We start from the raw sequence: 144,179 nt of genomic DNA on the forward strand, positions 1-144,179 counted from the left end.
TGACTCGTTAAAGAGTAGTTTCATAGGCCGCGATTATCTTGACGTCAATTTCCCTTGATTTATTTACACCCGACGACAACAATTTCCCTCAGAGCTGACGGTGAGTGAGTCGATGTTGACGTACGATGCGATGTCTGTGAGCGCGTCGACTTCTCACTGTACTTTTCAGCCACGTATTCTCGTCTCTGACGGCACAAAAGTTTGGCTTCGAGGCCTACACACACACACACACACACACACACACATAATTAAATTCTCTCCATATTCACTTTCTCTTCCTTCCTTTTACACACAGAAACACACAGAGACATTTTCGCACAAACACACACACGCACACACCCACACGAGCTACAGTTGCATCACTGGTGAATTACGACGCCGTTCCGCATTATTAAACATGACACTCGGCCCAGATAATGGAGCCTTTCTTCATCTCAATTTGGAAGGCTAATCTTATTGCTTTGATTAGCAGCAGCTTCATTTGCATATCAAGGCCTCCCTCCCTTTAATTCCTCATCACAAATCCCCTCTTTATAGCTGCAGATAAAAGGAATCTATCTATATGTATCTTTCTTTAGAATCTTTTGTCCCTCCCCCTCTTTCCCCTCTTTCGCTCAATTCTTCTTCGTGTTTGTTACTTCACATTCTGGTTTATTTTATTTTTTTATCCCCTGTAATGATAATGAATTCTGCTTAGTTTGTCTTCCCTTTCTTCTCGTTCTTGCACAAACAGCGTGAGGCTGCTGATGAGTTTGGACATGAGGTAATGGTCAGTAAAGTTAGTCACTTATTATCCAGTGTGATTCACACTTTTACGGGGTCAAAACCAGAGAGAGGGAGAGGGAGAGAAAAGGGGGCAAATGTTTCAGCAAATGTTGGAAATACAGCCGACGATTAAAGTGTAACCGCAAGTTTACAACAGCCACAGTAAAACCTCAACAAATGCACTTTGCCCACCGCTGTGAGGGAAGAACAGTGTTTGGTTTTAAAAGTGAGATAAAACAATAACGAGTTTTTCAGCACATGGAAGATTTCATTCTGCATAACGAGACATTTTTTGTGGCCGGAGACTGAGACTTTGTTTTAAACTCTGCACGCTGGAGAGTGCTGAAATAATTGCCCACTCCAGATTAGAATTTGCCACAACGAATATTGTTAATTTGGCATTGATATTATGGTTGGATTATTTATCTTTGCTTTGAAACAGGACTTCAAAAACCTCTCTTAACTGGAAACAAAAGGGGATTCAATCCCAACGGTTTTACTTTAAAGCCTTTAATCACTGTTTGCCGAAAACTCTTCAAGTGTTGTCTGTTGAAAATCAGTGGGTGAGAGGAGAAACTAGAAGAGGCAGAAGCAGCTAAATGTGGCCTTTATACTGTTGCACCCATGCACCACATGGTGTGTAGTAGTTTGTAGTCATCGAAAGGCGGGATTTCCAAGTTCTTAGGGTGGAAGTGGGACTTTTCCCAGTTTGTAGTCTGAACTCTCGAGTGGAACACTTAGAATAAAGTGTTTGTTAATCAGAGCAACCTCATAGTAGGATTCTAAGATGGCTGCCACTCGCATCGACAGTAAAATCACTCTCTTTATTCATGATGTTTACTGTTAGATAATTAGTTAGATCATTTATATCTCATAATCATTTATATCTGTGAACTCATCAAAATGAACCCAAATTGACACCACCTGACCCAGTGAAAGTTGTCTGTGCTGCTGATAAGAATCTCGAGTCTATGTTTGAACAATAATAAAGTGAAAATACTCTTGCACTTGTACAGTTACAGAGCACCAGTGGCTGGATACGATAAGTCATTTTAAGGTAAAGGTTTCTTGACGGGGAGATTATTAGAGCTTGGGATCAAACCCGTGACCTTTCAGTTGAAAGTACAGATTACTAAGAATGATATATATGTATGACGTATGTATATATATATATATATATAAATATACATATATATATATATATATATACATATATATATGTATATATACATACATATACATATATACAGTATATACAGTACTGTGCAAAAGTTTCAGGCACCACCTATTATTTACTATTGTTTTTTCTGTCTGTCAAATTCTGTGATCATTGGAATTTGGAATGAAGTGATGCGACTTAAAGCTGATCTTATATATTAGCGAGCTGTCAATGAGTTTAATTCATGCAACATGTGTATGTAACGCTCAAGCATGTCTTGAATAAACCTGGCGTAATAGACGTTTTTTACAGCAGGTATTTCTTTAAAAGAAATAGTAGGACAAACACAGGATTTACCAGTAACATTAATTAAGGTTCCACTCCAGTATTAACAGAGCTGTGTTATTGTTCAAGTGTAAGGGTAGATCACGCTAAATTCTTGACACCTGTAGAGGATTTTCTTTCTTTTTTTAAACAACAAAAACCTGCATACATTTTTTCTGGATGTGGTCCAGTAAAATGAAATAGAAATAATTATCCTCTATTGTTGTTATAGCATTGATAAAAACAACAAATCTAATGGAGGCCTAGGACTTCTGCACAGTACTGTATATGTATACATATATACAGTATATACATATATGTACAGCTATATATATATATATTCAGTGTAGATTTTTAAAATCTGTTGACTGTTCATGGAGGTATCTAAAGACAACCAGTTACACCGTTCACATCAGATTTGATGTCCACGTTCAAAGCTACAATTGTCACTCGTACATCGGACTTTCATGTGAACGTGACCGTCCTCCCAAACGACACAACATCTGTGATTCAACTTTGCATTAAAGCCGGAGACATTTGTGTGTGTTTGTGTGTGATGTGAGATTTAGCTTCAGAGGACAACAAATGTTTGCCGTGCTGGAACAGTCAAAGGCAAAACACACACACACACACAAAGCCACATCTGATAGGACTGTCCTCATTCATGTCACATGACCACAAATCCGATACATATGTATACAGTATCTGATCTGGGACCAGAAATCTGAATTTTGTGTTCACACAGTCCTGAATAAATTAAAAAAAGTCACTTCATCTTGTTAATCTGAACATACTGTAACCTGTGTGTCAGTACCTCAAACATCCATGCTTCAAAAAAGAAAACCTGAAATATCTCTGTAAAAGCTTTGCCTGAGCCTAATGTCATCTCACATGAAGCACAACATGCACAGGAAATAATGTATTGAAAATGTCTTGAGATAAGCACATGTGAAATCTGGAGAACTGTACTTTATTTAAAACTGTGTGTGTGTGTGTGTGTGTGTTGGACAGATAGTGGCAGTAAAGTGTGATAGATAATGGTCTCTTTTATAGAATGTTGGCCAATATGATGTTTCATGTATCTATAAAGGCCTTCAAGGCCATGTTGACTTTTCACAGCATAAAAAACACTATCAGTGCTCAGTGAGTGTGTGTGTGTCTGTGTGCGTAAATGGCTTTATTGTGTGAGATTGAAGTTAAGTGCAGCATCGAAAGCTTTTACCTATTTACAGTTTCGGCAGTACTGAAAGCCTGAGGTGTTTTGTCATGAAGTCACCTTAATGGACAATTCAGTCAGTATTATACTGTCATTCTGTGAACAACCATGTGTCCATGGACTGGGTTTGATGTGAGAGAAGATTTAAGGGTTAGGGTTAGGATAATGACGCTATTATAAAGTTCTAGCACGACTCACCTCGACTCTGGGGGGGGTTTTCCTGCTTTTTCATTAGGGCTAGTATCTGATACCTGGTGGGTTCTTTGGTATCTGCTCTGGTGAGTTTCCAAGCGAGCTGAGCCGATACTAAAAGTGGGGTTTTGGCTGCCATAGACTGATATAGACAACAATTCCATCACTGCTCTGAAAATGGCTGGCAGCCAATGAGTTAATAATGTTTTCATTTTATTTAATCTCCCACTATCATGAAAAATAATATTTTTTTTTACTACCGCATTTGAAATAAAAGCAATGGCTGAATAAATGTAGTAAAGGAACTTTAAAAGTAAGTATTATGGTGCCACTATTGTGTTTTACTCCTGATGCTACAAGTCCGTCTTCTACAAAGCTAACTGAGTGACAGTTTTTAGCTATCCAGTTAGCCAAAGGAGTAGTTAGCTTCTCGCTAAAGAGTGTAAAACCACTTGAATTCAACATACTGTAGGTGATACATTTGCTGTGTCACCTTCAATAAGTTGGGGAATCAAAAAAGAAAAGTGTGTCAAAGGAAAAACTAAAGGAGGGAAAGTGCTAACAGTTGGTAAGCGACTTAGCTTAACCGGTGAATAGCTAGTAATCCTCAAATCAGCTAAAGTTTGGAAATTTGACATGGTGTAGGTTTGTGTGTATTTGTTGTTTCTGGCATAAACACTGACCTCGTCACTGACCAGTAGTCCTCATGGAGACAAAAGCCTGATTCTAATGAGGCACAACCTCATTTCTGGGGAACTGGTTAACGTTCAGGATTAAGGAGTTTGTTTAGGTTTGTCCAAATAATGGAACTCAATGCAGTGTCCTAAGAAGAGTAGCTATCAAATTTGTGTGTGTGTCAAGTAGAAAGAATTAATCTGTGTTAATCTTGTTTTAATGACATGCTTAATAATTGAAATTAATCCCAAAGATGACGACGTGCATTTTGACAGCACAGACTATAAGAGGATTATTATAAATAAATTTACTTATGGAGGATAAACCCCTTGAATCACCTTGATTCCAACAAAGTGAAAGAAGATACAAAAAAATAAACACTCGATGAACAAAACAAACAGAAACAGAACGCGGACAACAAAAATTATAATAACGCCACCAGAACCCAGTGAACCTGGTACTTTTGGGTCCTACTTTATAATCCATCTTTTTTTACAACCACATAAAAAAGAAATGATGTGACCCTATAAACATTTTTTTAAAGTATAATGTACTATTGAAACGACCCATATCAATACAATAATGACCTTGAATATGCACACGATGAGATTTGTACTGATTAGACCATTCACAACAGGGAGATAACAAACTACTACAGACAGAGGAAATTCATTTTCAAACAAAGCTTTTTTTATTTGATTTTCAACTCGGCTGCAGTAAAAGTAGAGGATGTGACCATAAAGCCATTTCAGGAGAGTTCGTTGACCCAGAGGTGAGCCACCATCTCATCACAATGAGCAGTCAGCGGTTTTATTCACTGTCTGGGAGCTCCATAAAATAAACGCCTGTTCACGCGGGTTATTGCCCTCCCTGTTGTAGCACTTGTAAGATGATGTTGTCATCAACTTCTGCTGTGATTGCTCTCTGGTGTCACCGCATGCAGATGAGGGAGGTGGCAAGTGCTAGAGTATATAAACGGGGACACTCTTGGTGAAAGAACCTTGCTTTTCCCTCAGCTTTGCCTCAGGTGTCTCTACTCGCACGCCTCCACCCAACAAAACCACCACAATGGCCTTCGCTGGACGATGGGAAACTGAGACCCAGGAGGGATACGACGAGTTCTGCAAGCTGCTCGGTGAGAATGTGCACGGAATCCGGAACTTCTCTCCGACGCACAAAATACCATTGCTTCCCAGACCTCTGTCTTCTCTCCTCATGACCTTCTGGTTCTCCACCTTCTAGGTATCCCCGATGACATCATCGAGAAGGGCCGCGACTACAAGCTGATCACAGAGGTCACCCAGGACGGGGACAACTTCTCCTGGACCCAGATCTACCCCACGAATGCCAGAGTCACCAACAAGTTCACCATCGGCAAGGAGTGTGATATGGAGACCATCGGGGGCAAGAAATTCAAGGTATGAAGGAATAACTGTGGTTTTTTTTCAAATTCGTGAACCAGAAGAGAAGGACTGAAGGGCAAATGGAGCATGACTGTGACCTTTGTGTTTATAGGCCACAGTGAACATGGAGGGAGGCAAGCTGACCACAACCTTCCCCAACTACCACCACATCTGTGAGGTCAGCGGAGGCAAGCTCATTGAGGTAAACACTCTCACACCTTAAAAACACCTGTTTAACCACATGTTGACGCAAATCAGCCAATCACATGGCAGCAAATGAAGTGATTTTTATTTACTCATAACCATCTCTAGGGTTTATAGTAGAGAAAATACAAGACAAAATGACAGAAAGGCAACAAGGTATGAAGAAGATCATCCATCAACATGCAACACCTTTGTTGTACCTAATATAGTGGCAGTTGTATTATACTGTTGCATGAATCTCAATAAGCTCTGATACTTTCTGTTTTTGTGCAAATATTCTGCATTCACGCAGAATTTTCTGCCAGAAATAATTATCTTCCACACGTTAGATTATCAGAGATATTCATCTTTAGTTTTTGGCACCTGTGAAGTAGAATAAAATGAAAAGAAAAAGTTGAAAACAATGGTTCTCAGATGGGAGGTTCTGCCGAGGCCGTTATTCAATAAAACTATCATGAATTAATTCAAAAAAATTACAAGGTATTTGAAAATGTATTAAAGGTTAAGGTAAGCTCTTTTTTTAAGGATCGTTATCTTACTCCAAGGCAAATGTATAAAGGAATTCCTTGAACATTTTTCATTAATTCTATTTTATAGGTGCTAAAATCATAATCATCATTAAATCTGAGGTACTGTATGACTGTCCTATGAATTCTCATGTGAAAAACCTACGATTTCAATATCCGGCAAACATAGTGCAAACACAGCCCAAAAAAAAAATTTTGCGATAAAACACACAAAAGAAATCACTGTAATAAAATATCTCTTAACGTAACAACTCACATATTTTTCTCTGTCTCTTTGTGTCTCTAGACCTCCAAAGCTGGCTCTGTAGTACTGAAGAGAACCAGCAAGAAGCTCTAACTGCAGCTTGACCTTTCACCTCTTCAGTTGTGACAGTGACCTCCAATAACTTCAATAAATAAACTATGACAATAACACTAACGTGAATGTAAACTCTGTTTCTGTCTGGACCTTCTAATGACTCTCTTGTGCTTTCGTGGCTATTTCCTCCCATTTATGTGCTTTTTAGTCACTATGACACTGTGTACACACACACACACACACACACACACACACACACTGAATACATACTTGTAGGATCAAGAAAGAGAAGAAATGGGAACATAATAACACAAGTAAAAAATACATACAGATTTAGTAAATATGCACAGTATGACAACTATAGTACAAAGGTTAAAGGTGCAATTGGTGGGATATTTTTATCGTTACTAATTAACAATTCCAGCATGATTCAAATCAAGCGATTGGAGAGAGAATGACTCTGCTGCACCTTCTATAGACACGGAAACCTTTGAGCAATCACAGCGCAGATTACAGTAGGGAGAGATGCACTAAATTCACTGTTTTACTACATAATTCTCCATCTGTTTGGTGGAATGATTGCTAGTTTAACACTGTCAACAACTTAGTACACTCACTCACTCATCTTCTGCCGCTTTATCCTCCACATGAGGGGTCACGGGGGGTCGCTGGTGGGCCTGGAAACATCCTGGCCAGACCATCACCAGACACACACACACACTCACACCTACTGTATGTTGAATTTAGAGTGTCCAATTTGCCTAATCCCCAAATCTGCATGTTTTATGACTGTGGGAGGAAACCTGAGAACCCAGAGAAAACCCACACACACACGGGAGGAGAACATGCAAAGTCCATGCAGAAAGGCTAAAAGTCTAAAAGAGAGTGGGATTAGATCCAAGAACTTACACCACAATGTTTCTCCATGAAACCAGTCAGACAAGAAAGATAGAGTCCCTAATGGCGTGTGTTCCGTCACGGTACAGTTTGGTTTGGTACAGTACAGTCACTATGGGATGGTAATGCCCTCGGTCAGGCTTGCGTTTCGATAGGCGGGGTGTTCGCTGCACCCGTCGGCCGTGCCATTGCGCGCCGGCAACAACATTGGACACAACACAACACACAACAACACAGTGGACAACAATGGAGCAGAAGAAACACTGGTTGCAAGGGAGTGATGTTTTTCTGTTGTGGGTCTAGCTCCACCCGTACCGTTCCATACCAATGCTCTGTACCGGAAAATGGAACGACTGGGCCCAGTTATGCTTCGTTCTATTCCTAATGGAAATGCAAAACAAACACGGACCAAACCATTCCACTCAGTGGTATACAACACTACTACTTCAAAGTTGTTTTGTACAGCTTTGCGCGTATGAAGACAATTCTTGAAACAATGGCGTGTTTACTGAAATCCTTTAAAAGAAAAAGCTTGTATAGGGTACGCTCTGTTTCCGTGTGGATAAGGCCTAAACAAAGAAAGCTTTACATCTGTGTTGTTTTTATGGAAAGGCAGGACAGAAAGACGAGCGTGGGCGTTTGTTGTTGGTTTTTTTTTTTTAACAAAAAGTAATGACAAAGTGAATATGTAGGGCTGAGAGAGAGAAAAAGCTAAACTAAATTTGCACAGGTGTAGTGTTTTCAAGGGCAAACTGAAGTGGACTGGCTGACAGCTTGAGGCAGTGCTGTCATGGTGTAGAAGTGCTGGTGAGGAGAGGAAAGCAGAAGCAGCTGGTGTCCATGAACACAAGACTCACAGAGAGACTCACAGAGAGAGTGGGGTTAAAATCAGGCAGGGATGCAGGTAACAAACAGATTGAAAAAGCACATAAAGAGTGTTTTTGTTATTCGGGCTGAAGCTGTGTACTACCACAAGACTTAGCGACAATCTGGCAGGAAAGTGGTGGTTGTGCCGGTTTTTAAACACAGCTTATTCGGAGGTGTAGAACACACGTGCACTAGCGCACATACAGGTATTAGCAGCTTTATGTCAGCAGATGCTACATCCTTTTGCCTGGAGTTCAACAATGCTGTTGTCTGCGTTTAAAGACCCATCATTTACAACCTAATAATATCAAAAGGAGCCATTTTTCTAACATTCCAAATGGATGTTAGAGGCTGCAAAGTCCTTGAATGTGCATCTTATACAATTCAGTTTCAACTCTATAGAGCTTGAAAAATAATGTGACAATTTTTTGAGTGGAAATGAACAGCAATGTGTCAGAGTTCACCGTGTACTTTAAAGCAGAACTATGCAGCATTTTTACCTTAATTTAACAGCTTTGTGATGGTTAAATGTCTTGTTGCGGTTCTCTGTGTATTTGGGTGTATTTGCTTGCTCGATACTGGTTTGTTTTTGGTGGATGTTTGTATTCAACAGCTTGCTCCATTAAAAAAACAAATGCACATGGCCGAGAGAGGGGTGGAGCATCGGCAGCAAGTTTTTACAACAATGAGGTTACTGCGGCAGACACAAGGGGGAGCTCTGTAGGGGAAAAAGTGACCAGACTTGCAAAGTTCTGCTTTAAATCCATCGCGATCATGCAGAATATTATGAGGTGTCGTTTGTAATATGTCGTGTATGTGCCACATTTAGCTCCAAACTATGTTTTGGGTTTTTTTTTTAAAGTTAACTTTTTCCACATTCACACCAATGTTTGTTAACTTACAAATATATTAAATAGTTAAATCTAAACATTACATTTAAATCTAAACATTACATTTAAATCAAAATGTTAAATTCTATTCTTATTTAAAATGTATATTTATATTTAACATTTATGTTTGAAGTTATATACATATACATACATATATATACACACACACATATATATATACATACGTATAAACATATACATATATATCTACATCTATATACATATAGATGTAAATATATCAAGAGTTATATGAGCATGTTGATGCCACGCTCATATTTGTTTATAAAGATTAAAGTTGAAGCCAAAGCAGGTTCATGGGCTTATCTTCCGCTATAATCAAATAAACTGCGTCTCAAATCACATTGTCCAATGTCAATTTTACATTTCTGTCGGGGTTAATAAAGATGATATTACATTGAATTATATCTGATCAGTGTCAGCCTCGGGCATCAGCACCTGGGAAAGGCACCAAAGAGGAAGGAAGAGATATTAAAAGTCTTTGACTGACGTCCATTTCACTCCCTGTATGTTGGTTTTAAAAAAATGAAATAAAGAAAAACACACTAGATATATAAATCTTTATATATCTGATACTGAGTTCAACGTCTTCATGAAGAGTTGAAATAGTTTATAACACAAAGGGTCAAACTGTTTTTTTCACTAGTGGGAATGTGTTTAATCAGCGTAAGTGAACAGACTAAACCAGGCCTATTACGCTCCACTCGTGTGCACGACAGGTCTATCGGAAGTAGAATTTGAGCAATCTTTGAGCAAAAACACCACTTTTTGTTCTTTTACCCTCTTGTACTTCGACTTTGCACTTTCCCCCATATTTCATTTTTCTCCATGTTCCCTTGTCCTCTCCTCCTCATGTCCGTCTCTTTCTTCTCGGCTCTGCTGTGTCTCTGTGGCTCACAGCCAAGTAAACAATCAGTTAATTACCAGCTCATTCCCAGGATCATTGTCGCCGCTCTCAGAGGAGCCCTGTAAATGCTCTCATGTCTCCAAATTTACAGCTTCATTAAGTGGACCAAAGTAAGGGACAAATCTTTTGAATAAAATTGCCAGACTACAGCCTCAGTGTGTGTGTGTGTGTGTGTTGTGGCCTTGACTTGAGAGCAGCTGTCTCAATAGCTCCCTAATGAAAACAGACTCTTGGTTTTTTTTTTTGCCTCTGAGGTGGTGATTGTTTTGGTGCAATAATGAGACGTCCTCTCTTGCCTTCACCGCTGCAATCACGATCTCACACTCCTGGAAAATTAAGGACGGAAAGCAACATGCAAGGTGTCATTTGGGCATGTTTGCGTTGCTCGACGCTGGCGCAATCACTCTGCAACATCACTACCTTTATCCCCGCAGACAAAAAGGCCTAATTGGCTATTTCCAAGGCCACTGTTTCTGATTGGCTGTTCTGCCTCCACTCTGATTGGCCGCCATCCCGGCGGAAGGCAGAAGTGGGGAGAGAAAACAGACTCGGTCGTGTTTCTCTTTCTGTTTTATCTATACCTTCAAGCACAGTTGAAGCCGAGCCATAAAAGAAACTTTTTCCATTTCCTCAATGTGCTTTATAACGTTCTTTTCATATTCACCCAATGCACTAATGGATTTGTCTCAGATATTAGTAATAATCAAAAGCAGGTCCTCAGACCTCAGCCACACAGAGTTAGATCTTTCCCTATATGATATTTTTCCGTTCGTAAAACACAGACCTACTCTAAACGTTGTAGTACACATGCCGGGCCTGTATGTGGTGCTGTAATGCTGCCAGAAATACACCAAAAATGGGCCATTAATGGCCCTCAATATCCATACTTGTGCGTACTCACGTACTTGTGAAAACGTCATCAGCCTCAGTTCAAGTTCTCTTCCAGTTCTCAAGTCTGTGAGCAGCGAGTACGTTCTCAAACCCGGAAGTGTTCTCAATTGAAGAATCATACTTGTGTACTCCCGTACTTAGCAAGTACGTACTCCAGGCGTACTTCTCAAGTACGTTCTTCCCAAGTATGCAAGTACATCCTTGCATACTTGAGTACTGAGAAAGGGTCACAGCTTGCTGTGTACAAACAAACTCTAAAAACAAGAAGAAGAAGAAGACACCAATGACAACATTCGTGTACAAAAACACGACAAGTTTTTCGAAAAGTAGCGTTTTATAGTTTCCAAACACCTGTTCCATTTGGATAAAAAGCTCATACGATAAAAAAATAACTTTTGTAGATATTCCTGAACTCATTCTTGTGTGTACAGGCTCTAAGAATAAATCTCACAACCAAAATCCAGGTCTTTACTGGTCCACCAGAACCATGTGACTCACAGACCCAAACCTGTACAACTTTGAAACCATGTTTTTTAACGCAGTTCCTTTCTACTTCTCCACTCTCTTCATAGTTCTCCAAATGGAAATCTGTATATAGAGGAAAACGAGGCCTGGCAGACAAATGTATGAGCTGTAGCAGCAGTGTAATCCTTCACACGAGTGGTGGTTTCAGTACATGATACAATGGAGGGAAAATAACAAAAAAAAAATTCTTTTAACTGTAGTGTTGATCGTCCATATTAACGTGCTGTAGATATCTGCAGCTTCATTGTGACCACACTTCAGTTTCGGTTACATGAGGTTATGGATATCTTCATTAAAAATAATGAAGTCTGACGGAGGCTTTGTGAGTCACAGGGCTACTGTGACTGTGTGTGTGTGTGTGTGTGTGAGAGAGAGAGCAAAGAAGCTGCATTCCTCTCAGATCGTGTCTTAATTTGAACGACGAAAACCGAAACAGCTTTTTTTTGGTGCTTTACACCATAACCAATGTAAGATAATCATAAAAATATGTTCCAGATTCTCCGCTCAGTTCTCTCTCTCTCTCTTTCTCTGAGGAACAGAGCACAGAGAACTAAACTACACAAATACTTTGTTTTGAGAAGACTTTGCTACCAGCAGAAACACGTCTCATCTTCTATGGTCCATGTGTCATCTTCAACTACCAATGTAAATGTTTATTTTGTTTAAATGATCTCACGCTCTTTACGGTTAATGTGGGATTCGCCTCCATCTGTGACGAGTTTCGTCTGTACTGCTGCACCGACCGTCTAGATTACGTAAAAGTAAAAAGCTCCCCATGTTCCCATCTCTGCTCTCTGACCTGAGTATCTGCTGGTGGATAAAGTCTTCCCGAGTTTCCCGTTCATGTGACATGAGCGCAGCAGGAGAATCTCAGGAGCATCCAGACGAGGGGGTTGAACACTTGTCCGTTTGCTCACGACAAATTATCTAGACCGTCTTTCTCTTGCTGTCTTCTAACAGGGGTTTACTACTGGAATGGAAAGTTGACTTTGAAGCTGGCAGGGGATGGATGTTCTGGAGAACATCTGGAGTTCAGTGCAGTCGCCCTGAAGCGCTATTTATTTTGGAAAACGGGTCCCAGAGTGGGAAAATCTTAAAACGGCACCTTTGCCTTTTTGTGCGTTTGCATTCATTCATCTTCATTGTCTTCTTTCTTCTTGTGTTTGGCGATTGTTTGGTTTGGGTACAGGTCTGACAAATGTACTACAGAGTTTTGGGATTTGCTTTGGGAGATTTTGTGTTGATGGAGACATTTCCTGAAACAACACTGTATTCACAGAAAACCTTTTTTTAAGGGGACAAAGTAAAAGATAAATTATGTTTTATTCCATTTCAGTGTGGCTAGGATCTTAAACAGCTTAGCTGATCGAACGTCAATCTTGCCCGTGCAGCTGAACATCACTTACTTTCATTTCATGTAACCGGTGTTCAGACCTCTCTGCTCTTTGCACCAAAAATGCATCATCACCTTGTCTCTGTCAGCAGCTCCCTTTGTTCTCTGAGTGCAGTCGAGTTAAATCGGCTTTTTGAAACAAAAATGCTCATTTTATTTTCCGATTTTCTTCCAGGGGAGGGGGAAAACTTATTTTCTTCCCTTTGCCGTCATTGAAGTAAATCTATCATTGCCGCAGCCTCAGTCTCAATCACAGCAGCTCAAATCACAGTGCTTTAGCGGATGCACTGAATAACAAGACACAGTTAGACACAAAGAAAAGTGATTCGGTTGAGAATGAGTGAAGAATTGAGACAATAATAAAAAACGAGAAACAGCACGAGGGAGAAAATACTCTGGGCAGGATAATGAAGGGGTGACATAGCACAATGTGATTGGCATGTTAGGCATTAATAACCTGGAATTACCTGTAATAACCATGGCAACACTGCCAATTTGATGAAGATCTCCTGTCTTGGTGAAAGGTGTTTGGTCCAATTGGATGGAGGAGAAAACCACACAGCTCAATTTAGTATTATTGTGTGCATTTTCAGCCAGTGGCTACATTCTGTGACAATGAAGCCTCTGTTTTCCTAACACTGAGCCTCCATTGTCCTTTGGGATTTGTTCGATCATGTTTGTCAACAAGTCACAAACTGATTTTTCCAATTTGCCTCAATATTCTTTTCTCAAACAACATGTCCACACATTATTGATTCTGAAAACACAGTTTGCACTTATCGTACTGTAGAATTCCATGTCATCATTATCCTGACTGGGGAACCCCTGAGCAAGGTATCCATTGCTTATTGTTAATTGTAATAACCTAACTTAAGTAAACCCTAACCCAAAGAGAGAGAGCAGCCGAAAGACTAAAAATGATCCTGACCAAAACAACTTGCCGACATCTTGGCTGAGGATATTCTAAAGCCCATGGGATACTTCCGTGCACATGCTGCGCCAAAGTGTGTATCGCGGGCCCGGGTATACTCGCACACCGTATCCCGCTTCACCATCAGATGGCAGTACAAATCTGGACGCAGGGAACAGGACGCAGACCTACCAAAGAAGAAGAGAACGATGCTACATACACCCAACGCACTCTTTGTGTGCGGTTCCAAAATCTGGCCTGCGGAAGTTCACCAGGGCCTGGCCTTAAAGAGTGACTAGGAAAACCCCTGAAGTCCAAACACTGGCGATGATGGTGGTTGTTGACCTGATGAGGCTGTGAAGAGTTGGTGGTGATGGGGAGGCATAACAACAGAGCAAGGGGACTATCCACACGGAAATGGAACGAAAAGTAAAAGATCTTTTTCTTTGTCGTTTTGAAAAGGTTTTTCTGAAATGTCTTCACCCACCTGAAACCCTCCAAAATGATAGGATCACAGAAACAGAGAGAAGGAAGATGGCCAGGGCGACTGAGTGAAGAAAACAAACTCCAAACACATGAAGAGGAAGACAAGAATGAAGATAAAATAAACGGCGAATGCAAGCTCAAGCGAGAGAGGCGGGATTATGACGTCATCGTTTTCCCATAGTAGTGTATTTCGATTTCACCCACTCTAGAACCTGTTTTCACAAAATGGAGATCAACCAATAAAAGATGTCGTGGAAACCAATTAAAACATAAGTACCTACTCTCACACTAGACCCCACTGTGTTCAAATTCTGCGTGACTCGGTCTGTCAGTCATCTATTCAGAGAGGCTGATTCCCTGAGTGCCGTAGTCCAGGACAGGATCTCACTGCAGGGGACAGTAGTTGTCTTTGTTCCCCATATCGTGCTTTACATTCCCCAGACCTGCCCTGGTTCCCTTACATGCCTGCACCATGGGCAAGTAGACTGGCCTGCCTGCATAGTCAAGCATCCATCCATCCATCCATCCAGCCTAGAACTGGCTGACTTCTTGTACCCCCGGCCCAGAACAAGGGCTCTCTCTGGGGGACAGTAGTCGGCTTTGTTTCTCTCTCATGCCTCGCATTCCCCAGGCCTGCCCTGTGTCCTCCACCCCAAGGCACAGGGCACTAGGAGGGGCATGGGCCTTCTCCACATAACCATTTCTCTTTCTCCTTCTGATATATTATTAACTCTCTTCTCTCTCCCTTCCTCCCTCCCTCCCCCCAGCTCTCTCTGACAGTAAGCTTTTACTAATGCCCTTTCTTGATCTTTCTATCTTTCTTTACAGGCCATAAAACAACCTTCTCTTAACTCTCACAACATCTTACGTCCATTCCTCTGTTTTCACGCCGACACGCTCTCAACCACACATCACCCCTTTTTCACTTCACTTCTGATGGATAGGATTTGTATTAAATAAACTGTATTTCTTACATCTATAAAACTCTAACACATAATAGGACACTTCTTTTCTCTGGCCTCTTTGCGATCTTTTCTCTTTCTTTTGTTTGGGTTTTGCGAAGACCGTGAATCAGCTTGAGAAAGGGATGCTCTCACAAGGAGATATGGGTTTTAAGCCAGTTAATGAAAGGATCCCCTAATAATATCTATACCTGCTTTAGTCTACAACATCTTACGGATATGTTCCCTGCTTTATCTCACCATAAGACGGCCCTTTTTCTGACTTAACTCTGTTATGATTAAAACTGTTCACTCCCCCACACCAAATTCAATAGAAAAAATCAGCGGTTTTACGTCACAGCACACAGTTGTTGATACACTGCTGCCTCTGTCAGTAAGTAAATTTAATTATGCTATGATATATGTGCTTGGCATCCTTTGTTTAGATTTATGTAAGTGACACAAACCGATCAAACAAGGCAGCAGTAGACCACAACCTCTTATGTCTCCCGCAACCTTAAAATGCTGATTTTTCTCTATGGAATTTGGTGTGGGAGAGTGAGCGGTTACAAACTTCAGTTTCCGGCCAGAAAAGGCACCATAATTGTGAGTAAAAGCAGCAAATATAGGATATAATGTAAGATACCTTGAACATACAGCTGCAGAGTCTAGTTGTTTGGGAGAGTGGGTGCTGCCTCCACTGCTGAAAAGAAGCATTGCAAGATCAGGGCCACCGATCGAACCGGAGTCCTTAGAATCAGGAGATCTCACAAGAAACACAAATTGCAAAGTTAAAGGCAGCGATAGCACTATTTTAGACATTTATCATGGCAGAGCTCACGAAAAAGAAGGAACGAAACCCATGGTCGGAGGAAGCGCGGAAGAGGAAAGGCGCTTGGGTGAGTTTTTAGATAGGTAAGTAGACAATGGATGATGTATGTTTGTGGTGTGTCATAAAAATATGTACTCCACAGCTGTAGAGGGAGCTCCAAAAAAGTGACCAGACAGCTGTCAAGCGGTTAAAACCTGTTTTTGTATATATCTGAGCCACGTTTCTGTGAGAGCCCGGTTCCCCGGGATGACGGTGACGCTCTCGGCGACGTCGGCGCTGGAAATAAAAACCTCATCCGTCCCTTTAAAATAGTCCGACATCCAAGTTTGACAAAGTGAGATCGGCCTGTCGCCTGCTCTGTAATGCCGGTCCTGGATCAGCCCGCCTCCTTCACCGCTCACTCAACACAAAACACAAAAAAACCTGCCGCAGCGCCAGTGGCTGTCTGTACCTACAGCCCACATCTATTCACCGAGAAGACGGCTGGGGGCGTAGGCCATAATTAAAGATGGCGGGCTTGCCGTCGCACAATGGCACTGCACAGAGAAGGCTTTTATTGCATGTATTTTTCTCAACAGGAGAGTGGGCAGTCAACCCTCTGTGAGCATTTAATTGGTTTAACAGCTGGAGAGGAGGAGGAGGAGGAGAAGAGGTTGGGGACGGGGTCAAAGAAAGAGACGAAACAAAGACACGGGAGAAAAGTGTGAGTCATTGTGATTTTAAATTTGCTCTGTCTGGCGTAAATTTATCTTTGGATATTAAGCATAAGAGCGGAGATTAATAATTTGCAGCCCTGTCGCCTCACATCTGTCGTCATCCTGCTGAATGTGTGTGTGTGTGTGTGTGTTTGTTGCACTTGCTTGGACAGAAATGTGGCAGGCGTGGGATCGTTGGCAGGTAACAGTTTCCCCGCAGCATCACTGGCAGGCAAACTGCTAATATTATTATTATCATTACGATTATTATTAAAAACACAGTGAGATTAGGAAGAGATTTTTATTACAACTATTACCTCCCACCCACTTGTGAGGGTGTGTACTGTATGTGTGTGTGTGTGTGTGTGTTTTATTTGTGTATGCTTGGGTGAATGTGGGTGCTGACAAGTGTCTTTGTCTGTCCTCTGCCAATAAATGAAAACTGGAGCAGAGCCTTGGGGCAAGGTGAGGCCACGATGTTCCTCTGGAGGTTTGAACTAATGGAGATCCACTGTTGGGTTGGAGGGCCGGCCCTCGAGGGCTCGGGCGGGGATTAAAAATGTAATCCACTGCACACATTAACACGCCGAGACCTGGAATTGCAACCCGGGGTGCAAGTGCCCACAGTTCTCTACCATTACTGCCATGTCCTGATGTCCTACTCTTCATCTATTGCAAAGGTATAGTAGAGGTATTTTTTGGTCGATTTTTACTTTTGTATTTGATTCTCTTCACTCAACAAACAAAAAAATTGCCTCTTCTAACCCAGAAGGCGGCACAGGTTCTGGTCCAGGCTCTTGTCATCTCACGCTTGGATTACTGCAACTCCCCCCTGGCTGGTCTCCCTGCGTGTGCCATACGACCTCTGCAACTCATCCAGAATGCAGCATCTCGACTGGTCTTCAACCTACCAAAATTCTCCCACACTACACCGCTCCTCCGCTCCCTTCACTGGCTTCCTGTAGCTGCTCGCATCCGCTTCAAGACTCTAGTGCTAGCGTTCCATGCTACAAACGGATCCGGTCCAGCCTACATCCAGGCCTACATCAAAACCCAGCCCGCCCACTTCACATCAGCAAACCTGCTCGCTGCCCCCTCACTGAGAGGATCGCAGAGGCATTCGCAGAACTCAAGACTGTTCACTGTCCTCGCTCCCAAATGGTGGAACGAGCTCCCCATCGACATCCGGACAGCGGAAAGCCTCCACATCTTCCGCCGCAGACTAAAAACACATTTCTTCCGACTCTACCTCGACTAAGACGACAACGACAAAAAAAAAACGTATACATCACACTTATGACTAGCACTTCATAGTTTGGTTTACTTGAAGGTCTTACTTACTTCTAGCTCTTATTTGTACCCAAATGTTTAAATGCACTTATTGTAAGTCGCTTTGGATAAAAGGGTCTGCTAAATGACATGTAATGTAATGTAACAGTATAACACATATTATACATAATATTTGTTTGAGTCTTTGTCTCAATGTCCAAAAAATGGAAACTTCAAACTGACAGAGACGCTGGTTTGCCGGCTTGTTTTGAATTGTATATACTTGATTTATAAGACCAGTGAACATTTACATTTAGAGTAGTTAATGGTTTCAGTCACTAGTTTTTAGCTCGTCTTCGACAGAACATGATGTCAATTTTGTTCCCATTGAAAACTGACATGGCTCCGGTCAAACTGCCAATCTGAAGGCGTCAAAGCATTAGTTTGTCATTGACGTTCACTTTTCTTGGATGTGATCTGTGGGTTTAGTGCAAACAGTTGGATGTCAGGTGTGAAATGAAACATTTCGAGGTGGCTAACAGTCAGCGTGATCATACGAATGTCAGGCTGCAAGGACGAAGATACAGATGTATAGATGCCCAATGTGTAAGATTGAATGTGTGTTTGTGTGTGTGTGCGTAAATGGACGAGTAGATGGTAAACATGTGTGATGTGTTGAGAGGGAATTTCCCACCGCAGCACTCCAGAGACTGAGGAGCTTATTTCACACTTCATTTCATTCTAATACCTAGAACAACAGCACGGGGCGACACACAGATGCACAGACTCACACTCTGCATACACACAAACAAACCCATCTGCAATACGCATGCAAAATATTTACACAAGCCTGTAAACAATGTACATTTCCATATCTGATGATGTACAGTCACACCTGTCTGCCATCCATGCACTTAAAGTGATAGATCTGTGGTAAATACAGCATAAGCTAACTGCTTTGTGTGTGTGTGTGTGTGTGTGTGATGCAATGTCGTGAAAACCAGTCCTTGTGTCAGAAAGTCTTCTGCTGTCCGGCTGCTCTGGAGCTTCAAATAATGTTTATTTTATTTCATGAATCTGTTGTCATCCTTTTCCTACTTAATAAACCTGCTGCACCAAAGTCCATAGAGAAAATCAGCAATTTTAGCCCATAGGAACATGTATGTTGCTGATCTAGTGCTGCTCGTGTGGTCAGTTTTGTCATTTAGGTGAATTCGAATAAAGGACTTCAAGAACACTGAAGTCACAAAATAACACTTGTGTACTCACTGATGGAGGCAGAAAGTGGATCATCAACTCCTATGGGTTCTGGTGCAGGGAGCGAGAGTAAGTGTATAAGAGTTCAGTTTTCAGCTACGTAAGGAGGTGAACAGGTTCTAAAGATACTGTAAACCAGTGGTTCCAGAAGCACCACGTGAGAAAATATTGAGCTCTTGAAGTAACACCATTACCACCGACGTTAAAAGTGTTGTAAATGGTGTAAATAAATTCCCAATTTGCTCTCTCATCAGACTCCTCCTCTTCCTCACATATACTTCACACACTGGTATAGGGACACTAGATTGAGATGGAGCGAGAGATAAGGTCACTCTAAGTGGAGGACCAGAGGAAGCTCGCATACCACAGTTTGAGAACTGTGGCCGTAGACTTAAGTTAGCATCCTTTAATCTTTGTTTTTTTCCGTCATTTGTTACTTTTTCTGTCCTTAACACTGACCTCATCCGGACCAGTCGTCCTCATGGAGACCAAAACCTGGTCCGAATGAGGAAGAATCTAATGTCAGAGGTACTGGTTGTGTTTAGAGCTGATATTTGAATTGCGGTTATGGTTAAGGTTCGGGTTAATGCTTTGTTTAGTTTGTCCAAATGAATGTTAGTCAAAGCAGGGTGAGTGTGTGTTTGTTTTGCTAGCGAGCCACAGAAATTGAACGGTGTCATCAAAGTGTGCGTTGGTCTGAAACCTATAGATCAACCTCCACCACATGCACACTCTCCTGGGACAGCAACTCCAGATGCCTTTTAGATTGCGTGATGGTTAATTATATTAACGGGATGATGAAGCTGTAGGACATATAGAGTGGAGATGATAAAGTGCAGTGGTGAGATAGAGCAGAGAGAAGAGGGCGACTGAGAGTAAAATGATGGCTCAGGGCGATGAGGAGGATGGAAGTAGAGGGTGAGGTGAAGGTGCAGCCAGGCAGTGATAGAGAGTTTAAAGCTGGATTTTTCTCCTGTGTACTCTTATTATATGCTCCATAACCTCCGAAAATGTGAGTTGTGTCCCACTAAAACCGTCTCATTTTGTCCTGGCCGCCTCGTGTGACACCTTAAGAAGGTCCTAAAACTAAAGTAGAAAGCAGGTTTTAAACTATGTCTGTGAAGATACACAATCATCCAGGTCAATAACTTTGTTTTCTCTCTCTCTCTCTTTGTTCTTTTTTTACAGGTCTCCCTGACTCTAAAGCTTCAACACCATAACTCATATATAACAACTCATTACTGGTAACATTAATATTATCCTCATCTGCCCTTCATCTACGTCTTGTCCTTATCTGAGGGTCACAATCCCATACGGCTTCTACCTCTCTCCTTTCCATTCTTCTTTGCACCCACCTCTCTTTCACTAACACCCTTCCCTTCGTCCTCCATTCTCTCCTCTCCCCAAACCCAACCGGTGGAGGCAGATGTTTGTACACTCGGTTGTGAGTCTGGTTGTGTCAGAGTTTTTTCTCTGTACCTGCTCATTGTGTTCCTGTTGGGTTTCTCTGTAATGATTGGAAGCTCTTGACCTTACCATGTACGGTTCACATTGAATGGAACACCAATTTGGTACGGCACGATACGGTACAATACATACGTTTCCTTTAGGAATAGTACCAAAGTAATCGGCCCCAACTGCTCAATGTTTTGAGGAATCCTTCCCTTAATGGTACAGTACAGTATAGGTGGAGCTAGATCCATAACAGCAGAAAAACGTCACTCCCAGTTTATTTAACAGTCTATTCTCATATAAAAATTGAACTCTTGTTGTGACAACAGTCACAAGAGTTGTTGTTGGCGCACCAGCACAACGTCACGCTATGAGGCCATCGAGCACAGCACACACTATGTCACTGTTCTGATTCACAACCAGAGGAGGTCAATTCTCCAGGTGGCCCCTTGAAGATCAAGCGCCTATGAATCCACGAGGGACAGAAATGTCTTGAATATTTTTAGCATGAAAAATGTGCTCTGTAAATGTAAAGGAATGAACTCACTACAGTGAAATGTGTTGGGAAAATACTCCTCATTTGTATGAAAGCAAGAGAACAGACTGGATTTGAATGCGAGGCAGGACAGTGGAATCATTGCTCATGCTGAATTTAACAGCAAAATAAATGGCGCAAGTTCATTTCAGTAACTTTTAACCAGATTTACATCATACATTTACAAACTTAAAAATACATAAAAGCAAAATTATTCTAAACTTACAGCGATTCTGTGTGGAAATGTTGCTGTAAATCTGGTTAAAAGAGACTCAAACAATCATTACGCTGCAAAGTGATGCTGTTAAATTCATAAAATACATCCCATATCAGTTCATAAATACTCTCAGATGGGAATGAGCATTCATTTATGATGAAACACTGTTTCGGGGGAGTGGACCGAAGAAAATATAAACACACCAATTCCTGATATTTGCATACAGGTGCAGGGTCTCTCATGCAAACACAGGCAAACACCAACACACACACACACACAAGTGCACATGCGATTTCACCGCCTGTCAGAATTCATTTTCCAGATGACCAAACAGAGGAGATAAATTTCATACCTCTGATTGGTTAATTACTCTTTGTTTACACGCGTTTGTTTGTGTGTGGACACTGACATTAGTTCGTGGCAGACTGGTTTGGAGACCGATGATAAACAGATGTTACGATGACACCGGAAGACCTGAACCTGCTCATCTGCCTTTATGTGCAAAGTTAGATTAGTTTGTTTTTCCATACCAAATGTGATGTAAATTTTTATAATCAGGCCATATGAGTTGCGGAAAACGTGGACAGAAATTGCCAGATTGAGTACAACTGTTAAACTCGCATAATCTCACGGAATTTGTTTGAGTTTCCAAGAGTTTTTCCAATACCGAACTGTCGATTAGATTTACAAATCCTGAAAACATGCGTTAATCTCCAAACATTTAGCAAGAAAAGTGTCTAAAATCTCAATATTTAACAGAGGAGTCTGGTGCATTTAGTGACAGCACCGCTGAATCACAACCTGTATTTCAGTTCAGTGTCTGTGTCAGGTCATGCAGGAAGTACTGAAAGATTCTGTGAACAAACCTTTTTAATGAACTGGTTCTATTGATTCAGTTACACCGAAAACAACTGCGTTGCTCGTCACAAGTTTGTGTGTTTGTGTCGTTTGTGTTGTGAAAACGATGTGACTGATACCAAAGCGAGTCGAATAGAGCTAGAAGAGCTAGAACTGTAGAATGGAAAAGTGCCAGTGGCTTCTTACACACACACACACACACACACACACACACACACACACACACACACACACACACACACACACACACACACACACAAGCACTGTTCATTTGCTTCACCCTCTTCTTGTTATTACCTGATCCGCGATGCTAATCTGCCAAATTCACCTCTTGTCAAAGAAATGTTTATTGTCGATTCTGCCAATGCACTTAATCCTGTTTGAACATGCAAATTAGAGATTAGGGAACAATACACATTTACACACACACAGAAATAAATCAATCAGAAGCACATACAAACATGGGACTAAGAGGCTAATGTGGGCCACACACGCTCACATAGAATGTGAGTGTCTTAACATAGTGTAGGGGTTTGATGATCAGTATTTAGTAGTACTTTCTTTTGTCATGTTTTGTCCTTTAAATTAAAGTTTTGTTTAGCATATTTGTAAGTTTTTGTATATATTTAATATTGGATTGGTTTGGGCATCACACATGATTGGTGAGGGACCACAATGCACCTGGGTGGGCCTACGTTTATCTTTTTTCTTTTTTACCAGAGAGAGAGAGAGAGAGCTGCAGACAGGATTCCTTTGTTCTTTTGTTTGTTTGCTTGCTTTTGGACAATAAACCCCACACAAAAACGACTATAACCATCTTTTGCCCGCGTACGATGCATGTACACCCACGGAGCAATAGCAGTATTTTTTATTAATTTTAATTTGAGTAAATTAAATATCAAATTATTGTGTTAGTGCCACTAAAACCATACATTTTCTAAATGGAATTTCTCAAAGTTGAATTGACACATGACCAGATAATGCGACATGTAAACCAGTCAGACATGGACGCTCTGCACATGTGCACCCAGAGTTCCATACCTGGGTAATAAACTGGAAATGATAGACGAAGCAGGCAAACAGGAGAAGAAGACGACGACAGAGGCTGATGAGGAGATTTCAAGGCTACCTGTGTACTGTGGGGCAAATTATGCACGTCCCACATGGCTTCAGCAACAAAGCCCCCACATGTGAAGCCATGTGAGCAACCACAGTAAGTGTGGATGAAACCCACTTAGGAGACATATTTTCAGCCGAATATAACGGGGTCCACATGGTATGTTATCACAAAAAAAATCTGCAATCAATCTGAATTTTCACCAACTTTAATCACATGATAATTGAAATATGGACCTGGTTTACCTGAGAAAAAATGTCCACTTGGGCAGTTGGTATTGTCTCCATCTAATCGGTTACTGCGAAAACCAGACTACTTCCGGTTACCTCCAACGTACTAAAACAGACAGCGTTAACAAAAGATATCATAAAATATTTATTTTGAGTTAACTAATAAAAAATGTGTGTCTGTCAGCTATTTTATTGTCAAGTGTTATGGCATAATAAATGTTTATACAGAAAGTAGTAAAAACGTCATGGGCTCTTATTTTGAAAGTCAGTGGCTGTAGAAAATAAAGTCCTCGTCAGCTGGTTCTTTTATATTTAGCTGCACACACGAACGCTCATTAACATAATAAATTTGTATTTTATTAAAAAAAAGAATAACTATTACATTTAAAGATATCCTTTGTTTTTAATAAGTTTAAATTTAACATGAAAAACATGTAAAAAAAATGTATTAAATAACTTAAGTATTATTAAGAACAAAAAGAAACATGCATTCCTTGTGCTTATATATAATATACATTATATATATATATATATATATGTATATATAATAACTACTATTCAAAAAGTATAGTCTTATATACTTTGCACAGTCCATCAAGTAAAAATCAGGACGTTGTATTGCACATGGGAGCAACACTGCACTCCTCCATCCTCCCTTTATATCCACCTTCATTCTTGCTTTTCCTCCTTTCTCCCCCTTTACTCCTCCGTCTCTTATTACTCCTGCTCCTTTCTCTGTGCCACAGTTTGTTTTTCAGCTCTTTCTCCTGCTGGATGTGTCCCACTGGGAGCTGAGCTGATTCTCCACAAAGCCCTAACACCCAGAGTGACGGAGAGAAGGGGGCTGCGAGAAGAGAAAGAGGGTGAGAGGGTGAGAGGGTGAGAGGTCGCGGAGTAGAAGAGAGCAAGCGGAGAGGGAAAAGGCTGTAAAGCGAGCAGAGAATAGAGGACGGAGAAAGAGCGAGGGGAAGACTTAAAAGGAGACAGAGGATATCGAGAGAAAGAGGCAAATAAAAGGAGAGATAGTCAGCAGTGAAAGAGATAGAATGAAAGAGGGAGAAAAGAAGCCGGGGAGAGGATAATGGGAGGAAGACAAAGATGCGATGGAGAGTGGAGAGAGAGAGAGGCGCCGTTAGAGGCCTGGACTCAAACAAGAGCATCCAGCAGAGGAAAAAGGTGGGGATGAGAAAAGGTGAAGACACAGACTTGATGAAAAGAAATCAAGCTCTGAATGAGGAAGAGAGAGAGAAAGAGAGGGAGAGTTGCCGCCTGTGAGTGTGTATTGTAGAAGATGGAGGGTCATAAGAAGCTGCTAAAAGGCAGAGGTGCAACCTCTGCTGAGGAGGAGCCCTTCACAAAACATCTCATCAGTGTGTGTTTATGTGTGTGTGTGTGCGTGCGTGTGTGTGTGTGTGTGTCATGGTGCAATTTGGAGAGGAAGTGTTTTGAGGCGCAAATGGCACACTTGTGAGTTTGCCATGGGTTAGGTGATTACACACCTCCCCCCTCCCCCCCAACACGCACACACACTCACTCTCACTCTCACACTCACACTCACACACACACACACACACACACATTGTCTGGCCAATCCACAGCCCGTTGACACCTCAGTCTTAATCATCACCTCGGTGTCAGGTCGACAAAAAAGCTCCGCTCTGATCCGACTCTGTCAGACACTTGCTTTGTTTCCATGCACTTAAGAATAAATGTGATTATACTCGCACTACATTCACACACTAACTCCCTCTATGCGTTTAAAAAACACCGTCTGTAGCCACATCGCGCAAAGCATTTTAGCAGAAGTTAAAAAGGCTCAGTTTTCGTCTGGAAACTCCCACGCTGCATTTTTAAAGTGACACAATGTAACTTTCAAATAATGTCCACGCATCCATTTTTCTACCACTTTATCCAATAGCAGCTGACTTGGGTTGACCCTGGACAGTTCTCCAGTCCATCGCCAGACAAACAATTCTTCAAAAGCAATTTTGACAGTGTCCAATCAACCTCTGCATGTTTCTCGGATAGTGGAAAGAAACCCAGGCACACACAGGGACAACATGCAGAAAGGCCCAGACCAGGATTAGACCCAGCAACCTTATTGTTGAGGCAACAGTGCTAGCCAATAACCGGGGTTCAAGGACTTTTCCAGGATCAATTGCCTTAAATTCAAGGACAGAATGTGCTGACACAGCTTAAGACGGGAGGGCATGATGGTGTCCACTTTCATTGATTTGCAATAAATAAATTGATTGTCCTTGGGATCTTAGTCGGTCAAAGTCAGCCTTTGTCATTTTCTTTGGTGAGACAGAGATCTTTCTTCGCTCGCTGTTGTGCATGGAATCTCACGTCAACGGTCGGGGAGAGACAGTGTCCACAACATCCACGTACATGAAGCAATGCAGGGCATGAAACAGTAGGTGGCGTCATCACAAACAAGGGAGCAATTTACCTCAATATCAACTTTCTTTCTTGCACAAAATTCAAGCACTTTCACTCACCCACTATCTTGCATCTATTTATGGAGATTTTCCAAAAACTTTCAAGGCTTTCAAGGACCTCTGATAAGAAGTCCCATACTCAGCTGAAAACAGGTGTACCTAATAAAGTGGCCTGGCCAGTGCCTGAGAGTGCATATATCTGACTCACACAGTGGTATCTCTGCTCTTTATAGACCATCCCCTTCCTCTGAGTGATAATAAGAGGAATTACACACAATGGTTCTACTCTCCTCCTCAGGGGAGAGAAATAATGGGAAGTCTGAGAGAGAGAAAAAAGGATATGGCAACAAAAAAAAAGAACTGGTCTAACACGGGGTGAAGAAAGAGAGAAGAGGGAGTGACTGCGAAAGCCAGAGAGAGCGATTGCCTATCGACTTGATGAGAGAGAGAGGATGCATCATTATATAATTGTAATCCCACAAAGATTGGGTGTAATAGGGCTTCCTCTCCCCCTACTGCTGCTTGGGTAATTCATCCCTCCCTCCTTCCATCCCTTTCTATCTCCCGCTTTCACCGTGTCACCCATCAATCTTTTTCCAATTACCTGCTCTGTCTGTCCGCAAATCCATCATAATCATTTCCATGGTAACGGGTTGCATCCTCCATTGGCTTTGGCCTATTGTTCAATAGACTTGTACACCAAAAAAGAAAAAGAAAAAAGGGCAGTCGTTGAAAAAGAGGGCGGGGAAAACAGAGATGGAGAGAGAGAGATGTAAATATTGTCCTTGTGCTCACTGACTGTCTCTAAAGAGTTAAAAATGTGGCCTCTGGTTTATGTGAAGATGGGCAATAAAACGCATGCACAACACGAGCAAATCACCTCGGTTCACCTGCATGAACATTAGGATATAAAGTCAGCGCAAACAAACGCAACAATCCAAGAAACTCAGCAAGTCTCACGCACAGTTTTAGGTCCCATCGCCACGGAGATGGAACAAAGGGTAAACAATCTTTTTTCTGTGTCGTTTCGGAAAGAAATTCTGTTGTTTCAAGAAATGTCTTCAACCACACACAACTTTTAAACTTTATTTCTACAGCACATTTAAAAACAACCGAGGTCGACCAAAGTCACAGTAACGTGAAAGATGTACAACGTAAAATCAATAAAAACACAAAAGTAAAACAGTAAAATAGTAACATAACAGTGAATCGTAAAATACAGAGAGTGCATTTTATTTCCTTCGCATAAACTGTTAAGTTTTATGACAGAAAGTCGCCAGATTTGTCGCTAACGTCACAGCGCCACTTAGAGTCCTGGCATATGAACTACAAATGACGTGTTTACGAGAAACTTTTTGAAAATGGCAAAGAAAAAGATAGTTGTTTACATTCATGCCGTTTCTGTCTGGACGTGGCCTTAATTTCCATGGATAACTTGTTCCAAAGTTTGGGGGCAGCTACAGAAAAGACCCCGATTGCCCAGAGTTTTTAGTCAGAATCTCCAAATATCAATATAGACACTTAGGTGAGTAGTGATCCAGTCTCTGGAAGTGACTTAAAGGTTTCTGCCTTTTAAATTAGCCCTGCAATGTATAACATGAAAAAATAAAATGATTAAATTGCAGCTCGTTGCAGAGTTTTCTCCATGTGAAAACAATGATCTTAAAGTCTATACACATGTAAATGTAACCTCAAATACAGATGTAAATGAAGGTTCCACTTCATTATCCACAACCTCTCATGATACTTGATACCACTTTGTTGATAATAAAACATTTACTGTAACATGTAAACGTGTTTGAATTTCACTCAGTGACTTTGAAACATTTTACATTTAAGAATCAAGATCAAGAAAGCCTGAGTCAAACTATGAAGTTAACAATCGGCCTGCTGTGAGAAACAGACTGAAGACAACGTGTATTTGCCGACCTCACTGATCTGATTGATCTTTACGGGACGCGTAATGGTGTGAATTGAATTTGCAAAACAACTCAAACTCCTGGGGAGGAGTTGGGATCATTAAAGGGGACATATTATACCCTATTTCACCCATTAAAATAGTTCCCTGGTGTCCTAATGAACATGTCAGTGACATGCTTTGGTCAAAATACCATAAGGATGAAGAATCATAGTAGTTCAATAACCCTGCTAAACCCGCCCCTTTCAGAACGCTCGGTTTTCGTGCAAGGTCCCTTTATATGCAAATGAGACAAAGGCAAACACACACCCACTTCTTCCAGGGGGTTTCTGATTTGTCCTCTTTACAGCGCTTTACAGCTCTATTCGTCTCCCCCTCCCTCCACTAGCTCTCTGACAATATCAACATGTCAGCGAGAGTGCCGTCACAGGAAGAGACGTCCTACATAAGGATCGAGCCGAACACTGTCCAACTGTAAATCAGTTAAAAACACTTTTGAACAGAAGATCAGTGGTGACACAGAGAGTGCAGCACCGCTGCACAGAGAGTGCAGCACCGCTGATCGCCACCGCTGATCAGTTTATTCAGCTGCGCGCTGTGTAACGCGCCACCGCTGATCGCCAGCAGCGCGCTGAATAAACTGTATGTTGCTGTATCAGATCGTGTGTTCGCACCACTTCACATCAGACTGCGAACAGCGGTCGCCGTATTTAGTCAGGGGACATATTTCACCGACGTACAAACACACACATTGTTAAGAAAAGATCACATAGAGCTCATAACTGACCATTCTGACACGTCCTAATTAAACATATTTGTTCAGTACATCCTCCATGACCGGAGCACAGACTCAGTCTGATACAATCACATAAAGCAGCTGTTTATGCAGCTCGCCGCTGACGATCAGCGGTGCTGCACTCTCTGTGCAGCGGTGCTACACTCTCTGTTTCACCGATAGCCTAAACTGCCGCTGGCGATCAGCTGATCGCCACCGCTGATCGCCAGCGGCATAAACTGTATGTTGCTGTATCAGACCGGAGACTGATCGCCAGCGGCAGTTTAGGCTATGGGTGACACAGAGAGTGTAGCACCGCTGATCGTCAGCGGCGAGCTGCATAAACAGCTGCTTTATGTGATTGTATCAGACTGAGTCTGTGCTCCGGTCATGGAGGACGTACTGAACAAATATGTTTAATCAGGACGTGTCAGAATGGTCAGTTATGAGCTCTATGTGATCTTTTAACAATTTGTGTGTTTGTACGTCGGTGAAATACGTCCCCTGACTAAATACGGCGACAGCTGGTCGCAGTCTGATGTGAAGTGGTGCGAACACACGAACACACGTTTGCTGACTTTATCCGGCACATTAGCTTCATATATAAAATCCTCTGTAAAACACTGTGCTCCACTGTGAAGCCACCAACAGCACACTTGTCCCGCCGCGTTGACATAATACCGCTCTTCCTCCCTCGCCTGCACTCTCACAGGGACAAGGTGGAGCTAAGGTGGAGCTTGCGAAGTAAACGTACTGGTGGGGCGGTAACATTCGCGGTGAAATGCGCATGCTGATGTCATAAGCGCATGGAATTCAACATCGAGCGTTTTATTGCCTATACTTACACTAAGCGGAACCACGAAAACATGACTGATTATTGTTTTTCCACACTTTGGCGACTGGTAGGGCCCCCAGAGTCCCAAATATCAGTATTAAAATGGTTAAAAAGTTGATTTTGCATAATATGTCCCCTTTAACTGAAGTCTTAGCCACACGGAAACAGAACTGTCCCGATACGACTGTTTTCCTTCTTGTTCTTGAAAAGTCTTCTGTGGACCACAGCATCCTTTCAAGAAATGCAGTGCTGTCGCTAAATACACCAGACTCCTCTGTTCAATATTGAGATTTGAGACATTTCCCTGGTTATTGTTGGCAATTAACCCACGTTTTCAGGATTGTTAAGTCTTTTTAACTGATCTACAGTTCGGCTTTTTTCGGCTTGATTCTTGTGTCGGACGTCGCGTTCATGGACTCTACCTGTGACAGCAGCTCGCTTGGAGCGGTGTACTACCGCTAATGGAAACGTAAAATAACTGTGCTGAGGTGAGTCGAGTCGAGGTGGTGGAGACACACCATAATGGCACCGCTCTATTTGACAGTTCTAGCACGACTGAGCTCTGCACGTTTTGGGTTTTTTTTTGCTTTTCCAATAGTCAGAAAGTGAATAGACTAGATGAAACAATATATCCCATAAACCTGAAGAAGAATCCAACTAAAATTAATGACAGTGAATGCAAGCACAAGAAAGAGGAGATGGAACTATGACAGACAATTGTTTGAAAATGTGAGATTTTCCAAAAATAGTGTTTCATTGGATTCTCGCAAATTCATGACGTGACATCTAATTCTGTCTGTACGCCGTAATGAATTGCAATGCCATGCAAATAAAGTGTTGGCTCTCTGACGAGGTCAGCGGAGACGTCGCGCTCGCCGGAGTTCCAAATTCACTGGCTATCGAATTGTTTTCTTGAGAAACTTCTGCGAGTAGCATGCAGTCGACCGTTACCCGTCATTTCCTTCTACAATAAAGAGAGGCTTTCCTCCAAGTCTGTGTAATTCTTTCTCTGGAAAGACTCCGTTTCTTGTCCTGACACTGATGCTAATGGTGAAGACGAGCCAAGAGTATTTCCTTATTTGTGAAGCACAAACTAAAGTAGAACTTTAAGAGAAGCTCCAATAATATTACCACTTAATTCTTGTGCATTACGACCTTATTCTTGAACTCTTTCAACTCTCTTTTTTTTCTTCTTCAGTGCAGCTCTAACACTCCGTCGTATGTCTCTAATCCATGGGATGGGTCGCGTTCGTGCATGGTAGAGAGTGTGGCCATGTGTCGTTAAACCACATCCGAATGTGGGTTTTGTGATCTGATCTGGGAACATATTCGTGCTGCTCCGGCCGCTTTCTCCTGTCTGAAACCCAACCTAGTTTGAGAGAATATTGACCAAAACTGACCTGAACCTGACACATATCCTGTATTTTCTTTGTCTAAGCCCGACCATGGACACCCATGGTTCACTCCAGCTGCTCCGCTGCTACATCCCATCATCTTTCTAACTATTTTAGCACCTGTGCAGATTCTCTCTCACTCTCTCCCCGTGTGAGTCAACAAAAATAAATCAGAGAGTGAAGTCACAATTGTGTCTGTAAACCAAGGCAACCATAGACTGTTATAATGTACAATGTTAAATAATGTTAATGTATTTGTTTTCTTTTATTACAGCAGGCACTTGCTTGTGCATCAGTAGCAGTGACTTCACATGCTTGAATGTGACAGCACAGATGTGAGAGCTGTGGTTGGCGTGCAGCGCTGATTAGAGACTCAAGTGTTTTGTTATTGTGTTGGTTAGTGATGTGCAACATCCTCCACCTCCCGTCAATTTTCTGACCCTCGTCCCTCTCTCTTTGTTAACTCACACAGATGTCGAGGCAAAAGAAACAGGAAATTGAATTACGTCCATTTGAATGAATGAAATTGCTGCTACTTTTTTTTGTGCTGATAAACAGGAAAATGGTGCTCCATGAATTGAAAGTGTTATTGTGTTAGCTGCTGGTTTGTACATTTTAATCTCCGTCCCCGTGCAGTGTGTTTTTGTGCATGCATTTCCATTTACAAGTCTTATTTACCTTGTAAATGTAATATTGTATGTTTTATTCTAACCTTGGAAAGCACTTTATTTGCTTGAAGCGTGCTAAAAACATTATTTGTTGTTGTTATGTTTTTAAGTATTTTATATCTTCATGAGCCTTTGAGAGGTGCTTTAAATGATTTCAAAAACAACTTCACATAACTTAAAAACAAATATGACAAAAGTGGGACAAAGACGTTATACACATTAATTCACAGAGAAAAAAATTTGACCTTTAGCTCCCTACAGAGCAGAATAAATGACTTTACATACAAATATGCATGAATATTTCCATATCAATAGCAATTTGTAATAATAAGGTAATAAGTGATTATGTATTATTATTATGATATTATCAGTTATAAGATGTTGTAACAGACTTCACATGGAAAGATTTTATTTTGAAACCTGTTATTGGAGTCTGGTTCTTATATTAATTTTTTTCTTGTCATTCAGGGCTATGAAATGAATGGAACGGTACTGTTATAAACTACTAATGACTGAACAAATTAAATAGTTGCAGTTAGAAGCTGAAATCACATCATTTGTTTGGCATTTCAGTTTGTGAAATGCCGAAATCTATAGATTCCAACAGTAATGGAGCATTTCCACCGGCTCTACTCGCCTGGCATCACCACAGCACGGTTTAAGTAGCGTTTCCACTAGCCTAGTACCTGGTACCAGGTACTATTTTTAGTACCTGCTCAGGTAGGCTACCAAGCGTGCTTAAATGTGGGTACTATGCGATGATTGGTCAGACTGCCGGCCGCTACAGGAAGAGACCTCCCACACACAAATCAAGCCGAACAGAGCCGAACTGTAGATCACTTAAAACTACTAAACAATCCTAACAATGTGGGTTAATCTCCAAAAACTACCAGGGAAACCTCTATATTTAACAGGAGTCTTTTAAAGTGGAGTGGTGTATTTACGGACAGCGCCGCTGATCGCGAGCCATAGACCGCTGCTGCTGGAGTCGGTGGAGTAGGAGGCTGTACTCCGGAGACGTGTGGACAGAAATCAAGCCGAACAGTGCCGAATTGTAGATAAATTAAAACAAACTATAAGTTAAGTCTCCAACAACTACAGAAGTGTGGTGTAAAGTCACTAGTCACTCGTGTGTGGGTGGGTGTGTGTCTCGTATAAAACGAAGACACCGCATAAAACAAGTCACCGCAGTTTCACTCAGGCGTGCAGTGATGACTCCGCCCACGTTAAGTAGGTGATTTTTTTTTTGTAGTGGAGATGCAACCTAATCGTGCCGTGCCGTGTCGTGCCGAGGCGAGTAGAGCCGGTGGAAATGCGCCATAAGACAACGCAACCTAATGTCACATTGTGACCTGACGGTCAAAAAACCTTGTTACACCAAAACATAAAGTACAGCTTCTCAAACAGACACATCCATCCAACTGCTAGATATTTTTCAGTACATATCTTCCAATATATCTTCCAATTCCTTATCTATCAAAGCCGTCAAAGATATCAAAGTGTCTATGGTAGCTTTTATCTAAAGAACAAAATAACATCAGAAAGGCCACAAAGCCACATTCCTTTCATTGTAAGAATATTTAATTAAATCAAAGGCTTAAGGCCAACTACTTTAACTAAGTGTGAAATCTAACTAAAACTAACTTAACTCTGGTCATCTTTAAAAAAAAAATACTAGCTTCACAAAATATTTGAATGGGAATCAACGCAGAGTCCTGAGAAGAATAGCTTTGTGTGTGTGTGTGTGCGCGTGCGCGCGCGCGTGTGTTTCCTGCTGCTCGGTGTCCTCTCACCGTCCATCTCGTCAGTGTTGATCGGCTCGCTATGGCGGAAGGACGCAGAGAACAGTCGCCTCATCGCCTCTTCTCCACACCACCGGCCAGCAAGCGACCCTGCCTGCGCCCTGCTCCCCGGGGTCCCGGTCCGGGGTCGGGCCACAGCAGCGGCTTGCCCAGCTCCCGGTACCGTTCCCCGGAGTCTTTACTGGACTGCGCCGCGAAGGCAGTAGCGGAGAAGTGGGCCTTCGAAAGAGTGGAGGAGCGCTTTGAGCGGATCCCGGAGCCCGTGCAGCGCCGCATCGTTTACTGGTCTTTCCCCCGCAACGAAAAGGAGATATGCATGTACTCATCGTTTCAGTGCCGAGTTGCTGGCGAAGAGGGTCCGTCGGCGACTATCGGCGGTTCCGGCTCCGGAGCTACGACCGCTGCCGCAGCCGCCGCCGCCGCTGCTGCTGGTGGAGGATCTACCGCCGCTACGACTCCGGCTACCGCGGCAGCAGCCGGAGTGGTGGGCACCGGAGATGGACTTCCATTTCGCCGCGGAATCAGGCTGCTTGAGACTGGCTGTGTGGAAAACGTTTTACAAGTCGGTAAGTCACTTAAAAACCAGACTGCTTTTCACGGTGCATACGCACTCGCACCACCGGAGTGTTTCCGAGAGCGGCTGCCGCTGCTGCTGGATCTATGCGGGGGATGATTGATGGAAGTTTACACCGCTACCGTGGAAAGTGTGCGAAGCGAGTGTTTGCGGCGAACGTGGAGCCGCTCGCGCTCCAGTGTGTGTTTGTTTTACTTTATCTGATTCACATGGGAACGTTTATTTATCGAGTTTTGAGCTTTTTCGTCGACTTTTCGGGTGAAACGGGAGCGATGAGGGTTCACTTGCTAGCTTTAGCCGAGCAGCTGCTGTTTAAAAATTAAAGGGCTTCCTATTGTGGCTCCTCGTTGGTCCGCCGCTGGCTACTGCGTCCTTTTAACCGGTTAGTTTTGCCTTGAACCTCAACTTGATAACGTGGCTTCTCAAAAACATAACAAAAGCAGTGTTTTCACTGTTTTCTGGTATTTTTCTGCGACCGCTCTCTGTCTCTGCCCGGGGGCTCCTTGGCCGGAGCTCGCTGGAGCTGTAACCCCAACGAGAGGCTGGGGAGGCGGAGAGGAGGAGGAGGAAGGCTGTGACAGACGCGGATACAAAAGACCCAGCGTTGTTTTAGTGTTAGGGCTTTATTTTTGTTTGTGCTGTTGGAGGAAAAAAGTCGTTTTCTTTCTCAGTTTAAAGCCAGTTGGAGGAAGCTTAGGCTATAAACAAAGGCGGTTATTGGGTCTCTTACTATGATTAATCCAGCGTTAATCCCGGAGAGAGGAGACAAAATCCCCCACAGTTTGTGTTTATTTGCTGCTGCTGCTGCTCGGACCGGACAAAGAGCGCGGTAGAAACACAACAATAACAGTGTTATTGTGTAGTTATTAGAGAGAATAACCCGTTTTTTAGCTGTAATGTGTGCGGTTTGGCCGCAGCTTCTTGCGACACAAAAGGCTTTTCCAGTTTTGAAATGATCGATAAAACGTCTCGCGTTTCCAGCGAGGCTGTTTCCAAACAAAGGGCCATTCCGCAAAGAAGCTGCCTCTCCATTCACACACTCATTAGTTTCACAGTCACCGGTTCAACATGGGCACAAAATGACACTCAGGATTGAGAATCAAGTGGGTTTCTGCAAAAAGCTAAAAAAAAACAATAAAAAACCTGAATGAAAACCAAAAGAAAACCTTGAAAAAGAAAAGTTTAATTTTTAGGCTTCAAAAAGTTAGCACATCAATATGCGAATATATGAGTGCAAGAAACATTGACTCAGAGAATAAATGCTTTAAAATTAAAAGGTGTTTTATGGTAGTTAGTTTGCATAACCAGAAACACTTTTCGGGCAAATTTGAATTTCCATTTAAAAATGGTGGACCTCTGTGTCAATGTAAACATGACATTAATCTTCTCTCTTGCAGTAGTTTATGTACGTAAACTTTTCCATTTGTTGGGGAGCCATAAAAAGGCGGATTAGTGTGGACGGCTGTCTTATCCGGAGCAGAATTAACGTGGTTTTAAGCACAAATGTAGTTGTAGTACAGACATTGCGCATAAAGGTATTTAGAGTTAGTAGCAGATGTTTAGAAATGGGTCGACTTTCCAATCGGCAGCCCGAGCACCTGCTAATGAAATTGTGTTATGCAAATATTCCCACGCTGCCATTGTTGGCTAATCGCATTATGCGTATGAACTCAGCTCACGTCACTCCGCCATCAATTTAGCAACATTTCAGCATCTCTTTGCTACGACGTCAAACTGTGACAGAGGCTACTATTGTCAATTTTCCAATATATGTGTCCAGTGTTATGCTCCTTCCGTCTTTTACTTTCTTTGTTATTCACTACACTAGGAATGTGCGCACCAATGTGGAAAGTACAACATTTCTTAACTTGGAATAAAAATATGAATACAATTAGTGTTTCTACAGCTGCAAGCGCTTTTCATTGACATCATCAGGCTGTGCCTTCCTCTATTTCTTCCACGGTGACCCGCTTTATAAGGCTAATAAGCATAAATGCCTATTTCCTTTTACCTTTTGGTTAAAATGTGCGATATATTTGGCTATTAATGGGGATGAAACTGATGGATAGTCAAAAAGAAAGAAAAGAAAAAAACACTTCCTTTTATAGATACTGGGAGTATTTATCTATGGCCATATGGTGTGGAGAGCCACTGGAGCTTGTCTGGGGTTTCATGTTGCTCCAGTGTATCCAGAGGGGGGAGGCAGGCTGCTTGTGTGACTGCTGTATGTAATTGCATCTCATAAATGCTCATCGATTCTAGCCCTTAACTCAATGAAATTTGAGACTTATGAATATGAAAGTGAGATTTGTTGCAGGCTGACTTGATAAGGGGTTGAGTCTGTGGGCGAGGGAGAGTTTTCTTTTTTACTCACTTTGTGAATAGATGTGTTCTTGAGAGTACAAGTAAAAAACAAAAACATAAGATAAATAAATACATTCAAAGTCACTGCATATCACATGTTCTCCCGATATCACGCAGCCCTAACCTTGTGTTACTTCTTATGTGTACAAAAAGTGCCATACAGATAAAGAAAAAAAAAAAGAAATCAATGAATGAGTTGACCAAATTAGAACTTACTGAAACTGTTTATAACAGAACACAACACATCTTTACAAAACCTTCAGTGATTTTAGTGAGACTGTAAAAGCCAGCAGCCTTTCTCCCATGTTTTCCACATTGCTGATCTAGTAAAAAATGAAAAGAAGTGAATTAGTTTTTGGACCTTTTTTTGCTGTGCTGTGTAATTTCTGAGCAACAATTAAATTAGACGATGATGAAAACATGTTTTTCCTTAACCCCCTGAAAGCACAACTGTACCTGGCTGAGAAAATTGGCCTTGAACACTGACCTTTCAGGTGCTGTTGTGAGTCTAACTGTAAACAAAAGTGACACCATCATTCGTGCTGGGATCACACGCACAGAAAGAGTTGAGGGACACACAAACAAGAAACTGTGCAGACAGTGAGGTTTAAAAAATTCTGACTCATGTCCGCACAATTGTTCAAGGTTTCTTGAAAAGCAGACTTTGTGTGAAAGGTGCTAGGAGTGATGTACTTAAAAAAAAAACTTAAAAACTTAAAACTTAAAACTCTGCGCTCCTACACAGTTGCAGTTGCTTGCATCAGCAGATCTTTTGAATGTATCTGTTAAAGAGAAAGTTAAGGTTGTTGTTAAAGTGTGGTGTCATGAAGTTGATGCACAGACTGGGCCGACGTCACCATGAATGCCACGGTTGCCTTGAACTAGCTTGAAACATGGATGTTCTCTGTTATGAAAAACACAAGGAAAACTCATTTATCCTTTGATATCCTAAGAATATATTTCCTTTGCTCACAGTTCTTTAGGGCTGGAAATTGAAATTTGTAAATGGTCAACTCTCCCGTGCCAAATTCCATGGAGAAAATTAGTGTTTTTAGCTCACAGGAGGCACAGGAGGTGCAGGTCTACTGTCACCTCATTGGCAAGCTTGAGTCACTTAGGTCAATTTAAACAAAGGACTTCAAACACTGAAGTCATACAATAACACGTTGTGTAACACACACACACACACACTCAGCAAATTGAGGTAACAGTGGATCAACAGCTCCTGTGTACCATGATGTAAAATAGCCAATTTTCTCTATGGACTTTGGTAAGCAGTCTCTAAAGCGACACAAAAGGCTGTTCAATGCATCAAATATGTATACTCTATAACACCTGAAGTGTCATATACTGTCATATACTGTACAAGTGGCTTAGATCTGTTTTCTTGGTGTCCTCACAGACTGGGGCAAGCGTAAACTACGTACACACTTCAAAAATTTAACTATCCCCTAGGTGAATAGGGCTTTAGCAAATTACAAGTGGCAGAGTTCTTCGAAAACACATGAACTCAGTGCCCCCACATTGGTGGAATCACACAGGTTAGCAGACCCAGGGAATTAATCCACAAACACAGGCATGTGCATCTTTACATCTTTGATCCGTGTAGCATGTGATGTTGGACGGATGCCACAAGGTTTGTGTGTTTCAGTTAAAATTCAAATTGAACGGAGGAAAAACGCATACACCTGTGAGCAACCTCTTCCAGTCATAACTGCCTCACCCCGTGAATCACTTCCCTCAAGGTCAGTCATCGTCGACATGAGGCGCAAACACGGTCCTGTTTATCCGTCAACAAACGGGACAGGCTGAATCGCTGTTAGACACCAGGATAAGACTTGGCTTGTTCTTTTGCTTTGTGGAGCATGGGAATGTGGACATTGTGTAAGCTTCTCTCGACGTGGCTTATCAGGAGGACAATTGTTGTTTTCTTCTTCTTTCACAGAGCTGCTTTAAGATACATTTGTGAAGCACTAGCATACACAATGCACTCATTACGGATCGTGTTCCACACCTGTAAATTACAGTGAGAGGATTACTTTCACCTGACCTAGCATAATGTAATCACCACTTAAAGCAGTGGCAGTACTTGTTTTTTTTGGTGGACATGCCTCGCGTTCTCCTGTGATAGGAAGTTGCTGGGCAGTGATCAGGAATGAGACCAGGCTGCATGCTGGCACATGCACGATGATGCATGGTTTAAAATATGGCATCTCTCAAAATAGCAGTCTGAAGAAGTGGGATTAAATTTTAACAACACATGCTATGCATCCTAATTTATATTAGCCCTCAAGTTACAATTATACATGAAAAGGATGTACTGTTTTCATTTGGCTTTTAGCCAAAAACAGAGTCATGTGTCGGCATCAGTCTCAGGTTGAGGTGGGTTGGCCGTGTTGGTCTGGTCTCTGGTTCGTCTTTTAAAACGCTTAAAGTTTTAGCTTTTAAGGTTATAGATTGACCAAATGTGAGATAGTCTAAGGTGATTGCTGCTGCAACAAAACTAGACATTTGAGAACATCATTATTTGAAGTTTTGGAAAGCATTATATTCTAATTTCATATTTTATGGACCAAACAACCAATGAAATCATTTTTAGTTGCAGTTCTAATTTATTTACTATTATGCCAGCGGGTACTCTTGTTCCTTTATACCTCATAATCATCGTCAAACTTGCACCTGGGGGCAGATCCGGAGTTGCTCTTGTTTTTTCAGGTAATTACTAATGGGATCTGGTGTGTGTGTGGGGGGAGGGGTTGTGTTGGCAGTGGTCGTGGTCTGTGATCTGCTTTTCTGCCCTGCAGTACTTGACAATTTTAGCGTCCAGGTCACGGAAAGTTTAAGACTAGACCTAGGGCTGGCTGTGTGACCGTTAAAAAAATAAAGTTAGGCAACAGAAAATCCGATTTTGTCCTTACTCAAAGAGCCAAGTGGATTTATGAAGGTCAATTCATACTCTGAGGTCACAGAGGTCGAGTATGCTTAGCATATTTTAAGTGATGTTGCATCAAGTGTAAGAAAGAAGATATAATGGTAACGAATGTGGGATAAGGTATTCAGACGGACACAGACCCGTATCTATGGCGTCTTTAATGACAGCGGCCAGTCTTAGTAATAACAACAACAATAATAATAATAATAATAATAATAATAATAATGATATATACTTAATTGAATTCAAGCTGGACTAGTGTGACCAAACCTTCAAAAGATTTGTCCAGACCCGGCCCAACCATCGTGTCTTGAGAGAATCTCAAACTAGAACAGCCACCAACTCCAAAAATACTAGAGCGAGAGACTCCATGCATCAATTTTACAAAATTACATGATTATATACTGCAACGTTTCCCCATGTTCCTGTAAATGAATGTCACAATCACCTCACAGCAACCTCTGCTTTGGAAACCATTGCTCATACACGGTGTTTACCAAATATTTTGTGAGGCTAGCATCTTTTTAAAGATGACCAACCTTCCTGTAGAAGCCAGAGTTAAGTTAGTTTTAGTTCAGGGTTAGGTCGGGTGGTTGATGCAAGATTTGACACTTGTTACAATGTCATTTATTAACAGTTGAACTGTTGGCCTTAAGCCGTTGATTGAATTAAATATTTTCACAAGGAAAGGAATGTGGCTTTGTGGCCTTTCTGATGTTATTTCGTTCTTTAGAGAAAAGCTACCATATGGACACTTTGATATCTTTGACGGCTATGATAGATAAGGAATTGGAAGATATGTACTGAAAAATATCTAGCAGTTGGATTGATGCGTCCAAAAGCTGTACTTTTGGTGTAACAAGGTTTTTTGAATGTCAGGTCACTATGTGACATTAGGTTGCGTTGTCTTACAGTTGGAATCTATAGATCGTCATTCACAAACTGAACATCAAAGGAATATTTCTATGTGTTGTTGATCCTCGAGAAGCTTGGATACATGTGGATAGAAATGTAACTTGAATGTACGGCAAGTGGAAATAAATGTGCAAACCCTTCAGACTCTTTCTCGCCTTCGTGATTGATGAATTACAACAGTACGTACGATTCAAGCCAATTGAAACCTGCTTGCAGCTAACGACTATTCAGCGGCTTTGGAATTAAGTGTACTTTTGTCACTACACTTCCTGACTTAAGTCATAAGATAGATCGCGACAAAAACAACTTTCTTTTGTTCATAATGACTATTTTTACGACCCCCAATGTCCTAAAATATTGTGATTTCTTCATTTTTATATCATGCTAGACACTGGATATGGCTCGTGGGTGTTGGTGAATGTTTGCTGTTATTGAAGTTGGATTCAAATGTATAGATGTGTGTCATACAGCGTTGACTCACTCCACCCCCATACATTACCAGTAAAGGCCTCATGTGTCGGCCCCTCTTAACGGTAATACTCAGAGACTGAGGGGACGTGAGCTCATCAGCAACTCATTGGCCCATGTGTTCATAATAATCTACTCCTCACTCCAAGTCGTAATTAGAATAATCAAAGCTAAGCGTGCTTGTATTTGTAGAGCCCCCTCCCTCCCTTTTCCTCTGAGCACAAGCCATATACACATGTGTGTGTGTGTGTGTGTGCCCAGAAGCCCTGTTACAAGAGCCTTATGAAGTCTTCAGAGAGCGGGAGGAAGGGATATAAGAGGAGGGAGGGAGGGAAGAGGGGGGTCTTTTAGCTTTGAGTCAGGCTTTGGGATTATTGGGTCATGCTTTGTTACCCAGCTGTAGAAAAACCCCTTGTTCACAGAAAAAAGGGGGTGTGGGTGGGGGATGGATGTGTGTGTGTAAGTCACAGTCTCCACAAAATTACATAAAGCTGTAATGGGTCCCTGACGTCCTTTGAAGCGGCGGCAACAGCAACGTGATGCTGGGAAGTTGACTAGGATTAAATGTGTGCTGTGAAAACAGCCCTACTGGAACTGAGCCAAATATTCTGAAACCTGATTTTATTCTGATTTCTATTGTCTTGTTTTAAGAAAACAATAAACAAAAATCTGCGAGAATTCTTACAAACTAGCTTGTAAATGTAGCCTATTTAATATTGTAATATCCTTTCAAATGACAAAAACAGGTAAAAAAAAAAACAAAACAAAACTGGCAAATTTTGCTAAAAGTGTTTTTTTCTTCACTTTCCTTTTCGTCTTTAACACTGTTCATGTGTGAGGTTTCAACTGGGGGGGAGGGACTGGTGGTTGTGACAGGAAGTTTGGTGGAAGCTGGAATGAGCCAGTCATCAATATTGAGTAAGAAAGAGTCTATTAAGCCAAGTTCACACGCCTCAATTTTCAGCCTGATTATTTAGTCTCCAACTCGTGGAATGGGAACTTGGCTTGTAATCAGAAGGTTGCTGTTTTGAATCCCGGCAGGTCTCGGGCTGGGTTACAATCCCCATTGCACCCCATTGATTGCGTTAATTGGACACTCTATATCGACCCCAGCTCGGGGGGGGGGAACTTACTGTCGGTCCCAAGCCTGGATAAATTGGGGTTACGTCAGAGAAGGCGTCCGCCATAAAGAAAAAATCTCTGCCAAATCAAACACGCTCCATTATTACTCCCCAACATGTCGTAGACCCTGATTTCAGTCTGCCTTGCCACCACAGCCAATCAGAAACCAGGACAAGGTGATGGCAGCTTCAACCAAAAAAAAAAGGAAAATGCAACATCGCAAAATAAGAGACCGCAATGCTACCAAAAACAGTCCCTAACCGTCTCACTATTCGCGTGTCTTTGTGACCAAGTATTTTTTTGTGAGGAGTTAAAAGATGGTGTAGTGTGAGACCCTGAATTCACAGTGACTGCAAAGACTCGTGGAAAGCACCGCAATCCTACCACTTTCCTTTGTTTTGTCTTGGTTGGTGAGATACTTGTGTCATATTCACTCTCCTTCCTCATAGTTAATACAACAGAAAGTCTATGACTTATTGTTTACATTACTTCCTCCTTTGTTTTTCTATTGTAAAATCCAGACAGAGATCCTGTGTGGTCTTGAAGGTACGTGTACTACTCGGGCTTTGTTTTTACATCACTACCTTATCCTTTTGAGTTGTATTAATGGATTGTTTTTGTTTGAGGTGTTTCATGAAATGGCTGGCACATTTACTTGTGCTGTAAGGTTCATTTCAGAGGTAGTTCTAGCATAAATTTGGAAAAAAGCATGTGTTTTCCTCATCTTTTAAGTGCATTTGCGAGTATATTTGTCTTTATATTCACAGCAGAACCCATCCCGAGCCACAACTTTAGCCACTTAGCACACAAAGGCATTTATACCCACTCACAAAGTCTGTCTTCAGCCTGTCCCCAGCGCATAGTACAGACAGACAATGTTTAATCAGCCTAATTAATTCCATGCCTGCCACACTTGAAAAGAGAAAATCAGTTAAACAAATCGTCCCCACACTCTTATTAGCTCTCGGAGAGGCTCGTGAATGATGAGGCCATTAGGAGGATGCCCTGTTGTATTCATCAAAGGGAGAGGCACCTGTATGCACGTTTGTGTGTGTGTGTGTGTAAGATGGAGCGAGCGCATGAGGACTTATTATATAAAATCATTAATCAGACGTTGTTATTCGAGAGCTTCCTCCACCAGACAGCGAGGCATCACCCATGTGTACGTGTACGTTGCATTTGTGTGATGGGAGAGGAACCAAACTTTTTTTTTTGCTGCTGTCTTGTCAGATTTTGCCACCGTACAATGTAACTTCATTAATTCATATTTGGTTTAGTTTGGAAATATTTGGATTTCACATCATCTGTAGTAAAAAGAGAGAGCCTAAGGCCCGATCCACATGGAAGCGGAACGAAACGTAAACAATGTTGTCCTTTGTAGTTTCCCATTAAAACGCCACCGTTTAAGGAAATGTCTTCAATGATGAAAGCCAGGATGACTAAGGAAAGAAATTAAATGATACTGCAAAGTGAAAAAAGACCAAAACTGATCTCCAAACACAAGAGGAAGACGATAAAGATAAACAACTCTTCCTGTAAAATTGTCTTACTTTTCGTTCTTAAAAAATTTCTATAAAATGGAAAACAAGAGAAGAGCAAAAGGAAAGTCAGGAGTAAACATACTGTACATGTATAATCGATTAATCGAGTCATTATTTGGTCCATAAAGTGTCAATGTCAAACGTCTTGTTTTGTCCACAAACCAAAATGATTTCTTTGTTATATGGAGCAAAGAAACCAGAAAATATTAACATTTAAGAAGCGGAAAAGTCTGAAAATGTGTTATTTATTTGTAAAAAACAAAAACTGATTAATTGATTATTGAAATATTCGACTTATCGATTAACAATCGTCGAATCGAGCAAGTGTTTCAGCCCTACGTCAAGTATTATCAACACTGTGTGAGAGTAGATGCCAATAAAGAGTAGAGAAGGAAGATAGAGTGGAGTTTGCCTGAGGAATAAGAGAGGAATAAGCAAATGCCATGAAGCATTAATGCAACATTGCAGCTGTAACCAACAAAGAAGAAGGCAACATGTGTTGTTTTTTTAAAAAAAAAGTATATATATATGTATGTATCTTTTTAATACAGATAATCTCTATAATTACAAGCTGATGATGCTCAATTTTTAATAATCCTACTCATCACTGCGTCCACCTGTCGTTCCAACATTGCTCTCACTGTGTCTTTGTCTGTTTGAACCTGCCCTGTAGGTGTTTCAGCCGTGTCACTGCTATGACTTCCACTCTGGACTTGTTTGAGTAGAAAACAAAAAAGGCATTACTTGCTGTTGGAACTGTTTGCTCAGCAAGTCTCTCAACAACAGCTTCTATTTTTTTAACAGTTGTGTTACAGTGCAACATGTGTGTCTGAAGGTTGTGTGAGAGCAAACTCCTGCTGTCCCGTTATCATGCCTGCCTATCCTGTGTGTTGCTTTTGTGTGCTTTCCCCCAGCTTTAGTGCTTTTACCTTGGGTGGTGGGTGTTAAATTATCAGCCGAGATCAATGGTGGCCTTGTCCTCGTAGCTTTTGAAGCCAACAACCGGCTGTATTCAGTTATAACGCTGCTCCACACCTGTCTTTTATTGGCTGCGTTTGTGTGTGTGTAAAATTGTTTTCCGTGGTTGTTGTACACATTTGCCCCCCTGTCTCTATATGACAGAAGCTGGACTTAAAAGAAGATTGTTGAGGCTTGCAGACTGGATCATTATGCCCTTGTTTGGTTGTAATTGCCTAACAAATGTTGGGGAGAAAGCAAGAGAAATGGACAGACATGGAGGGCACAAGGGGATTTGAAATGCAAAACAGAACCAAATTGAACTTTATGCTGTGCCACAGAAGCACCATGGCTCTAGGATGGTTTGGAAATTCTATATTCTTCATGTAAAGTAATCTCATAACCCACATGAGATTAAGTGACGCATTTCCATAAAAATAAAAGCAATGCCTGGGGTGTGGAACATGGCAGGAGGGGAAAACCAGGATGACTTAGGTGAGGGAGGAAAGCAGTGACAGGTAGCATTGTTTAAAAAAAAAAATCTATTGGTGGGGGGGTAGTCCTATTTGTAGACTGTGAGATTCTTTGGGTAAATGTAAGACGTGCATGAACCTAAGCCTCCCCAGTCATGCAAAATATGATGTCATTGTCTGGAAGTCAGAAGTTCAAGCCTCACCAGTTTTTTGCCAAAAGCATATTTTCCCCCCTGACTAAAACATAAAAGCTGTCTGCAATCTATTGACCCTCAGACCCATTTCCTTCCTCCATTTTAACCCAGTGAGAGAAGGAAAAACAGCCATTTTGTTAATCTCGGTCAAGCCATTGATTACTTGATGGTTGGATAAAACTAACTCAAGCAGAACTCACAATCTAAGTGTGTGACTTTGATCCTTTTATTGGCTGCAGGCATGTTTTGGAGGAACTCTTCAAAAACTTAGTCAAGAAGTCTCTTGTCTGGTTAGCTTGAACATGGTCTTTCTGTAGTGATGTCTTAGTTGTTCAACCCTCCAAGAGCTCCGAGCGGAACCACATTTTGGGATCCCTGCCTTTTCTTGTGTACAACCAATACGCAGCTTTTAGGTAAATTATTAAGTCACAGATTGCCTTGTCTTTTTGTTGTTACAGGCCTAGCATATATACTACAGCGTTTAGAGTTTTGTGTGTATGAAGACATTTCCTGAAACTATCTAGCGTCTACAGAAAGCTCTCTTAAGATCGAAAAAGAATAAGATTGTATAATAATAAGAAAAGTTCTGCCTCTGTCGACAAGGCCTAAGAAAACTTTGTTAAATTTTGGTATGAATTAGTCACTGGTCGCATACATTGCGTAATCTCGAAAAACCAGTACCAATCTGTGCCAATTAAACAGGAACAGAAGACGCATTCTGTCTTCAGTAGCACAAACTTTCTTGCTTTGTCATTTCTGTGTCTCTACTTGTCTTCTGATTGGCTGGAACTCAACAGCCAATCCCAGTGATCTCCTTCATCAGTGGATGGTCATTGACTGCCGGACGGACAACTGTTGGGATTAAGCCAACTCTTGCATCTGCTCTCGTATCTGGATCCGCACCAAAATTTAATGGGCTCTGTCTTGGCCCATACCCTATCTCTCCGAAAGTTTCTTGAAAATCCTTTAAGTAGTTCTTCCAGTAATCCTGCTAACACACTAACAGACGGACAAGGGAGAAAATACCGTACAACCTCGTTAGTGGAGGCAACAGTTCCCTCCATGTTGCTAAATTGACAATGTGGGACAGTATTTTAAAACATACTTTTTTGTTTGTTTGTTTAGAAGATTGATACTTGTACTGTGAAGATAAAGCTGAAGCCAGGAGGTCATAAGGTTATTCCAGCATGGAACACACCTGTGTCCAAAGTCCAGCCACAAAGAGAATGTTTCACAAACATTAACTAAACCTTAATGAGAGGTAAAGTCTTTACCCTAAGCTAACCGGCTGCTGACTACACCTCCGTATTAGCCTATGAGAGGACTGTAAGTCTTTCCAATCAACATGTAGACATTGAAGTGAATGCACAGTCAACAAGACGCAGAACAATTCCCCTAAGAGTGTGTGCTGTACTGAGTGGCAGTATTAGGATTATTGTTTTGAATGGACATTACACAGTGTTCAATAGAACAGAATGAAAAGGCTTGGGTGTCAGGTTACATAGTCAACTGTAAGTATGTTCATTCACATCAGAATCTTTTCAATGGATGTTTATTTTTAGCTTCAACTGGACTTGCATTGCTTGTCTTTCTTGTGTGGTCCTGATGGCAAACCACGTGTTATTTATATCCACTTCTACCAGATACTTGCATCCAGTTCAGACCCGGTTTTAACATTTGTCCCCAGTGATCTATCGCCATGTGGTTCGTGCCAAGTATGACTGTTCACTCTTCCCCCCGCCCTTTATCCAAATACACACTGACAGCCTACTCACAACAACAAAATCTTGTTTTTAATTATTCTGGTTTGACAGAGGTGTCTGTGTGTGTGTGTGTGTGTGTGTGTGTGTGTGTGTGTGCTTTAGCGATTTAACAGAAAGAAGGTTGACCATAAAAGAAGAGGAATCATATCTCTAATCTGCACTGAGGAACAGTTGCGTTCATGAAGATTATGAATGCAACCACATGTGTCCTATGACCCCATCTGTCTACGCATTCCGCACAGATTGGGAGTGTTCGGAATTTAGCGCAATCCGACAGTGACTGGATGTGGTAGCGTGGGGCCAAGAGGAAAGGACCTGTAACCAACTGGCTCGGCTTTTGTGTGTTTACTAGTGTTGTGTAAAAAGGACGGGGTAAATGTAGAGGTCAAATAATAACTAACTAATTGGTGTGTGCACAAATAAAACAAATTCTGCATTCCAAAATTCTAAATTCTTATCACTGTGGATTGATGTTACTACCAGGTCTAAAGAAACAACACTGAAACACAAGATATCACCGATACAAGTAATTTTAGACGTTTTCAACTATGAACTATGTTAATAACACATTTGTGCCACTTCAAGCTATTTCAAAGACAATTCTTTCAACTGTGTAACAAATGTTCTTCGCCTTCAAAGAAGAAATTAACAGCCCACAAATGCTGTTGTGGATTTTTAGTGAACATTTAGTGAAGCATGCGATCTATAGGACATTTGGAGAGTATTGGATTTGACATTTTTATCTTTCTGATGTCCGATCCAGGGATTTTAACTAGCATTGGACCGATACCAAATATTGTATCGGCTCATCCCTGGATTATACTTGACCTTGTTGCGTAGAATAGCATCAACTTGATTGGATCCATGTGTCACAAACAACCACTCTTGCATTTGTGCACATTACACAGAAAGCAAAACTGAAAGGAAGCACGTCCAAATTTTTAAAATACCGTGATTATCTGGCCTTGTCTTTTGCAGTTTGACTTTACTCCCTCTACATATTTCTTGTGTTCCCATAATGCCCTGCTTTGTGCTGGCCAGTCCAGGCTGTTTCTTGATCTCCACCCTGATGCTTTCCATTCTCCCTTTGAATGCAGGGAATTTGCTGCCTTGGTGTGTTGCCAGTCTCCCCTTGAAACGGCCAGTCGTAGATCATAGATATTAGTCATCACTCCTTTTCTTTTGAGTACACACACAGTTGGGTATTGCAGTGAGTGCATGTATCCTATGTGCTTCTCCCATCTCTGCAGCACTCAAAGCCCCTCACAACAACAGTGCTATTATTACCAACGAGGCGGACAAGAGCCCATAGGAGTCCATTGTGTGTGAAACATCCATTAATGGTGGGATTAGAAACTATTTCCATACATTTGGTCCACTTTGATCTCAGGAAATGAGTCGGCAATCATGATGCAGGTCTTTTTTCTTCTTCTTTAGCATGTGTGAGGCTTAACATTGTGGTTTTCTCTTTTTTTATTTACCTGCATTTAACTCTGAATGTGTGAGTCATCCTCACTGACCTCTTCAAGTGCACATTGCTAGTTGCTAATTGCAAAAGGTTTATCTCTCTCTCTGGTCATCTTGTGCTTTAGATCGCTCACTTTCGCTCCAGCGTTCCCTTTCCCCAAATGTGTGGACGAGGCTTTAAAGGAAGCACTTAGTGCTAAAAGTACGAATAATTATATCACTTAGCAACCAAGTCCCCTATTATGGTGATTCAGACTGTCAGTGTGCATTAGCAAATGGAACAGGGCCTTTCTCTGTGGCTGAATTAATCGGAGTCGTTGGCTGTGTGAATCTGAATTGTGACCTGCCCCTGAAAAGGTTCTGAAAAGCCTCAGACACTCCCATTCCTCTTTGGCCAAGTATTCAGGTCGACTTTATCACCGTAACTATGTTTACATACAGCTGCTAATGTTCGGTAAAGCTCTGAAATACACAAAGGAAGTCTAATGATGGCAAATTTGAAATTGGTCTTTGTCAATGTTGCGTTCACGAACAACCTGAGATAAATTCTTTTGCAACACTTTTATCCATCGATCCCAAACCGTCATAGACCCAGATCCTTGATCTTGAATGCAGTTGAGACGTGTACATAAGAACCTGTATGTTAGGATCTATACTTATTAATGTATGCAAAGACTAATCACTAAACACTTGTATACTTGTTTACAAACTTGTAAACAATTCTATGCACGAAACAAGTCAAAACAATAGATTAAAAATAGTTATACTCCATTCTCCCTGCTGAAAACCCCCATTAAATTCTGGGTTTAACTATGTTTAATTGGCATATGTAGGTTTTTTAACGGCTACAGCATTGGCAAGAGCGAAAAACTTGGGCAAGCACGCAAATATCTTTTCTTCTTCATTTTTGGCAGCACTGTGTGTTGCAGCATCATTTCCAGCACAACGCAAACTACCATTAGCAATGGGAATGGTTTATAAAACACAATTTTTGGGATTCAAGAGTAACTAATTTTTAATTAAAAAAAAATAGTCTAACCTAGTTCTTCAACCAAAAAAAATCACAGACTAATGTATGAAAGGGAATATAAATGAGCTCCTTGGGACTGTGATGACGCCATGGATTTATGGTCATACTTTGTAAACCCTGGCTCCCCTGCACTTGACTCACTGCTCTGTCCAGGAAGAGCCTGGTGGGGCCATGCTGCTCTGTTACTTGGCCTCTTCCTCCATAAACAAGCCAGGATACCAACTGGTCAGACAGATACATGATAATCACATCAGACTGCAGAGTGGAAGATGGCTCCTCGGCACATGTTAATGGCCAGCTGTGTTGACATGAATCACCAGCATGTTCCTTTTTTCTGAACATCATTCTCGTTCATTTTCATTAGTCTCCCTCTCTCCCTCGCTCTCTCTCTCTCTCTGCTAATAACATCACTCTGTGTGGGTTTGTGTAGTGCGAGGCCTGCTATGGCCCAAGCCCCCCATTGAATGGGAAGGTGACTGCAGAGAGAGGATGAGGAGGAGGAGGAGGCAGTGCCAGGGCAAAGATGGGATGGGTGAAAACGGGTGGGGTTGGGGAGAGAGGGAGAAGTGGGTGTGAAGGAAAGAGAAATGGAGGTGTGAAGTGAGGAAGAGGAGAGCCAAGAGGCAAAATCTAAGAAGTACATAACGAACCTGTCACCTCTGCCTCCACCCCCCCCCACCCCCCGTCACACACACAGCAGTCACAGAAAAAGCCAAAGAGGAGGGAGGGACCTCATTAGGCTCTCAGCAGTCCATCACACACAGGAGGAGAGAGAGAGAGAGACTGCTGAGCTGTGTGGTGGGGGGAGGGGATGCCCTCAGAAAAGAAGGGAGCAGAGGGAGGAATGAAATTGAATTGATAGGAGTAGTCAAGTGCAGCACACACACACACACATGATTAATGTGGTCAACAGCCATGAGGATAAGTCTGGTCAAGACCTCTCACCCTCTCACACACACTCTCTCTTAAAATGTCTCCATGGCCTTTTTTTGGCTCGTTTGTTCACACACCCTCTTCACCCCGACGACTCAGCACCACCCTCATCGCACCCAAACAAAGATGGCAACAGTTAGTGGATATTTTTATGGGGGGGCGGAGCTTTGTTTCGGTGTACATTTTAAAGTAACTCAACTCTACAATATACGAAATAATTGTGGTGAATTTCGATTATGGTAGTAAGCGTGAATGTAGAAATACACTAATATGTCGGTCATTGCGATAACATAGCAATTATTTTCAGTATAATCTTGTCGGGATTTGCCTAGCGTCAGTTTGCAGGCTGTCTCTCAATTGGCACATGTACACAAATTTGAGCCATGTTTGAATTCAGAAATGCTCACCATCAAGCAACACGTGTGTGAATATTCTGTTTTCGCTTAGGGAAAGTTTTGTATTGCATCTTTTGTTTATCCACACAGAACATGCGTTTCTATTTTTAGAAAACTGGTCCTAATACACAACTTTGGAAAAACTTCTTTCCTCTTAGTTAAATTTTGCCTAAAAAAAAAAAAAAGAGGGAGCATGTGGCACACTAAGCACTTTTTATGCCACGGCAGCAGAAAGGAAGTCTTTGAGTGTGTGTGTACATACAACACACTGTGTGTGTGTGTGTGTGTGTGTGTGTGTGAGAGACACTGTGTTCAAAGTGTTGTGAGTTATCAGTGGGATGAAACGCCGCCGCTCTAACAATGGGATTAAAGCTTCGCCGATGAATGAAGTAATTAAACGGTATCTTATCTCATCTGCTTCTACACCAAAGAGCACTTTTATGTTTTTCTAGTTCTCTCCTTGTGCTTTTCTCTGGAGGCGTGTGCAGGTTCGCAGGCAAAAGGCCTCTGATTGGTGGAGACTAGAAGTGGTCTCCTTCTAACTGGACGGTCAGCTACACTTGCAGCTTTTATCTTATAACACTGACACATGAATATTGTCCTCCTATAATATAGCAGTTTAATGTGCAGCCACTCAATGAAAAATTTTTTTCAAGAAAAGTCGTTCTTTGGAAGTTAAATCAGTCCAACGAATGTGTTAAAAGTACACAGTATTCTGGCATTTTCTTGAATTATTTGGATTACTCTTCACAAGGCCTATGTTATTTTTGAATTCCATTACAATACAAATCAAAAAATATTCTAAACTACTACTAAAACTACAATCTTTTGGTCAACTTTTTATAGCTTTCCAATTCCGAATCTGTCATCCATCTGCCAAGAAGAACACGTTTTCACCTGCGTTCATAGCAATATTTCATTTAAAAAACACTCAATCAGCAAAATAGCAAATGACCTAGTGTGATGATGTTGGGAAGCAGCAGTGGATTATGGGAAAGGTTGTCTTGTTTGGTTCTCTCATGTGTCTGCACATTACGGAGAGAATTGTGACGGCAGAACACGCAGCAAACGGCGACGAGTAAGTCACGATAGATTAGTGACAAATATGAAATAAAATGAAAGTAGCCGTAGTGACGTTTCACAGGGAGGTTTGTCCCGGAAGTTAAAGTGGATTACGTCGTTAAAAATTAAACAGTCCATTCATCTTGAAAGGCTAATGTAAGTACGGTATGATTCGAGGAAAAGCATGGCATTTTGGTGCTGATTCAGATAAAGGAGTGGGTCCAGGAGTTGGCTTAGCTATAACACTCCATGTTCTCCTGCTTTTGTTTTTCATGATAATTGTTGTCTTGCTTGATTGGAAGCCGTTCGTTGCACCTGCTGTTGTACAACAGAAACTAATCATCATCGCCTCTGTAAGATCCCCAGTCCTGTTTGTTCTGACCTCTCCTCATGCCTGTCTGTCGAATATCCATGTCTGAGCCATAATCGCCCTTAATTTCTCAATCTGAGATGTAACAAGAATGAGAGAATGAATGAGAAGCAGAGAAATGCAGCGTTGAGGGTGAATGGCCGTGTGATTGGAGAGGGTTTGTCTGGATAATTCTCTCTGATTGTCTCCTTTCCTAGCCTTCGTGTCAAAGCTGCTACTTATCCTCGACCTGGCTCTCCTTGGCCTTTGTGTCATTCCCTCTGTCCTTCAGTTCATCAAACTCCAGGACTGATGTAAAGAATCAGCAGGATTTTAGTTTTCCAGAACTTGCAGTGCTTGATTTCGCTGATTGCGCCTCCTGAGCTTTTTTTCTTATCCTTTGGATTAAGATAAAAAAAAATCCAAGAATAACTTTGGGGTAATAATGCGGTGGAAATTGTTAAATCAGTGAAACTCCTCATGGGTATATTTAACAGATTTTTTTTTTTTCATAAAAAAGAAAATGTGATGACGGAGCTAACTCGACGCACACAGCAGCTGGTTACAGTCTGTTTTTCAGCACAGGCCTTTTTGCAGTTGGAGCGCGTCCCAGAGTCATACAGATTGTGTTTCACTGTCGACCTGGCTGCTCTGCAGCTGATGAACTGATGGTGAAAGAAGTTCTTAAAGTCCCCATGACAACACATTTAACATTTTAGTGCTCATATACACATGTTGCTCGAAATGTCACAGATGGGCAACTGAATAACATCAAATGAGCATCAAATGATTTTTCCCTTTTACTCCTGTTGGTTTTTAAAGGTTGCTATGCCCTCAAATCTGTTAAGAGAATTCTGATGACTCATCTTGTACTTCGTGGGAATATAATAAACTGCTTTCTAAATGATTCTTTTCATACCATTCAGACACATAAGCTCCATCTCAGGGAACAGTCTTTTGGCGTTTCTGTGTCTTTAGCTCCCCGACATCACAGATCACTTCAAAAATATCTGTTTTGTCTCTGCTGACGGTGAATACAAAAATGTGTGGAAGCTACTCCGAGAACCAGGTCATGAGAACTTTCAATCCAGCAGTTTTGTCTTTTGAGTATTTAGATTATTTGTTTGTTATATGTATTTTTATTATTTTTATTGATGCATTGCTAGGACCAAAATTGATAATCAATTTGATTGGCTTGAGCATTTTGTTAATGATTAACACAAGTTTTCAGTGCGTTAATAGTTGAATATTTTCTGGTTTCTTTGCTCCATATAACAAAGAAACCAATAAAACGTAATAAGTTTGGTTTGTGGGCAAAAGTTAATCATCATTTGAAGGTTTGGATGGTTATTGGTCCATTAATTGGCTTTTTCATGCTCCAAACTGTCACTATTCTACCAGCCTATCAGTCAACTTTTATTTAGAACAGTGTCAGTTTTTTCCCCATTCACCCTAAACTAACAATATTTAGCTACACACACACACACACACACCCCTCACACTGTCCAGCCCTGACTGCACACACCAACTGACCGTGGCCCACACCCTTAGGGGGGTTCCCATGCTATTTAACCACCGCCTTTGTTGCAGGGGTCTATAGCTGAGTCTGGCACACCTTTTAACTTACAAAGACCATTTCATTTGGAAGCCAATGGTTACCGAGGCCTGGGGGCGCTCACTATGTGTGAGTGAGTCTCACGGTGGGAAAAACCAAAAGACTGCGATCAGAGCCTCCTCAATTGTCCAGTTCCTGCTCTTTTTCCTTTTCTTTCCCTCCCTTTTTTTCCCCCTGCCTTGTCTCCACCGTCAAAAGCATCCCTGGTGATGTGTCCAGTGAATCAACAAATAAAACAAATAAAAGTGACCCACTGTGGCTTTCTGAAGTCAGGTTACTATGCATGCTACTTAGCAGGGCCTGTGGCAGTCACAGTGCGTGTATAGAAATACATTTGAGGAAAAAGGCGCTAGTTGTAAGTGTGTTGCCAGGTGACTGCTCCAGCCACTTCACTGTCCGGCAGTGCTACAGTATCAGACAAGTGGGAAAGGCTGAAGAATGCTTTTGATATTTCGCACCACAAAGCCAGGAAAAAGTCTCTTTTTTTCACTCCCCTCAAAAGTCAAGAAAGGCCATGTGGGGCTTGCCAGAAGCCGCTCGAAATGCACTTGGCACTTTTTATAATTATTATGAGAAGCTATGTTGCCCATGGCAACAACATACAGAGATGAACCTTGGGAAATCCATTGAAATCAAGAGGCGCAGCCCTCCTGGTCATCCAGGCTGAACACAATGTGGCTGGAAGAGTACCAGCTCCAAATCTGGTTGTGCTATAAAGCTGCTGTCAGTGAATTATTTGAGTTAAAGTTTGTGTTAAATAGCTCAAGTGTTCCTTTGCTTGGGCTACAAAAATTCCAGGTCTCAAACGTGGGGGTAATGTGCACCACAGGTGAATCCGAAGCAGAATGTATATATTCTTTTAAGGTCTCTTAAAGTGTTTTCAGACTTTTCCGGGTATTACATGGAGCATGGAGTTTGCTGTACAAAGCATACAGGAGGCTAGCAATTTGCCATTCCACTGTACCTAGTTTCTCCTGCTTTGTTATGACATGGGGTCACTCTGATCTGATCTGGAGGTTTAACTAAGAAAATGGTCAAGCATACAGCCCCTCTGGACATTCTCCTGGTAGATTCAGTCTCAGGCTCTGTCGGTAAATCCACAAAAAAAAAAAAAAATTTAATATCCAATGGCACTTTAACCAACCAAGCCAGAACCCCTTAGAGTGGTGCTCCATTCTTTCTGCAAATGAGGTTCTTTGTCTGCAAATAAATGTTGCCTCCACTGCATTATCGCGCTACTTTGCAGTCGCCCTCACGGCATCTTTACGGCCTGAGAGCTTTCAGTTTTGCTTCTCATTGTTGTAATTTCCCCGCAACAGTTTTCAGCCAAACAATCTCCCATAAAACCCGTCTGTGTAGCCCTTAAATTTTGTAATGGACTATGCTACAAAACTAGATGTGCATTATCTAGGTAGCCAGAGTGACGTGGTTCTGTTTGGCATGTGGATGTGGTGGAATTTTATCTGATCAGACTGATCGGTGGCTGTGAAATAGACTCGAGAGATGGTTTTTCTTCCTTCTGTGTCTGTCGTTTGTCCAGCTCTTCTCCCTGCAGTGGTGTGTCATTGCTGTCTGCTTGCTGAGGGGAACTTCCCCCTTCGTCTGCCTCTTCTACCCATCTGTCCTCACACTGAAAGGACCTCATCATCTTCTTCTTTTTTTGTCATTGAAGTGTGTGTGTGTGAGTGTGTGTGCGTGCACACGCGGACAGGCTGCGGTGACATTTCTATTGAGTTCAAAGCGAAGCTAGGGCATGTTTGTGACACTAGAAAGCAACTGTAGGATCTCGGTGTCTGAATCTGTCACTCTTTCTCACACACACACACGCACACACACTCTCTCACACTCACACACACACTGCCCAACCCCAAAGCTTGAAAACTTAGAGCTTCTCTTTGTGGTTCGCCTTGCTGCCACTGCGTTGTGTGGTGTTTCATTCCTTCATCACCATATTGACTTCCTATTATAGAGACACAGTCAATGGGCTTCTCTTATTCTATTAAAAGATGAGAAGATATTTGAGCTTCTCAAATACTCACAAACACGCAGTATTTCCTGTCGAATGTTTGTTCCCCCGTGGGTTTAAAGTGAGACCCGGCGAGTTTATTTGCGTCAAAGGAGAAGCATTCTCCTTCATGCAGAAGCAGCTTTGTCGGAAACAGCTGGGCCCCGAAAGCATTGTGTGTGTACGTTAGCTCGTGTGGTAGCATGTGTGTACGTCTTTGATAACACAAGAAGAGAAAAACATCCTCCCCGTCCTAACCACATATTTCTTTGAATGTCTGCAGTGCTAGTAAAGAGCTTTACTCTCTCCACTTTGGATTCTTTTAAGCTACTTTCAGACATTGTCCAGGGATTGTGTGGAGGTGTCAGTATATGTGGGAACGGACATGACTGCAAAAGATTCCCGCAAGGAAAATTAAGGCTGGTTGTAGCATTGTGGCTAGAATGATCTGGCTGTGGTGAATGTGTGTGGCGTTAGCGTTGGGTACGCTGCACAATGCTTACAAAAGGACGGGCGATAATTCCTTTCTCCGTCAATATTTATTGATTTGCGTCAGTATCATCCGCGGTCGCTTAATTTTTCGAGGATACTCTTGGCTGTTATCGTCTACAACATCCTTCAGAAGTCCTCCCTCACCTTCTTTGAAAGGCGAATGACACTTAATATCAAGGTCGGGGGAGAATGGTTACACAGGACATAATCCTTTTGGGCTGTTGTAAAGTGTATTTCATAGAAGACGACGACATATCAGCCCATGGAGAATCCTTCCATTGTTTTTGCCGTGAGCTCACTGGCTTCCATGCGGGGCCGTCGCCGATCACTCTGCGTTTTCAAGCTCTATTCATTAATTCATTTCTTATTGGGACAAAGATAACAGGATTAGTGCTCCAGGCATCCAGGAGTCAGCAGGGAGGGAGGGAGGGAGGGGGCCTTTAACCCTTATTCCTCTTCCACACAATGGCTGTGAGTGTGTGAGTGGGTATGACTTTGTGATTGTGTGGGTTTGTGTCCTCACCAGATGGGACTGCAGCGTCTTCCAACTAAGAAAATCAGCACAACACACACACACACACACACACTCAGACACTCTCAAACATTCTCCAGCTCTCATCCCCCTCCTGATTCGTATCCAATCACTCTCGTCTCTCTTTCGTCTGCTGGCTTCAAGCAGGACTGTGTTGACAAAGCCAAAAAACACGTTTCACCAAATACTGTAATCATCATTATCGATGATATAGAAACAAACAGAAGCAGCCAGAGAAACCTATATGTAGCATTTATGGTGCGTTCCAGTTGTAGTTCCTTGTCCCGTCAAGCCGGATTTCTAACTCAGAAAGTCAGAGCAATCTCACAAATACCAACATAGGATTCTAAGATGGCCGCCAAAAGTAAACACACTCTATTTTTACTTTTAAATCCACTTTTGTCTCATTTGTTTGACATCCAGTCAGTCATACGTATGCATGGACAAGTTGCGACACTGTTTGTGTTTTCAAAAAACTGCACAGAGCATTGCTATCGACTGGTATTGCAAACAATCCCCAACCCAAAATATGTTTGCGACCATAACAGGGTTAGTGTTGGTAGTTTGAAGTGCACACAAGTCCAAACGGGGTCTGAATCTAACTTTGGAGGATAGTGGCTGGTGAATGTATATTTGCAGAGGAGGATATTCGATTTATTGAGCGTGTACATCTGACTCCGCCTCCATAGGTGGCGTGGCACTGTATCTCTATAAGCTATTGAATCATTTTCCTGTTGACCTTTTTACATCACAGACAAACAAATGAACAGTGAGATGGCTCGTGCTGTGCTTTCCTGCACTTTCAACTTTTCGTTTTGTTTTTTTCAGTTAAACAGATGTCTTGATGTATCGCTACAGTACACTGATGATCACACATATTATTGGTATTGTTGCCCATGTACCCCATGATTCCCACCTCTAATCTAGGCATGTTAGTCCAACTAAGAATAGTTACTTAGTTACTAATAGACAGTCAGAAAACCAAACAATTGTCTTAGTCTGACTAAAATCAAACTTTCAACTTGCATCAGAACACATTGACTCATGACATCACACAAAGCACCTTCAGAGCAGTTCTTGGAATGAACAGCACTGCTAAGGCCTGATTTCTTTCTAACTACAACAGCACCTCCTTCCTTCCCTCCCTCTGTTCGGACAGACTCTACAGTTTCCTTGTACTGTTACTGTGGAGAAACCAGCAGCGTGCGTCCCAGGAATGCAAGCAGACACACATTCCAACACTCACGCACACACACACACACACAGCCACCCAGTGTCCTGCCAGCTTTGTGGGTCATTGTATTTGGCACGTGGCCACTATCTCCCCTATGTCTCGCACACATATACACACAGACACACACACACGCTCGCTCGCCCCCTGCTTGACTCCTGCTTTGGCAGACGGCTCCTGCTGAGTAAGGAGGCCCTCACTCACTCTCTTCCTTTCTTTCCATCTCTCTCTGATTTGCTCTCCTCTGGTTTCTTTTCAGAACAGACTTCTCTCCCTCTCTGTGGTCTCGTCTCATCTTTCCCCTCATATTTAACTTGTCTTTAGCCTGCAGAGAATCAGTAAAAAAAACAAGGCATTATCATTCAGAGGCCTTTTTTTGCCATCTGCATGTGAACGAGCTGCACTGCTTGCCTTTGAATTGGCACATTGTAGTTGTATGTGAAGATTTAACTCGGGCCATTAGTCATGTCTTTATTCTCCCGCTGGCAATAATGTCTCAACAACTCGGAATTAGAGGTGGAGCATTGGGGATTCAAGCAGCTACATTTAGCCTTAAGCTATAGACGATGTTTCACAATGGCAGGGTATGGCCAGACCTGGCAAATCCCTCTCAGTGACTCAGGTATGATTTAGAGATGTAGGTTTGCTGCAAATACAAAAAGTCTGACTTTTGATGAACAAAGAGGAAACTTAAACATATAGAGACACCGGCTTTTGACCGTTGTTCAATCTCAGAGCTGGTTGGCTGTTGATGTGTACACTAAAAGACATCTGAGTCACTGGGACAAGGGCTGAGCTGTGTGCTTTGCTCTAACTGTACAATGAATACTGATCTGTGAGCCTTAGAGATAATAACAGTATTTAGGGCACGGTGAAAAACGAGGTAGGCAGGGTGTTTCTTTTCCCGCTAACACTACAGAATCCTGTGTGAACTGATGGAGAGGTATGTGCTGGTATGAGAAACATGGCCAAATCTCCCTCCAGCTCATTCTTATCACATCACTTCTGCAACAAATTCTTTAACAGGAGCTCAACTAGTAGTCACAGTTGAGCTCTAGCATGTCAGAACCAAACTAGCCTGATTGTGATCGCAAAATGCACCAAGTTACATATGATTCCAAGAGGAGGAGAGAGTCTAGTTGGAGCCCGTTCGCAGCTTGTGGGTCTCACTGTCGTGGAAATGGCAGACCAATACTGCCCCTTATCTTATTTCTCTCCTTGTCTTAAGCCTTATTTAGCTATGGAACAAGCTTTTTTGGCCACAAGGCACAGTAGTGGCTAGCACTGCTGCCTCACGGCAGGACAGTCTGGGTTTGCTTCCCGATCTGACCTATGGCCTTCCAGTGTTCTCTGGTTTCAGCCCACAGTCCAAAAAACAGACATTGCAAGACTGGCAACCTGTCCAGGGTGTTGCCCTATGTCAGCTGTTACCTTCAGCGTGATGCTTAAGGTGAACTACATTCTGCTGCTACTACTCTGTGTCTCGTTACTCTTGTTGCCTTGAAGCTAACACGTTGCAAATGTGTCAGGGGAATTTCTCTTGAATGTGTGACGGTACGTTCTACTGCAGGAAAAGTGTGATGCTCAATACGCTAGTTAATCCATATGGTAATATTTGAACATTTATTTTTAACCTAGCTACCTAGTTATACATCATGGAGCATAGAGCAGCAGCATAGATTTGACAACAAACCATTTTACCAGGCAACGACGTTTCATTTCAAACACTTGTTGGATAATGGACCACAAAACCTGTTCCCACAATGGCAGTGTGTAAAAGTATGTCTCAGATATTTACTCAGCTTCCTCCACAAACACCAGCTGAGTTTTGGGTATATAAAAAAAAAGTTGATTAAAAGATTTAGGCTATTTGTGATTCGAAACGAAACTGAACAATGTTTTACAAGTGACCTGCACGTGTGTTTGCAGAAGTGATGACATTTATTTTGAGGTTTATTGAATGCCACACCCTGGGAACTCTGCATTATTGCCACTAGTGCGCATGTGCCACAGTTTTTTGTTTGTTTTTGATTAAATAATCTCTCTGAAGTAGAAAGGGGATTCAAATTCTGTCATGTAGGTTTGGCTGAAGCCTCACAAACTTTCTGTGAAGTTATTTTGAGCAGGGTGTGTGTGTGTGTGTGTGTGTGCATGTTTTTTGGAGGACAAATCTGACTATTCGTCGGATAATCCCCTGTGACTCTGGGCTTGAAATGCCCATCCCTAGTCTCACTCAAGTTTCTCTTCTGTTTCCTTTCCCCAGTCTTTTGATGAAACAAGGATGCACTGCTTCTTTTCACTGAGATCTGTTGAACGCGACCCATTTTGCGTGCCGAGCCCCTCGATAGTGACCGTTTTCCAGCACACCTGAGAAGAGACGTGTATCTGTGTGTGGCGCGAAGTCTGTGTGTGGATCGTCATGCCAAGGACAAGCCGTCCTGTCCCGTGCCAAGTGGTGCCAGGCCAGCTGGCTGTCGCTTGTGCTTTTGTTTTGTGCTGTGCTGTGCATTCAGCCCTCGACACACATTGTTGTGAAAAGCCTTTCACTTGCTCTTCCCTTCCTTGTTCCTTTTGTGTGTGTGTGCGTGCATGCCTGAGTGTACTTGTACATACATCTTTGTGAGGACCAAAACAAACTTGTACAACACCCTAAGTGAGGACATTTTTGTGAAGGTGAGGACAGTTTGCCTGTTTGGTTTTCAGGTGTTGTCACATCTTTTAAAGGGATTTTGTAAGCTTAGCTGTGATGGTTAAGGTTAGGTTGATCAGACTACACAAATTCATTCACAAATTTTTCAAGCGATTTGGCGGCAATCGACACATTTCCAGTGTCAGACCAGATTGTGAACGTCGAACGTGTCGCTTAACAGAATTGAAAAACTGATTTGGTCTAGCATGTTAGAATTTTTTCTATTTTCCTGCCTAGTCTAACATCCTATTGGTCAACGTCCAGGATCACGTCGTAGGAGATAACAGAGTGCTGTGACGTGGTGTAACATCCAGATATATACAGGCGACCGTCTCCTCAAAGGACTACCATGAGAAATAGCAGAGAAACTTCAGCTACCTAGTTGGTCATGATGGACAACTTCTTTCCCCGCCTCCCAGATGACCTATGATCTTGCGCGATGATTGGTCAGGGTCATAATTTGTATTCCCCAGTACCCCAGACAAGACACGGCAATAATTCACGCCCCTGTGATTGGTAATCTGACTTACTGACCATCGTGAAAGACAAAAAATATTGTGCAGTCTGATCCCGGGCATAAGGGGAATGTTCAGTATTATGTGCTGTGATCTTGATGGAGTAAAACAGGAGTAAATGCAGACTGAGAGCAACAGAAAGGATTAGAAATGCAATGCTGCTGCGTGTACTTACCTACTTTGTATTCACTGGCGTTTGACTGTGGAGACGCAGAACCTGCTGTCTACTGTTGTCACACCTCAGAGGTGAAGAGGCACAGGCTTTGCTCTCCGGTCAGATCCTGTTCATGATGAATAGAAAAAAAAAAGGATGTCAGTGTCTTAACTGAGGTGCACAACCTCTTCTTCCCCACATTCAACAGCTTTTCCAATTTGAAGGATGCTGCTGACCTTTTTTTTTGACAAAAAGCAGCATTTATTTCTGGAATTCACTTTTCTTCATGATTCTTCATTGAAATATCCTTGGAATGGTTTTGGTTTAGTTTTTTTGTTTATTTTTTTAAATGAGCAGCAACACAATGAATGACTGTGCAGTAGGGTTTAAGGCCTTGTCTCAGTAGAAAGGTCATTGTCATATCTAGTCAGGACTGCACATTTAATCGCAAAATAATACAAATACAAAGACTCTGAAACCAACTGATTAAAATAAAATTCTGAAATGAAATTCTCTGGCCCAAAAATCTTGTTTTTCAAATGACAGAATATGTGCTTTCCCCATAAAAACATCGATCATACTGTGGGCTTCAAGCTTTTTTGTACAGAATTTAATTTACCACTTATTCCGCTTTTTTAACTGGCACAATAAGTTTCCTCAACTTTTTTTGGAGAGATGTTCCCCTTAAACTAATACAAACTAATGAATAAAAATATGGATCCAGGAAAAATGTAATATCCGATGTTGGCTTCCTCCATTTTGGGCTCAGTGGCTCTCCATTACCTCAGCTTTTACCATTAGTCAACAATGCAAATTGAAACCTGATTCGGTGGCAGTTTAAAGGCCTGCAGCTTTTGGGCAATAAAAACTGTATTTTTACAGTTACACTGTTGAACATGAAAACAAAAATTGTCATCCTGTAATCATATTGTGAAGTCATTTTTATTCAGTTGACTGTAAAAAAAAAAGACTTGGGCAGAAAATTCTCAAAAGAAGTTGATTGGCTGGGTAAACCCCCGTGGTGACCCATGAGATATTTAAAATGCCTCTTCATGAATATTCATGGTAAGAGTCCACTGCCGTAGCCACCCGCCCAACTCTCACACTCACTCACTCACACACACGCACGCCTCCTGCTGCCTTGTGTGTCCATAGCTGTGTTTAAATCTACATAATTTGGGTTGAAGTGCCTTTCAGACGGCCTTCCCTGTTCTGACACTTTCCGGAAACAAGGGAGCGATGCACTTATTAATCAGGCAAGTGTGTGTGTGTGTGTGTGTGTAATGGGGACAGACAATCCGAGAGAGATTGCTGCCGAGGAAATCCAGATGAAAAATGTCGGGCGACTTTTTTAAAAGAGAAGTGTCCTAGAGTCGGCTGTGACAGTCCGTATGTCATATGGCAAAAACCTGACTTTAAAATGCACATAGTCCAAAATTGTACAAAATCATATTCTTCACAGTTGGACCAAGACACCCAGATAAAGCGCTTGGGAGTCGAGCTACTACCGCATACTGTATACAGTCAACTGCATCCAAACTGGCCTAGATGCTCTGCACATGTTCCACATTTCCTGCCCTCATGCTTTGACTTGGAAATAATAGAAGAAGTTGGTAAACAGAAGAAAACATCACAAAATCCAGCACTAGTACATTGTTGGACTCTATATATCAAGGGTGCTCATACTTTTTCAGCATGCGAGCTACTTATAAAATGACCAAGTCAAAATGGTCTACCTACTACAAAAATGCTAAAAATGTTTTTAATGTTATGCACTCTCACTGTTTTCCGTGCACGCCGCTGTTGATATTGTCAGAGAACTAGTTGGGGGAGGGGGAGAGGAATAGAGTGGAGGGACCAGGAGCTGAGTGAGCGCAGTAAAAAGGAAAAATCCAAAAAAATCAATTTTCATTTTTTTAACATCGTCCAAACAAATAAATCCGATTTCGATTTAAAATCAATTAATCGCCCAGCCCTACATTCAGTATATCAACATTGAGTTGGATTGGACTGCATTTTTCTGTCCAAATCCGACATAAACTTGAGAGAACATTGACCAACAACGTCCTAGATTATTTTGTCCAAGCCTTATAAATACCCAACACCTTTTGGGTAAGCTTATGTCGATGGTTGTTAGCCTTAAAGTTACTGTTGCATCTCCAGTCTCACACTTAAAATTACTCTATTTTTACTCTATGATTGACTGAAAGAACTTGAAATTGCCAGGTCAATAGAATTGACTGACCCCGACAATCATTTCTGGATTTCTGTCAGAACCTTTTCGGCTCAAGTTGGTAGTCCATGCTCTAGTAGTAGCTCGACTACAGTTGTGTTTCCACCGTGTGGAATGGTTTGGTTTGGTACAATACAGTACATGTTTTTTGCGTTTTCATTAGGAATTAGTACCAAAAGAACTGGCCCCAACTGTTCTATTCCTGGCACTCTTCCCTTGGGACACCAAAGAAAAATGGTACGGTGCGGTCAGGGTGACTGGCTCGTATCTCTAGATGCTAAGCAATTCGCTGTTGCACAGCTCACACCCCACCTCCCAAGTAAAGGTACTGTTTTCAGTAGAAATGCAAGCCTGACCCAGGGCCTGACCATTCCTAAACCGTACTGTACCAAACCAAACTGTACCATGTGCATTGAAGTGTGAAGCAGACAAAGGTAAAGAGGAAAACAGACTTTTCAATCAACGATGTCCCACACGTTCCTGCAAATAAAAGTCACCTTCAAATGTGTCAGATGAGCTTCATCTCACCAGAGGGGTAGGACATAAGGACAACGAGAGGCATAACTCCTCCCATCACGTCCTCTTTGTCAATCAGCCGTACAGGACTTTAACATCAGTCTCCCATTTACGAACCATTAGCAGTGCCATTAACATTGCCACACACTCAACACAGGTACAATTTTAATGTTGCATCTGGCTGTAAATGAGTCTCCACTAATGCATGTTGGGATCGGCTTTCGCGTTTCATGCCAAAATGAAACATCTTTGGCATGCGATGCCGTCTCATAATGTTACTTCCTTCACATTTGACAATTACCCATCTGTTCTCATCTCTTCTTAACTTGTTTGTCAAGTTTGTGTGAGCAGCATGAACCTTTGTTTACTTTGAAAGTTAATTTGTGTGATTTGATGCACGTTGCAGCTCAAACACTGGTTCATTTTAAAAAAAAAAAAATTTCTGAAAGGAAACATGTCTGTCTGTACAGAGGTTTTCCCGCAGCTCAACAGGAAACCTCCAAAAAGCAGATTAAAATACACCCTCATCAGACTCCAATCACCCTGAAAGTGCACGCAAACCAAATGGCAAATCATGCCCCCAACTATGTTGATAACCAATTAATCAGTCTGAGTGCACTCCATCTTTCAATCTTCTTAAATGTGAATATGTTCTGGTTTCTTTGCTCCAAATAACAAAGAAATCATTTAAACTGAATAATTTTCAATTTTTGGACAAAAGAAGACATTTGAAAACGTAATTTCAAAGTGTGGGAAACACTGATCAAAAATGTCCAACATTTTCTGAGATTTAATTGACCAAACAAACTAATGTATCATGACAATAATTGTTAGTCACAGCCGTACAGCGATACATCCCGGACTTATTGTTACAGTTTTATTTAAAACCAGCATTCTCATGCCTCCATGCTGCCACACCTAAAAACGCATATATTCTCTCGTCTTTAGCTATTTACCGAGTTTCACAAAGTAAAATAATGGTGGCTCTTCCTTCACAGCATGATAAGAACCAACCAGGAAGTGAATGTGAGTATCTGCGTCACCTTTTAGTAGGTCTCTCCACTTTTGACAGTCCAGACTAAAACACAGCCCTAGAGTTCTCAAATTAAAATGACGCGAGTGGCTAACCCTTCCAACCTCTCCATTCTTGGGGACATATCCGGAGCATGACATGCAATTTGTTAAATGTAAAAGGAGTAGGATGAAACATAGCCTTTGACAAAGCGATAACATCTCCAGAGTCAGCTGTCCCCCACAACTGGAATAGAGTGCTCTGGGTGTCATGTCATCTCCGAGTTGACTGTTCCAGTTGAGAAGTAGGGGAAAAACAACATCTCAGACTAGCCATATTTAGCAATACTTGTCAATAACAAAGCTTGTCAGGATATTTTGCACACCCTAACAGCCTGGCAACATGTCCAAGAACAAAAATAGAACAGTTCTGCAATTAACAGTAAACGTAGAGGGTTCAGCCATCTTGAATTCCTATGTCGAGGTTTGTGAGGTTTCTCTGAGCTGGAAATCGGCTCCGTCTAAGAATTCTGACTTCCGACAACAACAGGAATGCCTCATTAATCTCTGTCTATTTTCAACAGTAAGACTGCCATTTTATATCTGCCTCTGCAAGTGAGACAAGTGGGACCACATCCATCCTTCAATACATCCATCCATTTATTTATTTATTTATCCTCCCCCTCCAGTAGCTGCTCTTCCTCTCCCCAGGTTTCCTCCACCAGGCCTCCTCCTGGCTGCTGCCTGCCTGCCTGCCTGCCAGCCGCCTCTCTCCCATTGTGGGCTAACAATGGCCGGCAAAGCCCCAGCCTCGAGGCCTACAGCCTGGCTCTTAGAGGGGCTGTCACGGTGGGCGGTGCCTGGGGAGAAGGCGGTGTGCATGTTCTGTGAAAGACTTGACTCTATGGGGGGAAGCCAGTAGGGGAGCATGAAAAAAAAAGGAGGTCACGCCCAGATTAAAATTCTATGTATGCCCCACGTATGACTGTCTGCCTACGTCAGCAAGCTGGCCTTGGTGCTCTGTGTGTATGTGTGGGATGGAGTGAGTGGGGATTCTCTTGGCATTCACATGACAAGAGAGAGAAAGAGAAAGAAAAAAAGAAGACCAAAAATTAGATTGAAAGGAATAAAGACACAATCCAGCTGTGTTTGTGTATGTAGGGGAAAGACAAAGGTATTAATCAGGCTGTCTGGCCCTCATCATGGCTTTGCTTCAGTTGTTTTGAGCACAACACACCTCCAGGGTGGTGTGTGTGTGTGTGCAGGGGTGTCTTCTTAATAGGGTAACAGCAGCGTCATAATGAATGCAAGACAAAGCTGATTTGGTGATGCATGCTTCCTTTGTGTTGTTGCTACATTTGTGTGTGTGTGTGTGGGGTTGTCCAACAAACACACACACACACACACACACACAATCCAGTCCCCCTCTGTTTTCAAACCCCATCCCCATATGGTGGCTTGGCTTGATGAGAGCTTGATGAAGTCAACCAGAAATCCCCCCCCATTCCTCCATGTGTGTGTATGTGAGCGCAAATCTATGATTGTGTTCAAGCTAATGGCTAAATGAGTTTCACCCTTGCAGTGCTATGTGTGTGTGTGTGTGTGTGTGTGTGTGTGTGTGTGTGTGTGTGTGTGTGTGTGTGTGTGTGTGTGTGTGAGTGTGAGAGAGAGGGAGGGAGCATGTGTGGATCGTCAGCTTGTATATTGGCTTGCAAGCTGCTTTCATTATATTTCATTATTCATGTTTCATGCATGATTGTGCAAGTGATCAACTGTGTTTGGGTGTGGGGGCCTAATCAGGAGGTCTCTAAACTCAAACGATGCACCAATGTCGAGACCTTTGCAAGAAGAAATAAATATGTTGTGAAAGTGGAAGTGAAACCTCACACGAAGACCTTACATGCGTACAAGTCCGTGTACAGTTGCCAGCAGGAACTGAACGGAGTCCACGTCACGCTTCTTTTGTTGAACATGAATAGTCTTTGCTGTTACTATGGTGAACAGGCAACCAGATAAACCAGTAAAGCACCGGCCTTTATTTTTATTTCCCTGCGTATATTCAGGTTTCAAACGACGCGTCTGTTTGTCAGAAGCTAAAAACACACGTATTGCTGACACATTACACTCGGCCACCTATTAATATCAAAGAGATGCTGAATTATTCACACTGTGAGTGTTTTGTTTTTTTTGTTTAGTTTTTTTTTTTGCTAATTTTGTGCGTCTTTCTCTTGGAGCCTCTGTGAGAGTATCGTATGCTTGACAAGCCGAGGTCAGTGTCCTCGCTCCGAGACGCCCTTGAAGTTACTTTTGTTCGGATTTTTTTGCATTGATTTGGCGGCTGTCATCGCATGTACGGCAAACAAAAACCACTGATTAATGGGGACTGGATTTTGTATATCAAACGTTTAACGCTTTTGTGCTCAATTGTGTTTGTGCAGCAAGTCTGTGTGAGTGCACAAGCCGCACCACAGTGAGCCGTTTTCTTCCTTTTCTGAATTTTTTTTGGTCGCTGCCTCTTCAAGCCTTATGTTGTGTCCGCCAACTCAGAATGGAGCCATTTTGTCTCCTCCAGTTCCTGAAATGAAATATAAGCCTCTTAAATGCATACTTATCTTGCCCTGCAGACTGCGCTTGAAGAACACACACACACACACACACTGAAGAGGCATTGTGATGCCAGCTCTTGTTGTTCCCTAAGACGGCGGCTGCATGCATATGGCAGATGGTTACTTCTTTTGCTTAGCGTGCCGCCATATTAAACAAAAACCATGGCTAAGGCCACGGCTGGTTTAGGGAAAGGGCAAAGTGCGAGCGAGACAGAGGAGGAGGGGACAAAAGAGCAGCAGAGGGAGACGCGGGGAGACAACGGGCTTGGCATACATAAACACGAGCAGGAAATCCAAAAAAAATTTGTCAAAAAATCTGTACAATGAGTAAACATGGCGATGTTATAAATAGTTTAAGTTCAACAAGCGTCATTAAAGAAGAACTGATGGTTGAAAGTGAAAATATGGGATGCCTGTTCTGACAGAGGTTGTGCTAGTGCAGCACAACTTGTACATTCTATTTCCTGTTTCTGCTGTTAAAGAGCAGATGATTGGTATCTGGGAAGCATGAGACTTACTCTATGTTTGCACCAACAGATTTTCTGTCTCAAATTGATGCAAGAGGTCTCTCTACAACAAACGTTCTACATGGTCACCCCCCTTTTTTCAAAGACTGCAAACTCCCACGATCCAAATCCCAATATAAATTGTGATGATTCGTCTACCAGCGATTTGATTTCGATTTGATTTTCTACAGATCTGTTTGGTGAGGAATGCCACTTTGGCCAACTTCAGAATCTCGTAAAAGAAAGAGGGAACCAATCGCAAACCCCCTGGTGCATATGGTGGACAACAAAGAGCAGCTGTTTTTGTTTCTTAGCCTGGGTGAGACTTGGTCTGGCCTTAGCCAGGCTATCTAAGAGACATTTACCAGATTCGCTCCTGGAAAACTACAACAAGCAAGACTGTAGGTCTATCCAATCGTCTGTCCAATCTACACCCTTTCCAGACTCTTTGGCGATGAGATTGAAATGAAGTACTGCGTTTGTTTGGGGTACCCGAAGACAATGTCCCAGTGTTTGACCGAGTGTTGGGTAAATGCGGCTCTACAATACTGTTTAGTCATATCACCTGCCTGTTGTCGCTGCATTTCAGTGCTACCACGTCAACACTCGTGCTAGTATGTTGCGTAGCAGGTTCTCATCAACTCTGCTTTGTAATTTCTTCCTGTTTGTGTACAATTACCCGTTTGCTTCAAGGGTCATGCAAGTACCAGTGAAATTTAAAACTGGAAGAGGGAGTTTTGTCGCAGACAGTGAATGTAGGTTATATCACCTGAGGGGGAGTGATATGAGCCGGTTCCAGAGTGTTTGCAGTGTGAAAAATTGCTTTTGCTCATCTCTTTGTGAGCGTGGCAGGACAAGGCCACAGCACAATGATGCCTTGACACTCAAAACACAGAGCAAACAACAGGCCGGAACTCAAAGGTACCACAGTCTTCTTCGCTCTAATTTAGCCTTGGATGAACATGGTTTGCAGAAAGGAGCTGTATTTTTTGTTTGTATGACACACATGTACCAAGGCCCCAGCCTAGCTCTAGCTTTGTATTCCATATCATTTATTTCTTATGTTTGCCCTCAAGCATTTTTGCTCTTATCACACTCAGGGTTTTGGTGTTTTTGTGGCTTTTCTCCTCTCCCAAGTAACCTTCGTTCTAGTGCCGCACATGCTCACAAAGGCATGAATGGACCAAGTGGCTCTTCAATAACAGCACAATGTTTGCACGTCTTGAATTGGACCACTTTGGCTTTCACTTAAGATTGCTTGCTTTCAGATCAGACCAATGATTGAATTTCAGACACTGTCGGGGGAGGATGAGCGATGCTGTCCCTCCTTCCATCCATTCATCCGCAGCTTTTATCTGACGCAAGATACCTGTGTCTCTGTGTGTGTGTGTGTGTGTGTGTGGGTGTGTGAAAAACAGGACTTAGAAGCTTTATCATGTGTGTGCCTCATCGTTTTGATGATAATGATTGGCTTTTGTCTGTGTCTTTATCTTTTTTGAGTGTTTTGCTGAACTTCTTTTCAGAGCAATCAGCCTCTACCGTCCTTCCCTTTGGACTCCTTCTCTCCATTTCCTCAATTCTTGCCCTTTTCTCAATCATGGTGGGAATTCGGGGCAGACACGTCAGCCTTTTTTTGCTGATATCCCTCCGTACCAGCTCTGACAGATCTGCAGTTTTTCCTTTTGTTTCTACAGTGGCTTTGTTTTTTTTTAATCACCCTCTCACTTTCCTGTCACTTTGTCCCCATCACAACAGAATGGAGCAAATCAGGGAATCAATTTAGTGTAATCATGACAAATGAGTCTCTGCGGTTAGCAAGGATTCCTTTTTTGGCGTGTGTGTGTGTGGGACATGGATGATGGGATATCACAAATGAATCAATCAACTGTTATCGCATCAGTAAACACTGCAGGAGGGAGGGAGGGATGGATGGATGGATGAATGTAAGGACGGATTGGCAGAGGGGAGGAGAAGATTGGCTATACTGTGTGTGTGTATGTGTGTGTGTGTGCGCATATGCATGTCTGCAGAGATAGATGGCTGATTGAATAGAGAGCCATGTGGGTGCCTTGTGTGTGTATGTGTGTGTATGTGTGTGTGAATGAGAGCTGAGCAGGGGGTTGCTGTGTTAACCTTGGAGCTGTCAGAACAGATGGGCGATGGGGAGGGGCCACGGGCTGCGAGGGATGAGTAGGCTGCTGGTTTGGAAAGTGACAGTCAGAGATCTGTGTCCTGGATGCATTTTCTACCCGCGGCTGTTGTGGAGTTTCTTGATATAAACAGAAATGTACGATATGTGGGAGGGGCTAGTCGGTACATTTACACAATGTTGTAACATCCAATTATTCTGTTAGTCAAATTGAAACCCAAACTTTTTAAATGCATGTTAGACCAGTTATCGCAAATTCAAATGACCTGGGGAGCCACTGGGCATCGAGTCAGGTCAGGTCAGAGTCAACAATGTTCCATCATGATATTGCAACATTTGTTTTTCACAGAATTTCAAAAACAAAAGTCCCTGTGTTAAAATTAGAGATGAAAGGGAGGCATTCTTAAGTGATTGTTTCTTACATTTAAGGAATCTGTAGAAATAACTCATCATGACACTAACTCTGTGTTAGACTGAAATTGTACCAAATCACAATTCCTTTAAGGCAGACAAACACAAGGGAGTTCAATTACAGTTGTATGTTTACATTCTACTGGACCCAAACTGGTCTAGACACTCTGCACATGAATGCTCCTCAATTCACAGCACCCTCCCCCCCAAGCTTTGACCTAGAAATAATAGAAGAAGCTGGTACAACAAAAGAAGAAGACCACAGCGAAAAGACATGGACAAAATCCAGATTGTTTTGATTTGGGGTTAAATATTTTGAAGTTAATGGATGGAGAAAGACACAAGATGGTGCTTGACATACAAAAGGCCTGTACAAAGTTGTACTGAAATGGCTTTAAATTCACATTGCAATGGTATTTTTTGGGGAAAGAGGTCCTACAGTGGTGTTACGGCACCACATACAGGCCTAGCGATGATACAAAAAAATAAAAAGATTGTACTTTATGGATAAGGCCTAACTAGCCACCAGTTAAAGTTGTTTTTGCCTATGATGTAATCAGACAAATGGAAAATGCCTAATACTGGCAAACTTAACAGGGTTATATCACCACCTAGTGTAGTGGATGTTGGCACACTTCATTCTTAAAATGGATTCCCCACTTGTTTTTTTGTAAACTGGGTCAAGGACGGTGGTACAATTAAATGACGTTGATGAATGGGTGGAAACGTGAGTGTGTGTGTGTGTTCAAATAATGAAAGTGTGTTTGTGTTTGTTGACAATAGACAGTTATGCCAAGGTTGTAGTTACTGCAACAAGACAAAGTAGAGAAACTCACTGTCATTTTAAATACTGTTTCAGTTTTGCTACATGTCCACCATGTTTTTTGACACCAGAAATCTCATCCATATTTGGATGAGAGGGTGCAGCTGGTGAAGAAGTGAAGGTTGGGTCTCACTGAGAGTGCTTTATTTATGGTCTATTTGAATCTAAATTGGACGACAATTTACAAAATAGACATCCTGTTGTATTGAAAAAAAAGAGATCTGAGACCAGTAATTGGGGCCATTAACGCCCCAGGAAAGCGTCTACTGTTGCTATAAATCAACCTCATTTTCCTCATAGAGTTAGGCTACATCCAAACTATTATAAATATAAATGTGTCACATCTACTCTGGATACACCTGCCTTCCATGCCACCCTGGCATTTTTGAGCTCACATGGACAGACATTGATTATGGCTTGGCTGAGTTTAGTTTTAACTTTCAAAAATGTACTGTAGCTCTCTTCTCCCACGCAGCCTAATTTTATGATTTAAACCAGTGATTCCAAAAAGACAGAGTCAGGAGCCGCAGATGGGTCACAAGGGACCTTGTATATGTTTTTGGAGGGAAAAAGTGATTGAAAGTAACAATGTTTGGCTGTGTCAACCCGCAAACTTTAGATTTGTTGTACAGGTGATAAGAAAATCATATGTGTATGGAAAATTTAGTGCAAGTTCCTGTCAAAACATCATGGGAATTGTTTAATAACTGTTCTGGAGACTCATGGTGGACCAAAGCAACTTAACGTTTGATTTCACACTAAACTTATGTTACTGTAACAACCATGGAATGCATTGATCCAGTGTGGGTGGCAAAATGAAGGAGTGGTTTTTGGCTGTGTGTGTTTGTGTGTTTTTGTAATATTAGCACAGTGTTGTGGGGAAAAGGAGAAGGATGAATCAAAGATGCCATCGTTCCTGAACTTTAAAATGGACTCTGAGGAGTGGGCGGAGTTTGTGTGTGTGTGCGTCTGCAAGGCTTGTGGCGAGGCAGGGGTTTGAATAAGACTATAGTCTTATCTGTGTGTGTGTGTGGGTGGGTGTTCATGCATACTTTGGCTGAGCTCCCAGCTCCATCTCCCCAGCTGATTAAGGGGTTAATGGCCTGTAAGCGTGGGGAGCTCTCCGCTTCCTGATTGGCCGACGTGCATTTGTGTGGGTGGGGTTTTCATCAAGTGGCAGATGGTGTATAACATTGTCGGTGGGAGGCAGGGTAGAATGTGTATTTGTGTCTGCACACAATAACGCGTGTACGTATAGATGACCGCAGATCACCGTCTTTTTATATTGAGGTGACAGCCAGAGAATTATGTGTTGTGATGTCAGGTCCCAAGTGCATTATTATATATTTGATTGAAATGCAAATATTCCCAAATAAAACAAATCCACATGCAAATCCACCTCATCTGGGAGGAGACGGACGGAGGAACCGCTGTGGTTCATTGTCTTTTCTCTGTCAATGTGAGGATTGTACGTGGGGCCTGAATTCACACACAGATTTTATTTATCAGTAAATGATGCACACATTCTGCAGCTGATTATTTTCATACTCAGATTATTTTATACTTGATTATTTGCATGATTGATTAGTTGTTTGGTTCATAAAATGTCGATCTGTGCTTCCCAATGCTCAAAGCGATGACATTCTCAAATGTCTTGGTTTGTCCTCAAACCTTTTTCTATAAATGGTTCAAAGAAACCATAAAATATTTGTAACACTTAAACTGATTAATCGATTATCAAAATAGCTGACTAATCTGGTAATTGGCTTTAAATATATCAGTGTTTGTCAGTTTTCTGGACATGAAAGTACATCTGCATGAGCACACACCAAGAGCAAGAATATACATGACGTGTATTTGCAGGAGAAACACAAAGATACGGGGGGGAGAGAGAGAGAGAGAGAGAGAGATGATATCTACAGTAAATATCATGGACTTTTGTTTTGTCTTTGTTTGCTCTGGTATTAAGAACAAAAGCAGACAGCCTTTGAAAAGGTTATTTTGTTTCGTGTTTGTGTCTGAATCTTTTTTTTTTATCAAGTGCCATTTCATGCCCATCTACCGAAGACACAATGTTTTCCTTTGCACACGCAGCTATTCTTCCTTTTGACTCTGCATTGACGTCTATTCATTTGGACAGTCTAAATAAAGCCTTATCCGTAACCTTAACCAGTTTCTCAGAAATGAGGATCTGCCTCATGAGGACCAGGTTTTGGTCTCCATGAGGACTACTGGTCCTGACAAGGTCGGCGTTTATGCTGTGCTCCATTTACATCGAAAGTCGGAACTGGGAGTGACTTCGCCCCATGAGTTCACAGTGTTCCAGTGGAGAAGTCGGACGAAACCATGGATGCAAGCGTGTCTTGGGCTAGCCATTGTTAGCAAAAAGCAGTCAATAACAACACTTTACGTGTTGTTTTGCGTACACAAACGGCGTAGCAACATCTAAAACAAATGCGACAGAAGTTGTATTAACCTCTGTATTAGCCTTTGGGCTGGTGACGCTGATTAGATGTTCCAAATTTTGGTAGTAGAAAAAGGGCAAGTGGTAGCCATTAGTGATGTCACCCATTAGAATGTGAACTCCTCTTCACTTAACATTAGCTTTTTATCTTCTTTCCCTCTGGGTCATTTATGGGCAGGCTTTGGTCTGGCATATGCACTACAGCGTTAAGAGTAATTTCGGGGATGTTTCTTGCATGAAAAAGAAAAAAAAAAATCATATAGGGAAAGCAATGTTTGTGTGGATAAGGCCTAAGTCAACCACAGTAGACTAAATGTATGTTTTTATTTGGCCCACCTTGGAAGGCCAACATTAAAAAGGAAGGATCTGATAAAAAATGCCCAAGTAACTTCACTCAAAAATTGCCAACTTAACCAGATAATTTACCCCAGCATCACTTAAAGTTTTATGTGCGAACCTGGCAGGAGAAAGAGAGAGGGGAGCAGTGCCAGACAGACGGACTATGAACAGTGTCAGCCATTTTCCGACTTGATTGAAAGTGAAAAGAGCAGCGGTGTCACCGTCACATTCATCCTGTGGCCTGAGCAACAATAGGCTTCAACCTAACAGACACAGACAGAGAGGGAAGGGAGGGGCTTAGGTCTACAGCCAGGAGAAAGGAGGAAGGCACTGCCAGCTGTGAGAAAGATTGAATGCTGAATATCATCTGCCATCAAACCTTCAACACTCATCTGAAACGCTAGACTGGATTTCTGGAGGCAAGTGCAGCAATGACTGATGACTGACAAGAGCCTATTTAGACAGCTCAGGGGGCAAGATTGCTCTTAAATGTTTCCCCCGATGCTTTTAAGACATGCACTCCTCCAGATTTTTGCCTGATCTTTCCCTCTCTGTAAGGATAAAAAATGTGGACTCCCATTACTTTAAGCTGTGGTTTGCACAAATTGGCTCGACAGGTAGATCCATTAATGACAAGGAGGGAAGGAAGGGAGCCAAAGCCTTTCTTCTGACATTTACGATATTAACCATGGGCTGCAAGACACAGAGATTGGTTAGACAGGCTGACTCAGAGTGGGGTTTACAGTTTGGAGGACTCTTTATGTCTATCACTAGCAGATGCATCAGCCGCTCTTCCTCCCCCTGCAGTCTATTCTCACTCAGTGTCACTCTTATCTGTTCTGTCACTGTCAGATGCCCAGTTATGCTGTGCTTTCATCATGGTAAAGTTTGGTTTGGTGCAGTACAGCACAGTTTGGAATGGTAAAGCCCTGGGTCAGGCTTGTGTTTCCACTGATAACAGTACTTTTACTTGGTAGAGGGGATTTTGGCTGTCAGCCGACTGCCGTGGGTATCGTACTATTTTACTCTGGTACCCCAAGGGAAGGGTGCCAAAAATGGAATAGTTGGCTGGTTATTTTTTGTATTATTCCCAATTCCCACCGCTCTGTACCAAATCGAACCACTCCACTCGGTAGAAACACAGCTTTAGACTCAACTTGGAGGTGACGTTCTTTCCCACTTCTGACTTCCAGTCTCTAATGTAAATGGGATGCACCATTTTAACATATCTGGTCCATCAAAAATGTTCTCCTTTTGTCTGTACTTCCACACAAAAATACTTTGCAGTGGCCTGTGGGAGTACCTTAACAATGCCAATCTGAGTAGTCAGTGGTTGGTATGTTGGTGGGACGCTGGATTGAAAAGTGTGGTATTTGGTTTTATGGCTTTATGTTGAACAGCACAGTGTCAGTAGCTGCCCTTTTTAACGATTCATGGCTGTTAGTGTAACTACTTGCTTTGTTAGCTATCAAGGCATTTTTCTTATCAGGCCACAATTTAATTATTCACGTCCACTTTGTTAGTTTGTCAGAACTTAAGACATGTATTTCTTTTTTAGCCCACTCCCAAAATAGCCACATTATCGCTCTCCAGTTCGCATTGTTCATCCTCTCCTCAGGTTTCTGTCTTTCTTCTGTCTTTCTGGCTGTAAAAGCAGCAGTGGGACACCTCACCTCATAAATAAGTGACTTGTCACCATGAGACGACTGGACAGACCATATTTACTTACGTTTCTCCTCATATCGAATTTAGTTTCCTTTCAGCAGGCACCGTTCTTTTCATTCAACCCTATACTTATGAGTCTCACTTCTTTTGTTCTAAAGGTGGAATGAAATGGCTTAATTTCTTCATGTTTCAATCTATACAATTAATAATACATCGTTAAATGTGATATATATGACATTTTCTAATTAAACTTGAGCAGATGTCAATGATATTGACGTTATTTTTTAGTAAAATAAAAGCATGTATCCAAAAAAGCAGGAGTTAGGACAGAGCCTTGAGGTACTCCACAATAGAGTTAAACATCTGTAAGATTAAGATTTATTTTCGCTAGATATGTTTTTGTTGGCAGGTGGAATAAAGTCAGTAATCCTAGAAAAATCCTTTAGTTACCGTCTGAATTGCTGTATATTTTACATGGGTAATCCATTTCCCTGGAATATAGAAAACCTATGTGTCGTGTCACTGCAAAAAAATTTGCCAATTCTCTGTGTTCACTGTTTTCATTCCACAGGTCTGAGACTATGCTACTACCATAGCATCAACAAAGGCTGATTAGGTTTCAGTCCCCCGTTAAAACCTGCAGTTAAACTTATTTCAAAGGCTACAGCTGTCAGGCTGATGACGGCCAAAACGCACATGCATGACGGCGGAATAATGGCTTAGTAATCAATGTTTCAGAATCCATCCTGCTAATTCCACATGCCAAAACGACCAAACAGATGCTGATGAAGAGAAGCTAAAGGCAACGATGCCTGACATCCTGCAAAAACGACACGGTCAACCCACGTTCGCTTAACAACAGCTCAACAGAGCGTAACCGCAAATAGTCCAGTTGGTGTACAAGGGCTGTAAAGATTAACTACGCAAAGCAGAGTCAACGTTAATCTACAGTATTTAATTAACTACCCTTAGCAACCTGTTTTTGCTGCACGCACGCACGCACAGAGGCAAAAGGAGGGAGGTGGAGAGAGTATCAAATGGTGGAGTCCTGTTATATACGCCTCATTTAAATGTGTGTTTTGTACTGGTTTCACTTTGTGTGAAGTAGAGGTCAACTGATAATAGTTTTTCTATGGCCAAAGCCGTTTTTTTATAAATCAGAGCATCCGATGGTTGGTTTTCTTGTTTTTTCCTCGGTCGAATAACACAAAAAAACTAATGACCTCTCTGTCTAATCCACATTTAATTATTCTACATTATTTTCAATAAGAAATCATTTTGAATAACAGAAAATAAAGTTTTAGTGACCTGGCAACATCGAGGTTTCCGAAAAGAAAAAATTCATACTTGATATACCAAAAAAGGCAATATCCATCTGATTATTTGGTTAATAAGTCTACATCTAGTTTGAAGAAGCTCAGGCTGCCACATATCTCTTCTTTATTTCATTTCATACTTCTTTACTTTATAGTCAACATATAAAATCTAAATAGAAGCTAAAACAAATGAGTTTAAAATGTTTTAACTCTGGCGTGACTGATGTTGTGCCATCGCTGTTCATCTTAAGATGTCACATAGCTCTTAATATTGCTTTAATTTAATTTGAACCCAATGAAAGACTCACGTCTCCCCCCTTCCTTGTTTGTGTTTGCAGGGTTTCACCTCAGCGGCACGGTCACTGAACCCACCACGTCGTCAGAGCCAGCAGTCACACACAAGGTGGCCATCAGCTTCGACCGCTGCAAGATCACTTCGGTCACCTGTGGATGTGGGAACAGGGATATTTTCTACTGTGCACACGTGGTGGCGCTGTCTCTGTACCGGATTCGCAAGCCTGAACAGGTAACTATAACTCACGTTACACAATATAGATCTGTGACTTTCAGCGCCAGATTAATGCAGGTTCACAACTCAGTCGTGCACCTGGACTGCACAAGAACATTCAAGTGTGTACTTTGTGACCATGGTTGCTGCAGTAAACTGCACACAGATCATTTCTCCATGTGACACAAGGCAGAAGTGCCTTGTTTGGCGACATATCTGTCGCGTTTCTACCGATGTCTCTCACATTTCTCTTTCAAACGCTGTCGGCATTGCAAAGACTGGTCTCCTGAGTAAGTCACCTGCCGAGTTTGAAGACTGTCAAACAAACTATTAGGCAGTTATATGACTGGACAGACATTCCTTGAAATAATAGAGAGACCAGGATTGCCCAAAGTGGAGCCTGAGGGCCAAAGTTGGTCCACCAAAGGGGTTTCATTTGGCCTGCCAGACTTGAATTATACTTATAGTATATAGTATATTTTCTTAATCTATCAGTGAATCAGCCTCAGCCTTATCGAGAGACCAAGTGTCTCACTTGTGGTCACTGAATTGCAATTGGTCATTGGTAGGAAAGTTGCTATTGCATAATCGAAAATTAATATATATGTGTTTGTGTCTGGTGCAGGTGAAGCTGCGGCTGCCCATCTCAGAGACGTTGTTCCAGATGAACAGAGATCAGCTGCAGAAGCTGGTCCAGTATCTGATCACAGCTCACCACACCGAGGTGCTGCCCACTGCTCAGAAACTGGCCGACGAGATCCTGTCCTCCAACTCCGAGATCAACCAGGTTCATGGTAAGAGCAGTTTGGTTTGGTTTTGTAGAGCCACACTTATGTTGCACTTATCCAAAAGGACACACCTTCAGATTTTTACACTTTAGTGGGGTCCAAAGTCTGTGTTTGTAACAGGTTATTAATGTTAATTCTATAAAGCTTCCTGTTCAACAAACATGTAGACAAGCAATGTTCAGCTGCTTTGGTGCAACTTAAAGTCTGAATGTTCCGGAGAGAACCTGTCCATCCTGCTAATGCACTGCCACACATAAATACTGATCTACTCACTTTAGTGGGGACCAAAGTCTGCAATGTCACCGTGTACAGAATATTGATGTGAACACGCCAGTATCAAGCAACATTTTCACCATTTTGGTGGCAGTTTAACTAAATCCACAAACATACACAAACAAAGAGGTGGTTTCGCTACAGTCCTGCTCTCTGTCTCCCTCTTTCGCCCTTAGTGGTACTGCAGCCTCACAGCAGTAGTCAGTCTAAAGTGGCAGAGTTTTTCTGTGTGTTTACATCAACAGACATCTCTACTAGCTAGTCAACCAAAGACAGTAGTGTAGGAGCAGGTACAGTTACTCACGAGTGATACATTGTTACAGTGCTAACACTAAGCCTTACTTTAGACAACTGGGGAGAAACTGTTAGTCCACGGGCATAACTTTTTCTCGTCCTCAGCCACCATTTTTTTTAACAAATATACTGAAACTCTTTGCCGTTGCTTTGCACAGTCTTTAAAAAGAGGCTTGTACCTCTACTTTGTGGAGATGCTGTCCATCCCTCTGCAGTGATATCTTCACAGAAACAGGCCAGACTTAAAAGCTTCCAGACTTGAAACATGCTGCATGCTAGTCCACAGGCTGTCATACGTCAGAGACTGTGATTACTCCAGTGAAGCAGCAAGCCATGGGCTTCAAATGGCTTGTTTGATTTAGCTCCCACTCTCCAGTCACCTCCCCTCCTTCAAATGGCAGGAGTGTGTTAAAAGAAAGTGGAGAGAAACGCGTTGAAATGGTGAAACGAGTGCAGCAGAAAGTAAAGAAAAATAAAATGTGTGGTAACTAAGGGAACCTGAGGGGAAGAGACAAGAGAAATGGCACTTGGAGATGGGAGGGAAGGGAAGGGAAGATGAAAGTGCTGAGAGGAAAAAAAGACGAGGAGATCTGTAGCAGGCAGGCTTCAGTGGAACGACAAAACAAGACACATCCTTTCACCAAACAAAATTCTTAATGTTTTCTCCGTTTCATCTTCTTTCTAAATGTTGACATTCTCCAGCGCTCCTGTCCAGGAAGTGCTGGGCAGCGTTTCCTCTCAGTGTTTTAAGAGAGAAAGAAGAAGCAGGGGGAGGATGGTGGTGGTGGTGGGGGCTCATGGGGGCCCTGAAGTTCAGCTCAGTGGCTCCAGGAGTGAGACTGTCTTTGATGAGGAATGTTGCTGTTTTGCTGCAGTGCACTCAGTTGGAAACACGTCTCTGGGCTTTTCCTTCGCTCACTTCCTGCCTACATCAAAGCGCCTTCCCAGTTTAGAGCGTATCAACATGTCCCTGTAGTATTACCCAGACACACATGCTCAGCACAGGATATTAGAAAAATAAAGTTGGCCTTATATCTTCCCCTCGGTGTATGATTAGCTTGTAAAGAGCAGGGTTTTGTAAATGTCACGCAGGTGCAAAGGCGGCAAGGTTTTGTTTGTTTTCAGGATCATTGTTGCACGATAAGCTTCAGTTTGGACAGATTAAAACTGGGCCACATGTGCAGACATTTAGTAAACTACATTTCCCCTTGTCACCGTCTGTCTGTTTATTTTGTTTCTTGGGGTAAGAATTGAGGACAGGAAGGACACGCACCTCTGTTTACGCCAGCTTTGATGGTGTGAGAAGGATGTTGATATATGATCTGATTGTTTTAAGGTTTCTTTTCTTGTGTGTGTGTCTCTATTAAGACACGAGCCTCGAAATGTCCATCTGGACATTTTTTTCCAGAATAACCTTCAATATCTGGCAGTTATTTACAACTTACCACATGTTAAAATAGTGTTTTTAATAACAATTTAAAATGAAGAAGAAAAAAAAGTTTCATTGAACACCAGATTTTGCGTGTTAAATTTGAAATTTGAACAGTATAAAACATTTAAAATAACATTTGTTTGAGTTTTTGTCTAAAAAAAAAAGGAAACTATGTACAGGTGTTTTTTCAACCCTTTCCTCTCTGTTGACAAAGACGCTGATTTGCCGGCTTCCCGCAACAACACGAGTGAAATATCCGCGATAACCACACATGTAACTTCTCAGCTTTCAGAAAACGTTGTAATTTTTCCGATAGCACAAACCGTCTTGTAACTATGGTAATATAAATTGCGCATGTGCAAATGTGTCATCTGCGATATGCTCTGTGTTAAAGGGTTAAAAACAAAAAGATGCTGGTGCAAACAGGAAACAAATTCTCTATTTTGCATTTTTTTCCCTTAGTTTCAGAAAGTAATGCTGGTGGGAAACGACAAAGAGCAGGGATTTCTTAAGATGTATGACCGACAACGAGGTGACATTGAAAACCAATCAGAGAGTGTGTGTGTAACTGTGTTATCGTTTTCAGAGGCCTCAGCTTTTGCCCGTCCAAATTAAAACACAACCTCGTAAATATTCAAACTAAAACAGAGCTAGCATCATTTATTTGGCATGTAAGTGAAACACAAGGGAAGGAGGTGAAAGTGAAATTGGATGTAGCCTAAGTCTGTGTGTGTGTTCCCAGGTGCACCAGACCCAACTGCAGGCGCCAGCATTGATGATGACAACTGTTGGCATCTGAACGAAGATCAAGTCAGGGAGCAGGTCAAAGAGTTTCTATCACAGGGAGGATACTATGGCTCTGGGAAACAGCTCAACTCCATGTTTGCCAAGGTTTGTTTTCTCCCCCAAGGAAAATTAAAGAAATTATATTTTTTTTTTCTAAGTTGCAAGGACACACACAGTGGCACCAGATGGAGGAGCAGATTGTTAGGAACTACTGTAACTGAGCTCTGCTGGTGTTTCCAGGTGCGGGAGATGCTTCGAATGAGAGACTCCAACGGCGCCCGGATGCTGACGCTCATCACGGAACAGTTTATGGCGGACCCTCGGCTGTCGCTATGGAGACAACAGGGCACGGGCATGACTGACAAGTGTCGGCAGCTCTGGGATGAACTGGGTAAGAACTGGCAGAGAAACGAGAAACGGTGCAACGGCTAATGGTTACCAATTGGTTATAAAGTAAAAGATACAAATCTTGTGTGACTGATGGCAATGCCAAATCAACATTTTTCAACGTGGACCAAACAACAAATTGGTTCATCTAGAAAATGAAAGACCGATCAATCGATTCAGACAGTAATCGTCACTTGAAGCTCTACCAGGCACCTTGTAAGGTTAACGCTTGTCCCAGTAAGCAATGAGGTCATCTGGTCAGAGGCTGCTCCTCCGAGCAAAGGATAAAGGCTGCCGATCAATACAGCTGCTCAGCTTCTCTGCGATCAATCTCAGCATTTAGGAGGTCAATAAGAACACTTCCTGGGTGAGTGATAGACATCACAGCACATACGCAGAGAGGACGAACAGAGCTCCTTCCTCTTGTCTGGTGAGACGCAGTTTTAAAGGCCAGGAGTTTGGTGCAATGACGCAGCAGAAAAGGTGACCAAGACTTCAACTGGTACTTCAAGTGATTTGATTTTATTAAATGTAATGTAATTAAGGTGACACTCAAAGCAAGGAAATTTGTTTGGCCAGCAATTTACGATAAATCCACCTGTCTTTTTTTCAATATCAGAGATTATTTACAGGAAGGGCACATCATTGTCTTAATGGAATAACTATATTTTTACTTCGTAGAACACAGTCACAGCTTTTGATAATTGAGATATTTTGATTCATATATGCTTTATGAACATTTTGAATATAGAGCGGTTAATCTTCCCCAAATTGTTTAGCCCCATGTCCTTAAGAACGTGACATCCCAAGAACATGTTGATGGAATTCTGTCAAATTCTGCATATTCATTTTGCCCGGATTCAGAAATTTGATTTGCATGTTTACATGTTGTAGGATTTGGTCAACGGTCAAAGGTCACAGTGTCCTCTCAAACCAGAATCTTGCTCGCTGAAGGACTTGACCAGTTCATCGATGGCTGACACTTCCCGAATTTAGGTTAACCCATCTTTTTTTACCCTCTATCCTCAGGTGCATTGTGGGTGTGCGTGGTTCTAAACCCCCACTGCAAAAGCGAAGAGAAGACCTGCTGGTTGAAGCAGCTGAAGAAATGGGGAGACATGGACATCTGCCCGCTGGAGGACGGCAACTATGGCAGCGAGCTGCCCAACATTACTAATGCTCTGCCGCAGAGCAACCTTGCCCAGGGTAAGCAAAAAGGAAACAACACACACATATTCTGAAGGTCTGTTATGAAAATCTGTCCACAGAGATCGGATTACGAATGAGAAGAAGCACACGGCACAAAACAGCAAGAAGCATCCAAAAAAAAAATTCAAAAAGTAGATTCTAATGCTGAGATTACACCGGGATCTTCTTGGTCAATCACGATTTTGGCTTCTCTTAAACGTTACTGTGCAATATAGAAAATGCTTGCTCTGCCAACAGCAATCGAGAGCTCCTTGTCTGACTATGTGCCGGCATTTGCTGCTCTTTCTTTCACCACACAGCTCCAAGTTTCATACATTAAAGTCAATCTGTTTGTGTTAGAGAGAGAGTATGGACAGGGGAGCGAAAATTAGGTCATCATTTCTCAGAAATCCACAGGGGGTGATAGAGGCACTGAATTCATGTATGAAAGGTGCTCTGATTATTCTTATATTGCATCTTAAACGGCTACTGATCCCGTGTTTGTCTCTGTTCTCCCTCAGACTCTCTGGCCAGACCTAGAAGGACAGTGTTCAGCAGAGCTGTCGAGGCCTGTGACCTGCACTGGCAGGACAGTCACCTGCAGAGGATCATCAGCAGCGACTTCTACATGTCTCCGTCCTACCAGAGAGAAGGAGAGAGTCTGCTCTTCAATCCACAGGGCCTGCCTCTCTGGCTCGGTAAGAACCTGAATCCATTACTCTGTAGTCTATATGGAAACGTGTGTATAAATTCATATACATGATTTACCAGCACACATGCACACACACAGAGGTTTGCACAGCTATTCTTCTTAGGACACTACGTTGACTTCCATTCATTTGGACAGTCTAAACCAAGCGTCATCCCTAACCTTAACCATAACCACAGACCTAAACTTAACCAGTGCCTCAGAAATGAGGTTCTGCCAGGTTTTGGTCTCCATGAGGACTACTGGTCCTGACAAGGTGTTTATGCCAGGAAAAAAAAGGTCCTAAACTAGTAACAAATATAAGAACACACCTACACACGGAGAAATTCTGCTGATACTGAGGTCAGTATCTGCAGTAAGCAGCTTCCAGCTAAGATCTGTCAGATTCTGCAATTTAAGCCAGCTATCAGACAAGCATTGGTGTTCTGCTGAGCCTGCAGTGAGTGAGTGAGTGAGAGTGTGTGTGTGTGTGTGTGTGTGTGTGTGTGTGTGTGTGTTGTCTATAAAAAAAGGGTAAGAGAGAAATTTTGAAAGAAAACAAAGAGTGTGTCTCCCTGACCCCGTCTGTTGTCTCTGTCCACCACGTAGACCACGTCCCAACAGCGTGCGCTCGCGTTGACGCCTTGCGCTCCCACGGTTACTCCAGGGAAGCCCTGCGTTTGGCCGTGGCCATCATCAACACACTCCGCCTCCAACAGCAGAGGCAGATGGACATCTACAAACACCAAAAGAAAGGTAAAGACACACACACTGTGTTTTAAAAGGGGGAGCAGTACACTGTCTCAGTCATTTCACGTAATTCTAACTGTCCCTCTTCCTTGGTCAGAGCTTCTCCAGAGGGGCGTGACCTCCACCACCAACCTGGAAGGCTGGGTCGGTCACCCGTTAGACCCGATTGGGTGTCTGTTTGTCACGCTCACTGAAACCTGCCGTGTGGACGACGACAACAGCATGGACACTGGAGGTACTGGAACGTGATTATGTTTCTCCTTTTTGAAAGATGCTTGTTTGAAAATCAATAACGTTGTTTCCTGGAAAAAAAGAAAATCCGACATGCGATTTTCTGTTTTCACAAACTTCACAGTTGCCAGCGCTGCAACATTAATCAGTGCTGAAGTGTTTTTGCTCCTGAACCCTGTAATTTCCATTATTTCTGGTGAATCAACAAACTGTTGACTTCAGTCAGGATTTTCTGGTCCCAGAGTTCTGTCACTTAAGGCTTGCCGTATGAATCTCAGGCATGGAAATAAGGTGACACGATAGCAGCTCTGTAAGGCTATACTGACTATATGTTAAAGATATAGTGCAGTGTGGTTGTATGAGGCATTTGCACATATTCAGTGTTGTACATGTGGCTGCCACTGCGCACCTTATACAATCTCTGTGATGCAAAGTCTACACCATCTTTAGAATATGTTTGCTGCTTAATCTTACTGTACATCAGCATTTTCTGACATGAAACCTTTGAAAGTTTTTTGTCACTGGTAACTGCTCTCTCCCCCGCCTTCCGCACCAAAGCCCATAGAGAAAATTAGCGATTTTACATCATGGCTCACAGGAGGTGTTGATCCACTCCTGCCTCTGAGAGTAAGATCAAAAGGGTGATTTAAGTGTTTGAATTCCATCATTAGGATTCTCTTAAGTAGCATGAAACTTGCCAAACAAGGCCACAGTAGAGCAGTAACTACCACGTTCTGTGAGCTAAAATCGCTGATTTCCTCTATGGACATTGGTGCAATCGAATGAGAGGTTAACAAGAGGTTAACAATGTGGCACAAATGTCAGTTTCCCTTTGGATTAAATGGCACGCACACACACACACACTCCTAAAAGAGTGTGAACTTGAGCTGACACAGACGTTGGCAGGCGAAAATCTGTCATGTCCCAGCGCCAGGCAGCCATGTTTTCCTAGACATAAATTACTCAAATTACTCAAATTACTCAAAAAATTACATAAATTACTCATCCTCTATCCTCTATGAGATTCAACAGATTCCACTGTTGAATCTGCTGCATTATCACTGACACGGTTTAAAGCACTACACAACAATTCGATGGAAACTCCGCCCACAACACTTTTCATTAGCTGATGCCGTTCAATCGTGAGCAGAGGTCGATGAGGGTCACCAGCAGTGACTCATTTACACCCAGAGTCGATGTTCTTATATATGGACCAGGCGTCATTGTGCTGCAGAGCCATGAACCAGCAGAGCATGAATGGATCGGGTTGGAACACGCTGCTCATTTAGACCACCTCTTTGTGTGTGTCAGTGTGTGTGTGTGTCAGTGTGTGAGTGTGGTATGTATAGAATCCATCACCATTTGCATTTCTCATCCTGCCCAGGGCCTTTTTGCACCAGTGGTCATTGCAACAAAGCAGAATAGGGGCTTCTTTTTTTTTTCCATTGTTCCCAGGCTACAGGGAGCCATTGTCAGCCAAAGCAACACATTGACCACTGGCACACTCAAGTGTGTGTGTGCATAAGTGTGTGTGTGTGTTTGTGTGTGTGTTGGTGCTCTAAAGAAAGAGTTGAGTGATTTGCCTTTGTTGTTTTGGGAATTTGAGCAGAGTGGTATGATTATTTTGTGTGTGTGTGTGTGTGTGTGTGTGTGTGTGTGTGTGTGTGTGTGTGTGTGTGTGACCCGGTCAATGGGCTTTATTTCCCTGTGGAAGACAGCTGGGAACATCTGTCAAAAGGAGGAGGCGGGACATGGCTGTGTATCATCCAATCATCAAATCGAATCAACAAATAACAAACACACTAAGGCCCAAACTAATCAATAAGAGGAAAAAAAAAAAGAGCTCAGGAAAAGCCTGTGTCGACAGTTGAAACACAGTGGTACACACCATAAATACAAATACAACCATAATAATAAATCTAAATACATTTATGTCTTAGTTACTTAAATGTCAGTATGTTCTTTTTATAAATATAATAGAAAACGAGGTGAATAAATTATAAGTTAAGTAAAATATCCTTGCTCGTCACTCGCCAGATTGTAATCGTTTGTCCACGGTCTGAAAAAAACTCGTTAGCATCGTTTGTATTTTGTTGGGTTTTTTCGTGAATCAATTATCAAATCTTTGATCTGTCTTGACTTTGTTTCCACCTTCAGAAGGAGAACCCAGACCACCAGTCTACCACCACGTACCCGTGTGGGGAAGTCCTGACAGTGGGGAGTCGTACCTGACTCTAGCCATAGAGGTGGCTCTGATGGGGATGGGCCAGCAGAGGATAATGCCCGAGGGCCTGTACACTCAGGATAAGGTATATGGTTCTTCTGAATTTGTTTATTGCCACAAACTATCAAGATTGAAAACTGCAGAGAGAGCAAGAGAGCGGGGGAGAGAAAAGGTCATGTTGTTTTGTTCGGTGAAAAACAAGCAGAAAGTCACTGCGAATTAGATTAAAGCCAAGGAACGTTTCTTTGCACAAATGCTAATCTGCTTCAAAGTGTTGAACACGACTGCCAAAGGCTTTTGTTAATGCCATGGGAATCAGCAAAAACATGAAGGTTTTATGCAAAAAGTTTGTCTTGAATATTAATCAAATGTGCAAAGTGAGATCTTAGTGGATCACCGGCTGAAAAAAAGAAAACCACATCTGTTGTGTGGTGAAACAATAGGGAGAGTCACAATGATACAAGGGAGTGAGGTGTTATAAAATACTGCAGTTCCTGTAACTCGACCAAACATTTATATGATCATCTTTTTCAAAATTTTAACGAGTTTCACGGCATACAATTGAATTTTTTGGTAAAATGGTAAACACAGGTTTTTCCACTAATATGGTGACATAAATTGCTTGTGTTGCTGCTTCCAGCAACAGATTTAGCCCGATAACATTGTCAGTAAATGGTTGTTTGGTCCACGTCAGACTTTTCAAACCCAAAAAACATCCTAAAAACAGACATGGCTCCTCTTTTTGGTACAAATTTGCCTGTGTCATCTTGTGCTACCACCTCAGAACCTTGAAGTTCCAACCTGTCCATTCCTGTGTTACTTCCACAGTTAATGTGTTTGGGTGGTGCAGCAATGAAAATGGTCCCCCCTTGAACATTTCTTTTTTCATATACCGTTCTTGCAGCATATGAAAAATTCACATCATAAAAAAATAGAACTGTTATACTGCCCAGCACTACTTCAAAGTGTTTTCTTAGCAAGTAAGAATCAGTTCTTCCATGACTCGATGATGTTCTGAGATGGTTTGGGGAAAACTGAACAGAATGTGTGTTGTGACTGTGTTTTAGGTGTGTCGCAACGAGGAGCAGATTGTCGCTAAACTTCAAGAACTAGAGCTGGATGATCTCCTGGTGCAGACTCTTCGGAAGCAGGCCATACAGCTTCTAGATGGTACTACTTTATACCATCCCACGATACTTTATGAGTTTCCTTCAAGGATTTCAGTTTGACTCATAATCTTGATCTTGTTTTAGTTCCGTATTGAATAAACCAATGTGATCATTTAAGACGCTGACAACATTGTTTTGCCTTTTCTTGTTGCAGCTGGTCCGTTTAGTGGCTTAGGTGAAGTCATCCACAGAGAGAGTGTTCCCATGCACACCTTTGCCAAGTACCTCTTCTCCGCGCTGCTGCCACATGACGCAGACCTGGCGTATAAAGTGGCTCTCCGTGCAATGAGGTCAGGATCTCTAAACACATTTTAATTTTAAACTGCTGTGTTGTTAAAAACAAAGTAGGAAAACAGTATTACTTTCTTATGGTCCAGTGTGTAAGAAGTAGTAACATCTCATGATCAAACTACAGAAGGAAGAACTCCTTTTCCTAGGTAAATTAGGGAACTACAGTGGCCTTTGTATACCAGAAAGGATGTTGCCTACTCTCTCCCACACTCTCTGATGTTGGTTTATGCATTAACTTAACCTTGTTACAGTCCTGTCGTTGCCGATAGGATTCCACATGTGTACTTCTCATTACCGTAGCTCCTGGATCATTTGTCATATGTCAGCTGAGATTGGCACAGCACCCCCCGCGACTCTAGAGCTGTGCACCATATATAATTTCGGTAGCCCTCAGTACTTCCACGGAAACGTCCAATCACAGACAAGATTCACCAGTGCGTCACACTTCGTGACGTCAGCATCTCAGTACCGTAATTCCTAAACAGTTGAATAACTGCCAAATATCAAAAGTGAAAGTTATCTTGGAAAGAGGTGCAGAAAGAAGCACTCACCCACTGAACATGACAATTCTACAGCCATAAAATCATAATAAATCCAGGCGACTTAATATGATGATGGTCATAATCCACCCTATCCAAACTCCACAGTTTTTCCATATCCATTGATAACTCTTCTATCTCCCCCACCCCTCAGGTAAAGAGTCTGGGTGATCCCCTCTTTCACATTCCATGTCAATAATGTTACCCGGTCCGCCTACATCCACCTCTGCAACATCAATTGTCTCCACCCCTCTCACTCCTCACACCACTACCATCCTGGTCCACAGTCTTGTTTCTTCCCGTCTGGATTATTGCAACTCACTTCTGTATGGTCTCCCTCAGAAAACCCTCCAAAACCTACAACAGGTTCAGAACTCTGCTGCCCGTATCGTCTCACAAAACCCCCCCTTCCATCACATCACACCCGTCCTACAGCAGCTCCACTAGCTCCCCATCACACAACACATCAATTATAAAATACTGCTCCTCACCTTCAAAGCCATACACAACCTTGCACCTCCGTACCGCTCAGATCTTCTCCATATATCCACTCCTGCCCACACCCTCAGATCCTCCTCCTCCATCCACCTCACTGTCCCTCCAGCCCGTCTCGTCAACATGGGGAGCAGAGCATTCAGCCAATCTGCCCCCACCTCTGGAATTCCCTCCCGCCTCACTTCCGAAACACAGACTCCCTCCCACACTTCAAATCGCAAAAAAAAACTCACCTTTTTAGATAAACATACTCGCACTGACCACACAGCACTGTTGGATTTTATTTTCTTTTATTATTATATTTTACTGTATTTTATTCTATTTTTATGTTGTCAGAAAGGCGCTATCAAATAAAATGTATTATCATTATTATTATTATTATTATTATTATTATTACAAGAGGGTTAATGTAGCCGCAATTCTACATTTGCCTGGTTAGATGTGGCCTCAAAATGCAATATATGCGTTCCTGGTTTGTCTGTTCAGGCTGCTGAGGAAGCACAAGATGGCGACTATGAACAACATTCTCTTTTAAAGCAGTTATACACATATATGGAGTGGGGGTGGAGTGGCTCAGTGGTTAAGACCCTACCTTGTGTACCAAAGACCACCCCTGGCTAATTGTACTTGATTCCATTGTAAGTCGCTTTGGATAAAAGCGTCTGCTAAATGACATGTAACATAAACCTATTTATTGGAGGTATATTCCATCAATTTCTACCAATAAACCTTTCTAAATTACACATGACATGTTTGGGGTTTTTTTCAGGTTGCCTGTTTTGGAATCATCGGGAGGCTCCGGTGACGTAGGCCACCCTCACCATGGCATCTCCATAGTTCCCAGTAGATACCCACGCTGGTTCACACTGGGACACCTGGAGTCACAGCAGTGTGAGCTAGCCTCCACCATGCTAACTGCTGCTAAAGGTACCATCAACAAATCCACACATTCAAGGCCGTTATTTCCTGAAATGTGACAACAAGATAACTAATGTTATTATCTTTGCCTGCAGGTGATATGTTGAGGTTGCGGACGGTGCTGGAGGCCATCCAGAAAAACATCCACTCTTCTTCCTTAATTTTCAAACTGGCCCAGGATGCCTTTAAGATAGCCACACCGGCAGACAACTCACCTGACATAACCCTACTCAACGTAGCACTGGAGCTCGGCCTGCAGGTACTGTGTTTCATATATCACATTTGTGATGATGTTAACAAGTATTTAAAGCAAAATCATAACCTGGAGATAGCGAGGAACATGATCACATAAGAGGATGTATTAATAGGTGTGCTTTAATGGATTTGTCAATTTGTTTTAACCCTGCACCAATATCAGGTAGCTAGACTTGTTTTGTAGCAATAAAGTAGAGCAAGCCATCCATATTTAAAAACAATGATCATAAAAATGCTAACAGTAGAAGACACGTACATAGGGAGCACATACTTGTAAGCTAAAAAGTAAAAACAAATTACTATATACAACCACTTTAAGGGCATCAGGATATAAATCATGGTTAAAAAAACAAACAAAAACAAAGTAAGACAATTGCTAAAAAAGGAGGGTGGGAGTCATGGCTGGTGTGATGTTGAGGCTGAGGAAAAAGGATTTGATTTCCAAAGTTACTTGCTGTTCCCATAACTGTAACCCATAAAAACTCAGCTGTCAAAGCTCCACAAGCACTGTTCTACAGCTCTAGAGACATGGAAATTAGGGCTGCAACTAACAATTATTTTCCTGATTAATTAATCAATCTACCTATTATTTTCTTGATTAATTAACCAAAATGTATACACTTGTTGTGGAAGGGATGGACGATATGTTTTGTGGGAGTGTTATTTATTTAGTTTGGTATGTGACCGAAAAGGAAAGAGCGGCAAGTACAGCGACTGGTCCTGCATCTAACCATGGTTACCATTTTCTTGGATTTGTATTTTCTGCAGTCCTACACAGCCTCACTACAAATTAACAGGGAAAACTTCTTGCAGCAACTTAACCATTGTTGCTGCAAAGAAAACCACATAATTGCGCCTGTTGGGTTCCACAGTAAACACAAACCCTCGACATTGTCAAAGTAGCAGTTTCGTTGTGGCTTTGCCAGACTGTTTCTCCTACTATTTAACATGTGGACAGACTTTTCTGTGCCAAACTGCTGGAAATGGAAGAACCACAGTTAATCATGGGTGTAACTGTCAATATGTTAGATTTACTTTTCAGTATTTAGTCTAAAATGGCTGCTTTTTTCAGCTAGTAAATGTAAACGTTGCAAAGGTAGTAGTTAAACTAAGTCCAATTATTTCTGAAATTGAAAACATGATTGTGTTTTTTTTTTCACAGGTAATGAGGATGACTCTGTCCACACTGAACTGGAGGCGGAGAGAGATGGTTCGCTGGCTGGTCACCTGTGCCACTGAAGTTGGTAAGTGAAATTCCTTCCGGAGAAAGTTCCCAGTATCATATAATTCTTGAGTGGAAGAATTGTAGGAATAACTCTTCCAAGATCTGAAACTGAGCAAATAACTTGCTATCAAAAGGTGACCAAGAACCTGATGGTCACTTTGTTGAGATGAGTGAAAGTTCCAGAAAATCCAAAAGTTCTTCGTCCAGTTTTTGACCTGGAAACTGCTTAGAATTGGGGCCAAGCAATTGTCAGTCTTGGGCAACAAATAATGTCTCATAAGATTTGAATTGGGACATTTTTTTTGTCACCTATGACGAAGATAGTTAGATGAGAAAAAGTTGGCAGGAGAATCTCTGGATTGCGAACATACTGTCATGCTTCTGTCTTTCCTCCTCAGGTCTTCGGGCTTTGGTTAGCATCTTACAGAGCTGGTACACTCTCTTCACACCGACCGAGGCCACCAGCATTGTGGCCGCCACCGTCATGTCCCACAACACCATCCTGCGCCTGAGCCCCGACTACCCTCAACACGAGGAGCTGGCCAGCTGTGCGAGGACCCTTGCCCTCCAGTGTGCCATGAAGGACCCACAGAACTGTGCCCTGTCTGCTCTGACACTCTGCGAGAAGGACCACATCGCCTTCGAGACAGCCTACCAGATTGTGATCGACGCAGCATCTACGGGAATGACATATTCTCAGCTCTTCACCATTGCGAGGTACATGGAGCACAGAGGATACCCACTGCGGTCTTTCAAACTGGCCTCCCTCGCCATGACCCATCTTAACCTGGCTTACAACCAGGACACTCACCCAGCTATTAATGATGTGCTCTGGGCCTGTGCGCTCAGCCACTCTTTGGGTAAAAATGAGCTTGCAGCCATTATTCCCCTAGTGGTAAAGAGTGTGCACTGCGCCACGGTGCTGTCTGACATCCTTAAGCGGTGCACGTTGACAGCACCTGGTCTCGCCGGCATCCCTGGGAGAAGGAACTCTGGGAAGCTGATGTCAACAGACAAGGCGCCATTGCGGCAGCTCCTTGACGCCACAATCTCGGCGTACATCAACACCACGCACTCTCGACTGACACACATCAGTCCGCGGCACTACGGAGAGTTCATAGAGTTCCTGAGCAAAGCAAGGGTAACTTTCTTGCTGGCACAGGACGGCCACATTCAGTTCGCCCAGTTCATAGACAACCTGAAACAGATCTACAAGGGCAAGAAGAAACTCATGATGTTGGTCAGGGAGCGCTTCGGCTGACCTTACACCTCCCTCACAAGAACACAGTCCTTGGGAAGTAGTTAAATGTATTTGTTTCTATTTAAGTTTGTTTTTTTTCACCTTTGTTGAGCCATTTGTTGACTAAGTCATAATTTTTTGTTTCTGTTTGGTTGATTTGTTTTTTGAATGTGAACCAGGAAGTGTTTGCAGTACACTGCTCGTCTTCATTGAAATTGCAAAAGGTGTAAATGGCTCGAAACATCAAAGAAACAACAGCAAACAAACACGTTCCCCTCTAATTAATATAAAATATATCTATAATCGAAAAAGGCAGAAGATTGTGGGGACAAAAAAAGCAAATAGAACTTTTGTATTTCAGTGGCACATGATGACATGAAAACCAAATTAATTTGATGGCGGAGGTACATACTTTGAGCCGGAAGACACTGTCATGATGGGGATTATGGAGAAAACGTGGTTTTTACAATGGAAGGTTTGTGTCATTCCAAACAAAGAAAAAAACACTGAGGAAATCGCACAGTGTTGCTGTCATACCTCAACTGTATTATTTGTCAGCTTTAACTTCTCTATCAGAAACGGCCTCTTGTTTCATTCAGGGCATCTTAGAGTAGAGAGGGCAGAATACAGAAAAGTACACATGTGTAGCCTTTCTCTGTAGACAAAGACGTCAGCACCAACTGGACTAAAGCCATTCTAGACTAGCTCCTGTCCTCCACACCTGCTGGTCAGTGCTTTCCCATTAATGCCGGGATTAGATTACATGATATTTATGTCAATCACAGTGGTGCAGAGTCTTGCCGACACAATAACACAAGTATGACCCTGACCAATCATCGTTCAAGACACTGCGCAAGCTCATAGGTCATTGGGGAGATGGGGCAAGGAGTTGTCATTCATGGCTACCGAAGTGTTGTTGTGCTAGTCCCTTGAGGAGATGTCAAAGAGGCAGGGGTACTGTTGCCACAGCAAAGGAGCACGTCGTAGATGTCCCAGACGCCAAATGTCTGTTCTACAATTATGTTACGCTACATGTCACAACCAAATCGCTTGGAAAAATCGGCCTGAATTCAAGTAGTCTGATCCTGGAGTAGCTTCAGAGGTAGAACTGTGTTGCTGAACAGAGAGCATGTTCTCCAGTCCAGCCATTATTGACATTATTCAGGCTGCTCTCGACAAGGTAGAGTGAGTAGAGATTCCACATGCACATAAAGTATCTTCAGTGTCATCCTATAAGCTTATTAAAAACAGTGAGAAAACAACTGTGATGAACTGAGGGTGTCACACACATATTATATGCCCATCTCTAGAGATACCACTGCACTGCTGTCTGTTTGTAGCCAAAAGTCTGTACGACTGCATCGATTCCTTTCCACGTGCTAAATCAAAAATAATTCAATAAGCAATATAAGTCAAGTCTGCTTCAGTTTGTTTGCTTGTTTTTTTTAAAACTATCCAGTGGCATTAATCTCATCACGCTGTATTCTGATAAGAAGCCTGCTAAGATGTTGGGACTGTGTTGACTTAAGGAACTTGTAAGGGTTAACTCTGCTTCTAACTAAAGCCCCTTTTCCATTTTGAAGAACTTTAATAGGAACTCATGACTCCCCATAAAGGTTTAAGATGAAGTCTTTGTTCTTTCAGCTTTGGCAAGAACCCAGAACATTATCCTATTTCAAAATCTGGTTATATTTTTAGGTCTACATTTTTGGGTCATGCAACAAGGACTATTTATGTACAACAAATATTAGGACAGCCTGCTTTGAATACACAGTTAGCCAAGTCAAACTTTTCTTAGCAGAACTAACCTTAAACCACTAATGAGGGTGCACTAGTTAATGTTTTCTATTAGCAACAGATGAAATACTTAAACACTACTCAACTCATCTATATATATATATACATATATATATATATATCTATATATATATATATATATATATATATATATATATATATATATATATATATATATATATATATATATATATATATATATATATATATATATATATATATATATATGTTTGTGCAGTAATTTATTTTTTTGCTTTTATCAACCGTTAAACCAGCTGGCTGTTAACAAGTTAGCTGCTAGCTAATGAGCATAGCAGAGGTTTTAGCAGCCGAACAAGCCCACGAATACAGATAGCTAACTTGTTGTCTAAACCTTTTTTTAGTCAATTGTAAAGTCATTTGTTTTGCTTTAGTCTTGCTATCAACTTCTTAACCAGCTTCAGAATGCAATGCTAGCTCTTAGTTACTAGCTAATGTGTAGAGCAGAGATTTTAGCTTAAAAAATAAGAGTCAATATTAGCCTAACTACTGCTAGCAGGACTATTTGCTCAATGTTAAGTGTTGTTGGCATTATTTAGACAACTGGTGGGTTATTAGCAGCATATTTAACCTATATCAACCTTTAAACAAGCCGCAGCTACACTGGTTGAGAGACTTGCAAACCAGAGCTAAAAGAAAAAAAAATATGTCGAATATTTTTCCCATCACTAAGCTTATCAGCTAATAGATAAATGAAGATACTCAAGAAACTATTTGTTGTTCCAGAAAATTCTTTATGGAAAAGGGTCTTTAGTTACTAAAGCTAGTTAGCTGCATATGCTACTGGTTGTGCACATTCTGGACTGTGAAGATAAGTGGCTTTGTCTTTCTCTAAGGGTGACGTATCACAAAGAAATTACTGTATATTTTATGTAGGGCTGCAATGATTATTTGTTTAATTGATTACTAAATGATAATGATACTGAACTAATCAGACAAAAAAAAGATTTTAATTTCGATAAATGTGCTTATTTCCTGGTTTCTTTTCTCCATATAACAAAGAAATCATTAAAAACCTAATTGTTTTTGGTTTGTGGACAAAACAAGCACTAATTGACAGATAGATTAATCGATTATGAAAATAAATAGTTGCAGCCCTAATTTTACGTCTTAAGCGTACATATTTGAGTCAACACAGGAAGTAGTTTTTCTTTATGGTGTTGTTAACGGCAGTGTCTAGTACAGTGAGAGACTTTCAAACTTCTTCTGGTCAAACTGATCATCGTGCAAGCACTTCACACAGAAAAAAGAAATACCTCTTCAGTACGTTCCTGCCTGCGTCAGCAGTGATTTATTGATTGTTTTGTATGTCGCGAGTGGGAAAACGCAAAAAAAAAAAAAGAACTGGACTAAAAAAATGTAAAAAACCCGGCCGGTGGGCGTCAGGAGAATAAAAGAATGGAGGGACATTTTCTCGTCTGCTTTAACATTCCATGGAAGCTAACTTCACCCATGCGACGCGGGTAGTTTTTTATTCTTTTGTTTTTTTTTGGATCTACAGAAATGCAGATAGAACGACAAAAAAAAAGGAAAATTGAGAGGCTAAACTCAGTTCTCAGGGACATCACTTAAAGAAACAAAACAAAAAGTAGTAACATTAAGCATTTAAGATATTGTAAATATTAAAGTGTCAATTCAGAAAATTGTAAAGTTATAATTATTTATGATAAGTACCTTATGTGTTTGGCTTTTTTCCTTTGATTTTATTTTTTTGTTTGGCGAGGGTGTACTTGAATTGTTTTGGAACGGGGGACTATATGACCTTTTTTTATGTAAGAGCAAAGACTTCAAGGCATTTCTCAGGTGCTCCTGTGTACATTTCTTTCCGTTTTGTTTCTACTATAATTATTATTGTTTGTGTTTGTTTTAGATTTGCAAAGTTTTTTGTTTGTTTGTTTTGTTTGTTTTTGTTTTTTAAAAAAAAGAAAAATCTGTTTTCCAAAAGAAGGCATGTTATTCAGATTTGAGGAAAATGAGTAAGGCATTCATTTGTAAACAGATATGTACTAAACCTAGACTATGCAGAACCACTTTGGACGGTCTTGTCAACCCCCTAATGGAGGAGACCGAGTATGGGGGGTTGGACAAAGACAAGACCCAGCATGCTTGTATTTGGACAATAATGCGCCGTAGCCAGCCTGCATTCCCTGCAACATTTAAGGGGGGGTAAAAAAAGAGAAAAGAAAGATGTTGGAAAATGCCTTTCTGACTGATCAATGTACAAAGTTTATTTTTGCGTATCTCGTTTTGTCGGTTTCATTTAATCAGGACTCAAGCCTTTAGTGTCTTCTCTGAGGCGTCGTGTCGTGTGGCAAGACGACGGATCAACACATGGACGACGGAGCGACAGGGACTGTATGAACAAAAGCGACGGCCTGTGAATGGACTCAAGTTCACGTTTTCACTTCTTCTAACTCATTTTGGGTTTTTTTTATGATTATTAATTAATGCTCTCTTCGAAACAAAAACTGACAGAGTTCACGTCGTCCTCTGTGTCACGACCGTACATGTGTCTCTTTCTTACTTTTTTCTTTTCTTTTGTCTTTTTAAAACCTCGTGTTCGTAGCAATACGTCGACACATCTGCGAGCAGATTTCAGCCTTGTGGCTGCAAAATTCAGCTTTTGACAGAAACTATCATAGGTTTTTTCCCGACTTCATTACTTTCTTGGCAACATGGTCGGCAGTGTTTATTTTTTAAATCATACGTGACAGAGGGTCATGATGTGATGCACTAAATGACAGCATTACAACAAAGACGTTCCTCCCTAATAACACTCTATGTTTCAAACTATCAGCCAGTTCCTACGGTCTTTTTTCTTTCTCCCTTTCCTTCCTTCCTTCCTAGATGTAGCCCACCAACTGTTTCCTACTTGGTTTTGTTTTCAGATTTTTGTAACTTAAGGGAAAATGGAAAAGTGTTGGTTGCCTCTTTGTGCTACTGATTTATGAAAAAAAAGGTATTTCCAGTATTTGTTGCCACAGAAGTATGATAGCTTATCATGAACATCTTTCTTCTTTTCTTTTTGTTTGTTTGTTTTGGAATTTGTATTTTTTTTTTTCATGCGACTTCTTGAGCTACTGTCTATAAAGCGAAAATTTATTACTATTTATGTAACGCTACTACCATTTTATATTGATTTGTGTTGGAATCTCAGTGCTTTTCTATGAATAAAGTGTGAAACACGTTAAGAACGAGTTAGATTTGTGTTACTTTATATCATTGTGTGGTGATGTTATATCGTTTTTGAGAGAAGTATCAATTTTAGCACATAATTATTTTTTTACTGATTTTAAAAATAAAACAAACTTTTTGTGGATTAGCATTAAAAAAAAAAAATCCATTGACGTTTCAGTCCACTAGATGGTGCCAAGTCCTCACTTTCACAAGACCAAGTGTGAGTATATCGCATTTTTTTTTTGCAATATTGTGATATCATATCATATGACTTAATTGTCATAATATCATATTGTGATTTAAAAATTGTGATATCGCACTGCGACTTAAATATCGTGATGATATCATATTGTGATTTAAATATCGTGACAATATTGTATCGTGACTTAAATATCATGCTAATATTGTGTTGTGACTTCAATATTATTGATTATTCAATATCCTATCATGACAAATATCATGGTAGTATCGTATTGTGGCGTAAATATTGTATCGCAACTTAAATATTGTGATAACGTGACTTAAATGTGATAATATCATATCGTGACTTAAATATCGTGATGATATTGTGAGTTAAATATTGTTATATCGTACTGTGACTTAAATATCGCGATAATAATGTGACTTAAATATTTTGAAATCATACTCTGATTTAAATATTGTCATATCGCATTGTGACTTAAACATCATGATAATATCATGACCTAAATATTTTGATATCGTACTCTGACTTAAACATCGTGATAATATCCTATTTTGACTTAAATATCATGATAATAGGGTGATTAAATATTGTGATATTGTACTGTGACTGAAATACCGCAATAATATTGTATTGTGACTTAAATATCGTGATAATATCATATCGTGGTGTTCCCACACCTATTAGTTGCAGCCCTAGGTAAATGTTTTGGGGTTTGTTTTAAATGGCTGCAAATAATTAATATTTTCAGAATCCATATGAATACTTTCTCAATGAATTGATTAGTTGTTTGGTCCATAAAATGTAAGAACACTTGCTTAAATTGTTAGAAAAAAAAGTAGCTTAAACCAATTGATCATTACCAAAACAGCTTAATGTATATCAAAAGTCAGTTTAAGGCTCGCCTGAACGCTGAACAGCTTGCGACTCATCTCTCACACAACGACACGTGAGCGACTGATCTCACAATGTGTGAAGATCCCAGCTGGTGTGACACAATCATGCATTCACACACTCATGCAGCCACGCGGCATTAGTGATAAATGAAGCACACGGAGGCTGATACTGTGCCATCCATCTCGCACTCGTTTGTCTTTAATCAGAATATTTCTCTCTGTTCTCTGCTCTCTTCTCTTTCAACACTGCTTTCTCATTCATTAGAGGTTTGTGCAGAGCTGCACGACGGAGACAATCAGCCCATCAGGGAGTGTGTGTGTGTGTGTGTGTGAGAGAGAGAAAGAAAGAGTGTGTGAGTGTGTGTATGTGTATAAATCTAGATTGATTGGCTGAGGGAAAATGAGCAGATTTATATTAATTATCCAGACAGATAGATGGAGAAGTGATTGCTATGTGCTCCATCTTTTTCTCCTGCACTGAGTCCAATCTCTCTCTCACACACACACACACAGGACTCCGTGTTGACTTCCATTCATTTCGACAGACTAAACAAAGCCTCACACTTAGTAAAGTAGAAATTAGGGTTCTACCTCATTAGCATCAGGTGCTCATTAGGACCAACATTATTTTCCCTCTGAGACGTATCATCTAATTTTCAATGACATGAACAAGGACAAACTACATAAACAATTTTTTTTTTTAAATATATATATGTATTAAAATGGCTAAATAATAGCTACAATAAAAATGGAAATCAGCCATTTGAATTTTCATTTACGTGAACAAAAATAAACTAAATGTGTATATGAAGTAAACTGCACTGGTAAATATACAATAAATAGCCGAATCCAGAATCAGTGCCATCTTTAAATGTCAAATATAAAGACTATTATGGACCAACAATTGTTTTACCAGAGCCAACTAATATATTTTAAACAAAGTTAAGGTTATAAAGGTTCAGCCTTTCAATTAAACAGAGCCAATATTTAATATTTAACAGCAAATATAAGATTATAAACACAGTCCATTTCCCTCTTAATCACAGTGAACAGGTGCATTCATGATTGGCAGCGATAGACACAAAATGGCGGCCGCTTGGGGCAAACGCGACTACTTTCTAGTCTCTTTACAAGTGAATAAACATGTTTAGACAGATTTCTACTTCATGAAAACACTCATATTAACATAGAATCACTTGACAACACAACTATTTATGGTTAATTTCACGTTTACTGACCTGGTTTTAGCAGGCAAGAGGGGAGAAACGAGGACACAGCGTGAGTAGTTTCCTTCCAGGTTACCGCATAAGAGAGCGGAAGCAGGTGCTCAGTTTACAGGTCCCCAGACGAACGAGTGAAAATAAACGTTCCGATCTCACCTGCTCACTGCAAAAATGTAATAATAATTCTCATTTGAACACATTAATGTTGACTTTATTGTAGAGGTGGCAGAAAAACTAATGACTAAATATGTCACAAAGGAATTTTCTGGTTGATTTACATAGCACCATTCAGGCACAAGGTCAATCAAAGTGTGTCATAGAAGAAAACAGCAATAAAAATGTGATTTTATAACAAAAAATGAAGGGGAAAAAAACAGGTAAAGTATCTAGAGATTTAAAGAATAGAATACAAAATAAAAGTATTATTTAATAACAACAAAACGAAGCGGGCAAAATACCTAAATAAAATTTAGTTAAGGAAATAATTCACTCCACAATTTTTGTAGGGAATTTTTGTCCATTATTGTTTGTTAATTATTTGTCCAATTCATACAGGAGGTTTTCTTACTAAAGGAAAAAGGATAAATGTGAAGAATAAATCACTGTATCATCAGTAAAGAGGTTTGAATCTCAGCTGTTAGTGTCTGCAAGAAGGTGAATCATCGCAGGTTCTCCAGACTCAAGCCAGAGACTCCATCACTGTCTCTGCCTCGGTCTACAAACAATCCATCTCTGTCACAGTAGGCTCTCTGAAAATGTGTGTTCAATAATAATTTCATGTGTGTATATACATGTTTTTGTACAAACACTGACCTTGTTAGGATCAGAATTTATAAACCTGGTCCCTACTGAGGCAAAGATGCTATAAATAGCATCGCAACAACCTTTGCACACTCATTTTTATCCAGTTTATTGTGTTTTTATGTTAGTGGGGTCTCAAGCTCAAATTACCTGGCAGCCACATGAGCTTCAAGTTTGGTCAATAAGTGAATTTGTGATGATATTTCACGTAATTTCAAAATAATAGTCTTTGTTTCGATATGAAACGATATATAAAAACATATTTATGATGAAAATTCATTCTATAAATGATAGATAACATACATTTAGGTGGTGAGACACATGAAATCGATTGGTGGGTCACATATGGCACATGAGCCACGAGTTTGACACCTCTGGTCTCATGTCTTTTGTTGTGTTTTTGTGTGTTGATTTTGTTTCACACTGTGTATTTGATTTTAGTTGATTCAAGGTTAGGGTTAGACATTAACTGGTCAGGTAAAACAATTTGTTTACGCTGTTGAATGAATGGAAGACAGTGCCGTGTTCTCACAAGAATAGCTGTGCAGATCTGTGTGTGTGTGTGTGTGTGTGTGTGTTCGTGTGTGAGGATGGAGGTGTTGTGTGGTGGTGGTGGTGGGTGGGGGTGTCTGATAAAGCGCTGATAGTGTCCGTTGTCCGTCCATGGCAGATGATGTACAGCCTGCTGTCTCTCCAGGCAGATTGGATTTTTCAGGCCTGCTGATTCGCTGAGAGATGGAGTCTGGACCACCTTCAAACACACACACACACACACACACACACACACACACACACACACGTCCAGACACACAAACATACACTCGTGTATTATTCTGCTGCCAAAGCCTTTAAAGGTGACCATGTGGAAATTGATCACAATTTCTAAAGAGGCCAGCTTCATTGTTACTACCTTTCTGTGTGTGTGTGTGTGTGTGTGTGTGTGTGTGTGTGTGTGTGTGTGTGTGTTCTTGTATTTCTTGCCTCCTAAGGACCTTTTCTGAGCATAAACGCTGACCTTGTCAGGACCAGTCGTCCTCATGGAGACCAAATCCTGGTCCTAATGAGGCAGGACCTAATGAGGCAGAACCTAAAGTTAATGCAGAGTCCTAAGAAGAATAGCTGCACAAACCTTGGGGTATTTGTGTGTGTACTTGTATTTATATCTTTGTGGGGACATTTTGTCTAGGTCCCATAACTTTAAAGGGCTTTTTCAGGGTTAAGACCTGGTTTTAGGGTTAGGGTTAGACTTGGTTTTATGTTTGTGATAGTTAAGTTTAAGGTAAGGGGCTTAACTCTTTAGGACCTTTTCCCTCATAAACACTGACCTTGTCAGGACCAGTAGTCCTCATGGAGACCAAAACCTGGTTGTGGAGGCAGAACCTCATTTCTGAGGCTTTGGATGAAGTTAACATTAAGATATGAATTGTGGTTAAGTTAAGGTTAGAGTAAATACAGAGTCCTCTGAAGAATAGCTGTGCAAACCTGTGTGTGCGTGTGTGTGTGTCTGTGTGTGTAAGAGAGAGAGAGAGAGAGACCCACACATGCGTGCGTCACTTTGTTCCTATGTGTCCACTGACAGACACACAGTCTCAGTCTCTTTAGTTCTACCTGTCGGCAATCAGAGGTGATTTTTGTTTATTTCTCTCCGATATTTACACAATGGGGGGCGACAACAAAAGCCATACGATTACAGAGAGAGTGTGTGTGTGTGTGTGTGTGTGTTCATGGCACTACAGCGGCACAAAGGACAGAGATGAATAAAGGCCTCCTTTCATTAGAGCAGAAATTGCTTTCTTCCCATCATCAACACAAATCCAGCTGCTCTGAGCTCAGACACCGACGTCCACTCACCGCACTTACAATAAAGTCAGCTTGGGCCGCATTTAAATCACAATGAAAAAGAATCAAAAACAAACCTGAACTATCACTTAAAATATTGTCATTGAGATTTAAAAAAAAAAAACAACGGCCATGACTTCAGTGACATGTCGTCAACAAGGAGGGAGCCCCTGAGAAAACAACCCATCATCCTATGGCTTGGTCACATGATGTTATGACTCTTTCACAACATCATCATCATCATCATCACTAGCAGCAGCAGCAGCGCTAACAACAACAACAACACCAGGATTTACCAGAATCTGCTTATCTGACGTTCTCATCTGCCAAAGAGAAAAACACTATTTTGGGATTATCTCATCCCTCGTGTAAAAAGCTTCTTCAATGATTGCAGACGTAAAGCTCACGGTTTCTCTTTAAGCCAACATGCATTTTAATAAAGTGCAGTATTTTGTATTCAGCCACATTCTCCATTTTTAAATGGTTTATATTCACACAAAGGTTGTTTTGAAGGTTTGATGAGTCCCGAACTGTGAGGAAGCTTTTATTTTCTCACTTTTTTTACATCACAGACTTTTATCTTTTCAAATTTTCACTCGTTTTTTTTTTCATTAGAATAATAGTAATTATAATCGGTCAACAGTGTGTTGAAAATGCTTGCGTTATAATAACAGCTGTCATTAGAGACGTGGTAAACACAGGGGATAATCCAGGTTTTTAGTCCAGGATTGACTTCTCTGCGTGTGTTGACCTTTTCTAAGAATCAGCCTGGGACAATGTCGTATGAGACACATACACCGTTTTTTCCAATTCTCGCCATTTGACAAAAAGCTGGTCCGATGTTTACTCATGTCAGAGAGCAGATTCCTCTTCCTCGCTTCCTCCAACGACGCTCTGCCATTAAGAACGTCTAAAATAACACCATCACTGCTTTGATCTTATGGTTGGTGCCTGGTGAGGGTGTTTGTGTCGCAAACCAAATTCGTGTCTCTCGTGAATCAAATTTGTGTCCCTCCCGAATGAAATTCGTGTCTCTCGCTGACCCAATTCGTGTCTCTTGTGAACCAATTCGTGTGACTTCCTGATTCTAAGGACTCCGGTTTGGCGGCCCTGATCTTGCGAGGCTGGTTTCCCGCTAACAGGGGGCAGTAGAGACATTTAACTGCCCTACCATGATACAGTTCTAGCACTAGTCGCCTTGTTTTTAGTGATGGTACCTGATACCTTGCATGTTTTTTCACTACCTGCTCTGGTGAGGTTCCAAACCAGCTGAGTCGATACTAAAATGTGACATCAACAGACTGCTGGCCACTGATTGGTCAGAGAGTGTCGCCACTGGAAGAGCTTATGAGCACGATGTACAACACAAGAGTCAAACTGAACAATGTCGAATTATAGATCAGTTAAAAAAAAGACTTGTGTGTTAATCTCAACATTTAACAGAGAAGTCTGGTGTATCTATAAGCCGGCGATCGTAAGCCGAATCACAACGTGTTCAGCTGTATTTCAGTTGAGTGACAGGGTCGTGCAGGAGGTACTGAACGATTCTGTGAACAAACACTTTTTTATCAACTGATTCTAATGATTCAGTTACACCGAAAACAACTGCTTTACAAATAACTAGTTTGTGTAACAGCTAGTTTTGTATAAAAACGACGTCACAGCAGGTCCGTGCAGCCGTGCAATGATGAGCCCGCTCACGTAGTGGAGGTACTATGAAGTGATGGAAAAGAACGTGACTGAAACCGAGTAAATGGAAAAGCACCAAACGTCTCCGAAGCTGTTAAATTAGGGTAATACCTAACCTACCCAACATAGTTTTGTCTCTTTTGGGATCTGTGTGGACAGCAGGTGTATCTGGAGCACAATTCATGCACGTTTGAACACAAACAGAGTAATGTTGACGTAGCCCATGTGTCAGGAAACCAGAACAATGCCATTAATATTCCAGAAAACTGCAAACACATGCAACTTGTCACAATTATTACACTGTGATTCACTTTGTTTGCCTCTAATAGAAGAAAGGGAAAGATTTGGGGATAGAAATCACACACAGCATCTTCTCATTATGTCACTTTCTTTCCACAGCAGTAAAAAATAAAAGATTCAGCAGCAGATTTGTCCCTGTGTCACAGTGTTAGATGAAGGAATAATCCGCTGCTGTGGCGCTGATACGTTTCCCTTTAAAACAACACTCATTTGATGGTGGGAGCTGTTTGTCCCTGACAGAAACTCTGCTTCAATATCACCAGCCTTTGCTTTTGTCTGTGGATTTTATTTTTCTTTCTTTCTTTTCTTTTTTTTCCCCTGAAGAGCCTTTGAGACAGAAAAGTACTTGAGGTGATGAAGAGCTCAGCTTTTCACTGGAGAGGTTTTACAGCCTTTATGAGGTTCTAAAGGTCGGCCTCCATTTGTGCGAATAACGTTATTGCACGCCCCGAATGGAAAACTAATATCTTTAAATGTAACTAAACCCCAAAAACGTTTATTTTTCAAGTGTGTGGTAAACTAGTCATTTTAAATTGATCCAGGTGCAAATCTTCACAACTATACGTTTTGTTGAAAACAAATATTGGTGTATTTACTGCATTCAATGTAATGTCACACATAACGACTCTAAAACGCTGCAGTACATATGCCGGGCCTGTATGTGGCGCTGTAGAGCTACTACACCAATAATGGAGATGCAGATATACAGGCAAGTTTTAAAAAATTCTAGCAAAGCAAAATTTGTTTACCCCACGTGAACCACTTACATGAATGATACCAAGCTGTATAATGTGTTTCAATTCTAGTTATGGGTTACCAAAGCTGTTAAGAGCATTTTTGAATTAAAGGGGAATATTAGTCAAATACAACAATCCCATACTCCTTTATATGTATTTATAATCTACGTGGCGCAAGAATGACAAGAATATAATCCACTCCTCGAGATGTTTTACAGATAAAATGTTGTTTTTCCCTCATCAGCCTGTTGTACTTTTCTTTTCTTGCTGACCACTCAAAGCCACTTTACACGACAATTTTTGGCGTTCACCCTTTCACACAGAGCATCTACGTGCTGCGCTGTTTCCGTAACACGTCTTCAGGGTTAAAGCAGAACTGTGTGGGGACTTTTTTTAATTTAAAAGCCTCTCCAAACAACTTCCCAGCCAATTACCGACGATGGTGGACACCTCAGTCAGTAACTAGCGACCAAACAACACCGTGAACCACTTACATGAATGATACCAAGCTGTATAATGTGTTTCAATGCAACATTTAAAGTTCACGTGGCTGTAAATAATTGATTTATTGAATAAAAGGTTAACGATAAATGTGAAAACGTTTTTTTGTGTTTGTGGCTCAACAAAAGAAACATTTGTCGAGAAGGAGAAATGGGCGTTTAAGAAGATACTGCAAAGCTTTAAAATGGAAGTCATTTCCCCCCTTAAGTGAACTCACTCGAGCCAATTAACGTGATCGAGGAGCTTCAACTCCCGCTGAACGCTTGACCTTCCAGCTGAGGGACAACGCCACGCTCTACCACTGATCCACCGCCGTCACCATCTGGCAAAGGTTATCATCAGACACTTTTTACACCGACATGTTAATAGAAAACAGTCTTGAGAGTCACACCAGAAGGGAAGAAATGATAAAGTGCAAGTTAAGTTCAAGCAGTGAAAGTGCAGGAGTCGGAAGTTAAGGTTAGTTATTTCATTAGCTAACATGGCGCAGTAAAATTTTCTAATTTTGTATTCAAACACAACACGCCAACAAACCTTTATCGTTTTTAATAAAATATTTCATTATTGTACATTTTCTTTTCCTGCCTTGATCATCAGTAAAGCTTTTTGTTTGTTTTTGTGAACACACTAACTCTTGTCTTGTCTTGTCTTCACTCTTGCTTGATCTGTTTCGAGTGTTGGTGAACGGCTTCGACAAAGGCGCCCACGTGCTCCGGGTCCATGTCCGGGTAAAGGCCATGACCCAGGTTGGCGATGTAGCCTCGCGTTCCAAAACCCTCCAACATTTTCTTCACGATGTCTGAAATGCGCTCCTGAGGAAGAGGAGGAGCCAAAAATCAAGTAATAATAATAATGAAGTTTATTATGTCTGTTGCACTTTCCTGGATTACAATGAGTTTCTCAATGAGAACGACAATAAAACAAGGCAATTACAACCCAGATTAAATGTAAAACAGCATCACATAACATAGGGCTGGGCGATATCTCGATGTTTTAATATATATCGATATATTTCTAAACGAGGTATAACACGGGACAATATCGCTTGTATCAATATAGTTCATTTTGTGTTAAAATGACAATACTGCGTCCCTACACACACACACACACTTGGGCGTCGCGTATGGGTGTTAAAACACCCACACTTTTCCCAGTGAGAGGGTTCAACAGTTTTTCACTAACGCTTCACAACAGCCGATTTGTTTCTGTGCTCGCTGCAGCTGCCTCCTCTCACCCAGTAGATGTGGAAAGATTATCGCTGCAGCACCCACCATGTTACGATTCGCTAATCATCATAGTATGTTGGTGAAATTGCACTTTTTTCCATTCACGATTATCACGATAATAGAAATCCATCACAATTAACTTACTGTAAGTCATTTTTATCACGCTAATCGATAGTATCATATATTGTCGGATTATTTTCATTACCGATTAATACAGCAAATATTTGTTTGGTCGAAAAAATGTTGATTGTTGTTTTCCAAAAAAACTCAAAAATGATGACTTTCTCAAAAGTCTTGTTTTGTCCACAAAGCAGAATGATTAAGTTTTAATGATTTCTTTGTTACACGGAGGAAAAGAAACACACTGGTATGTCCTGTGTGGGGTTGAAAGCGTTACCTTTGGAGCGTAGAGAGCACACGGGTCCATGTTTCCCTGCAGGCTGACCTTCCCTCCTGTGCGCTCCCTGAACACACACACACACACACACAAACAGAGTCATCCTTTAACCGTGTGGTTAGGTATTTGATGAGTGGAGCAGAAAACACAGACAGACTTTGTTGACTTGACAAACCGTGGATGAGGGAAAGGTCAGTAATGGTTAAACTGCTCCTCAGGAAACAGTCACAGTGTGTGGTTTCAGTGGCCCAGGATCAATGTGCGACTTCATTATTAATTTATTTTAGCGTCAATTTTGTTGCTTGTCGCCGTACGCTTCTACATGTACTGAATAAATCGCATTATCTGCACAGACTCCTAATTGTTATTTGATGTGTAATATCATTTTTTCACTCAAGCTGCAGTTCTACATCACTATGCTATAGATTTGACACATGAATCCTTTCATAAAAATATAGCAAACATGTCAGCAGCGTGTAATGTTAGCATTTTCATTCAAATATATTGTGAATTTTAAGGATTAGGTCAAAAGACTTTTAATCCCCCCAAAAATTAAATTCAGAACCACTCAATGTGAAAGACTCAGGCTGTGTAAATGGATGTGAGGACAGATTTTGGATTAAAGACCCTTGTGAGGACATTTGTTGTCTGCTCCTTGTAATTTAAAAATGAGGGTTTTTTGAGGAGTAAAGTCCTCACGAATATAGAGACACAAATGTGTCGTGGAGTGTGTGTGTATGTATATCTTTATTAAGTCCAAAAAAAACTATATTTATGAGGACATTTTGACCTTGTGGGAGATTTTTTCCTGGGTTTTTCAGGGTTAACACCTGGTTTTAGCGTTAGATACTTAGTCGTGAAGGTTAAGGTTAGGGTAAGGTGCTAGATAATGCATTACGTCTCTGACGTGTCCTCACTTAACTATGAGTGTGTGTGTGTGTGTGTGTGTGTGTGTGTGTGTGTTTTCTACTGCAGATCGTGGGTCAACGGTCCAGTCCAGCCAACCACTTCATATTAGATTGAGACAGATCCTCCAGAGCGTAGTGAGCATCCTTTGCAAACACAATCAGACACACACACACACACACACACACACACACACACACACACACACACACACACACACACACACACACACACACACACACACACACACACACACACACACACACACACACACACACACAGACAGTGAATTCACCTATTGCTGCATCCCCTTATTTGGTGAAATGCTACCACCTGCTGGTTGAAAGTGTTTTTCACCTATATTATATATTATACTATTATCCATTCATGGGAAACTTTGGTGTTGAAACAAGCGTGTGTTGATATAGATCGAACAGAGGATTTAAACTGACAATTTGGAATCAATTATCAATAATTGTCGCCGTTGCCTGAGGCTTACATGTATGTTCAACCAGATTAAATCAAAACAAAAACACTTTTACTGTCTCTTACCATGGGGACGTCCTGTCCCGCCTCCTTCAGTTTGTCTTTGACACGGCGGGCGATGTCTCGGAGGTAAGGCAGTGAGAACTCTTTAAACTCCACGGGCCCCAGGATGCCGGCGTGGGACTCGAACACTTGCAGAGCCTGAACGCACCACAACAAAAATTTATAAAAGTATAAAGGTTCGTAGTTCTAAAAAAATGGCATGGTTTCATGGAGGGACTGTCATATAGTGTCATAGCCCCCCTTCTCTGAGAATAACTGAATAAAAATGTACTTTTCAAGCATTTTCAAGGTCCATTTTCATGCTATTTCACCTACTTATAGCTATGGTAAATTAGATATTTACTATACACATATACAAACATACTCAATATTGTTCTGTCTTATTTTATTCCTTCATCTAGTAAGAAATAAGAGAGCTGTTTCTTGTTGATGGAGATGCAGTTACTATTTCAAGCATTTTCAAGCACTTTTTAATCCTTACAAAAAAAGCCTACATTATAATTTAAGCACTTCCAAGGATTTCAAGCACAGTTACAAACCTTGAGATTATGCACACCATTTAAAGGGGACATATTACGCAAAATCAACTTTTTAACCATTTCAATACTTATATTTGGGAGTCTGGAGGCCCTACCAGTCACCAAAGTGTGGAAAAAGAATACTCAGTCATGTTTTCGTGGTCCCCCTTAGTATAAGTATAGGTGATAAAACACTCAATGTTACCGCCCCACCAGTAAGTTTACTTGGAGAGCTCCACCTTAGCTCCACCTTGTTCCTGCGAGAGTGCAGGCGAGGGAGGAAGAGCGGTATTACGTCAACGCGGTGGGGCAAGTGTGCTGTTCGTGGCTGCACAGTGGAGCACAGTGTTTTACAGAGGATTTTATATATGAAGCTAATGTGCCGGATAAAGTCAGCAAACATGTGTTTGTGTGTTCGCACCACTTCACATCAGACTGCGGCCAGCGGTCGCCGTATTTAGTCAGCGAACGTATTTCACCGACGTACAAACACACACATTGTTAAGAAAAGGTCACATAGAGCTCATAACTGACCATTCTGACACGTCCTAATTAAACATATTTGTTCAGTACGTCCTCCATGACCGGAGCACAGACTCAGTCTGATACAGTCACATAGAGCGGCAGTTTATTCAGCTCGCCTTGCGCCGCTGGCGATCAGCGGTGCTGTCCCCAAGTGTTTTTAACTGATTTACAGTTCGGCAGTGTTCGGCTCAATCCTTATGTAGGACGTCTCTTCCTGTGACGGCACTCTGGCTGTTTTCAGCGCACGCTGCCATGTTGATATTGTCAGAGAACTAGTGGAGGGAGGGGGAGAGGAATGGAGCGAAACCCTGGAAGAAGTGGGTGTGTGTTTGCCTGTGTCTCATTTGCATATAAAGGGACCATGCACGAAAATTGAGCGTTCTGAAAGGGGTGGGTTTAGCAGGGTTATTGAACTGCTATGATGCTTCATCCTTATGGTATTTTGACCAAAGCATGTCACTGACGTGTTCATTAGGACACCAGGGAACTATTTTAATGGGGGAAATAGGGTATAATATGTCCCCTTTAATCTCTCCATTAGACAGCCCTAGACAACAGCTACAGAAATGTGTTTCACTTTGTAAACTGTCCACTCTGCAGCACCAGATTCCATAGAGAAAGTCTGCGATTTCACATCCAGACACACGGGAGTCATTGATCCACTGTTGCCTCTATCAGGAAGTGCAAATGTCTTATTTTGTCACTTTTGGCATTACGATTTTCCCATGTGACATGAATGCACCAAACGAGGCAGCAGTAGAGCAGCAGCTCCTGTGTCCCTGTGAGCTAAAATCGCTGATTTTCTCTATGGACTTCGGTGTGGGAAAGTTTGTGGGTTTATAAACTTCATTTTACATTCGGAAAAACTCTTCTCTGGTGTGTGAGGGCCACTGTAGTAGGTCATAATCTGCAGTCGCATCATTCTCACCAACACATGTCACTGATTCTTACACACTGGACCATTAACATTGAGAGCAGTGGTTCTGACCTGAGCTCCCGCTGCCACCTGACCCAGCAGATACTCCACGATCACGTCGGTCAGCATCTTCAGGAGCATGTGGCTGGACTCCGGGTGTTGGTACAACCAGCGCTTTGCCTTAGAGTGAGTGTTAGAGCCACCACCTTCGATCATGTAGGACATCAGCGTCCACTGTGGCGGGACACATCAGAGACATAGTTCTTTTTTAGTTTGACTGCATTAGTTGCATGAGATTATGTCTAATCAATGAAATGTTATTTGATACATTACACATTTACAGACTGATTTGAAATCGTCTGGACTGATCTCTGTGGAGTTTAAGCGGATTTTGTTTTGTTGTTGTAATCTGTGACCATGTTGTTGTGACCATGTTTTTACCTGGTTAAATAAAGGATATATACAGCAGGCTGGCGAAACCTGTGCTCATGATTGTTCTGGCAGATCGACAGCTCCTGTTTCACGTAAATGTCTTACAGTGTTCAGTATTTAATAAACCATTTTTCATCTTAATGGGCCAAACTCACCGGAGCTCCAGTGAACCCTATGAGCGGCACTTTGCCCTCGATCTTGTGTCTGGTCAGTGTGATGGCTTTGAAAACGTAGCCCAGCTCCTTGTCCACGTCTACTTTGACCCTCAGTTTCTGCAGGTCCTCTGGCTCCTTCAGAGGCTCCGGGAATGTGGGACCTTTTCCTGCCACCATCTGGACATCCATACCCAGGGCCTGGCAGAGAAGACCACCAGTGCAAGAATGAATCAACTCATCTTTTGTGCCGTGACTTCTAGCAGTACGCTTAAGATAGGATGGCAAATTATTATTTTATTGCCATAAAAAGTACTCAGAATAAATTGATAAGGGGGAATTTCCATTGTCTGGATTAATGTGAATGAGGTAAACTGATACCAGTTTGTTAAAAGACATTTTAAGACTTTAAAGCAGATTTTTATTATTATTGCAATGATATGATAATCTAAATGCGATGAAGAACATCTGAAACTAGTGATTGAGACCACTGAGACTAAATAAATAAATAAAACTGCATCTTTAAAATGAACTGCACCTATCTGAATCACATTATCCAATGAAAAATATTACAGCTCTGTGCGTGAGCATAGTCACGTCCCATTCAGTGTCACAGCACTGAGGACAGCGCTGTTTGTGTGTGTGTGCATGTACAGGTGCAGCGCGATCGATAGACAGAGACCGTGTCACTTAGTTCAAATGTAAATAAAACTTTCAATTTTCCCTCTACTGACGTAAACGACGTGAAGTGAGGAGAGAGAGAGACGGGCGGCGGCTCCTTCCCGACCCAGGACCTTGGACCTTCTCTCCCTCTGCCCCGCCAGAATAGAACAGCACCCTCTCAGTGTTCCGAGTCCATGAAAATAGGCTATAAAGCATAAACTAGAAAACAAAGAAATTCTTTGTAAAATCAGATGTTCAGAAGCAGTGAGCATGCCACCCCTATATAGTCAGAATTATGATCTTTATATGATGGTATTTATATAATTTGGGCACCCACGGGCAAAAATATAAATCGGCGCCTATGCTGAGACCCAGTTTACTCATAGACTTACATACAAACGAAAGGAGGTGCCCCCTGATGGCCATTCAGGAGAATACAGGTTTCAAGCACTCCTACATTCATCAACTTTAATAAGAGTGTAACACGACAGGTATAATGTGCAAAAACGTGGCCACTAGGGGGCAAAACAAGCTCAATGGTCCAAGTCAAATTCAGTCTTGTTAGTGGAATTTTGGATTTTAACTCCCCCTTTTTACAAATCACAAAATAGCAACTCAATGTGTTTGTCTGAAGATTTTGTAGAAAAACAATACGGACATGCCATTCTTACCTGTGGGACAACCAGGATATCAGAGAAGATGATGGCAGCGTCAAAGGGAAAACGTCTCAGTGGCTGAAAAAGGGTAAGATTCAATTTTATTATATTTACTTGCATGGAAGATTCTCTTTTACAGTAGCTTTAAAAAAAACATGTTTTATCCGTATAAATCCAGTTTTTTTTGTACCTGCAGAGTGAGCTCGCAGCAGGCCTCCGGTGACCGACATGTCTCAAAGAAGTCTTTTCCTGCTCTGGACTCACGGAACTCTGCACATTATAACAACAAATAACAATAAACGACATTGTGACATGAGGCAAAAAACATTTTACAAAACACAGAAAACATAGTTTGAAAATGTGTTTATATATAAATCCATTTATTTTCAGTAGACTCATATCATATCACTCCATTTCTTAAATCTTAAATCCATCAGCCTCCTCTTTGTAAAATAACAGATTCTAAATTTGTGCTGCTGATTTGTAAAGTGAGCGAGAAAGACACTTCTGCATTTCCTCTACAATCTGTTTACATCTTTGGCATTTACTATGCACAAAGACAAGAAATAAACGTCCTACGCATCAAAGAAATCCGCATAAAAGAGAGTGTAAAAATAAACCCAATAAAAAACACATATTTGCACTTGCAATTCATACTATTTTAAATATTGTTACTATCTGCCCTGTACAAAGCCACATTTTTATTTACGTGTGAAACTCTTATACATTACTTTGTTATACTAAATTATATAGAAACTAAATCCTTGATCAAAGCTATTCAGGACACAAAGGACAGTTAATGGTGGGACAAATTTCATGTCTTACCCGGTAGATATCGTCCCGCCTGTCTCATACACCAGACTGGGACATGTTCAGTTTCTTCGCCATGCGCCGCTCGTAGGAATGTGTCGTTCTGGAGCTGAGGAAAGTCCTTCGGCCTGGATGGGGGGGAAAAAAGGAATCACCTTCAAACAAGTAGTGGATTAATCCTGCAGCTACTGGCGTATAACTATTCCAAATATACTACAATTATTTCATTTAATCTTGTTTATTATTTTTACCCGTCTATATCTAATTTTTGTTCTTCTATTGCTGCTGTTCTGCTGAAAGTCAGACACATTTTCTAAAATAATTTTCTAAAATAAACAATGAATATTAGACAAAATATGAAGTATAAATACAAACACAACAAGTAAGTCTATAAAAATAGAGTAAACTATAAAATATTACAATATTATAATACTTAAACATGTACATGTATATACAATGCACACCTTTTATTGTGGAAGTAAATATGTGAAAATGTGGTTGAGATGGAAAACTACGAATTCTAACCTGAAGGTTAAAATGTGGTGGAAACATTCTGTTATCTAAAACATGAGGATCCCCTCCCTTTCACTCTGCAATCGCTTGAGGCATCAAGCTGCAAAGATGTCGGTGACAGAGTGAATATGAGAGATAAGGCTCCTCTGTCTTCTTATCAAGTCCCAGCAGCAGAGAAAACGGTTGAATGAAACTTAGGCTGCTTTGGATTTCACATTTTAATGTGAAACTGCTAACTTTACTTTAACTTTTAACCCACTTCTCAGACTTGCTGGTACTTTTAATGGAACCTTTAATCAGAATTCATACAGTTCACACACTGTCAGATGGGGGATTTCAAGACATACAAAACTTAAGAAACAATAAAATCATGGCCACAGAGAAAAAAACTAAATTAAATAAGCTGTATTTCCATATTTCATTTCTTTGTTGTAGTGGCTAATGTGACCACATGAACATATATCAATATAATTGTCTATTTTCAACTGTACTAATACACCATCACCATTGTCACCTATTGTCATGTGTTTTAAATAATAATGAATACTAAAATTATCATTGCAACTACTACTATTATTACTACTAGTTACCTTTTTGAAGACACATGTTATGACATAAACACCTGAGCAGCTGTGAGTTACTTTCTGATTAAAAAACCTATCAGCCGAATTTAACAGGAGACCCAAATACTTAACACATAGACTTAATTAATTTTGTAACCAGAATTTACTCATTCATGTGAGCGAAACAATTTAGAATTGCTTAGAATGTAAACGAAGTTCTTGATTCACAAATGTAAAAAAGAAAAATACGTTTCACATGATTCATATGTACAAACTACAAAACTACAAATGTTAAAAAAAATAAATAAAAGGTTAAATGAATTCCTTTTTTTTTTTTTTTTAGTGCAGGAGAAACTACTTTGATAATATCTGTCACAGGCGAGTGATCGTACGTGACGTGCTAACACCTGACACACTGCTAACTTCATTGCAGTTCTGGTTGTGTGCTGCTAACACCGGGGATACTCACAGTATTAAACGGTCCTTGCTCATGTCTGCTGGGCTGAGGAGGCTCCGGCTCCTCCGTGTCTCTCTATGCGGATGTTTACCGTGACCTGCGGCTCCTCAACTGTGTCCTACAGCTGCTTTCCCAACCGCTATCTACTGCTGTTACACCAGCAAGCTCCCGGGCACGACCATCTTGGAAGACCGTGACGTCACAGGAAGAAAAACTTCACGTTTCAAAATAAAAGTAGATTATGGTTCGTTCAATATATAGGGAAACACTCAACAAGAAAAAAAACATATATATATTTTCACTAGTTTTATTGTTTAAAGTTCTTGGAACTGACTATGAATACAATTAGGCAAGTAAAATGAATGGAACTTCAAAGTTTACATCACATACCATTCATTTGTTCCTCAGTTTTTCAAAGTAAGAGTGGCAAGAAAGACCAGAGGGATAAATAACTACATATTTATTTAATTATTTATATATTTATTGAACGGTTAAAACTCTTATTCACATAGCAACAATTATAATGCTCAAAATGATCAGTGGCTCATACCTTAAAAGGTACTTGTTTGCTTATTATGTTACATTTAACCTCAGGTATTAGAGTCATAACAAAACATAACACATGTAATTAAAAAACAACCATATTTGAGGTTGTGAATTGATAAAGACGACCGATTCCATGTGTGCTTTACATTGAAATGAAACAAAACAATGCAAGAGCACTTCAATATGAAGTGAACAGGTGACAAAACATTCAGTGAGTGAGACAACAAGTGTGTGCAAAAACAAACAGAAACAAAACAGTTCTAAACAGGTCTACTACTGCCTCGTGTGGTCATTTTGTGCCACTGCGGTTAAATCCAAACAAAGGATTTCAAACACCAAAGTCACAAAATAACATTCAACCTTGGTGATAAAGGCACCAGTGGATCAACAACTACTGTGTGCCTTAACATAAAATCACTGATTTATTCCTTATACTGACGGTGAGATAAAGCAAATGTACACTTATTTATGATGTTTCACCTCAGTTAGCATATGTTTTATTAGGCGAATATATTGTTGATTGGCTAAAATCAATCAGATGACGTTGCAGCAGTCAGTGCTACATCAGCCACCTTTTTTCTTTAACAAAACAATAAGGATATGAGTGTTACAGGTCTTCTTTCTTTATATGTTATGTTCTATGGAAGAAGACTAGGGCCACATGAAATAAAGTCAGAATTCATACTATTTTCCTCATAGTTCTGACTTTTTTCTCCAAGTTTGGTCCAAAATGTAAATGTGTAGGACAATCATTATTATTTCATATTATTTTACATATATTCTTCAATCTTTTCTATTTTTTATTAATCTATATACATATGTCTGTACAAAAAAATGAATAAATGTAATAAATGTAGTATTCATGTGGCCACTTTTCAGTATATACAGGAACCTGCATGCATGTTCTCAATGGTAGGCCCCAAAAGGTTTATATTTGGGGTGACAATATGGGTCTCAAGTGGGTTTGTCTGTGGTTTCCATGGTGGCTCCACCTGTGTTTCCTATGCTTCCTATGTGGGCAAACACAATGTTACTGAAACCATAAAACCTGCATCATTTGCCCAATTCAAACCTATGCCTCCTTAGTACCCACTTAGTTCCAGGTAGCCTGGAAAGGGTGCTAAGTGGGCATGCGTTTGGGCCATGGAAAACCCACTTGGGAACCATATTGTCAGCCCTGAATATAACCTTTATGGGGCTCACATGGACATGCTGGCTGGGATTAAGTGAATACAGATAATTACTGTATAGAAATAAATCAATAAATACACACGTCTGAAGTACATTAGTTTGTCAGAGTCTCTGTGTGAGTGAGTGAGTGAGTGAGTGTCTCTCTGTCTCTACGGCTGTCGCTGGTACTGCTCCTCTGTGGCCGTGTAGAAGTCGCCCAGCACGCTCTGCATGTAATCGAAGGTGGGTCGATCTTCGGGTTTGTTTTTCCAGCAGCTCATCATGATGTCATAGACCTCGGCGGGACAGTTGTCAGGTTGCGGCATCCTGTAGCCGCGCTGCACTGACGTCATCACCTCACCTTTGGTCATACCTGAGGACGACACCAGCATAAAAACATAACAAATACAATAATTTTGTGGACCACACCCTAAATGCTACTGTGTTACAGAAGGGGTGGTAACCTACATACAGATGAAAGGAATGTGAGGGTCTGTCTGGGCTAGTGGGAACGTAAAATGTGGAAATGCATTTCCTGCAAAATTCATCGGATCGCACTAAAACTCATTCAGATTGTGATTTTCACAGGTCCTGATGGGCACACCAAGTTGCTGAGTTTTCTTGGAGTGCACTCAAAAAGCAAGAAAAAGAATTTAAAAAAAGAACATAAAAAGGAATAATCAGACCAGATACAATATATAAAAAAGGCTGTAGCTTTAGGAGTAGGAGGTTAAATATAATCTCTTAATTTAAGAGGCAGTGGATTCTGTGCAAATGAGATTTACTTGTATTTCCCCAGCTAAAAGAGAAAATACAATTCACCAGTAGAATGCAGCAAAGCACTTGCTTACATTATTAATTTTAGTTCAAAAAGCTAAAAATAGAAGCTTTTGTAACTGTAAGTAATGATGTTTCCTTTAAAAAGCGTAATGCAGCACTAAAACAGATGTGGTTCTACTTTGAACTTTAAATAAATCTCTATGACGTCATGGTTTGAAAAAACAGACACCTGTTCTAGTGTTGTGGCTGATCAGTGTTGTCAATGAGTGCATGAAAAGGACAGTGGTACAGTCCACTTTTATAATGTTTACCTGGGTATGGAATTTTTCCAAAGGTGATGATCTCGTAGAGCAAAACTCCAAAGGACCACATGTCTGACTTGATGGTGAAGGAGCCGTAGTTGAAGGCCTCAGGAGCAGTCCACTTGATGGGGAATTTAGCTCCTGCGTGTGGACAACACACACACACACAGACAGTTGTTCACGCACCAAAATAATTCAGTTTTAATTATCTTTTGTTACATGGAGCAAAGAAACACAAGTATATTCATATTAAAAGCAGCAGAAAAATCTTAATAATAAAAGAGAGGCCGAAAGCTGGATTTTTTCACCACTGAGTCAGAACTGAAGAAGACTCTTAGATGTGAGGTCTAACTCATCTAAAGCAACTTCAGATGCCTACAGTCAACCACCAAAGACGTGCGAGAGGAAATAACACTATGTGGTTTTTAGCCATTGGAGAAACTGCTCAGTGCGGTGCGTGTGGGTGCCAATGGTGACAAACTGGAAAAAGTGTGTGGCTTGTCACCTATGATACAGATAGATAGAGATAGATAGATACTTTATTCATCTCACAGAGAAATTCACATCTCACAGAGAAATTCATAAAACATACAACGTTCTTTTCAGGGAAAAAGTCTCTTCTTGCCCCTAAATTACAATCACAACGTTTCAAGTGTGCAGGGTCACTTGAACCAGGAAGAATCCTCTTAAAATGTAGACACACACACGTTTCCTGATTGTAAAAAAATGCAAACACGCAGCAGCGTTACCCTCTCTGGCAGTGTACTCGTCGTCCTCTATGACTCTGGCCAGGCCAAAATCAGCTATTTTACACAGCAGGCTCTCCGACACCAGGACGTTCGCTGCTCTCAGGTCCCTGTGGATGTAATTCTTCTTCTCTATGTATGCCATGCCTTCTGCTATCTGCAACAGCAAAACAATATATATATATATATATATATATATATATATATATATATATATATATATATATATATATATATATATATATACATATATATATATATATATGTATACATACAGATACAATTAAAACCAGAAGTTTACATACACTATAAAAAAAGACACATATGCTTGCACTTTTTCATATGCTGACATGAAATCAGTCAATCACTTTTCCGTCTCTCATTATTCTGGCTTTTAGCAAATAGAAATTATTTTGGTAATCTTAATGGACCTAAAACAGGAGAAGTGATTGTCTGATTTCATGTCAGACAGTGAGGTCATAGGTAACAAAATTGTTTCACATACTGGCTACAAAAGAATATTATTCATTAAGTAATATTGTCTTACTTTAGCCTCACAACGTATTAATATATAAATCCACGTTACTGTGCAGTGCATTTTTTAGAAAATAACATCAAGAATCATGCAATTTCCCTAAAAAACATTTACAAGGGCGTAAAGAAATACTAATTTACTTGAAGAAACAATGACTATGTAAATTCCGTGAGGCGTGCATGCTTGAGTGTTGACACATTTGACCTTTTTCCACATTCAGAAAGAGTCACGTATTTATAGTTAACACTTCCAGGAAATGTCATCAGGGCTATTAAAAGGAATTTCAACTAAAAATATTTGTTGACCAATTTGCTAAACATATGACATACGAGCAAAGCAACAGACAGTGTGATGTTTTAAGCCCAGTCAAAGTTATCATTATTCTGTTGGGACTTAATTGAAACATTAATGAATTTTCTCATTAAAAGATGCATTCATGTGTCTACTACAGAAACACCCTTAATCTAATAGCCCTCATGGTGATTTATGACTGTCATTATTTAAAACTGTTTTGATGTCGACCTTATTCAAGAGTAGGTCTGCCTGCTTTTCCAAGAAATTGATACGTTTATAAAATGAAAGTACTTTCCCAGAACATCTGAAACCATCTTTTTTCAAAATCGCTCTTCCCTAGCTTCCCTCTCAGTAAAGCCCCTTTTAACAGCAAAGAGTTCCATTTTCACTTTTAGGCAAATGTTCCTCTATATACTTCATCAATGGAAACTGTGAGTGAGGCTGTGAAGAGGGAAAGAAAGAAAGAAGAGGAAGCAGCATTTGGTGATCAGAGTGTAACTCACCTGTGCAGAGAAATCGATGAGTTTGGGCAGTTGCAGTTGGCAGCCTTCACTACTCTTTAAGAAGTCTAGTAGGCTGCCTAAAGACAAGGCAAAATAAAATATACAATGTCAGTATCTTTAACTGGTGAGTGACTTTACGTCTGCATCCATTTCAGCTGTGAGACTGATTGTTTTCAGAATTGTTCAGATTTACCTGAACTTACCCGTATTGTATGTCTCAATACGCTGATGACACTCGCATTTATAATGAATGTATAAACATTTTCAAATAACATAAGCTTATTGTGCTGCTGTGTTCATTGGAACTCACATGTGTCACACATATTTTTTTAGAAAACAACTAAAGTTGCCCGTATTGTGTTGTATCACAACATGCCGATGACACTAGCGTTTCCAATGAATTTATCAAATTTTCAAATAACATGAGCTTATTGTGTACCTTTCTCCATATATTCAGTGATGATGTAGATGGGCGCCGTCTTGGTGACGACAGCGTAAAGTCGCACCAGCCTGTCGTGGTGTAGCGTCTTCATGACGTTGGCTTCATCCAGGAAAGCTTCAGTCGTCATTGTGCCTGACTTCAGGGTCTTCACCGCGACTCTGGTTGTGTTGTTGTAGTACGCTGGTTGTGCAGACAGGAAAAAAAACAGAACATCACTATGTTCCCACAGGGCAACAACTTCACCCTTCACCGCATTCAGGTGTCGCTTCCCATTTTGACTGGTTTTTATGAGCAGCTACTTACACATAGTCACGATCATGGGTAAAAACTTACTGTGCTTTGCAACACATGCAACACCTAACCATTCACCCTCTTCCACCAACACCCATACAAAAAATGTTTAAGTTTGCAGGGATACAGGAGCTATTGGTCTACCCCTGCCTCTGTACATATTGGCCACTTAGTTCAAGTTTAAGTTTCTGAATATAAGGGTTTTAACAACATAAATGACAAAATAAAATTGCTGATTTTCTCTATGGACTTTGGTTTTTTGGAAAATGTGATATTCTTAAGGTATTGTATGGTCCAAATTTGGATGCTGACTTCACTACCTCATACAACCACATGTTCTGTAGCACCTGGTCTAGCAGGATCTTTATTTCCTCCCTAGTCATGAATATAAATCATCCAGCACAGTGCTGCACCACAATAGATTCATTATCTACTCATGAATGCATGAATATTAAGTTTAACATTTGCAAACACACATTTTGATATTCATACAGCAGTTTCAACATTATCAACCTTATTTCTGAGATACTGGTTAGGTTTTGGGTTAAGAATTGACTTGTGGTTAGTTTATGGTTAATTAGGCTATAGTTAAGTTCAGGGATAACGCTTTGTTTGGCCTGTCCAAATGAATGGAAGTCAATTCAGTGTCTTAACAAGAATAGTTGTCAAAATATGCGTGTGCAGGTCACTACCCCCAAAACCTCCAATGCAAATATTCCTTCTGACTCCACATTTCCTCCATTGATTGAAACACCAACAACATGTACATGTGATCCTCCTGGGCCAGCTTATAACCACAGGCATGCGTGCGCACACATCTGTCTGTGTGTTCAGGGAAAATATTTTAAGAACATTATTTTCACCAAAAAATGTGGAACACAACTAATGTCAAACAAAAGAGGGAAGTTACAGGAGGAAACATAACTTCTTCCCCATTCACTTTATTCCTGCTGGAGTGCAATTATAGTGAGTTTCACTGATGGTAAACTACAGTGGCAGCATCACACGTCACACGACACATTTCCGACTTCAACAAAGCGTACGAAACAGATTCTAGTCAATATTACTGATTCAATTATTGCTCCATATGTCCAAGTCTCTGATGGACAATGTGTAAGTGGGAAACAAATAGTATGACGCAGAGAAGGGGGTATAGCTCAGTTGTAGAGCATTTGACTACAGATCAAGAGGTCCCCAGTTTAAATCTAGGTGCCCCCAAAAGAGTACATATATGGTTCTGGTTTTTCCTGTAACAGGAGGGTCACCAGTTCAAATCCCGAGACAGGTCAAGGGCTGGAGCACCCAACGACCACTGCCATTAAATACAGATATTAGGTTCACTATCACTAATTTATGTGTGCAAATAAAACACTTTCTGATCTAAATTATTGTTTGTTTTTCCCCAGTACTCACCCATCCAGACTTCTCCAAACTGCCCCGCCCCGAGTTTCTTCACCATCTTAATGGACTCTTTGGAAATCTCCCACGCGTCTTTATGCCAAGGTTTCTGCGCTTTGGGTTTCACGCATGGTTGTTCCAGTTTACGACACAGGCCGTCTGCTTTTTCTGGAAGGTGCGCGCACACACACACACACACATACACATATATATGCACTCATATAGACCCACTGAGTATGGAGGACGAAAACTGACTTATGTATAATAATGTATAATAAATGCATAAATAAATACAGAAAAAAATAAATAAATGCATAAATAAATCAATCAATAAATAAATGCATGAATAAATGTATAAATAAATAAATAGAGGAATAAATAAATACATGCATAAATAAATGAATGAATAAATAAATAAAAGAATAAATAAATGCTTTTCATTTATTTCTACATTTCTGTTCACCTACATTTATTTATTTATTTATTTCTGTGTCCATATGTTAATGAGGTAGGAGGTCCTAACCTCAGTCAACAGCATGATTGGCTACAGGAGTATGCTCAGTTCGGGTCGACTGCTTCTGCCTTACTAGCAGCGATGAGTCGATGATGACCGTAATTGACCATAATTGACCATTTGCCTGATATAACCGTATATGCACTGTGACACGGCACAGATATCAGTACTGACACATATCAGATAGATAACTTATGTTTAGTGTGTGAACTCTACCGCGGCTTTCGGGGAGGCTCGCGTACATGGGGGGGTTGCGGGATGGACGCTACTCGCCTCGGCACGTCACGGTTTAGGTTGCATCTCCACTACAAAGAAACAACCTACTCAATTCATCACATCCATTATTACAAGCCAGTACGTCCACTTGCCTCAAGTCAGCACATATCGCCACATATCAAATCCAACCTCCACACACGCATCAACTCAATCAAAAAACAATATATTGCTAATACTTTAGAGACCCCAACCCAAAAAAACTCACAAATCATGTTTTCAGGGGAGCTCATGTCTCATTAAGGGGGGCAGACCCCCCTGGCTCGCACCATGTATATGTTATTTCTGATATGTATCAAATGCAGTGATTTTATTTGTGTGAGACTACCTCATTAACATATGGACACAGAAATAAATAAATGTGGGTGAACATAAATGTAAAGCAATGTAAATTTATTCTCTCATTTATTCTTTTATTTATTTATTTATGTATGCATTTATTTATTTCTTCCTGTATTTATTTATACATTTATTTATTTCTGTATTTATTTATACATTTATTTATTTCTGTATTTATTTATACATTTATTTATTGATGTATTTATTTATGCATGCATCTATTTATTTCTGTAATTATTTATACATTTATTTAAGCATTTATTTATTTATACATAAGTCAGGTTTTGCCCTCCAGTGTGTCTCGACTTAAGTGTTCAATGTTCCTTGGTAATCAGAAAACATGGCACATGTATTCCAGTTATTAATCAGAGGATCACAATTATTCTAATAATGACTGTGTAATGGAGCCTGCTGCTAATTTATTTACATGCCGTACATATAAGCACTAACATGTAAGGGGGATGGATTGACATGCATGCAAGCATGCACATGGACTCACATCTATTAACATGATGCACATAATGTATGCACATTAAATATAACAAAGTACCACTTTTTAATGGTAAAGCCTAACCAGGAACAGAGATTGTGAATTAACCTCAGGTTGAAATCTATTTTTTAAAAAGCTGTTTCCTGTTGGACACAAGGAAAAACAGATTTTGGCTTCTTAACAAAAGGCTCACCTAATAAAATCTGCGACATCTTATGTTTTTGTGCTTTATTTGTGACTGTTTGCCAACATCATTCACCTCGAAACTGGAGCGTGTAAACCGCTCACCCTCCCACACCAAATTCCATGGGAAAAAATCAGCGATTTTTAGTGTGTAAAGACGTGTGCTGCTGGTCTGCTCCTGTTGTAAGTTTGTGCCATGTAAGTAAATCCTGACAAAGAATTTCAAACTCTGACAATATGAAATAACACATCTGGACAGACTGATGGAGGCAGCAGTGGATTAAAGGCCTGTGTGCTGGGATGTAAAATCGTTGATTTTCTTTATGGACTTTGATGCAAGGAGTAAATAGTTTGGAAAACAAAACTTTAATTTTCAGTCAGAAAATGCTGTCTAACAGCAAGATAAAGTGATAAAAGTCTTATTAAGACATAATCAGGCATAGATCTTAGTAGGTGCGCTTTTTGTGAAATGGCTAAAATTGTGTTTTCCCTGTGTTCAATAGGAAACAGCTTGTAGAAAACATTAAGGTTCTTTAATTGACTGGTTTATACTCACTGTGGTAGTGTTTGATCATGATGTCAATGTCAAGGAATGAGATCTTAGGTGAAATGTAGTAACCGCCATTGTCCAGCGTCCTTATTTTATAGTGTTTTACTGAGTCTGTCTTCTGTGCGTCCAAGTCTCTGATGGACAACGAGTAACTTCCTGTGAGAAACAAATCACACATAGGACACATGGGGGTATAGCTCAGTGGTAGAGCATTTGACTGCAGATCAAGAGGTCCCCAGTTCAAATCTGGGTGCTCCCTAATGACTATGAATTTGACTCTAGTCTTTCCTTATAACAGTAGGCTCACCAGCTCAAATCCCAGGACAGGTCAAGGGCTGGAGTACATTCACTTGGGAAAGTAATGCATGTCTGTCTTTCCTACCTTTTGATGTTTCACTTTCCCTGATCAGGTAGGAGCCTGGTTTGTTTGCCGGAGCCAGCAGTTGTCTCTCGGCATCCTTCCTTGTGATGTCCTTGAAAAACCACCTGCAATAAACAGCAAACGCATGAAAACACATGTCAATAAAACACAGACTTTATCCGCCACAGAAGTAACATCATTTTGTTTCAGCATATAAACTCTTTCTGAAATGTAACTGAGAACGGAGATGACTCAGAATTCAAATTTCAGGAGATAGGATTGCACTAAATCAGAGATTACCAAAGGCTGGGTCGGTACCCACAGATAGGTCACGGGATAATTTTTTAGGGTCCCTCAAAACATTTGCCAAATTTTTCCAAAGATTTACTGTTGAGAAATACTTTGACCACATAAATCCACAAGTAGATGCAGCTACTTACTCCTTTGTCTCCATGGTGTCTGCTTCAGCAACGTAATTGGATGGGATGTATCCTTCTTTGTTGGTTGTCAGTGACTTTGCCCTCCACCACTCACCACATCTGCAATAATATATTACACAATAAGACTGGGGGTTAATATTGATCACTGGTCAAGAAAGGGCTCCAAACTTACTTGGAGCCAGCATTTCCAGCTGGCTCCAGCACTTGGAGCCAGTTTCCATTGGTGACTGCCTGGAATAGGAATGATACCCTAAAGCACATATGTCAGTCAAGGCCAGCGGGCCGGATCCAGCCCGTGAATGAGTTATCTCTGGCCCGCGGGATGATATTTAATTACTATTAAAACCAACCCGCAGTATTATGTGCCCGCAGCACCATAATACTACAAATCCCAAGATGCACTGCGACTGCATTGGCGTGTACCGAGTGCCCGCAAGCGAGCGCGATCCCGCGTCTTCTCTTCATGAGCAGCAGCACAGTCACAGTGGAGGACTAAATATTGCCGTCAATTTTCATCTCCCTCTCCCCCAAAATGGCAAAATGAAAGGTAGACGCTGAAAACAGGGGGTTTCAAGACAGGTGGGAGGCAGAATAATGTTCACCTAAGTAAAAGGAAAGCCTGTGTGTCTTGTGTCTGTTATGAAAGAATATAACTCAGACAAGTGAGCAGAAAGGACTTGCACTTGATATTTCTTTGAAGGGAATTATTCTTTTTTTCTCCAGTTGAATGGGAAATCTTGCCTAAGAAATTAATGCAACTGTTTTGCACTTTTTAAAGTTTGTACTAACTCATTTTATTATAAAAGACAGACATTGGTGAGGGTCAGAGCAGCACACTGATTTGTTTTTAATGCATGCTGTTTCATTTTTGCATTTATCTTGCCATTGAGCTTTGAAGGAAAATTACATTTAGCTGTTTACCTGTTAAAAAAAGAAGAAGAAAAAACGTTTTCAATTTGTTACTGAAAGAGCCTTGAGAAAATATTGCAACTTTTATTGCATTTTATTTATGTTTTGCTTAATTTAATTTAATTTAATTTAATTTAATGATTAATGTTAAGTGCAGTATAGGCTGTGTTATTGGTATTGGTTCAATATGTGCAATAATTGCAAGTTTTAATGAACATTGAACCAGCCCGGCCCTCCACTTGTACCATTGTTTTTTATTTTGGCCACCCGTGTATTTGACTTTGCCATGACTGGGGTTGAGTCATCGGCATATTGACAAACAATTGACTAACAAAGTCCTAACAAGTCCTAACAAAGTCTTAACAATGTCCTAACAAAGTCCCAACAAAGTCCTAACAAAGTCCTAACAAGTCCTAACAAAGTCCTAACAAAGTCCTAACAAGTCCTAACAAAGTCCTAACAAAGTCCTAACAAGTCCTAACAAAGTCCTAACAAAGTCCTAACACCTCCTCCGAACACAGAAAAGAACATTCCTAACCAGAGGGGCAAAAGAGCCAATCAGATTCTGAGAAAACTGCGTGGGCGGGATTGGGCAGTGACAGTGTTGTCAACTGCATTTGAAATTTTGACACTCATTAAATCATTCTGAGGTGGAAAAGCACCTTGTAAAAAATGTAAATAATTTGTAGAACTTTTAGAAGATTTTTTTTTTGTTTAACAGTTGCAAGTTCACAACATGTAAAAATATAGTTGTATTTTGCAGCTTTTCCCTGTTTTTTTTTTTTTCCTTAGTCCTGGTATCAGGGTTGGACTTGAAGACTGTGATGTTCCGTCAATGTAGTTTTATTCCATGGGATAATTTATACAATTCCCTGACATTATGACAATACTTTACAAAAACGCTGTGAGCAGGGTTCGAACCTGCGCGGGGAAACCCCATTGGATTTCAAGTCCAACGCCTTAACCACTCGGCCATCACAGCTCCCTTCACATTATTGAAGAGTAGTTTTTTTTGCTGACTGAGCAAACAGCATACAGCAAACACAGCAAATGGTAGTGGGTCAAAATAACAAATACACACAATAAAAAAGTTTGGGATAATAAGTAGTATGATATTTCCTTCCTCATTCTGGCTTTATCCAAGTTTACCATAAACATGGTATAATTTCAAGAAATGACTTCATACACTTCATCCACTCAATAAAGTCATCTGTCTGTCTGTCTACATGAACCCCCCAAATTACTCTAAATGCTGTAGTACATATACATGGCCTGTATGTGGCGCTGTGGTTCATTGCTTTTAAAAAGTTGTGTATTGGTTGTATTATTTTCATTCTGGGACCCTTTTCCCAAAAATTGCACATTAGGATTCCATGTGGATAAAAAAAAAAGTTGATATTATACAAAAATGTTATGTTTTCTACTAAAGTCATTGTCCTGTTCTGATGTTTCACACATACATATTACAACCATAAGTGAATGCCAGTATGTCAGGGTTGAATGTGAAAGAGTGTCGCCTGTTGGAGCATGTGTATATCTTTCATCTTTGGTTTTGACCTCACACTGTGCCTTAGGCTATATCATTAATGACTGATAGCATTTCTGGAGACACTCACTCCTCCAAGACATTCATCTTCTCTCCTTTCTTGAACTCTAGATCTTCCGAATGCACGGCCTCAAACGGGTAAAGGGCGATCACAGTTTTTCCAGAACCGCTTTGCTCTAAAAGAGGAAACAGAAAAAAAAAGATATTGACCTTTGAATTAATATCAACATTTACATACAGTATTTAGTGAATCAGGAATACCTTGCATCTTTTGAAACACCTGACCAGGCAGCAGGGAGTTATTCTGCAGAAGAAAAGAAATCAGATGGCATTTCTCAATCTGTACATCTCAATTATCAGATGAAGAAGTTCTGTTTATTGTGAAATATCTGAATCACTGCTATTCAAAATCAGGAACAAAGACAGAGTGAATCTGAATAGTCAGTCAGTCAGTCATCATCTAACCACTTTATCCTCCACCAGAGAGTTGCGGGGGGTGCTGTGCCAATCTCAGCTACATCGGGCGATAGGCGGGGTACACCCTGGACAGTTCGCCAGTCCATCGCAGGGCCACACACAGCTAGAGACAAACAACCATTCACTCTCACACTCACTCCTATGGGCAAATTAGGCTGTCCAATTCACCTAATCCCCACATTGCATGTTTTTGGACTGTGGGAGGAAGCCGGAGAACCTGGAGAGAACCCACGCACACACGGGGAGAACATGCAAACTCCATGCAGAAAGGCCCTTGTGCAAGGCGAGAGTGCTAACCACTACCCCACCGTGTGACCCGAATCTGAATAGTATGAATGTTTATTAAGGAACTGAAACACTGCACTTTTACCACACAAAAAATTACCACATTTGCCCAGATGAATTCTGACCACTTACTATTTTACTTTTCGTATTGGAGGTGGGGTCCCTGACATAGTGCATGGGGTCGGCATGTACAGTCTGCTGCCCGCTCTTCCCCTCCACACCTCTGCTCAGACCTTCACTCAGCGTGGACTCAATGCAGCCCATCGTGTCTGCACAAGGAAGTGAGAAAAAGGAAGGGTGAACCTGACTGTTTGCACATTTTTTGGGGACTGCAAAAGCAAACAACACTTCAAAACAAATGGTTAAACAACTGGGAGCTTCTGCGAATGGTTGGGGTTTTGTTTTGTTTTTTTCATCCGTAAACAAATGTCACAGATTAACGTACAGTCATGCTCTGTCAGTCTGACCACATGAGCATGCGCAACAGCAGAAACAATAGCACACAGTTATTTATGCAAATTACATATTTTTTGCTCTAAAATTAAAGATTCAGAAAGTCATGGGAGCAAAAATTGTGTTTGTTTTAGTATTTAAGTTGCAGATCACAATACATTTATACTACAGTTATATTCTGTCACAAATATTTAATTCCCATTCAGCAATTGCTTATTATGTTTTCCTTGCAGTGTGTCTGCTGTATATTTGGGCTCATGTATCTACACTCACTGGCCCAAAAAAAAGGGACCGCCCCTTAGCTTTGATTACGGGACTCATTCACTGTGGCACTGTTTCCATAAGCTACTGCAATGTCACAAGATTTATTTCCGTCCAGTGTTGTATTCATTTTTCACCAAGATCTTGTATTGATGATGGGAGAGTCGAGCCACTGAGCAAAGCCTTCCCCAACACATCCCAAAGATTCTCAATGGGGTTAAGGTCTGGACTCTGTGGTGGCCAATCCATGTGTGAAACTGAAGTCTCATGCTCCCTGAACCACTCTTTCACAATTTGAGCCTGATGAATCCTGGCATTGTCATCTTGAAATATGCCTTCTTTGGCCGTGTTTGGATAAGAATATCAGCAGAAGTGCGACAGAGAAAAGAGCCACTTCCACCCCATCACATTTTTAGTCATCAGCATATTGAGATAAACCTGCCTGCAGCACACTATATCCAGATAATTATCCACATTTAGATTTCAATCTGGCCTTTCCACCAGTTCCAGGTAGTGTGAGGGTTTAACTGACACGATTTAAACTTACTCGATTTTAATAGCATTGGATGCATCAGAGTTCACCTAACATAAGTTTGAACAACAATTTTCTGGCTTGGAGAACTAATCAATTCTACCCCATCACCAACATGAATGTCATCTATAAAAAGACAATGTGAGCAGGGCACAAACCTGCATGGGGAAACCCCATTGGATTTCAAGTCCTACGCCTTAATCACTCAGCCATCACAGCCTGTCCCCCATGTGGAAAACTGTCTTTTGGGTGGCTGAGCAAATATTTCAGTTTTGATGTAACCTGCATAGTTTATGTGGGGGATTTTCTCTACAGACATTTGTTTAATTAAATTGAAGAAAAACCACCAACAGTAGGACATCTGTACAGACAAACACAGTATATATGAAAAAAGTTTGACCAATGGAAAAGTCTATTTTTTATCAGCTTTAATGAGTGTCTATGGTGTAGTGGCATCGAGAGGTCAAAATCCATACCACTTAAGTAATAGTTCTTAATTTTTAAAGTGAAAATGTATATTTCTTCTTTTGTAAATGAATAATTATGTAAAAAATACTAAGTTTTTTTAAGTGAGTGGATGAAGGTGTGACAGTGAAACAGCTGTGTGGTTTATTATGGTTGCTTTTTGGTTCAATGGCTGTTATATTTATAACTCAACAGTCAGCAAACACCCGGAAACTACACGTCTGAGGAGAACACTCACAGTCACGCTCACTGACTTATTCCTCCTGCACTTACAACAAAAAATATAACAAAAGAGGAAAAAAGGAGACAAAGGCATTAAAATAAAAGTATTAAAATTGATAAATACCACCATAGTCAAATTAAATAAAAAAGATTTTCTCAATTTTAATTGAAAGATTAATTTAAGTTTACTATAGTATTAGACATTTGAACTACTCCAACCCAATCAAAACCTCTTTAGTGTGTTTCATATTTCTACATTATTATTATTATTATTTTTTTATGTAATTATAAAAACATGCACTCCAACTTAAGCCAAAGACAATACTTTTCACATTGTGGACAATAAAAGTTTAACCTAACCTAATACTTCAATCAAATGAATCTGTAATCTTTCTCTACACTGAGAAGAAATCAAAGAAAATTTAAAAAATAAGCTCTATTTAAAGAAGTGTTACAGGTAAGATGATCATATTTCAAAGATGAATGTGTTTGTGTAATCTGATAGCACACAGAGAATTGATAACAAACTGGATTCTTTCACACCTCACATGCATTTGGCCTTACCTCACTTCACCGTGTATCCACTTCGTGGGTAAAGGAAACAGTTAATGCAATGTTGTTGTTTTTTTTTGAGTCTTGCAGTCCTCAAATTTGCTCCCTGTGTTTTTCATTAGACTTATGTCTGACCGGCGGCTCAGCCACTTTACATGGACTGTTAGAGTCAGCCGTCAGAATGAGGAACTTACAAACAACTGGCAGGGGATTTTTTTTTTTTTTCACCTTAACTTCCTGGTACAATTGTCTAATGATTATTTGCATCATCAGCAACATACACACACAGAACACAGGCAGAATCCAGGAGGCAAAGCAAACTGAAGATCTTTCAGGCCTTTCTACGAGTAAAACACATCTGATTAAATAGAAATCACTCATTTCAAATCATTAATATTAGTTTCATTTCAACATATTTGAGTAAATTGCATGTTTTAGTGCCAAGTGTGATAAATAAACCAAACCAACGGCACCACCTAGTGGTGAAAAAACACAAGGGGCCAATTTACTGTGATTCATTGGTTTAATTTGACCTTGTTTCACACAAGAAGTAGAAAACATGAATATGGACAGACAGACAAACACCTACTCATGCAGCAGAATCATGCATCTGCCATGTGTGTCTACATGCTGAAGAACAGACAGCTGAGTTTACACAGTTGTAGTTGAAGTTGCGACTGAGCGACTTATAGTCACATGGCAGTTTACAATCTGAGGACCTGACTGGATGAGTATTATGCATTTATTTATTTTTAGAAAAAGGGCTAGATTTGTCTTCAACCTGCAAAAGAAGAAGCATTTCATGGAGATTATCAATATTCATGCATGAAGGTCTTATATAGATATAAGTCTATAGGTGATGACTGATAACACAAAATATCACAGGAATGTTGAATATTTCACACAAATATGTTCTGGAAGCTCCACCGAGTATTGCATATATCTACAGTTATGTTATAGTTTAACATTTTAGATGAGAAGATTAAATACCACTCTCATATCTGTATGCTGCTAAATCTGTAGCTTAGTTTAGCTAACTAGCTTACTATCTGCCATTCATCATTAACTCATTATGCCCTGTTTTATCTGCTGTTGTATCTTTAACTTAGATAAGCTAACTAGCTTGCATAGCCTATCTGCCATTTATCATTAATTCAATACAACCTGTTTTGTAGCTGCTGTATCTGTAACTCAGTTTAGCTAATTAGCATACTTGGCTTATTTGTCATTACCTGTTTTGTATGCTACTCCTGTTGTTTAGTTTAGTTAATTAGCTTACATAGCCTATGTGCCATTTATCATTAATTCATTATTAATTCTTCCAAAACTGGAAAAAGCTGCTCTTTCATCACAGGTACAAGGACATCAGTGACATTAAAGTTACAGCAGGGAGAATTTTTCTCAAGAGCTGAGTGCACAACACATGATGCCATGTTAGTTACACTTGTTAGCAACATGGCTTTTGATTCTTCAAATATGGGATTTGTTTAAATTTTTCAGTATGTACACATACTATGGGGTATCGGACAATATACTTGTTTGTTTTGCTTTTTTTTAGTTAAGACGCTGCCACACTAACTGTTTCTACCTGGTCTCAGTGTTTATGCAAAGCTAAGCTGACCATTAGCTGAGAGCGGTATCGATCTTCTCATCTGCCAACTTTAAAGGTCCAAAGTGTAGAAGGGTTTATCGCAGAGTGAGACTGTAATACCCACAGTTGAAAGTACATAATCTAGGGCTGCAAATAATGATTATTTTCATAATTGATTAACCTGTCAATTATTTTCTAAATTAATCAAGTACTTGTTTGCTCCGAAAAATGTCAAATGTTCGGCAAAATTATTTATTTGTTAAATGGAGCAAGGAAACCACAAGGTATTCACATTTAAGAAGCTAAAATAAACTAAAAAGCTTGTTTCAATTAGTAAAAAAAACACTCAACCAATTAATTTATCAAAATATTTGACGAGTGTTTGTGATTTATAGCCATACAATTAGCCTTTTTAGTCAAGGGCCGCCAGCTAGCACCATGATTTTTATTTTTTTATTTTACTCTTTTTAAGCATATGCTTACTTAGCAACCAAAGACTCAAAAGAAAATATAATATAATTTCTGTGTGTGGACATCCAGAACTCTATGACACAAGTTGCTGTATGTGATGTACTCGGACAAAAACAAAAAGGGAAGAAGCCGATTATGCCGCCGGCACCAGCTGATGATGTTGTATAAATACGCAGTGAAAATTTGCGTTTGGTGTGAACGCAGCATTAGATTAGACTGAGATCTTGAGAGTTAAAGGAGTGTTTACATCCTTTTTGATATGACACTGTATCCCTGATACATATCCCTGATATGTATAGAAATCTGCAGTCTCACCATTAGATGTCACTCATTCCAACACAGTGGACCTTTAAGGTTGTGATAATAACAGTATCATTAGACAAGTAGAAAAAAGGTTTTAGTACCATCATTGCATTCTTGTTCCAGACTGACTGTGTATTGCATCACTTCACCTTCTCAGTGCTACAGTCGGCTGCTGCTCTCTATAGTTACAGGCCAGTTTCACATGCACTACACATCAGGGATCTGTTCATCACACACACAGCACACTTTTCCACGAACCACACACACCGCAGGGTTTTCCCAGGTTTGTGTCTACAGCCGACTGGTTCGGCTCCCTCTACGGCATTGTCAATTTAAAAAGAAGCACAAGCCATTAACTGGCAATATAATCTCTATCAGCACCGCTACCTCTACGAACATGCTACTCCCACTGTGACCCATTACATCAGCACGTCTCAGTGGTCTCACAAATTGCTCACAAAAGTCACACAGGGTTTTCTCTTAGGTTTTTCTCGTCTTGTTGCAGTCACCTGACCCGCGTGTTAAGTAACTAAGACTGAATGGTGAGCGCTTTTCAAGAGACACATGTCTGTCTCTCTGCTCGCACTGACTCCGAGAGGAAAAAAAACAACAAAAAAGTCAGTCTGTTATTATTTTGCACAGCAGAGACACAGGGACATGAGAGCGCTGCGTGATCTCAATCACAGCACTGCCTCAACGCCTCTGCAGTGGATTTAAGGTGTCCATGCCCCGCTCATAGGCACCTCGGCATCGGTGGTGCTACCCTGCTTTTCTATCAGCCCTCGTTATCATCACATGTACATGACGACACGCACATCACACATAGAAGTTAGCTGTTCCTCTGCTCAGCGTCCCTCTGTGCCGAGGAGGAGGCGCTCTGGCTTTCCTCTGTGTCATCACCCTCTGTCGAATAATAAGGAGAAAGAAACATGTAACTGACATTTCAAAACACCTCGTGTTTCCATGTGCATATAATTTGTTATTTATTTATTTATTCATTACATAACTGGTTTATTTATCAGGAATAAAAATGCACAGTAATACACATTGCTGTAAATGTGCCAGAAATAGCCAATAGGCTACTTGTCATCAGTAGTCCCTGGACAAAAAAATCAAAAATTAAAGTTAAAACAATAATTCAAACTACAGTAGGTTAAACGTAGGTTAAAAAATATATAGTTTTACATTTTAGCTGCTGGGCTTTATATAATTAGATAATTAAAAGATTAAATTAGACTTAAGCTAACTAGCTTACCTGGCTTCTCCGCCATTATTATTATTGTAGTATGGCCAAGCTAATTAGCTTAGCAAACTAGCTTACATTGCCCATCATTAGATCAAAACCTGTAGCTGATATATCTGTAACTTAGTTTAGCTAACTAGCGTACATGGACATGTACCATTATTAAGTCCTGTTTTGCTGGTTTGTATGTAGTTTAGCTAAGCTAATTAGCTCACATAGCCTATATTAAAACCTGTTTTTTAGCTGCTGTATCTGTAACTAATAGCTAGGTAATATGTCAGTTTCCAAATATTAATTTATATTTGCCTCTTTTTAATTGTATTTTATTTATTTTTAGTTGTTTACTTAGGTATGTGTATACGAACTGCAGGAAACTGAAGTTTGTTTCCACACCAAAGTCCATAGAAAAAAATTTGTGATTTTACATTACAGTACACAGGAGGTGTTGATCCACTGCCGCCTCCATCAGTAATTTCATGTATATTATTTTGTTACTTTGGTCTTTTAAAACCTTCTTTCTGATTTAATTATAAGTGACAAAAACCTACGAAATGAGACAGCAGTAGACCAGCAGTAGACCAGCTAAAAATTAATATTTTCTCTATGGACTTTGGTGTGAGAGAGTGAGCAGTTTTGTTTGGACACCATGGTTTTACCTTCCCCTCCTGCGTTGATGTGCAGCTGGGACAGCGACAGGGTGAGTGGCAGCTCACGCCCCTCTGGGTCAGTGGGACTCTGTAGAATGTCGTGCATGGCGTTCCTCCGTCCTGTCCTCCTGGAAGCGATGAAGTCTGCATACGTGGCTTCAACATCAGACATCGCTTGCGCATTGTTCACACAGCAACAACTGTGGGAAGAAAAGAGGAGTTTCATGTGTAAATACATTTCCTGATGCATCAACCCAATCATTTGCTTGTAGTACAGTAAAGCCTGTGATTTCTTAAGCTGATTTTCTTCATTATTACATGGCCTCGTCTGGAAAGTGAAGTTTGTATTGTTGTATTTTAAACCACTCACTCCCTGTACCTTACTTCATAGAGAAATGTAGCTTTTCTCTGGCAAAACTGAATTCTCTGTTTTTCACCAATATCTCTGAATCTGAATTGGGCCAACATAGGCTATTATTTAATAATGACTCTCATTTTAAACCAAGCAGGCTTAACTTCGTTTGACAATTGATGAATGAGTGAATTTCAGTTTTTAATATTTAAATCAAGTTTTCAGATTATTATTTTTTTTAGCATTTTCAATGATATTTTCTATTGTTTTGGTTATTGTTTGAGATATAACAATATAAAATGTTGGTTTGTGGATAATAGAAGGTCAATCTTTTCTGACTTTTTTGGACCCATTCTTTGACAGATTAATCTATATTGACAACAGTCGTTAGTTGAAGCAATGTAATCTTCGATTGTGACCCTTAATTTATCCGCTTGAATGATTAGTTTTTAAATAAAAAGCTACATCTGTTATGTGAATTCAGCCTCTTAAATATATTGGATTAGATTCCATTAGATCTGATTAGACTTTATTGATCCTGCACCATGGTAAATTCTCTTGCCACCACAGAACCACAGAAGTCAAAGGCCATGAAAATACATAAAAACACACAATATGCATACAATTAGCAATAATAATAAATACTACAAGATACAGTAGTGGCATATAAATAAGTAAAATATGAATATTCTTATTTTTCTGCTTCCTCTATGACAGTAAACTGAACAAACAACATTTGAGCACGTTTTCAGAAAGACAGATCAGCATTTTACAATTTTCTTTGCATTTTATGGATGAAAGAACAACAGTTAATCAAGAAAGTAATCAACACACCACTCGATTATGATAATAATTGTTAGTTGCAGCAATATAACTCATGTTAACCTGGGATTATAAGTGTATAATAGAATAATAGGGCTGCAAATAACACATTAATCAAACTAACTTATCACTTCCTTACCTTCAGTAACAGAGAGCTCCAGTAGTCAGTGCTACGTTAATGGGCAGTGATTTCACCGACAGGACGGAGCGACGGGCCCGACATCACTGCACACGGCCCGCAAACACGTACACACTCACACGCACACAAATACACTTATACTGACAATACAAAATAACAAAACAACGGTAATCACCGGAACAAAGCAGCTTTCCAAAGCCCCCGAACACCCTCAGCTCATTAAAAGTCCATCAGTCACGTCAGCAGGAGACAGCGATCTCTCTGCTCTCCACACATCCATCCTCCATCTTCCTCCTTCGCCGCCAATGAGCGCGCAACATGCGCCATCTGAGCGCTGATTGGTCCGCAAACACAAAAGGATGAGAGGAGAGAGATCTGCGCAGCGCCGAGTGCTCATGGTGCGTTCACTGACACCCCGTAAAATATGCATCTGTTGTGTAACTCCCCGATATGTATACGTACACGTATTTTGCCATGTGATTTTTCTGTAAATAGATGTATATATTTTGGTTGCCCAGTGTTTATACTGCATTATTGCATGTTCTAGTCCGGGGATAATTAATTACAAACTCAGCACAAATGTACAGTCTTGTATAAAGTACCTTAAAGGGAATATTTTTAGAGTATCTTACCAGAAAATGACTTTGGTAGAAGTTGAAGAAATACGATTTATCACATATGACTACACACTTCTCACAGTGCATCTTACAGAATAACAATAGCGCACAATTATAGCATTGATAGATGCTATAATGAATAGTTATTATTAATTTCCTTTATTGTTGACCATCTTTGCTGCTGTAACATCGTAAATGCCCCCGTTGTCATGGATGTCAAAATGGAGGATTTACAAAAATGAACATAATCACATTTTAATAAGACAAAAAGCAAAAAACAAAACAAAACAAATCAAACCAATGCAAAAAGTACAGGGAACAGAACAAGAATCACAAAGAAAATGAAGCGATGCAGACACTGGGGAGCACGGAGATTAAATACACCAGGGAGGCAAAATTTCCTCCTGATTTTCCTATTGAATTACCACCAGAGGAAGCCTGCGTAATTCAAGTGTGACACGTGCCATAGTTTGGGAACCATGAATATACAGTATATGCACTAGTCTGTCTCCTCCTGTCAGCCCTTACACTTTATTACTGGATATGAAGTAATGTAGTGGAGTTTTTTTTATCAGGCTGCTTCTGATCAGAGTGGCAGCAGGTGGAGGAAATGAAACATACACACAAACACAAACACAAACACACGCACACACACACACACACTCTGACACGTCCGCTTTTTATGCAACATAACATTTTCTTTTTTTCCCTCCACTGGAGCAGACAAGTGAGTGTCTGGCTTAAGGGGACTTCAATTTTTAGATTAGGTCAGATGAAACTTTAACGATTCCTGCTGAGATGTCAGGTCATTAGCGGTGGAGAGGCCACAGGTAAAAATAGCTCACATGCAGAATAATACTGTGAAAAACTGTACTGAGGGAGTGTTTTGACTAGAATTTGTGGGTTAATACCGGGTTTAAAAATCCTACTGTTTGCTCAGGCAGCACATATGGTAAATTAGTCTGGCCCCTGGCAAGGATGACATGCAAGATTTGTGAAGCGTTTCCACATTTTATGGAAAATTAATGATCAAATGTGTCTGTAGTTTAGCACCAGAGCCACTCTGTGGTCTCATCCAAAAACAGGGCAGCGACAGACTCACCAGGCTTCATCAGTCCAAAAACTGTTTTTTTTCTTCTAATCTATTCAATCTTGTACAAAAATGACACATTTAAGAGATGTGTTGGTTGAAAAAAGGAACATGTTTTCAAATCTGAGCTATTTGACTAAGTTCAGATAAGATAAGATAGTCCTTTTTAGTCCCGCAGTGGGGAAATTTACATTGCCACAGCAGCAAAGACAGTAAAGATAAAGATATTAAATAACATATGTGCATTTCCACATCCACACGTGAAAGTACAATGTAGAAAGATATTAACAATACGACTATAGAAACGAATAAAAGGTTATTTTGGAATGGTGGGAATGGGGGTGTTTGTTAGATTGGAATTTGCGGCACATGTTATTGCAACATAAATACATGTGCAGGTGACATTTAAAGTTGTTGTTTTTTTGCAAAATAAAAGTGCTGCTCGCCTCTTCCACTGTGTGACATTTTGGCTGTGATGTGTGTGTGTGTGTGTGTGTGTGTGTGTGTGTGGAATAGATATTTGGAACACTTGAAGTAATTTCAGGCGCAGTGAAGCAAACAGTGCATGCAAGATTTCGTTTGCCACTGATGCCACTGACTGGCATTTGGAAAACAGCTCGCAGCTGACTGAACAAAGAAATGTTAGACAAAGTGGGACTGAGAGACAAATACAGTTGCAGTGAGAGACAGACGATGAGACACAGAGATCAGTTCAACTGTGTAACAAACTTTTTCCAGACTCCATTTTTTTCCTTCTAATAAAAGGCTTTGATTTGTCTGGTTTTCCGTTGGTGGAGACTCAGAGCAGAGTGTGGTGTCCGGAAATGTACACATATTCTAGTTCAGTGATTGGGAAATAAATGCATTTAATTTTTAATTGCATTTTAAAGTGCTGTAAAATATGTAGAGAATGACTTGACCTAGTAGGTAATGTATATACATATAGCAATACTGTGATATAAAAGACGAATGACATTTATCTGTGATGCAATTTTGAAAAATAAAAAAAGAATTACAGGTATATGTGACATCAATTGATTAGTACAACTGAATTAAAGATATCTGTGACGTCATTTTTAATAGTGAATAACATCCTGTCGATTAAACGTTAAAAACGTTTTGTTGTTTTACCTGTATTTTGGGGAGCCTGTCATGTGTGACGTCACTCACGTGAGCCCGCGCGAGAAGCACAGATCCTAGCTTGAAGCTACAGTACATTATGCCCGTTAGCTAGCGTGAAGTTGGCGAAGTGGTCGAAATTCTATCACGGATACGTTTGTTTTCAAACGCCAGTAAACAGAGGAGCAGGTGGCGGCCCTGACAGGGGTCGTGGTGGAGAATAAGATAAACTTACCGACACGAAGCACGAGGTTCCAGCCAGGAACTGTCGTCGGAGAGACCAGTGCCGGCCCGAGCCTTTATGGGGCCCTACGCTGAATTTGGTTTGCCTTATGTTTGCCTCCAATTACAAAAAACAACCGACGGATTATACACATGTGAAAGTTAAATGGTGAGTTGTAATTTTTATTTTATTTATTGTTATTATTATTATTATTATTATTATCATTATTATTATTATTGTTAGTAGTATTAGTATTAGTAGTACTAGTACTGTACTTTTAACCCTGCGTTATAATTGAAGTTTTGATATGAATGTATCTTGATTGTCTGAAAATACTCTCACTCCGCCACTGGGTGTCGCTGCTGTCACTGGTACCCAAGCCTGTTCAACCTGTTCGTCACACACACACACACACACACACACACGCTCTCATCCATGCAGCCTCCTCTCCTGTGCGCAGTGCTCCGGCCGCTCCTTCCCTCCTCGCTTCCTCCCCACAGCTGGCTGCCTTGTCTCTCTCTCCTCTCTCTCTCCTCTCTCTCTCTCTATCTCTCTCTCCTCTCTCTCTCTCTATCTCTCTCTCCTCTCTCTCTCTCTCGCTCTATGATGCTGTCTTGTATTCTCTCTGTCTCCCTCACACACACACACACGCGCGCACACACACCGGAGCAAACACTTCGTTGGGCGGAATGACTGACTACCTGTTTTGCATGGTCTGAATTTCGGGAGGAATTTGGCTCGTCGGAAAGGAGAGAGGGAGTCAGTCCAGAGGGAGAGGGGAGAAAAAGAAGAAGGAGGTTCTCCATCCTCCTCTCCTCCCGCGAGGGAATTTATTTCACAGTAAGCAGCCGCAATGTCAATGTTTTTTTTTTCTATGTGTATGCGCATCTGTGCGCATATTCTGCTAAAAGCAGCTGGAGGATAAGAGTCTGCTGCGGGAAACATGGCTGGATGTTGCATGTGTTTGTTATTTTCCTTGTCAGTTTAATCCGAGGCGTGGTGTGTGTGTGTTTTAAATCATCATAATGATGCACTAAAGGGCTGTGGTGCGCATGCATTGATCGTGGATGAAAATGGACCCCCTTCCTCCCCTCCGTTTCCACTCTCCATCCATCCGCTCCTGACCGGTGTGTGTGTGGAAGGGGAGGTGGGGGGAAGGGGTTTTGTACTGGCTGATGGTGCAAACGCTGTTATCTCTAGATTGACCCAAATATGAGCGATATTCCTCAGATTATCGCAGCTGACAGTGAGGTCAGACAGCGGCTCGTGGTGCGCTGCCGCGCCGCCTTTGGTACTGCCTTCTACGCGGAGGATCAGTGTGTGTTCACGCTGTGCGTGTGTGTGTGGATGGATGATGAAGAGCACCTTGCTGCTGCTGCTGCTGCTGCTGCTGCTGCCGCCTCTTCTGCCTCCCTCACTGGCTCCATGTTGGTCACTTAAACGCATGATCTGCCCCAGGCTGTTGTTCCTCCTCCCCACTTTACTGTAGCCTATTTAATCTCATCCATCGCGTTGCCACGACAACCGCATTTCAACATTTGGTGTTGGTGGTGTTTGCTCCTGTTAATTGTCTGTTGTTGTGTGACCTGGCACATATTTGGGGGGCCTGTTAGTGTCCAACTGAATTAGCTCTGTAGCTTCACAGCATCAGATGATAATAATGACACCCACTGAAGGATCATGGGAGATTTATTTTTTGTGTTTACTTTTGAATGTAGACAAATATCAGTTAGATATTACACCACTATTGTGTTTCTCACAATAGTGGTGTTTAAATATTGTGTTGCCTAACAACATTCCCGCACTGCACACAGGAAGTGGTTAGTGGTATGTCAAGTCTGTATAGGCTGTATATATAAAAAGAGGGAAATAATCTGGTACCACGTCACCAGCAACCAGTCTCTAATTGGACGATACCAACTGTACACCAACACAAGAATCAAAGCGAACAATGCCGGACTGTAGATCAGTTAAAAAGACTTACAAATCCTGAAAACGTTAATCTGCATTAATCTCCAACATTTAGCAAAGGAAATGTCTCAAATCTCAACATTTAACAAAGGAGTCTGTTGTGTTTAGCAACAGCTCTGTCCGAAAGCTGGCGAACGTGATCACGACTCCGTTCAGCCGCATTTCAGTTCAGTGACTGTGTCGATTCTGTGAACAAATCTTTTTAATCAACTGATTCTAATGATTCAGTTAGACTGAAAACAACTGCTATCCGAGTCACTAGTTTGTGTGTTGTGTGTCGCGTGTAAATGGAAGTCACATCACAGTTTCATGCAGCCGTGCTATGGAGGTACTGTAGTAATGGAAAACTGCACCAAACCATGTTGAGTTGAGCCATGCCGTGCCGAGCCAAGGCGAGGTGTGCCCGGGACTGTGTAGTGGAAAAGCTACAAAAGAAAAACCTCCAAAAGCTTCTTGTCCCTGCCCACCCCTGCTCTGCTGCTGTATACACACAAACACTCCCTCAGTCAGGTCTGATAGTTTTGTTTGACAGAGCCTGTTTTCAGATTAAGGACGCAGAAAACAAATATTGTTACATCATTTCTGTTCATGAAGATCAAATAGGCAGAATCATGAGAACAATCACCAAACGCACTCTCTCTCTCTCTCTCCTGCCACTGGACTAGAGGAAAATGCTAAATCTATACTGAACTACAGATGAAATCACAGCTCAGTGTTAAATGCACGTAACATGCTTTTTCGGTCGTAGTCGAGACTCTCTGAGTCTAAATGAGCACTTTGACATTTTCCAGAAACTCACTTATTTGTTTTCTCACAGAGACTTAAGATGAGAAGATCGATAACACACTCTCTCTCTCTCTCTCTCTCTCTCTCCCTCTCTCTCTCTCTCTCTCTCACTCCCAGCTCTGAACGGTGAACATGAAGCTGTACAGACCAGCAGCCTGACATTTTTAGTTTAGAGGCTGTAAAATGAAAGCTTGCTAATTAACACATTATATCTTGTATGTGCGATTTGTTGTTTTTAGACGTGGTTTTTGAGTAGCACTGAATTTCTGAGCCATGAAAAGATACAGGTAGTGATCAGGATATCATTTTTTGATAGATAGCTTACATATTATGATTCTCTGTGGAGATTCTACTTTAATTTTGTAAAATGTTGCACTGTTGCACTGCTCTATAACAAATGTGTGCCATTTTCTGTCCCTGAATATGAATTTAAACACAGGAGAAGTAATGATTCGACATTTATTGTGAAGTTGATTGATTATAAATGATCATTGTGATTTTTTGAAGCGAGGGAGGGCATACAAGGGGTGGGAATCACAGGGTAGCTCTCGATACGATACATGGTCCACAATACCAATAATGTCGTGATGCAGCGATTCTGTGATAAACAATATATTGGAAGACAATCATAAAGCGATACATCACAATATCTGTCAAATTGGAGAAAGCAAAATTGTAAAATCTAATAAAATCCAAATAAAGTAATTTATATATCGCTTTCTTCACTATGCTCAGACAGTAAAAATGTCATGTTGTGGGCTGTTTGATTCTTGTGAATATTTGTGACATTTGGATTATGTCTTGGAAATATCTTGAAATGGCACAAATGTGTTGTCGAGCAGCCTGAAACGCTGTCTCTCAAAAATGTTGGTTTCTTTATGAAATCTCTTAGATTAAATTCTCCTTTTGATGAGAAGTAGACCAGCATGTACTGGGCATATTTAATAATAACGCAATTTTGTACCTAATAATACTTGCCTTACGAGAGGTAATTAAGAGGCATATTATATCTGGCTTCATATTACCGTATTGATTTGGTGCGTTTCAATATTTTTTTTACAGACCCAGTGGCAAATGTATCGCATATTTTACAAAGAAGTAAGACCCCAAAACAGGGAACTTTTGAAATACAAACAAAGTAAGATCTAATTTCACACGGAAAGCCTTCCAACCGCTCGTCTGCCACT

At 40.9% G+C, this 144,179-nt stretch overlaps 5 protein-coding genes and 3 non-coding genes across 9 annotated transcripts; 4 read left to right on the forward strand and 4 right to left on the reverse strand.

Moving 5' to 3' along the window:
- Positions 1 to 5,306: 5,306 nt before the first annotated feature.
- Positions 5,307 to 6,883, forward strand: LOC122766642 (gastrotropin-like). The gene is made up of 4 exons (XM_044021680.1): positions 5,307 to 5,466; positions 5,574 to 5,749; positions 5,847 to 5,936; positions 6,752 to 6,883. Exons 1-4 carry the CDS (start codon positions 5,400 to 5,402, stop codon positions 6,800 to 6,802), a joined length of 384 nt encoding a protein of 127 aa, XP_043877615.1. The 5' UTR covers positions 5,307 to 5,399; the 3' UTR covers positions 6,803 to 6,883.
- Positions 6,884 to 33,773: 26,890 nt separating this feature from the next.
- On the forward strand, positions 33,774 to 95,198 carry zswim5 (zinc finger, SWIM-type containing 5). Its single transcript, XM_044021135.1, has 16 exons — positions 33,774 to 34,349; positions 77,933 to 78,120; positions 78,728 to 78,896; positions 81,632 to 81,780; positions 81,916 to 82,066; positions 83,092 to 83,268; positions 83,772 to 83,948; positions 84,548 to 84,694; positions 84,786 to 84,923; positions 87,077 to 87,228; positions 88,211 to 88,313; positions 88,467 to 88,602; positions 90,407 to 90,564; positions 90,651 to 90,814; positions 91,973 to 92,054; positions 92,434 to 95,198. Exons 1-16 carry the CDS (start codon positions 33,806 to 33,808, stop codon positions 93,294 to 93,296), a joined length of 3,498 nt encoding a protein of 1,165 aa, XP_043877070.1. The 5' UTR covers positions 33,774 to 33,805; the 3' UTR covers positions 93,297 to 95,198.
- An 11,855-nt stretch (positions 95,199 to 107,053) lies between these two features.
- urod (uroporphyrinogen decarboxylase) lies at positions 107,054 to 115,952 on the reverse strand. Its single transcript, XM_044021875.1, is given in 11 exon segments — positions 107,054 to 107,288; positions 108,100 to 108,169; positions 109,071 to 109,100; positions 109,102 to 109,166; positions 109,558 to 109,692; positions 111,586 to 111,747; positions 112,101 to 112,298; positions 113,432 to 113,494; positions 113,607 to 113,686; positions 114,242 to 114,354; positions 115,772 to 115,952. Coding segments are annotated over 11 exon segments (1,101 nt in total). The 5' UTR covers positions 115,795 to 115,952; the 3' UTR covers positions 107,054 to 107,126.
- Positions 115,953 to 117,110: 1,158 nt separating this feature from the next.
- lyn (LYN proto-oncogene, Src family tyrosine kinase) lies at positions 117,111 to 131,799 on the reverse strand. Its single transcript, XM_044021293.1, has 13 exons — positions 131,631 to 131,799; positions 129,266 to 129,402; positions 128,633 to 128,675; positions 128,442 to 128,547; positions 125,917 to 126,015; positions 125,498 to 125,601; positions 125,122 to 125,271; positions 122,782 to 122,934; positions 121,075 to 121,257; positions 120,636 to 120,712; positions 119,307 to 119,460; positions 118,567 to 118,698; positions 117,111 to 117,848 (listed from the first exon to the last, which is right to left on the reverse strand). The coding sequence occupies exons 2-13, from the start codon at positions 129,395 to 129,397 to the stop codon at positions 117,646 to 117,648; spliced, it is 1,536 nt and encodes a 511-aa protein (XP_043877228.1). The 5' UTR covers positions 129,398 to 129,402; positions 131,631 to 131,799; the 3' UTR covers positions 117,111 to 117,645.
- Positions 122,515 to 122,586, forward strand: trnac-aca. Its single transcript has one exon. It is a non-coding gene; the product is annotated as a tRNA-Cys (tRNA).
- Positions 125,303 to 125,374, forward strand: trnac-gca. Its single transcript has one exon. It is a non-coding gene; the product is annotated as a tRNA-Cys (tRNA).
- trnas-uga lies at positions 127,726 to 127,807 on the reverse strand. Its single transcript has one exon. It is a non-coding gene; the product is annotated as a tRNA-Ser (tRNA).
- Positions 131,800 to 132,127: 328 nt separating the features above from the next.
- On the reverse strand, positions 132,128 to 137,506 carry LOC122766714 (cAMP-dependent protein kinase inhibitor alpha-like). Of its 2 annotated transcripts, none has more exons than XM_044021815.1 (3): positions 137,362 to 137,506; positions 135,883 to 136,073; positions 132,128 to 134,886 (listed from the first exon to the last, which is right to left on the reverse strand). In XM_044021815.1, exons 2-3 carry the CDS (start codon positions 136,043 to 136,045, stop codon positions 134,813 to 134,815), a joined length of 237 nt encoding a protein of 78 aa, XP_043877750.1. In that variant the 5' UTR covers positions 136,046 to 136,073; positions 137,362 to 137,506; the 3' UTR covers positions 132,128 to 134,812. The 2 variants fall into 2 exon arrangements, with proteins under 2 accessions (XP_043877750.1, XP_043877741.1); XM_044021806.1 differs by having other exon boundaries at positions 137,187 to 137,505.
- Between the last annotated feature and the right edge of the window lie 6,673 nt (positions 137,507 to 144,179).

Source organism: Solea senegalensis, linkage group LG1 (assembly GCF_019176455.1).
Source record: "Solea senegalensis isolate Sse05_10M linkage group LG1, IFAPA_SoseM_1, whole genome shotgun sequence".
Lineage (NCBI taxonomy): Eukaryota > Metazoa > Chordata > Actinopteri > Pleuronectiformes > Soleidae > Solea > Solea senegalensis.

Coding starts and splice junctions, on each gene's coding strand:
- LOC122766642 (XM_044021680.1), top strand. CDS start 5,400: ATGGCCTTCGCTGGACGATGGGAAACTGAGACCCAGGAGGGATACGAC. Junction 5,750..5,846: donor TCGGGGGCAAGAAATTCAAG/GTATGAAGGAAT, acceptor TTGTGTTTATAG/GCCACAGTGAACATGGAGGG. Junction 5,937..6,751: donor GCGGAGGCAAGCTCATTGAG/GTAAACACTCTC, acceptor TTGTGTCTCTAG/ACCTCCAAAGCTGGCTCTGT.
- zswim5 (XM_044021135.1), top strand. CDS start 33,806: ATGGCGGAAGGACGCAGAGAACAGTCGCCTCATCGCCTCTTCTCCACA. Junction 82,067..83,091: donor GCAGCTCTGGGATGAACTGG/GTAAGAACTGGC, acceptor CTCTATCCTCAG/GTGCATTGTGGGTGTGCGTG. Junction 88,603..90,406: donor GTGGCTCTCCGTGCAATGAG/GTCAGGATCTCT, acceptor GGTTTTTTTCAG/GTTGCCTGTTTTGGAATCAT.
- lyn (XM_044021293.1), bottom strand. CDS start 129,397: ATGGGCTGCATTGAGTCCACGCTGAGTGAAGGTCTGAGCAGAGGTGTG. Junction 122,935..125,121: donor CATGATCAAACACTACCACA/GTGAGTATAAAC, acceptor CGCACCTTCCAG/AAAAAGCAGACGGCCTGTGT. Junction 118,699..119,306: donor CGAGTACACTGCCAGAGAGG/GTAACGCTGCTG, acceptor GTCCACACGCAG/GAGCTAAATTCCCCATCAAG.
- LOC122766714 (XM_044021815.1), bottom strand. CDS start 136,045: ATGTCTGATGTTGAAGCCACGTATGCAGACTTCATCGCTTCCAGGAGG. Junction 134,887..135,882: donor CATCAACGCAGGAGGGGAAG/GTAAAACCATGG, acceptor ATTATTCGACAG/AGGGTGATGACACAGAGGAA.